The sequence below is a fragment of the Myotis myotis genome, unplaced genomic scaffold, assembly GCF_014108235.1.
Source record: "Myotis myotis isolate mMyoMyo1 unplaced genomic scaffold, mMyoMyo1.p scaffold_m19_p_44, whole genome shotgun sequence".
Lineage (NCBI taxonomy): Eukaryota > Metazoa > Chordata > Mammalia > Chiroptera > Vespertilionidae > Myotis > Myotis myotis.
In genome coordinates this window covers 121,108-254,944 of record NW_023416351.1, presented here as the reverse complement: position 1 = coordinate 254,944, position 133,837 = coordinate 121,108, and the positions used below count along the sequence as shown (strand labels likewise).

General features: G+C 67.2%; 6 protein-coding genes, 1 long non-coding RNA gene and 2 other non-coding genes across 16 annotated transcripts; 3 read left to right on the top strand and 6 right to left on the bottom strand.

The window, feature by feature from the left end:
• The first annotated feature begins 32,110 nt into the window (after positions 1–32,110).
• Positions 32,111–40,074, top strand: EGFL7 (EGF like domain multiple 7). The gene is made up of 10 exons (XM_036306976.1): positions 32,111–32,162; positions 33,494–33,581; positions 36,516–36,637; positions 36,737–36,853; positions 37,885–38,000; positions 38,194–38,289; positions 38,355–38,486; positions 38,908–38,972; positions 39,477–39,639; positions 39,808–40,074. Exons 3-10 carry the CDS (start codon positions 36,558–36,560, stop codon positions 39,828–39,830), a joined length of 792 nt encoding a protein of 263 aa, XP_036162869.1. The 5' UTR covers positions 32,111–32,162; positions 33,494–33,581; positions 36,516–36,557; the 3' UTR covers positions 39,831–40,074.
• A 443-nt stretch (positions 40,075–40,517) lies between these two features.
• Positions 40,518–51,015, bottom strand: AGPAT2 (1-acylglycerol-3-phosphate O-acyltransferase 2). Of its 3 annotated transcripts, none has more exons than XM_036306945.1 (6): positions 50,669–51,009; positions 44,657–44,790; positions 44,177–44,352; positions 43,589–43,684; positions 42,227–42,299; positions 40,518–41,251 (listed from the first exon to the last, which is right to left on the bottom strand). In XM_036306945.1, exons 1-6 carry the CDS (start codon positions 50,848–50,850, stop codon positions 41,076–41,078), a joined length of 837 nt encoding a protein of 278 aa, XP_036162838.1. In that variant the 5' UTR covers positions 50,851–51,009; the 3' UTR covers positions 40,518–41,075. The 3 variants fall into 3 exon arrangements, with proteins under 3 accessions (XP_036162838.1, XP_036162841.1, XP_036162840.1); XM_036306948.1 differs by lacking the exon at positions 50,669–51,009 and adding an exon at positions 49,474–49,564; XM_036306947.1 differs by lacking the exon at positions 43,589–43,684 and having other exon boundaries at positions 50,669–51,015.
• Positions 51,016–65,014: 13,999 nt separating this feature from the next.
• DIPK1B (divergent protein kinase domain 1B) lies at positions 65,015–71,525 on the top strand. Of its 3 annotated transcripts, none has more exons than XM_036307047.1 (5): positions 65,015–65,163; positions 67,894–68,028; positions 69,395–69,502; positions 69,628–69,786; positions 70,339–71,525. In XM_036307047.1, exons 1-5 carry the CDS (start codon positions 65,101–65,103, stop codon positions 71,143–71,145), a joined length of 1,272 nt encoding a protein of 423 aa, XP_036162940.1. In that variant the 5' UTR covers positions 65,015–65,100; the 3' UTR covers positions 71,146–71,525. The 3 variants fall into 3 exon arrangements, with proteins under 3 accessions (XP_036162940.1, XP_036162939.1, XP_036162941.1); XM_036307046.1 differs by having other exon boundaries at positions 67,891–68,028; XM_036307048.1 differs by lacking the exon at positions 69,628–69,786 and having other exon boundaries at positions 67,891–68,028.
• Positions 71,526–73,620: 2,095 nt separating this feature from the next.
• Positions 73,621–76,512, bottom strand: LOC118655315. Its single transcript, XR_004967246.1, has 4 exons — positions 76,362–76,512; positions 75,718–75,795; positions 74,550–74,623; positions 73,621–73,954 (listed from the first exon to the last, which is right to left on the bottom strand). It is a non-coding gene; the product is annotated as an uncharacterized LOC118655315 (long non-coding RNA).
• LOC118655343 lies at positions 75,069–75,203 on the bottom strand. The gene has a single exon (XR_004967252.1). It is a non-coding gene; the product is annotated as a small nucleolar RNA SNORA43 (small nucleolar RNA).
• Positions 75,866–75,995, bottom strand: LOC118655344. Its single transcript, XR_004967253.1, has one exon. It is a non-coding gene; the product is annotated as a small nucleolar RNA SNORA17 (small nucleolar RNA).
• A 6,088-nt stretch (positions 76,513–82,600) lies between the features above and the next one.
• MRPS2 (mitochondrial ribosomal protein S2) lies at positions 82,601–85,368 on the bottom strand. The gene is made up of 4 exons (XM_036306969.1): positions 85,245–85,368; positions 84,730–84,864; positions 84,300–84,429; positions 82,601–83,252 (listed from the first exon to the last, which is right to left on the bottom strand). Exons 1-4 carry the CDS (start codon positions 85,276–85,278, stop codon positions 82,643–82,645), a joined length of 909 nt encoding a protein of 302 aa, XP_036162862.1. The 5' UTR covers positions 85,279–85,368; the 3' UTR covers positions 82,601–82,642.
• A 31-nt stretch (positions 85,369–85,399) lies between these two features.
• On the top strand, positions 85,400–88,157 carry CUNH9orf116 (chromosome unknown C9orf116 homolog). Of its 2 annotated transcripts, none has more exons than XM_036306970.1 (3): positions 85,400–86,190; positions 87,044–87,146; positions 87,793–88,157. In XM_036306970.1, the coding sequence occupies exons 1-3, from the start codon at positions 86,012–86,014 to the stop codon at positions 87,982–87,984; spliced, it is 474 nt and encodes a 157-aa protein (XP_036162863.1). In that variant the 5' UTR covers positions 85,400–86,011; the 3' UTR covers positions 87,985–88,157. The 2 variants fall into 2 exon arrangements, with proteins under 2 accessions (XP_036162863.1, XP_036162864.1); XM_036306971.1 differs by having other exon boundaries at positions 85,408–86,190; positions 87,065–87,146.
• A 2,365-nt stretch (positions 88,158–90,522) lies between these two features.
• PPP1R26 (protein phosphatase 1 regulatory subunit 26) lies at positions 90,523–100,691 on the bottom strand. Of its 3 annotated transcripts, none has more exons than XM_036307011.1 (4): positions 100,557–100,691; positions 97,960–98,088; positions 96,433–96,573; positions 90,523–96,207 (listed from the first exon to the last, which is right to left on the bottom strand). In XM_036307011.1, exon 4 carries the CDS (start codon positions 96,147–96,149, stop codon positions 92,571–92,573), a length of 3,579 nt encoding a protein of 1,192 aa, XP_036162904.1. In that variant the 5' UTR covers positions 96,150–96,207; positions 96,433–96,573; positions 97,960–98,088; positions 100,557–100,691; the 3' UTR covers positions 90,523–92,570. The 3 variants fall into 3 exon arrangements, with proteins under 3 accessions (XP_036162904.1, XP_036162902.1, XP_036162903.1); XM_036307009.1 differs by lacking the exon at positions 100,557–100,691 and adding an exon at positions 100,076–100,274; XM_036307010.1 differs by lacking the exon at positions 100,557–100,691 and having other exon boundaries at positions 97,960–98,886.
• Between the last annotated feature and the right edge of the window lie 33,146 nt (positions 100,692–133,837).

The following is a 133,837-nucleotide window of genomic DNA, read 5'->3' as shown; positions in this document are numbered from 1 at the left end:
GGGCTCCGCGGCCAGGCAGGCTCCTCCTGACGGGCTGAGGCTGGACTTCGGGACCAGCCCCCTCCCTCTGCCAGCAGCTTCCCAGCCTGAGGTGCAGGGCTGCAGGGCCGGGGGAGGGGGCAGGGAGGGCTCACCTCGGCTCTGGCCTTATTCTGCCTCCGCTCTGGGATCCGGGACACAGTCTGGGAGGCGAGACTCAGAGTCGCCCCTGCGGGCTGTGGGACTTTGGAGACGTTACCTAACCTCTCTGAGCCTCTCGGGCGGGAGGAGGCCGAGGCCTTGGCCTCACAGTGCTCAGGAAGACCGAGGCTCAGGCAATGCCACCAACACCCGGCCTGGCGCACAGTAGGCGCTCAGAGCTGGAGGGACCCCAGAGGCTCCCGGAACAAAACCCTCGTTAGGCCGGTGGGCGCGAGGCCAGCAAGGTGTCCAGCCAGACACCTGCCAGCTCCCACCTCCCAGGACTGTGTGTCCGACAGTCCACCCCTCCATGTGCTCAGATCCCAGCTGCCCATCCTCCTCCTCCTCCTCCTCCTCCTCCTCCTCCTCCTCCTCCTCCTCCGAGGGCTCACCCTGCCCACCCCACAGGCCCCCCCCTTCTCCAGGGCTGGCTTCTCGGTTCAGCAACCGGGGACCACCCCTGCTCCTGGGAAGGGGGACCCCCACTACTTGTTCAGAGCATGGTGTGGGGTGGGGACGTGGGGGTACTGGCCTGGCGACTTCATGCCCGAGGAGAAGGCCGCTTGGAGCAGGCGCTGGGCAGTGGCTCGTCCAGGTCACCAGGAGGGCTGAGTCGGGGTGCTGGCGTCAGCCCCGCCCCCAGGAGGCCCACGGGCGGGTCTCACCTAGCAGCAGTCACACTGAGGCTCCTGGGGCTGGGCAGACCTCACCGCTCAGGGAAGAAGGTGACGTGCTTCCCGTTGGGCAAGGTGACCCCGAGCCCTCAGGACCGCCCAGGGCCTGGGACGGCCGCGTGCAGATGGCGCCATGAGGGGCCTCTCCTGCTCAGGGGATCCCGAGGCCACCGGGCCCCCCCCATGAGCACCAGCCGTGTCCTGGGTCCCGGCTGGGTGTGGGGGGCCTCACTGTCTTCCTGCTGCCCCTGAGCACCCCACCCCGCTGCCTCCCGGACCCCGGCCTGGGAGTCCCTCCTCTGCTCAGCCCCCAGCCCAGGGCAGGCTTCTCCATCACATCGTCCACACATGTCCGCCCCCGGCTCTCCCGCCACAGGGGGGGCTATGGGGGGGGCTTCACTTCCTCGGGTCACAGGAACTGCCTCCCCCAGCATCTTCCCGGAGCCCAGGGGAGCGAGGCCTCCGGGATCCCAGCAGCAGCACATTCCAGAGCCTCCTCCAGGCCCCCGCCCCCGCCCCATGGCCCTGCCCCCCCCCCGTCCCCCCTCCAGCTGAGCTCCTTCTTGACGGATGGAGGTTGCCCTGCTCAGGCCGCCTCCATGTTCGCCTCCAGAAAGAGTGTCACAGCGACCCGGCCCCGCCAGCCCCGCCCCCACCAGCTGTCCAAACACCAAGCCTGCCGCTGGCCTGGGGGACTGACTGGGACGGGGGGCTGCCCAGGGCTGGGGCCCCCTCCCTGAGCAGCCTGGACTCCATCCTGCCCGAGACCCCTGGCCAGCCCGTCACGTCAGGGCCTGTCACCATCAGTGGCCTTTAGGAGGTGGCCAGAGGGGGGGCCTGGGGAGACTCTCAAGGGAGAAGTTGGGGGAAGCGGGGCTCGGCCTTGGGGTCTGATGGGCTCTGGGGGGTCTGGGCCCAGGGATTCCATGGTGGAGCATGTGACTGAGCTCAAGAGGTAGCACAGTGCAGAGGGGACACGTGGGCTGTAGCTGGGGGCCTGGGGGGGTCTCCTGAAACGGGGTCCTCAGGCAGGGCGGCCGCGGGTGCAGAAGGAGCTGGAGAGGCGGAGGGGCACCCGGGGCAGAGAGGCGCCGTCTTGTCCTGGGCAGGGGGGACAGGAGTGGGCAGGGAGGGACGGGGTTGAAGGTGCCAGGAGGGGGCCCCGTGGGTCAAAGGCGGGGGACAGGCAGCTGGTGGGGGTGGTGGGAGCCTGGAGGGTACCACGGGGTTCTGGGGTGGGGTTGCTGGGAGAGGCAGTTGCTGGCAGCCTGGCCGACCCAGCTCCCTGCCCCCCAACCCTCCCCCCCCTCCATGTGCCTGCTGGGGAGCAGCGGAGCTCACCAAGGGGCCGGCTGCTGGGGCCTCTGGGCGGAGGCTGGGCCTGGGTGGACGGGGGAGGCTTCGGGGTGAGTCCCAGGCCTCGCAGAGGCGGTGGGGGGGAGAGGACACTGGGGGGGCAGCCCCCCTGGCGGCTGCAAGGGAAGGAGCCCGGATGGCGGAGGTGCCCCTGCGGGAGCAGCGGCAGGTTTGGGGGTCGGGGGCTGCTGGGCTCAGCCTGGCCCCCGCACGCAGCTGCTCCTGGGCCCCTTGTTGGAACACGTCGGGGACCTCTGTGCACTGCGGGGCCGCTGGGAGCCGGAGCCGGAGCCGGGACAGGTGCAGGGAGACGGGCCAGCGCTGGGGACGGCCCCTGCGTTTCAGGGCAATAAACTCCCCACCAGCCGAAACCGGGAGGAAGGAGGCGAGAGAGGAGGCGAGGCCGGGCCTGCTCAGCCCGAAGCGATGCTATTACCGGAGCCGCGCCCCGCTTGCCTGGCCCGCAGCCCATGCCCCGCAGCCGCTGCAGGGGTGGGGGGGATGGGGGGGAAGGGGGCGCTGGGCTCCCCTGGGGGGGCGGCGGGCGGAGGCCAGGGGGCTGGTGCTGTCGGCCAACGGCCAACGACCTTGGGGAGGCGTGTGGGAGGGGGTCTGCTCGGAGCGAGGTTCCTTCTTTTGAAGGAAAAGATGATGTGAACTCAGATTTATCATCGGGCAAGAGGGGTTGTAAAATTGAAAAAAAAAAGGCAGACGCTGTGAAACGCGCCCGGGCTGCCTGGTCCTGTGAGAACGTGGGGCGAAGGCTGCGGCAGCAAAGGGGGGTCTCCAGGTGAGGCCGCCCCGTCTTCCCTCCCTGCCTCCCCCGTTGCCTAGGGAAGCTAAGCCCTTGCCAGGTAAGCAGTCCAGGAGGACTCCCTGGAGGAGGCATCTCGGGGGCCTTGGAGGCTAGGCGCCTCTCTGGACCTTCAGTTCTCCTCTGTGAGGATTGCACGAGTCTCTGTGGCCCCGTGTTCCCTGGTGAGCCTGGCAGCCTGGAGGCCGGGTCCAGGCAGACCCCGGCTGTGGATCCCCCCAGCCCAGCTCACAGAGCCAGGGCACAGCTCTGGGACCCGCCGAGGGGATGGAGCAGCTACAGCTCTGCATCCTGTCCTGGGCCCAGGGGGAGCCAGGTCTCCGCTCACCCCCTGCCGAGGCGGCCACAGAGCAAAGAGGAAGCGGCCGGGAGCCCAGTGGTGCAATCGGCCCTTTGTGTCGATGACCTCATGGGCCTGCGCAATGGCCGTGGGTCCGGAAGGCTGGCCGCACGCAACAGGCCGGCCACGGGGTCACCGGAGGCAGCCCACTGGCTGGGGTAGCCCAGGCCGCCACAGTCACAAGCCGCCCCACCAGCTGGGCTCAGGCCGGCCCTGGGATCCAGCCCCCTGGGTCTGTGCGAGGCCCACACCTGCCCTCGCTCCCATCCCACTGCCCTTCCTCCCAGACCAGCCTGACCAAGCCCAGCCCCGGCCCGTTGCCTGTGTCCCAAACCCCCCAAACCTGCCCCCCAAGGCAGAGCAGGAGGCCTGGCCCAGGCGAGGGGCTCTGGTCCTAGAGCCGCCCTGGGGTGGGTCCCAGCCGCACCCCCCCCCCAGGCACGTGATCAAGACCCTCCCTCCTCTGTACACCCCGGGGCCCCTGCTGGAGAGGCTCCGGCCAACCACACTGGGCAGAAGCCTCGTGGTCACTGCAGGCCCCGGGGCTGGGGAGCGAGGGCCCGGCGGCAGGGGGCGGTTCCCTGAGTAGATGGGCCCCGGTGAGGCGTTAACCGTCGCTGCCCCGAGGAGGCGGGAGGCGCTGGGCATAGGGTGGCCCCCACAGCTCCGGCTGCACCGTGGGGGAGACAGGAGGAGTCGAGGTGTTCCCTTGGCCCCCCAGGAGTGACTGCCCCCCAGAGGACAGCCCCCTGGATGTGGGAGGGAGGGGTGGCAGCCTGCCCCCAGGGTACGGGGTCTGGGCGGGGGGGGGGGGGGGGAGGCGCTATGGGGCCTGCTTATCTGGGCTCCCTGACAGGCGCTGGATACAGAGCCCAGAGCCCCGCCAGGCCAGTTATCGGGCGCCGCTAGCTGAGCTCACCAGGCCGGGCTGGGCACGGGGGCGGGTGCCCAAGGCATTCCCGGCTCGCCCCGTGCCCGCTATCTGGGGTGGCCTCGCCTGTCCCTGATAATTGCCCAGAGATAGACGCTGGGAACCAGGCCGCAGGGCCCGCTCCCAGCCCAAGGGAGGCACGGCCAGGCCAGGCCGTGGAGCAGGGCTGGGTCCCCGGGAGGCAGGCAGAGGCCTGGCCGAGAGAGAGCACTGTGGGCAGAACTCGAGCATCCCTCAGAGACAGGAGAAAGCTGAGGCCGAGAGGCACAGGTCGGCCTCCTGCCTCCTGCCTCCTGCCTCCTGCCTCCTGCCTGCTGCCCCCTGCCCCCTGCCCCCTGCCTCCTGCCTCCTGCCTCCTGCCCCCTCCTGGGGCCTCTCACGGCCGTTGCCGCCCGTGCCGCAGGCCCGCTGGGCTCTCTCCACCTGGGAGGGAGGCGCAGGGTGGAGGGGTGCGCCCATGGGTGCTGAACCTCCACATGGGGCTCCCAGAGCTGCCCGACTCTGCCTGGGACCTGCTGGCTCCAGCCTCTGCCAGGGGCCGCCTCTGTGCCAGGCCCAACGTGTGACTTGTGGCCCAGGAGGGGAGGGGATAGGAGGGGAGGAGAGGGAGGGGAGGGGAGGGGAGGGGACGGGAGGGAGGGGACAGGAGGGGAGGGGACAGGAGGGGAGGGGAAGGGACAGGAGGGGAGGGAGGGGAGGGGAGGGAGGGAGGGAGGGAGGGGAGACACCTGTTCCACACCCACCAGGGCCCCGGGGCCTGGGCTTCGTGGGAGCAGAGGGGGTGGGCCTGCCTCTGGGGGGGGGGGGATGGGGGCTTTCTGGGTTCCCACACGCAGGGCCTCCGGGGCCCCCGCTCGGACCCTCCCAGCACCCGTGGCCGGCTTCCTGCCCGCTCTTGCGACACGGCTGAGTGCATGGCAGACACCTGAGTCTCGGGCTCAGGCCCCGACCTGCCCCTGCCAACCCGACTCATGTGGCTCTTCCCCCCGGGGTGGGGGGGGGGCAGCCGGGGACAAGGCCCCATGGCTCCAGCCCTCGGGTCCTCAGGAGGGGGCGACAGCAACACTAGGGGCCCCCATCCCCCAGCTGGGCAGGGGTGTGGCAGGAGCCTGGGCAAGCCCACTCCATCCTCACAGCTCAATCTCCCACCTGCCCCCCACCCTCCTCAGACGCCTGGGGCCGGCGCCCCGAGTCTGGGCACCTCTGAGGAGTCTATCCACTGCCCCTCCTGGTGACAAGACTGCTGCCACCGTCCGCTTCTCCCGGGATCTGGGGCCCCAGGCTGGGCCTGTGAGGGGTCCTGCCTTCTCCAGGGCTGGCCTCTCTCAGCGCAAGGCCAGTGTCTCCCGGGACTGGGGTTCGGATGGGGCCCGGGGAGGGGACCCGGGTGCGGGGGAGATGGCGGCTCTGCCCGGGCATGTCGGGCCTCCGAGCTTCTCAGGACCAGGCAGTCAGAGCGGAGAGAAGCCACAGGCCTGGGTGGGCCCTGGGCGCTGCTGACCCCGGGACCTGCCCCGTCCTAGCCTCGCCGACCCCTCTGCTCCTCCAGCCGGGAAGGCTGGGGCCGGGGGCGGGGGGCGGGGGCCGGGCGGGAGCAGGTAGCCTGGCGCCCTGCTTCCTGCTCCCGGCACAGGGGCCTGCCTTCCTCTCCCGCAGAGGGTGGGGGAGCGGGATGAGGGGGTGCACAGGCGATGGGCCTCCTCCCTGTGGGGAGCAGCTGGTGGGCTCAATGGAGGGGGGCTGGCCCCGCGGCAGAGGCTCCTGGGGGCAGGCCGTGTCCCCCACGTGGGCCGGGCCCCTCCAGCCCCCCAGCCGCTCCGCACACCCAGCCGGCAGGGCTGCCGTGTGGTGCGCAGCTTGGGCGCGGCCTGTCCCCCCCAGGCATCTTCCGTTTCTGTTTTTAAATATATTTTTACTGATTGCAGAGAGGAAGGGAGAGGGGGAGAGAGAACTAGAAACATCAGTGATGAGAGAGAACCATGGACCGGCTCCTCCTGCACGCCCCACACTGGCGACCAGCCCGCAACCCGGGCCTGTGCCCCGACCGGGCATCGCACTGTGACGTCCTGGCTCCTAGGTCGACGCCCAACCACTGAGCCACGCTGGCCGGTACACGAGGCCTCTTTCTGGAGCACGAATCGGGGTCTCCCTGGGCACCGGCGTGGACCCAGGAGGCAGGCTGGTCCTCCGCGGGCCGCCTGCTGTCCCTCACCCTGCGTGACCCCCATGACCCCCCCCCGGCCCTCGGTCTCAGCCGCACTTGCCCTGCGAGTGGGCCCTGCCTCCTCCGTGCCCCCGCTGCCCTGCTGTGCCCATCGGCGTCCTGGCCACACGGGCTGTGCTGCTGCCTGGCCCCGGGGCCTCTCTCCCCAACCCCCTGCCAGGGAGGGGCCTGAAACAACCACTTTAGGGCCCACAGGGACCTGGGGGGGCGGGGAGGGCGGGGGGGCACGGGCTGTGGGACCCAGGACCGGGATGGTGACTGAGCCGAGGGGTGGGGAGCAGCCCGGCCGGGGAGCCCCTGGTCAGGGCCTGACGCCATCCTAGGGGCTGGGGCAGCACACGAGGTCGCAGTGCCCCCGTCAGCCACGGAGGCCCCTGCAGCCCCAGCCCCCACGCCCCTCAGCCCTGCTCCTGCGCTGCCTCCCGCACAGACGTGGGGGGCAGACCTTCTGGATCTCCCCCTCCCCCTGCACAGGGGCCCGGCACCTCCCTGCCCCCTGCCTGGGCAGCACCTGCCCAGCCACGGTCACCCCTCCTGGCCCTGGGCCCCTCCTCCTTCTCCCTCCTTCTCTGCACAAACCAGGAGCCCATGAAGGACCCAGGTCACTCCCTGGACCCCGAGGCCAGACCATGTGCGCCTGGGCGCTGCCCTCCTGTCGGGGAGCAGGGGCCTCTCGGGGCGTCCCAGGGCCGGCACAGTGCCGGCTTCAGGGACCCTGATTCGGGGGGGGCAGTGCTCTGGGACCCGTCTCTCAGCAGACCTGGCGGCCACGTGGCCACACCGCCCAGCTCAGCCTCCTGATGGGACATGCACGGGGCTCCAGCTGTGGGCAGTGGAGGGTGGCGGTGGGCAGTGGTGGGCAGTGGTGGGCAGCGGTGGGCAGTGGTGGGCAGCGGTGGGCTGCAGTGGTCAGCCGTGGGCGGTGGAGGGCAGCGGTGGGCAGTGTTTGGCAGTGGTGGGCAGCGGTGGGCAGTGTTTGGCAGTGGTGGGCAGCGGTGGGCAGCGGTGGGCAGTGGTGGGCAGCCGTGGGCGGTGGAGGGCAGCGGCGTGGTGCTGAGGGGGCAGAGTTGGGGGGGAGGTGGCGCTGCAGCCAGAGGCTGCCCCCTGCCCCGAGGGGTGGGTGGCCCCCAGGCCGGCTCCGGGAAGGGCGAGGAGGGGGCACTTGGCTGCTGGTACCCGTGCCCGGCCACCTGCCACACCTTCCTCCGGCAGCATGGCATTTTCTCACGCTCGGAGCTGGCACGGGCGCCGGGCCACGCCGGGACTTGTCCTCCTGATCCGCAGGTGGGTGAGGCTCCTTGGGGCCGGGGGCAGGGGCCCTGCAAGTCGAGACACGGCCTGGAGTGGGAGCCGGGCTGCTGAGCAGCTGCGGAGAGCGGCCCTCGGGGGCACGTGTCCCGGCCTGCGCGGCACCCCCGAGGGCAGAGGGCAGGGGCGGGGTGGGGGCAGGCTCCGGCCTTCCTACAGCTGGGCCCAGGGACCTGGACCAAGGCCTGGCCCCTCTTTGGTCCTCAGTTTGCCTCCTGTGTGTGTTTTTTCGGTTTTTGTTTTTAAATCTGTTATTGATTTTGGAGAGAGAGGAAGGGAGAGGGACAGACAGACAGAGACGTGGATGAGAGAGAAGCATCGATGGGCTGCCCTGCACGCCCCCTGCAGGGAATCGAGAGGGGGCACAGCTCCGTGGAATGAGGCAGGCACAGCCTCAGCACCTTGTCAGGCCCTGGGATTGTGGTCAGCGTTGCTGGCCTCAGTGTTCCCCTCTGCAGAGTGGGACAAGGGGACCGGCTGCCCGGCCGGTGGGAGGCTCAACAGGAAAACCTCGCAGCTGGGTCTTCGTCCTCCAGGCCTCGTGGGGGCCTCTCTGAGGCAGAAAGTCGGGAATCCCTAGGGGCCCCCGAGTCCGAGGGGCAGGGGGACAGAGGCCGATGGCACCTGGTTCTCGGGCCTCGCCCAGGCCCGGGCTGCGACCCCGGCTCGGCCCAGCAGAACTGGGCAGGCCCCTCTCAGCTGAGCTGGGTGTCTCCCAGGGGCCCAGCGGCCGGCCAGTCCCTGCAGCGGTGTCTGGGCCCCTCTGGTGACAGACCCCGAGTCCGGAGGGAGTCTGTGTCATTGAGGTCGGGCCGGCCTGTGTGTCTCCCCAGCCCCGGGTCCTGACCAACAGGTTCCTTCCTCTCCGGACACCGGCCACAGGCCGATGCAGCCCAGGCACAGCCAAGGCCCCGAGGCCGGGCCTGCCACAGGTGCCCAGTGAGACATGGGCGTGGGGAGCAGTGGATGCCAGACAGCCTAGAGGGGGGCCTCGAGCATGAGCCAGGCCAGGCCCCGTGGAAGCAGCCCTCCAAAGTGCTCCACCGCCCCGCCCGCCTCGCTGGTGTCAGGGCCCAGACCCCGCGGGCACCAGGAGACCCCGCGGGCATAGGCCCCAGACCCCGCGGGCAGCAGGGCACAGGACCCGCAGGTTAGAGCTCCGTCTGCAGAGGCTAGGGATGCACGCCCCGGGAGCAGCCCTCGACACCCCACCGCTCCCTGGCAGGCCCCCAGGCAGGCGTGGGAATGTGACTGGCGGGAATGGAGCCTCTCCCCCGGGAATCGCTGCTGGGTGCCGGCCAAGAGGAAGCAAAGTTCAGCTAGAGCAACTCGACTTGGAACCACTGGGGGCAAACACACTGTCCAGACCAAGTCCTGGCCCCAGCTCAGGCTGAGCCCTGATCCCAGCCACAGACTGAGCCCTGATCCCAGCCACAGACTGAGCCCTGAGCCCAGCCACAGACTGAGCCCTGAGCCCAGCCACAGACTGAGCCCAATCCCAGCCACAGACTGAGCCCCGATACCAGCCACAGATGAACCCCAATCCCAGTCTCAGGCTGAGCCCTGAGCCCATTCACAGACTGATCCGCAATCCCAGCTGTAGGCTGAGCTCTGACACAGGCCAAGGCCACGCACCAGGATCGGGAAGGTGATGGGTGGCCCCTCTGCTGGGTGTCGTGGCCTCTCCTGGACTTGGACCAGGCAGAGGGGGCTGGGCTGGGGGAGAACAAACTGCGGGCCGGGGGGCGCCCAGGGGCCTGGCGGCTGGTGGGACCAGGGGTGTGCCCCTCCACCACAGCGGCGTTCCCAGGCGGCCGCCGTGGCGAAGAGGAGCCCAGCTAGACAGGGGCCGTGACTGTGGATGTGCCCACACGTGACGCAGGTCGGTCTGACCGGAAGCCCAGTCGGCCAGGTGCTGGAGACAGACCTCACCTGACCCCGCGGGCACCCCCTGGGGGCGGAAGCTGCCTTCAGTGGGTGGGCCCTTCACGGGGGGAGGGTGTGTGAGACCCGGGGCTGGCGAGTCAGAGCTGGGTCCCGGCCGGTGGGGGCGGGTGAGCCGGGCTCTGAGGCCCCTGCGCCTTCCAGGGTGGCTGGGAATCTGCTGCCGGGGGGGCGGGGGGGATTGGCAGCTCTAATCTCCACGCTTCGCTGGCGTGTTTGCCCATCGAGAGTTCAAACACGGCTGAGGCCGAGGGCCGTGGGGAGGGGCCCACAATGTTTGCAGGCGGCCCCGGTGCTATAAATAGCGCAGGCTCTCGGCGTGGAGGGGACCCTGCGGGCACCAGGGGCCAGCTGCCGGCCTGCGCTGTTGACATTCCCCAGCTCGAGGACGGCTTCCGACGGCCCCGAGGTGCGGCCAGCCTGGCCCTCTTATGGGGAAGCCCTGAGCCACGGCCACGCGCCCCCATGCGGAAGCCCACACCGGACTGTGGGAAAGTCCCCTGGGAGGTCCCGGCCCCGGGCCCCCTGCCGCCACCGGCACTGGCTGGGGCTGAGGACAGCAAGGCCCCAGGAGGAGGCGGGGCCTGCCCCAGGCACAGCCACAGGGGGTGCTGCTCGGCCCCAGGAGCTGGGGAGCCTGCTGGCGGAGGGGGGGGGAGGGGGGGACAGGAGGGTCACCAGCCTGGGCAGGGTAACTTGTGGAGCCTCCATTTGCCCAGCTATGAAATGGGTGCTCAGCCTCACGTCACCCAGTTATGGGGCAAAGGGGGGTCACTCAGGCTGAGGGGTCTTTACCCAGCATTCCCGGAGGGGTAGGGTGGGAGGGCAGGGTAGCTCCCACTGTCCCCCTACACTGCAGCTTCCCAGCCACAGAGCTCTGCCCGCGCCCCCCCCCCCCCCCGCCACCCTGCCCACCCCAGGGGCCCGCGGCCTGTGGTTTCCCGGCTGCGCGCCTCCCTCCCTCTCCAGCTCCCTTGGCCAAACCGCCATCCCAGGCCGGCGACACCTGTGGCTCGTTCCCACGATCCCTGCCCGCCACCCCCTGCAGGGCCTGCCCACCCTCTGCCCACCCTGCGCCCGACTCAGGGGAGCCCAGGTGCCCAGAGGCCCTGTGGACCCTGAGCCAGGACTCCGGGCCTGGCAGCTGCAGCCCTCCATCCCATGAGCCTGGGAGACCCCGACCAGGGTACGTGCCGGACAATTCAGACCCCTCACAGCCTGACTTGGGGTGACCATCCCGTCATAGGTGAGGAAATGGGCACCTGGCCTCCCCCAGCCTCCCCGGCCTCCCCCAGCCTCCTCCAGCCTCTCCCAGCCTCCCCCAGCCTCCCCGTGCCTCCCCAGCCTCCTCCAGCCTCCCCCAGCCTCCCCCAGCCTCCCCCCAGCCTCCCCCAGCCTCCCCCAGCCTCCCCAGCCTCCCCCCAGCCTCCCCCAGACTCCCCCAGCCTCTCCCAGCCTCCCCCAGCCTCTCCCAGCCTCCCCCAGCCTCCCACAGCCTCTCCCAGTCTCTCCCAGCCTCCTCCAGCCTCCCCCAGACTCCCCCAGCCTCTCCCAGCCTCCCCCAGCCTCCCCGTGCCTACCCAGCCTCCCCCAGCCTCCCCCAGCCTCCCCCCAGCCTCCCCCAGCCTCCCCCAGCCTCCCCCAGCCTCCCCCCAGCCTCCCCCAGACTCCCCCAGCCTCTCCCAGCCTCCCCCAGCCTCTCCCAGCCTCCCACAGCCTCCCACAGCCTCTCCCAGTCTCTCCCAGCCTCCTCCAGCCTCCCCCAGACTCCCCCAGCCTCTCCCAGCCTCCCCCAGCCTCTCCCAGCCTCCCCCAGCCTCCCACAGCCTCTCCCAGTCTCTCCCAGCCTCCTCCAGCCTCCCCCAGACTCCCCCAGCCTCTCCCAGACTCCCCCAGCCTCTCCCAGCCTCCTCCAGCCTCCCCCAGACTCCCCCAGCCTCTCCCAGACTCCCCCAGCCTCTCCCAGCCTCCTCCAGCCTCCCCCAGACTCCCCCAGCCTCTCCCAGCCTCCCCCAGCCTCCCCCCAGTCTCTCCCAGCCTCCTCCAGCCTCCCCCAGACTCCCCCAGCCTCTCCCAGACTCCCCCAGCCTCTCCCAGCCTCCTCCAGCCTCCCCCAGACTCCCCCAGCCTCTCCCAGCCTCCCACAGCCTCCCCCCAGCCTCTCCCAGCCTCCCCCAGCCTCCCACAGCCTCCCACAGCCTCCCACAGCCTCCCACAGCCTCCCACAGCCTCCCCCAGCCTCCTCCCAGCAGTGATTAGTATGTGACTGTGGGACATGGAACCTGAGCTCAGCAAGGCCCCCACACTCCAGACCCTGGCTCAGGGTTCAGCCCAGCCCCTTGCCCCCCAGGAGGGGAGGGAGGTGGACAAGTCTCCAGCTCTTCCCGCAGAGCCTGCCCCTCCCAGCCCCCCCAGCCCCCCAGCCCTCCAGCCCCTCCAGCCCCCCCAGCCCTCCAGCCCCCCCAGCCCCCCCAGCCCCTCCAGCCCCCCCAGCCTTGCAGCTAGTGGCCCGGCTGTTCCCTGCGCTCTGGCGCCACCTGCTGGGCCCAGTGGACCCGGCGGCGCTCCACCCGCTTAACCAGGGACCCCACATGGGGGCCAGGCGGGGAGGGGCGCGGGTGGGGCGGTCTGAGGAGTCCGGTGAGCCCCTGAGCGGCTAGAGGAGGGTCGGTGGCCGCGCACACACACATTCCTGGGGCCGCACTGCCCCCCAGTGGCCACAGGTGGCTCCACACGGAGCCAGTTCAGCAGCCCAGTCCCGGGGGGGCCAGGCAGGGAGGCCCAGCAGGTCGGGGCGCTGGACCATGCAGGGTGGCAGGACCCTGAGGCCTGCATGAGGGCAGAGCCTGGCACCACTGCCCCCTTGCTCTGCCCCCCAAGCCCCCGCGGTCAGTCTGGGCTGGGCCTGGGAGCCAGGGTTCCAGACCCGGCCGTGCCCCAGCCCGTGGCCAGAGCAGGAGGAAGGGGACCCCAGACCCCCTCCCAGAGAGAGGCTGTGGGACCCAGGCCTGCCCCTCTGGACGCAGGCCCGGCCCAGGACTCAGGGTAGCGACGGAGAGAGAAGACGATGGTCCCGCACGCCAGGGTCAGGAAGGTCAGTAACCCTGACACGTCCCCTTGGGACTGACCGAGACGGATAAAAGGAGTGACCGCTGCCAGGCGCGGACAGGGGCCGCCACGCTCTGCCCGGCGGCATGAGGAGCGGGGTGTCTCCACGTCAGTGACTCCGGGGCCCACGCTGGACCGTTCCAACAGGAAGGGAAATTCCTCGAGGGACACGAATAGTCAAAACAGGCACAAGGAAGCGCCGCCCTGTATCTGCCCGGCCGGCCTGGCTCAGGGGCTGAGCGTCGACCTAGGGACCAGGAGGCCAGGGTTCGATTCCCGGTCGGGGCACAGGCCCGGGCTGCAGGCTCCATCCCCAGTGGGGGCGTGCAGGAGGCAGCCGGTCCATGATTCTCTCTCATCATTGACATTTCCATCTCCCTCCCTCTCCCTTCCTCCTTGAAATCAATGAAAATATGTTTTTAAAAGAAGAATCGCCCGCATCTTTGAAAAAGGCTCCACTTGCCATTTATAACGTTGCCACAGAGGAAGTCGCCGCCCCGATGGGTCACGGTGAAGTGACCACACATCCCGGGGGGAGCAGCGATCCCTCCGCCTCCTCCAGAAAATAAACTCCGTGAGCCGCCATTATCCTGAGGCCAACCCAGTCAATAAATCACAAGAAAATGAAATCATAGCCCCAGATCCCCCAGAAACGTGGACACAGAAAGATTTGAACAAAATATGAGTAAATCGCCGTGGCCGGTGGCCCAGTGGCTGGAGCGTTGTCCCTGCGCCAAAGGGGCTCGGGTTCGGTTCTGGATCCAGTGGCAGGTTGGATCCCCCACCACCACCACGTCCCCCGTGGGGGTGCAGGCAGGAGGCAACTGATCAATGTTTCTCTCTCTCTCTTTCTCTCTCTCCCCCCTCCCTCCTTTCCACTCTCTCTAAAAATCAATGGAAAAATTATCCTCGGGTGAGGATTAACCAAGAGAGAGAGAGAGAAAAGACATGATTCTATTGGTAGAAAATTCTTTTGAAATTACAAAAGCAGCTAGTAGAACGAATAAGTAAATTCAGCAAGAGCGAAGAGGAAAGGGTCAATTTAGAAAAATCAGTTACATTTCTATATGCTAGTTATGAAACCATTGGGAAGTTACATTTTTTAAAAATCTACAATAGCGTCAAAAACATCAAATTTGTAGGAATCAAAATAACGGGGAAACATTGTCATAGGAAACGTTGGTGAGGAGAAAGGACGGAAGGGCCTAACTGGCGGGATGTGCTGCCTGTGCGGACGGGAAAACGCAAGGCCTCGAGGAGAACCACTGTCCCCACGTGACGCATACACGCACCGCGAGTCCGAGTCCGAGCGGAACCCCAGCGGGCGCCTGCCCGCCTTTCTCCCGGTGATTCTGATTGGGCGGCAATGTGAGGCATCTAGAACAGCCAACAGAACTTGGAAAAAGTAGACAAAGTCGAAGGCCTACACTTTAAAGACTCGCTCTGAAGCCGTCATAATTAAGGCAACGTGGTCCGGGCAGACGGCTAGACAAACGGGTTGATGGGAAGCAGGAAGGTGAGCCCAGGAATAGACTCCCAGACGTACGGCCCATGGATGTTCAGCTCAGAGGCCAAGCCAGCTCAATTGGCAAGAGGATCTGGTTGACAAATGGAGCTGGCACAGCTGGATATTCATATAGAAAAAACAAACGAACCTCAAATTGTATTTCACGCTTTGAACAAAAATGGATTCGGGCTGGATCATAGGCCAAAACATAAAACCCAGGACCTTCTGGAAGAGAACTTAAGAGAAAAATCCCCATGAACTGGGGCTGGGCCAAGATTTCTTTCAGGTCAAAAAGCACCAGGGGCACAAGAAAAGAAATCAGTGTATTGGTTTCCATCAACATCAACATTTTCTCTCGTCAAAAGACACCGGTAAGAAAACGAGCAGGCAATCCAGGAACTGGGGGGGGCCCGGGGGGGGGGGCACAGTACAATCTCTGACAAAGGGTTTGTGTTCCGAATATGTAAAGAGCGCCGGGAAGCAAACAATCAAAATACAGACAACACCACTTACTTAAATGGGGGAAATAAGAGACTGGACATTTCACACACAGAGACGTGCATGTGAGCACAGCACACGCGAAGGTGCCCCCACGTGTAGGCCTCAGGGAAACGCAAACGAAAGCCACAGGAGCCGGCAGGACACCCGCTGACCAATGACAGCCGACGGCCAGAGGCTGACAACAGAGAGCCCCGCTCCGTGCCGCCAACCTGGCTGAGCATCAATCCGTGCACCAAAAGGTCGAGGGTTCGATTCCCAGTCAGGGCACATACCCGAAGGTGCCTGCAGAGGCACCCGATCGATTCTCTCCCTCTCCCTCTCCCCCCTCTCTCTCTCTCTCAAACCAGTGGCTACGAGCACACCCAGGGCCCAGACCTTGCTCTCTCGCCGCTGCAGGAACAGGCATCGCTCCTTGGGGAAGCGCCGTCCCTGGGCTGGGGCAGGAGACATGCGCGATGAGCCTGGAGCTCCTTGTGGTGCCAGAACCCCAGCCCCACGCTGATGGGGGGCATGTCGAAGGGACCCAGATGCCCACCTGGCAGCCCCCGGAGGCCCCGCGCTGGAACAAGCTGAACAGCCAATCATCTGGTGTCGGATTCCAACCCGGAGTGTGAGCGCCCAGGAGGCCCGAGCGACCCGGTGGGGATGGGTCCGGCACAGCCTCCACGGGGGACGGTGGGGAGGGGCCGAAAAGCCGCACAACCAGCTAAGCAAGTGGCCACAGTCAGCATCGCCATCAGTGGACAGCAAGTCCCCCGCACCGCCACGGTCTTCTCCCCAAACCCGCCGCCTCCGTCATGAGAGTACATCCCACGGATCCCCACAGAGGAACATCCTTCAAAACCCGGCCAGTCCTCAAAGCCGTCAAGGCTGTCAAAACGAGGGGCGTCTGAGTCCGGCTGGCAGGGCTCCGTGTTGAGCGCTGGCTATGAACCGGGAGGTTAGGGTTCGATTCCCGGTCAGGGCACAGGCAGCTGATCCATGATTCTCATCATTGATGTTTCTCTCTCTCTCTCTCTCCCTCTCCCTTCCTCTCTGAAACCAATAAAAATAAATAAGTCCATTATTATAAAAGCCTAGGTGGCGTCCCGCCCTCGAGAGACGCCCTCGTGTGACATCATCACAAGATGGCCACCACAAGATGCCGCAGGGGAGGACAGTTAGGGGCGATCGGGCCAGCAGGGGAGCAGTTAGGGGGCAATCAGGCTGGCAGGGGAGCGGTTAGGGGGCGATGAGGCTGGCAGGGGAGCGGTTAGGGGGCAATCAGGCTGGCAGGGGAGCGGTTAGGGGGCGATGAGGCTGGCAGGTAGAAGCGGTTAGGGGGCGATGAGGCTGGCAGGAAGAAGCGGTTAGGGGGCGATGAGGCTGGCAGGTAGAAGCGGTTAGGGGGCGATGAGGCTGGCAGGTAGAAGCGGTAGGGCGATGAGGCTGGCAGGTAGAAGCGGTTAGGGGGCTATGAGGCTGGCAGGAGAGCGGTTATGGGGAGATGAGGCTGGCAGGTAGAAGCGGTTAGGGGGCGATGAGGCTGGCAGGCAGGGGAGCGGTTAGGGGGCGATGAGGCTGGCAGGCAGGGGAGCGGTTAGGAGCCAGTGGTCCTGGATTGTGAGAGGGATGTCTGACTGCCAGTTTAGGCCCAATCCCAGGCCTAAACCAGCAGTCGGACATCCCCTGAGGGGTCCCAGATTGGAGAGGGTGCAGGCCAGGCTGAGGGACACCCCCTCCCCTGCACGAATTTTGTGCACCGGGCCTCTAGTGAATCATAAAACAAGGAGCGTCTGAGAAAGGGTCCCAGCCGGAGAAGCCCTCGGAGACGCAGCGTCAGGAAAGGGGCCTGGGAAACGGAGGAAATCTGAATAAAGTGCGGACTCCGGTTACAGACCCCGTGTCCGGGTGGGGTCACTACACCCCCTGCGAGAGGGAGACGGGGACACCGCGTGGATTGAGCGCTGGACACCGAGTCCCATCTGTTCTGAACGGAAAGGTTCGCTCACACACCTTCAGGAGGCGCGGCCGAGGGGAGGCGGCAGAGCCGTGAGCTCCGAGCCCCGTTCCTGGAACTCATGCGACACACGTGCTTGTGGGCGGAAGACAGCAAGCTGAGAACACACGTGGACGCCGGGTTCCCCGTGCTCAGGCCAGGGCCGGGCTCTGCTCTCCCCCTCCCATGCGGCTCACCAAAAGCGTCCTCCTCCGTGGCTCTCGGCCGCCGTGTGCCCGTGGCCTCCCCGCCCCGCCCCCTGCAGGGGCCACCTCCTCCACTGAGCGGCCGGCGGCCGGCGCTGCGTCCCCATCCCGACCGCCTTCCCCTCCGTGAACGCCTCCAAACTATCAGCTTGTCCTCCATCCGTGCAGCCGCCTCGTGCTGGTACAAAATCCCGTCTTCAAAGCGGGAACGTGGCTTCCGTGGGACCCAGATGCTGTGGTCGTAAAACTCCAGATGGGAGTCTGGTTCCCAGAGCCGTGCTGAGCGAGGGATGCCGTCCGATCCCCCAGGGCTGGCTGGCGGCAGGGTAGATGGGGGGCGGGGACGGTCAGGGGTCTGCGGGAACTTTCCGGGTTCATGCCTTCCATGTCTCTGCTTAACTTTTTAAAAAATATTATTTGTATTGATTTCAGAGAGGAAGGGAGAGGGAGAGAGAGACGTCAATGATTAGAGAGAATCGTCCGTCGGCTGCGCGCCCCCCACTGGGGATCGAGCCCACAGCCCGGCATGTGCCCCGGCGGGGACCAAACCCCGGCTCTCAGTAGCTGCTCTGTCCTGAGCCACGCCAGCCGGGGCCCTGCTCCACTTTTTAAAAATGACCTTTTTAAATTGTGCTCAAAGCCCGGACAGAACACTGACCGTCCCCACACGTCTAAGGGCACGTCCGCACCGTCCAGGACAGGTCCTCGCCCGCTGGGAGACCCTAAGAGACTGCCAGGGCCCTCGCCCTCAGCCCCTCCCCCGCAGCCCCTCCCCCACAGCCCCTCCCCCGCAGCCCCGCCTCTGGCCCCGAGGGGACAGGCATGGGCAGCACAATGCTGACCGCTCAGGTCGCCGTGTCTGGGACGTGAGGCAGCGGTGACTGTGCTGACCCCCCCGTGAGTGACCCCCAGTGATGAGCCCCCCGTGAGTGAGCCCCCCGTGAGTGAGCCCCAGTGATGAGCCCCCCGTGAGTGAGCCCCCGTGAGTGAGCCCCAGTGATGAGCCCCCAGTGATGAGCCCCCAGTGATGAGCCCCCGTGAGTGAGCCCCCAGTGATGAGCCCCCGTGAGTGACCCCCAGTGATGAGCCCCCAGTGATGAGCCCCCCAGTGATGAGCCCCCCAGTGATGAGCCCCCCGTGAGTGAGCCCCCGTGAGTGAGCCCCCAGTGATGAGCCCCCAGTGATGAGCCCCCCGTGAGTGAGCCCCCAGTGATGAGCCCCCCGTGAGTGAGCCCCCAGTGATGAGACCCCAGTGATGAGCCCCCCGTGAGTGAGCCCCCCAGTGATGAGCCCCCCAGTGATGAGCCCCCCGTGAGTGAGCCCCCCGTGAGTGAGCCCCCAGTGATGAGCCCCCAGTGATGAGCCCCCATGAGTGAGCCCCCCGTGAGTGACCCCCAGTGATGAGCCCCCCTTGAGTGAGCCCCCCAGTGATGAGCCCCCAGTGAGTGACCCCCAGTGATGAGCCCCCAGTGATGAGCCCCCCATGAGTGAGCCCCCCGTGAGTGACCCCCAGTGATGAGCCCCCCTTGAGTGACCCCCAGTGATGAGCCCCCAGTGATGAGCCCCCCAGTGATGAGCCCCCCAGTGATGAGCCCCCCGTGAGTGAGCCCCCAGTGATGAGCCCCCCGTGAGTGACCCCCAGTGATGAGCCCCCAGTGATGAGCCCCCCAGTGATGAGCCCCCCAGTGATGAGCCCCCCGTGAGTGAGCCCCCAGTGAGTGACCCCCAGTGATGAGCCCCCCTTGAGTGAGCCCCCCAGTGATGAGCCCCCAGTGAGTGACCCCCAGTGATGAGCCCCCCATGACTGAGCCCCCCAGTGATGAGCCCCCCATGAGTGAGCCCCCCGTGAGTGACCCCCCAGTGATGAGCCCCCCGTGAGTGACCCCCCAGTGATGAGCCCCCCATGAGTGAGCCCCCCGTGAGTGACCCCCCAGTGATGAGCCCCCGTGAGTGAGCCCCCCAGTGATGAGCCCCCATGAGTGAGCCCCCCAGTGATGAGCCCCCCGTGAGTGAGCCCCCCGTGAGTGAGCCCCCAGTGATGAGCCCCCAGTGATGAGCCCCCCGTGAGTGAGCCCCCAGTGATGAGCCCCCCGTGAGTGAGCCCCCAGTGATGAGCCCCCCGTGAGTGAGCCCCCCGTGAGTGAGCCCCCAGTGATGAGCCCCCAGTGAGTGAGCCCCCAGTGATGAGCCCCCCGTGAGTGAGCCCCCCAGTGATGAGCCCCCAGTGATGAGCCCCCAGTGATGAGCCCCCCGTGAGTGAGCCCCCCATGAGTCAGCCCCCAGTGATGAGCCCCCAGCATGGAGGTGGGAGTGGGGGTCACAGGAGCCCCTAGCCCCCTGGGGGCGGTGTGGGCAGGCCTCGGGGAGCGAGGCGTTGGGGCCCCGGGCGCCCCTGCAGAGCCGACGGGCGGGGTCAGCGAGGAAGCGGAGCCGCCAGGGCTTCCCCCGGCCGCTCCCCGGCAGCGGGGCCGCGGGCCAGGCCGGGCCGGACGGCCGAGGGTGGACGTGCTCAGGACGCAGACGCCGGTCCCTCTGTGGCTCTGAGCACGTCGCAGCCACCAGCTCAGCCCGCTGCCCACGGGCCCGGGGCCAGCACCACGCCAGCTGCAAGCCGGGCCCCCGTGATGGGAAACAGAGGCACAGACAGGCCGGACGATGTGGAGGACGCGGCCGGCGGCTGCGGGTCCCCGGGGCCTGGCCGGAGCGTGTCCTCTCCGTCCGAGTGTGACAGGCCCCTGCCGGGGCCACAAGGACACCCAAGGCCCCACCCACAGAGGGCACTGTCCCCTGACCTCAGGCAAGGACAGAGGTCACACCCCGCACGCCATGGCCTGGGCCTCGAGCCTGGGCTCCTGTGTGTCCCTGACACGATAAAGATGTGTGGCCACCGACCAAGCCAAACGCCCACGGTCACGGGAGCGGCCTCGCGGGGCCTCTTTCTGCAGAAACGGGGGGTCGGGGGGGGGGCGCAGAGGGCTCTGGTGACCCCGGGGCCCACGGCCTCCAGGACCTGCCACCACCGCTCTGTCCCCCCGGGTCCCATTGCCTATTCCCACGCAGACGGGGGTCCTTGCCCTGGCCTCACGCTGCACCCCAGGGAGCTGTCAGTCGCCACTGCCTGGCCCTGACCCGGGTCCCCAGGTCCCCCGGCTGAGACAGGTCCCCTCTCCTGTCTCCCTTCGGGAAATGGGGTGACCAGGCCGATGGGGGGTTTACAGAGGGCGAGCCCATGAGCACCGCGGGCCCTTCCAGACCAGGCTCCCCAGGCCGTAGGGGGGCGCGGCGGGGGGGCAGGGGGGATCCCGCCCGCTCTCCAGAGCGAATGCCTGGCCTCCTTGAGCCGCAGCAGAAGCCGGCAGCCGGGGGCACAGCCTCGAACTCGAAGCTACTAGGGCCCGGGCTGTTGCCCCATCACCCAACCAAACGTGGTCCTTGTGGGACCCCCCGAGCCCCCCCACCCCGGCCCATTGCCTGTGGCCACCCCCTCATTCGCCCGTCAGGCGCACTGTTCACAGGTAACGGGAAGTGACAGCTCCTGGGTGCACAGTGCGGTGGCTGTGACAGGCCTGTCCCAGGGGCACGGCCCTACCTGTTCCCCCTCCCCCCCCCCCCGCATCCCCTGGGCCCCGAGTGGGGGCCTCGTCAACCCCCACATGGGGCTGCGGAGCTCTGGGCGCCCCCAGCCGGTCACTGCACTGCGGCCTCCGCATCCTCGGTTCCAGACGGGAGCCGGGGGTCTGGGCCGACGCCCCTGCACAGCAGGGGGAGCAGTGCCCCCTCCACCCGCACTACAGCCAGGGCCCTCAGCCCCGCGGGTCCCCGGGGAGCAGGTGTCACCCCGCCGGCCCCCTCGCCCTCCCGGGACCGGCCGCGGAGGTGGGGCGGGAGGTGGGGCGGCAGGAAGGCGGCGAGCACAGGCTTCCGCGGAGGCAGCGCCCACCGAGTGCAGGGCCTGATAAGGGCGCACATGGCCGGCGGCACGTCCGCCTTTTGTCCCGGCTCCGCCAGCCTTTCCTGCTGGGGGGGAGGCCGAGACGGTGGCGGCCTCCCTCCCCTCCCCCTCCGGACGCCCAGGCCCAGGGCCGGGAGGGATGGGGGGGGGGGGCCCAGTGGGGGGCTTCAGGTCCAGGCCTGGAATCTGGACCCAGGTGGCCAGCAGCGGCTTCAGGCTTCCCCTGGCGGGCCACCAGGCCAGTGAGGCTGGGGGAGAAGGGGCAGGGGAGCGGGGAGCGGGTCGCACCCCTCCCGGTGGCTCAGGAGGCTCAGACTCTGCCCGGGTCCCTGAGTCACGACCAGGCTCAGCCTGAGGTTGTGCCCCCGGGGCCTGGCCCCACACTGCTCTATCTGCTTCTGCCGCCAGCGTGAGTGGACCCCACACCGCCCACCTGCCCTGACCCACGGCTCACGGAGCCCACACTGCCCCCGGCCTCACAGCAGGCCTGGTGAGCTGGCCTGATGGGGGTTCCCCCGGCCCCAGACAGGACCCCTCCCACCCTCTGAACTCCAGGCGTGATCCTTGGCTGGGGTGAGGGGGACCTGGCCCAGGAGGGAAGGGCCCACCCTGCCCTCACGTCTGTTCCCGGAGCCCCCGCGAGTGTGGGGAAACGGACACGGCCCTGAAGACACCCCCCCAGCCAGGCTGGAGCCCTCGGTGCTGACCCCCCGCTGCGTCTAGGGTCCCCCTGAAGCATGCCACCACGTCTGTGGGATTGGCAAGATGCCCCTCTGTCCGTTGGCAGGGCCTGGAGGCCAGGCGGGCACTGGGGCTGGGCCCCGGGCAGCCCTGGGACCTCGGCCTGCCTTCTCCTCCGCGGCTGCCGTGGGGCGTCACACCCAGCACGCGCCCCGCCCGTGCGAAGTGCACGCTCCCATGAGCTCGGTGGACCACATGCTTAACGCTTTGAAGTTGTGTTCACATATGCATGTAACATGAAATTGGCCGTGTTGCTCTCTGTCGTGTACGGTTCAGTGGAATGAATCACAGACGCGCTGAGCTCGCCCGGCTGGCCCCGCCCGCCCGCGGAGCCTTGTCTGCCGGGTCTGCCGTCCAACATGCCAGCCACGTAACTGGGACCAGACGGCGTCTGTCCTTTGTGTCTGGCTCCCTCACACGGGGTCTCGTCTCCAAGGCTCCGGCGTCACGCGAGTGTCGGACGCGGCTCCCGCTGTGGCTGAGTGACGTCCATTCATGGGACGGTGCCCGCTGTCTGCCCACGGCCAGCTGGCAGGCCCCTGGGGGTCACCTCCTGGTTGGTGTGCACAGGGGCCGTGGGTGTCCCAGCATCTGCTTGAGTCCCCGCGGAGCCTCCTGTGTGCCCACCAGGCGGTGGCAGGGCTGGGCAGGGGGTGATGCTCCGTTACTTGGGGAGACACTGGCCCGCCCACGCGGGGGGTCCCACTCAGCCATGGGCGGGAACGGGCCACAGATCCGCACACGCGTGGACCCTCTCGAAGGCCCGAGCTGCTGTGTGGTCCCAGGAAGGGCCCGGCGGGGCGACAGCCAGCGGGCGTGGGGGTGTCAGAGGGGTCCCGGCGTTGCTTGCTGTGGGAGAACATGGGGAACATGGGACCGGGCAGCTGACCACGGGACTGTGGCATCTCAGAGGGGGGTGGGCAGTGGCCTGACTGGGACCGAGCCCTCGTGTGCACTGCACCCAGAGTGACCAGTGAGGACGCGCGTCGGTGCAGGTCCGGGATCAGAGCCGGCGGGTCGCCCTGGCCCGGGGTGTCCTCTCAGCGTTGCCAGAGCCTAAGGCGGCCCTAAAGCACAGCCCAGGGGAACGGTGCCGGTCTTACTGTCCGGACCGCACGGAACCGAGGCCGCAGTCAGGGTGGTCTCGGGTGGGCCCCCCCGGCGCTGTCGAGGCCTGCCTGGAGCGCACTGGTTCTCGCACCCTCAGCGGGCGGGTGTGGGGGGAGCGCCCACAGGCCCAGCAGCCGCACAGATGCCGGCAGCTCACACACCGCGTGGCGGGTCCTTTTATGCCTCAGAGGCACCTGACTGTCCACACGGGCACATGCACGTCGGAGCCCAGATGACGCACACGGATTTGAAAGTGGGGACTGTGAACGGCACCAGGAACCCGTGACGCTGGGCCCACAGGGACCCCCGTCCCGCCCGTCACAGGCGCCGGCTCCTCCACCGGGAAGGCTCTGCAGCCAAGTCCGACTGGGGCCCCGCAGCCCCCCTCCAGGCAGTCACCGGGCACAGTGGCTTTCTTCCTTCTGCGCGCTGTTCCTTTAAAATGGGGTGCTGAGTGGGGCGAGGGTTGGGGGAGCCCCTGTGCCTCGTGAGCCAGACGCAGTAAATCACGATCATCGTCATCACAGGTGACATTCCCGAGCCCACAGCTCTGCACTAACCCAGGCCTCCTGTAGGGGCGGGGTGGGGGGGCGCGGGGGGCCCGGCCTCCTGGAGGCGGGGGGGGGGGGCCGGGGGGCCCCGCCACCCGGCCTGGCTGGCACAGGGCAGCCTCCCACTTCTCCCAGGGCTGCACGTGGCCTGGCCTGACCCAGCGAGCGAGGCGTTTCCTGCCATTGTCCCGAGGCCGGCACAGGAAGCCGCCACCGGGAGGGGCCGCGGGGCCGGGCGGGCTGGGGGACATCCTGGCTGAGGGTCCAGCTGGCGTCAGGGGGGCCGGGATGGTGGCCGTGGCAGCGGCACAGACACCCCGACTGGGCGACCCCCGTGCCTGTGCTCCCAGCGGAGCCGCTGCCGGGCCTGGGAGGCCCCTGCCCGCGGCCACACTGGGCACTCATGGGGCGCACAGAGGAGGCCCCGGAACAGCGAGGGGGGTGCTGGTGGGCAGTGAGCAGAGCCAGGGAGGCCGAGGACCCTGTCCCGGGGCGCCCGCTCGCCTGGGGCCCCTCCAGCCCTAGAGCACGGCGGGGAGAGGGCCGTGAGCCAGAGCATGGGGGTCCCTCCGAGCCTCGGTGCCCCCGGGCAGGGGTGCCACGGTGGAACCCTAAGGTTTAGCGAGGGGCCAGGGTCTGGGGAGAGTGGCCCTGGAACCCGGGCCCTAGACCCACAGCCCAGACCAGACCGCTGCTCCCCAAACTGCTGGGGCCCTGCCTCCCTGGTCCTGGTCCCACCACCCGACGGGCTGGGGCAGGAAGCTGGGCTGTGCGGTCTCCCGGCAGCAGCCAGGACGGCGGCCGGGGAACCTTCCCAGGTTGTCCCAGCGACCCCTGCCCCCCGCCCCGGGGGCTCGGGGACGAGTCCAGGACAACAGGGGAGAGACAGGCTCCGTGGGCCCTGGTGGGACCCTGGCGCCCAGGCTGTGAGGGCCAGTCCGCAGGCTGGGTGACATCCGTCCCGAGAGCCCGCAGGGCCTTGGTTCCGCCCGAGCCCGGCCCGGAGAGGAGGCTCAGAGCGGCTCCCACGCGCGTTTCCTAGTCCCCCCGTTCCTGGCGGGGTGGGAGCGGCCCCCAGCCGCCCTGGGCCCTGGGGTTGGGGGGGGGCCCCGGCTGCCCTGGGCCCTGGGTTTGCGGGGGGGGGGGGGGGGAGGGCGGTCAGACACCACTTGCTCCAGAGGTGAGACGGGGCAGCTCCTCCAATGACCGAGTGCGGAGTTGACCCGCTCCCGGCGTGGACCCAAGAGAGGCGGACACGCATGTGCACGCGTGTTCACAGCAGCGTGACTCACAGCAGCTAAAGGCGCGAGCAAACGAGAAGTGGCCCATGCACAGCGTGGAGGCAGGGCTCAGCGGGGGGGGGGGGGACGCACCTCCACACGCATGCACACGCACGCACGCACACGCACATGCACACGCACGCACACGCACATGCACACGCACACGCACACGCTCCGAGGCAGAAACCCGTGCGATGGAGCCCAGACATGGACAAGGCGGAGGTGGCGGGGCCGCCTGGGGCTGGGGCGTGCGGTTCCTGGCGGTGGCCACGAGGGTGTGGGTTTCTTGCTTTTTTAGTTTTTGATCCTCACCTGAGGGTATTTCCCCTGGTTGTTAGAGAGCGGAAGGGAAGGAGGAAGGGAAGGAGGGAGGGAAGGAGGGAGGAGGAGGGAGGGAAGGAGGGAGGGAAGGAGGGAGGGAAGGAGGGAGGGGAGAGGGAGACAGAGAGATCAATTGGTTGCCTCCCGCACGCGCCCCAGCCAGGGCCAGGGATTGAGCCTGCCACCCAGGTACGTGCCCTGACTGGGATCGAACCCGAGACCCTGCAGTCCTCGGGCCGACGCTCTGACCGCGGAGCCACCGGCCGGGCGGGGCTGTTTTGCGGGGACGGAGTTGTCCTCGAACTGACGGGCGCTGGCTGCTCAGCCCGAGTCACAGGCTGAAGTCCACGAACTGCACGGGAGGAACGGGGGCCGGGGGGGGGGGGGGGGGCGGGGCTGTGTGGTATGTGAGCGACGTCTCAGTGAAGCTGCTAAATTAAAAAAAAATAAAAAGAGCCCTGGCTGGTGTGGCTCAGTGGGTAGCGTGTCAGACTGTGGGCTGCAGGGTCCTGGGTTCGATTCCCGTCAAGGGCACATGCCTGGGTTGCGGGCTCGACCCCGGCGTGGGGTGCACCCTGATTCTCTCATCGTTGATGTTTCTGTCTCTCTCTCCCACTTCCTTTCGCTCTGAAATCAATAAAAATATGTTAAAAGAGAAAAAGAGAAAGGGCCCTGGCAGTGGCTCAGTGGTTAGACGCTGGCCGCCCACTGAGGAGTCACGGGTTCGATTCCCGGCCAAGGGCGCGTGGCTGGGTTGCAGGTTCCATGCCTGCCCGGTCGGGCGCGTGTGGGAGGCAGCGGATCTCTCTCTCTCTCATCTCTGTTCTCTCTCCCCCTCCCCCCTTCCTTCCACTCTCTCTAAAATTCAAAGGAAAGCGTGTCCTCATTCCGTGAGTGAGGATTTAAAAACTGTTTGTTTTGTTTTTTTAAAGAAACCGGCTGAGCCCTGGTTCTCGCGGCGCCAGGCCCGCCTGCAGCCTCGGACCCGCGGCTCCAGGGGCAGAGCCGGGCTGTGGGGGGGCTGGCGTGGCCCCTGCTCCCGCCTCGCGGCCCTGCCCTGCACCGCGGCCTCTCCAGGGAGGCCCTGCAGCCCCACCCCCGGGGCCCAGGGAAAAGAGGCCACACACAGCACGAGGGTCCCCAAGACCCAGGAGCCCTGACAGCCGGCCGAGGTGCCCTTGCCCTCCCCCCCCCCCCCCCCGCCCCCCACGCGACATTGAGTTGGGATCAGGAAAAGAACCAAGAATAAATTCACGTGGGGCCAGAGCCGGCGGGAGGTCAGGCTCCCCCCTCCCCCCCGCCCTGACGCAGTTCCCCTTCCCCTCTGGGGGGGCTCCTATTGTTCTCGCGCCCCCCAACCTCCCCCCACACTCACTTCCTGTTTCCTGGCCGAGAGGAAACAGAGATTTCTGGCCAGGCAGCGAATTTTTTTCCTTTCTCTCTCTACGTTTTGAAGGATATTAAGAAATAATGGCGATGATAGGCAACTTCGGTGCGGAGACGGTGGGCGGGCAGAGCTGGAGGGACCCGGGGCCGCCCACCGGGGCTCGGGGCTCGCTCTGGACGTGAGGGGTCCCGGGCCCCTTGGAGAGTCTGGTGGGAGCTGCAGACCATGCCTCTTCCCCCCGCCCCCACGGAAGGCCCGGCACACACTGTCCACCATGACGGAGTTTAGAGACCCGCAGACCTCCCCAGGGCTCCCCAAACCTGCCACCCCCCGATCCGACACCTGGGGACACTGAGGCAGAGACCCAGGAGCCCTCTGGAGCCCAGGGAGGGCCTCCCCACACCTCCTAGGGATGCTGGGGACAGGGGCCTGCCCGGCACCCCACAGGCCACCGCACCCCTGCCCGCCCCTCCCTCCCTCCGGCTGGCGGCTGGGCGCTGCGGCTCTGGGCAGGTCACCCTCTGCCTGACAGGCTCCATGACCCTGAGAAGTCTCTCCTCCTCCCCGAATGGGTCAGCCTGTGGTGTCACCCTCACGGGCGGTGACAGCCGCCAGGGAGCCACCAGCCTGCAGCCTCAGCCGCCGTCTCCTTACCCCCAACCCCACAGGCTCCCGAGGGCCTGGCCCCGCTCTCGCCCGGGGGGCAGGGAGGAGAGGGGACAGGATGGCCCAGCGGGGGCGGGAGCAGAGGGCTGCTGAGCCCGGACCCCTCCGTGAGCCTCCCCTCACCCCCGTTCACGGGGACTTCCTTTTCCGTCCCCGGGAGATAAAGTGTTTTTTCCACCTTAACGGCTGCCCCATCCGCCCAGCTTAGCAACTGCAGCTGGACTTGAGGGGGGCTTCCGCGCAGGGTGCCAGGGGGAGGGCAGCCCCCCTTCCTCAGCCCTCACATGAGGGGAAGCTGGGGGGGGGCACGGCCTCCTTGGCCTGAGGGAGCCTGAGTGGGAGGGAGCCGGGCACCGGGATGAGCAGGGAGGGGGTGAGGGGGGGGGCTGGGGGACCCTCGCGGGTCTGGCCACAGCACCGGTGGGTCTCGGACTCAGTAGCGGGACTCTCCCCGCTCAGCAAGACCCCGGCGGGAGTGGGCGGCCACCCAGATGCCCACCACGTGGCCGCAGTCAGCACTGTGACCCCGGCCTGGCCAACAGCTGTGGCGACAGGCGTTTCAGGGGCCCCGGGAGCCAGGCGCACGCTGGGCACCCGCAGCAGAAATCACAGCCGGGCCCCGGGCTCAGGCCCAGCAGGCGGCCTCCTCTCTCTGCACCCCCAGACGCGCCCCGGCCCTGGACCAGCGGTGGGAAGGCCCGGCCTGAGGCCGTAGGGCCGCGAAGCCAGCTGGTCTGGCCCTGCCAAGGCACCCGGGGAGTTAATGACACGTCTAAGCGAACAGAGCAGCTAGTTTTTAAGCGGATCATTTTGTGTGGCCCGAGACTGACACGGCACACGTCCAAATGGCCCTGCCCGACCCTCCCAGTGCCTGCAGCTCACACTGCTCCCAAGCGAAGCCGGGACCCGGCCCCTGGCGGCTGCCCCGCTCCCCGGGGGCCCCAGCCCACCCTCACCCCCACCCTCACCCCCACCCGGTGCCTCCTAGGAATCTTTTCCCAGGAGGAAACCTGTGGGTTCAAAAAATAAAGAAATAATCACGCGACAGCCACCGCAAGATCCTCAGAGTGGCTAAAAGGATGAGACGGACCATAGCAAGTGTTGGCGAGGGAGTGGGCGGTGGGCCTTCCCACACGCTGGGCAGTGCCAGCTCCGCGCCTCTCCTGGGACTGCGGTCCTGCGGAGTCTTGTCTGCAATGCCCGTCTGCAGGCCGCCGGGGTGGGGGCACCTGCAGGGCTCCCACTGCCCTGTGTGCACTGGCAGGGGGTTGTCTGGGTCCCCCCGACAGGGCGGGCAGCAGCGAGCAAGACGAGCTCCTCCCCCCTCCGTGGACCTGGTGCTGGGGGTGCAGGGCAAGGGGTCAGACTTGGTCCCAGTGCTGTGGGGATGTCCCCCTTCACAGGCTCCCTGACCGCTGGGGCGGGGCCGGGGCCCACCAAGCTGAGGAGGACGCCATCCTGGAGGGGAGCGTGGTGGCCTGGACCAGGCTGGGGCAATGGCCAGAGGGATGTGTTCTGGAGGCCGACCCACGGGGACCTGCTGGGAACCAGGACGGGCAAATGGTGGGTCCTGGGCCTCCATGGGGGGTCCCGGGCAGGGAGGCCAGGGGAGCAGGGAGGTGCGGGACCCCCGGGTCTGCTGACCACCTGGCGTCTTCCCTGTGAGCCGCGGGTACACGGGCGATGCTCAACCCCAGGTGTCCGTGAGCGCTGAGGAGGGCGCCCGGCACAGGGCACTTCTAGCTGATGTGCCAGGCAGGCATGGGCGGGGAGTGGGAGAGGGGAGGGAAGGACAGACCCCATGCTCCCTACCCAACCTGTTCCCTTCAGGGCCTGGCCCCACTCAGGTGCAGACAGCTCAGGGGCCCCGGGGTGCGGGAGCCCAGCCGCCGCCCTTCCAGCCGCGGGGCAGGTTCGGCGCACCTGGCGGGAAGCTGGCCGGCCACCCTGCCCTGCGCCCAGCGGTGCTGGGAGATAAACAGGAAGCTCATCGCTCCGGCTCTGCGCTCGCTCTCTCCTCCCGCGGCAGCTCACATGCGCCCGCGCTGGTCCCTGGCCCTGCCGGGGGCTCGGTCCGTCCTCTCCGGGGCAGCAGAGGCCAAATGCTGGGCGGTGAGGGGGCCCAGGAGGGTCCCAGGAGGCCCCGGAGGCCCTGCTGACCCCGCCACGCCCACCACCTGAGCAGCGCGCTGGGGGAAGGTAAGGCAGCGTGACCCCTTCCGATCACGGGGCCTCGGCAGCCGGGGAGCTGAGGCCCCCCCTCGGGTGCCCCCTGAGGCTGGCGGGCTCCAGGCCAGGTCTCAGCCACCCAGTGTGGACAGCCTGGGTCCCCTGGAGGTCACTGACCGATCCCACGATCCCACCGGTGGCCACCTCTGTGCTGGGCCTGCGGGGTGGGCCATGCTGTGCCCTCGGGGACGGAGGCCTGGGACGGACGCCCTGCGGGCAGGGCAGGGGTGTTTTCCAGGCCGTGAGAGGCGGGCGGGGGCCCTGGCCTGCCCAGGATGAGCCCCTGCAGCCCAGAGCTCAGCGTGAGCCCAGCATTCCAGTGCCCGAGGCGCCATGGGTGCCAAGTGCCCTCCTCGGCTCCAGGCCCCTGGGGCTCTGCTGCATCTGAGGGGACAGACAGAGCCCCCGGCCCTCCCTGATCTCACCCCCGGGCGCCCCTGCCTGTTCCCTGGACAGAGGCGGGGCCCAGCCACCTCCGCACGTGCCACTGGGGCTCCAGGCCCTGAGAGTGGCCCCCAGGTGGGATTTTGGCGACGGGCAGGATGAGGCTGGTGGTGGGGAGGGGGGAGGGGGTGCTGAGCCAAGGCCCTTCCTTGGATTGGTTCTGGTCTTGGTCCTGGAGGGGCTGGGGTCAGGGGCAGCGGGGACCCCAGAACCAGTGGGCAGCAGGCAGGGCTGGCACCCAGGAGTCAGCGCTGAGACTGACCCCACAGGACCCAGGACCCTGCCTCCCCCCGCCAACCCCCCGCACCTGGCTTCACTCGGCAACCTGGCGTCTTTCCAGAAAGTTCCCTCACATGCCCCTGCTTTCGAGGGAGGGGCGACCCATTTCCCTGCCCACACAGCTGTCCGGGTCGCAGGCCGTCCCTGGTGGGGCCAGGTCTGAGGGGGACACAGGAGGCCCTGGCGCCGCTGGGAGAGGCAGAGGGAAGGGCTGCTCTCGCCCCGGCCCGCCGCCAGCTCCCCTTCCCGCTCGCCGGGCCGATCCCTCCCCTCTCTGGGCCTCAGTTTCCCCGTCTGTACACAGAAGGGGATGGGTCCAGCCAGGCCTGGTGTCTGCGGGGTCCACCCGGGGGGCTGGGGGCTGGGGGGTGTGGGCACCTCCTGGGAGGGGGCGGAGCCCTCTTGGCCCTACTCTCTGGCAAGTACCCTCGGCGGACCCCCCAGCCCCTGGTCGGCAAACTGCGGCTCGAGAGCCACATGCGGCTCATTGGCCCCTTGAGTGTGGCTCTTCCTAAGCCTTAGGAGGACCCTAATTAGGTGAATAACAATGTACCTACCAATATAGTTTAAGTTTAAAAAATGTGGCTCTCAAAGGAAATTCCAATCGCTGTCCTGTTGATATTTGGCTCTGTGGACTGATGAGTTTGACGACCACGGCCCCAGCCCCCTGGGCAAACGGGCCCTCCGGGGGGAGAGCACAGGGGCCTGAGCAAGGCGGAAGGGTGGCTGGAGTGTGGCCACCGCGGGCTGGAGGGCAGAGAGGGGGGCCCCTCAGCACGGAAGCCCCGGGCCCCTCACCCCTCAGACCAGCCACACCTGAGCCCCAGGAACCTGAGCCACACAGCCCGGCGGCGGCCCCCCCCCCCCCCCCGGGGAACGGGCGGGGAAACTGAGACCCAGGGAAAGCCCTGGCCCTGCCGGCCCTGCCGCCACGGACACGCTTCCGGCCTGGGGGGGGGGGGGGGAGCAGGTCCCTGCAGGCCGTGGGGACCCCTCCTGCCCTCAGCGATCCGGTGGGGAATTTCCCTAACTGTTCCCGCCTCCCCCTCGGCCAGGACATCAGGGGTGGGGGGCCGGAGGGAGGGGCGGGCCAGGGAGGGGTCAAGGCCGGGCTCAGCGCAGGGCTCCATGCTTCGCGTGGCCGCAGCTCCCAAGGCCCTCGGCCCACTGTGTGGCCGGGCAGGTCCCCACAGCTGCCCACTCCCTGGTCACCTGGGACCCAGCACTGCGGTCCCCGATGCTCAGCCTGCAGGCCTGGGGTCCCCTAACGAGGAGCCTGTCCCCTCCCTGAGGAAGCACCCTAAAGGCACCCCTCAGCCTGCTGGAGGCCGGGGCAGGGGAGCCAGGGGCTGGTGGGCACCCCCACAGGGGCAGGGGGCTGTCCACTCCAGGGGCACCCTCCCTGGGGGAGACAGCCCGATTCCGAGGGGAGGCCCCGCCTCCACGGCCACTCTGGGCTCCAGGGGCCCCCAAACCGCCGTTCTCAGACCACCAGCCTCCGGGCCCATCCCGGGCCTCTCGTGCTGGGCTCTCACCCCCCTGGCTCCCACACACATCGGGGGGCTGCTGCGTGCCCTGGGCGAGTCAGAGTCACAGAACCAAGGCCCCTCCTGTGGGGTCCACTAACGTGGCTTGTGGTCCCACAGCCTGGTGGGCCCACGGCTCTGAGCAGGGCCTGGCGCCAGCCACGTCCTCCCTCACACGTGGGGCCAGCTGGGCCCAGGGTCACCGGCCCGGCTGCTTCAGGGCTAGACTCGAAGCCCCGGGGACCGGCCCGCCTCCCCTCCCCAAGCCCCAAGCCCGGCCAGGCCCCTCCCCCCACGGCCCCCCATGGCCCGGCCTCCTGTTTGTGTGCCGGCAGACCCCTTATCAGCGGAGAACACACACAGGAAGTCCGGCCGGGAAGGGCCCATCCCAATCCCGACTGGCTCGGGAGGGAGCATAAAAAGCCGCCCTTCCCCGCCCGGGAGGCGCCTCCGCGGGAGCCGCTGTGCAGCATGCAGGGCCGGGCGGGCGGGCGGCCTCGGCAGGTGCCACGGGGCCGGGGCGGCCGGCAAGGGCTAGGGTCCGCCCCGGGCCCACGGAGGCAGCGGTGGTGGCCATGGCCCAGCGGGGGCCTGGGCAGCGTCAGGTATGGAGGGAGCGGCCGTGGAGGGGCAGGAGGCAGGCACCGTGGGGTGAGCACCCCGAGGCCCCCCCGGGCCCCGCACCTGTTGGCTGAGCTCGCTGCACCCCGACTCCACTCCGGCACCATCTCCTGGTCCTCCCGATTGTGCGTCCCACTGCAGAGGACCCTCGGGCGCAGGCGAGGGCGCCCACGGTGGGTGGCCTGGAAGGAGCAGGTGGGGGCAGCCGGCTGCCCTCCCGGCCGCACCCTGCCTTCAGAGAGGCCCCGCTCACCTCAGACCCCAAGGCTGGGCGAGCACTCCCGGTGGAGGGGGGACGGGAACCCCAAAGCCAAACCTGCAGCCGGGATGAGGTGTGCACGCTGGGGACACGGAGCCCGCTGGCCTGGCCTCGGGGTCCACAGGCAGAGGGACGGCCTGGTGCCTGGGGTGTGGGCACTCTGCCTGCCCACCTGGGACCATAGGGCAGGTCCTGGTTTCCCCCTCCCGGCCCCACCCAGAGGGCTCAAGTCCCACCCAAAGCCCCGAGCTGGGCCCTGGCCGCCGGCAGCCTGGCGTCCCCACCAGCGGTCTGACCGGCTGAGGGCCGCCCATGTCTCAGATGGGGAAGCGGGAGGTGAGGCCGAGAGAGGACAAGCTGACCCAGCTCCCCAGGCGGCCCTTCTGCTCAGGCAGGAGTCAAAGGGTCAAGTGACCGCAGCTTCAGGGACAGGATGGGGGCAGGGGACAGGGCCGCCTAGGTCTAGCTCTTAACTCTTTCCTGCCTGCGGCTGGACGAGGGCTCCCCTGATTGGATTTGGGGCCAGGAGACCTAGGGCCCAGAGGAGGACTCGCAGCGGCCGCTGTCCCTCCGACCGGCTGCCAGGGGTCCCAGGCCCCCCTGGTCCAAGGCGGTAGCCCCTGAGGGGCAGGACGAAGCGGCCGCTTTCTGGGGACTCCTGTCCAGCAATCTGGGTCCCCGCACTCCCGTCAGCTCCCAGGCCCCAAAGGAGGCCCGAGCCAGGCGTCCGGCAGCTGCTGGCCCTGCAGGACGACCCTCCCTCCCTGGGGGGTGCTGGACCCTCTCCACACCCGGGCTTTGCCGGGAAACGCTGGGCTGCCTGCGCACCCCGCTTCCATCGGGGACCCAGGGCAGGAGCCAACAGGCCATGCCCCAGACGGGAAACTCTGCTGGCCTCCAGGGTCACTGCTTATGGGACTGACCCGAAGACCTGGGAGTCCCACTCAGCGTGGGCCACCATGGGCGGGGGCGGAGGTCCCAGTGGCTTCTGAGCTGACCCCTGTCCCCCTTCAGGGTGACCAAGGCTGTCGCTCACCCACACTGTCTGCCCCGCAGAGCCCAGCGCGGGGGAGGCCAGGGGGGCCCCCATCACCCAGGAGAGCACCCGCCAGCGTCTGGGGCATGACGGAGCCCCCTTCTCCAGGTGAGTCCCACAGCAGCCAGGGGCTCTGGGCGCGAGGGGGCGGGCTGGGGGGTTGGGGGGGCAATCAAGTCTGAGGACAGAAATCGCAGCCGAGGGGCAGCGCCAGGGCCCCGGCACAGACAGGACCAAAGCCACCCAGTTCCCCGGAGGGCGCCCCGCCTGGTGCCCGCTGTGCGGCCACTGTCCCTCGCTGGGCTCCCTGCTCCTGGCCGCTCTGGCAAATGTGGACATGGAGCCAAGGAGAGGGGACCCGCCCCGGAGGCCCCAGTGGTGGCTGGGGTTGGGGGTGCTCCCCGGGGCCTGAGGGGCACTCCGAGGTGGCCGAGTGTCCTGAACAAAGGGGTGCTGACTCGGCCCCCTGCAGGGGCTGAAGCTCCAGGTCACACGGGGCCCAGCGTGACCTGGAGGGAATAAAGGGTCCCCGGGCCTCGGGGGTCATGTGAGCGCCCTCGGCTTAGCTAGGGGCCTGGCCTCCGGTCAGGGGGGCGCTCAGCCTGGTGGGGGGTGTCGCCGTGAGCCAGTGGCCAGTGTGGCCCCACGCGGCCTCCAGGTGCCCGACCAGCGTCTCAGCCCCGCGCCCCGCGCCCCGCGCCCCGCGCCCCGCGCCCCGCGGCCGGACTAGAGCGGCGGGAGGGGCGGCGGCGCTCGGAGGCCGCTGTGCGCCAGGAGCCGCGGCTGCAGCTGACTCACTGCCCGGCGGGGGCACCGGCGCTGCGGGGCCTCAGTTTCCCCATCTGCGCAATGGGGCTGGCGGGGCGCGGAGCCCCCCGCGGGGCGGCGCGGGGCGGGGCGGGCCAGGCGGGGCGGGGCCGGGGCGGGGCCGGGGGCCCTCCGCGCGGTGGTGGCAGCGGCGGCGCGTGCGCGCCTGGATCGGGCGGTGAGTGCGGAGGGAGCGGGGCGCCGGGCCGGGGTGCGCGGGGGGGGGGGGGGGGGGGGCGCCGGGGCCGCGGGCGCGCGCCGCTTGGGCGGGGGCGGGGGAGGTCGGGGACCTGGCCGCGTGCGACGCTGCGGGGCGAGGCTAGCGACGGCGGGGAGCCGAGGGGGCGCGGGCGGGGGGCGCCGGGAGCCACCGCGGGGACCCGCCTCCCACCGGCCGGCCGGCGGCTCGGTCTGCAGAATGGGCCCAGCGGCCGCGGGAACGGGCGCCCCCTGCTGGTGGCGGGCGCCGCAGCCCGCACCCCGAAGCCCGGGGGGGTCACTCCGCTCGCACCCCCACCGTCGCGAAGCCGGCACAGGGAGCAGGAGGCGGGGGCGGCGGTGGAGGGGCGCATCCCAGGGGGTTCGTCTGGGCTCGCTCCGTCTCCCTTGGGTCCGGAAGTGCCGAGCGCCCCTCCGGTGCCAGGGGCGACCCAGGACCATCCCTGCGGGAGCCAGCCGCGCCCTCTGAACCCCGCTTCCCTCCCGGCTGGCGGCTCCGGGGTGCGGGCCAGGCGCGGGGAGGCCGGCGGCGGGCAGGGCTCAGGCTGACACTGGGGGGACGGGACCCTGTTGCTTAGGGACCTGGAGGCTTGGCCCCCTGCCCTGCCGCCGCCCCGCAGGGCTGCAGCCCCAAAGGGGAATGAGCTTCTGCCAGCCCCGCACACACTGGGCGGCATGACTTTCAGAAACTCTGTTTCCTAAAACACGGCCTCGCTAACCAGCTGGAATAGGGGGGCGTCTGCTCGCAGGGCAGGGACGTCCGGGGAGATGGGCCCAGGGTCTCTCGAACCCTGGCATGGCCCTGCCCTGCCCTGCCCAGCCACCGCTGCCTTCCCCGCCTGCGCCCCAGGCCACCTGTGCCCGAGGCCTGCCCCTCACGGCGCTGCCCCCACACCAAGTCCTGACACCTCCGCCGCCCCGGGCCTGGCGACAGAGAAGAGGGGGTGCAGGGGGGACCCTCCCCCAGCTGCCTTTCCGCCCGGGTGGGCAAGAGCGAGGAGCGAGCTCCCAGCCGAGTGACCGCGCGGAGGAACACGGCACCGCCCCCCTCAGCCCGCTGGTGCGCGGGAGGGCTCGAAGCTGCTCACGTGGTCACCGCTTATGGGACTGACCGCAGAGCCACGGAGGGCCCAGACCCAGGGTGTCCTTGCGGAAACAGCCCCGAGAAGGGCCCGGCCTTTCCTTCTGGGGGCTGGCAGGGGGGACTCCGGGCCTTGGGGGGCCTCGGGTAGCCCCCGGAACGCAGGAGCCCCGAGCTCCCCGGCTCCCCGGCTCCCCGGCTCCCCAGGCCCTGGCTGCACAGATGCAGAGCCCCTCCCTGCCCCCACTGTGCAGACGCCCTCCAGCCCCTGGGTTGCAGACCATTAATTCCGGGCGGCTTCTCACATTCCCAGGAGTCCTGCGGGGCCTCCTGGCTCCCGTCCCCAACAGGAGAGCCGTGGCCTTAATCCACTGGCATAGGGGGGTGCGTCAGTCCCGGCCGGGGTGCCCCGGGGCGCTGTCTGGGAGCCTGGGGGCTGTTTGCACGGTACTCCAGTCTGTGAGCCCCCTAAATGCAGCCCCTACCCCCTCTGAGGCCAGAGCCTCTGTGTGCCCAGTGCCCACACCCTGGGTGGACTCCCACTGCCCGTGGCCGGTTCCCCGGGGGGACGCTGAGGCCAGGAGGCCCAGGCCAGCTGGGCTGGGGTCCAGCTCTGCCCACTAACCCCCATCTGCGGGCTGGGACTGGGGTGCAGGCGCTCCCCTGCCCTGCCATGGCCACGAGGCTGCACCCTGCGGGGAGGGGCCCTAGGTGCCCACCTGCCCCAGCGCCTGCCCCGGAGCCTCGATCCGTCCAGCACGAGGCCTGCGGGGTCAGGTGCCTCCGGCCCCGAACGAGGGCGCTGGCTCCGTCCGGCTCCAGCCATCCCTTGTGGGTCCGGGGCGGGGGGCTGTGGGTGGCGGTGAGGGGCTTTGGGGAGGAGCTGGGGTGCCGGGGAGTCTGCACAGGACTCAGGGCCGCGCCTTGTGCCACAGGCCACCCTGAGGAGAAGGCCGTCCCGCCTGCAGGCGCGGGCCATGGGGGGCTGCCGGGAGCTGCTGCTGCTGTGGGCCCTGGTGCTGGCGGCGGGCGGCACGGAGCTTGTGTACAGGCCTGGGTGAGCCCCCCCGCAGCCCCCTCCCCAGGTTCTTGGGGTCCCAGAGCTGGGAGGGTCCCGGCTCCGAGAGCCCCCGCTGACTCACCGCCCCCCTTCCAGCCGCCGGGTGTGTGCCGTTGGGGTTCCCCAGGGCCCCGTGACCGAGTCCTTCGTGCAGCGCGTGTACCAGCCCTTCCTCACCACCTGCGGCGGGCACCGAGTCTGCAGCACTTACCGGTGAGTGCCCACTGCCGCGTGTTCGCCTGGCGGGGGGGGGGGGGGCTGTTCACCCCGAGCCGGAAGCCGGGCCAGGGCAGCAGAAGGGCTCCCCGAGGCCACGCAGAGCGGGTGGCGGACTGACCTGCCGAGCGTGGGGTGAGGGTGCCGTGGTGCCCTCAAACATCAGGCCTCGCTCACCTCTCCCCCCCTCGTTTTTAGAGGGGTCCCCATCCTGTGTGCCTCCCTCCATGTTGGGGTGAAAATCCCACCCCCACCCTGGCACCACTGGCTTCAGGTTCTGTCCCTGGGGTGATGCCACCTCCGTTGCCCAGGTCCTGCCCTCAGGGCTCCCGTGGGCACCCCTCTCCCTGGCAGCCCCGCGGTCACCGCTGGAGGGCACATCTGCCCCCACCAGGCCGTCCCTCCGCCTGTGGCCCTGCGAGGGGCGCGCATCCCCAGTTCTCGGGGTTGGAGAGGCGCCTTAAAAACATCTCGTATTCTGTCGGGCTCTCTGAGCCCCGGGGCCCTGAGCCCAGTGAGGGCAGAGTCCTCGTCCCCGGGCGCGGCTCGGTCCTCCCCAGCTGCTGGCCGGGCCTGGGTGCCAGGGCTCTGTACTTACAGCCCCGCTCCAGGCCGCGCTCAGGTCCCAGCTCAGAGGTTCCCTCGAGGCAGGTGGGCCGCAAGGGGGCAGGGAGCACCCTCAGCAAGCCGGAGAGACCAGCGGGTTCTGCACTGACCTCGGGGACCCCGGGGCTGCCCCCACCCTGTGCCAGCTTCCTGCCGCCCGAGTCCCGCTCAGCCCCGCAGCACAGGGCGGGCCATGGCTGTGAGGAGCCCCTAACCGCTGTCCCTGGGGAGGAGCAGCTCTGGGGACCCAGCAGGTGGCCTTGTCCACTCGGGGAGACTGTGGTGTGGCTTCAGAGGCTTAGACCAGGAAGGCAGGGGCCTGGGGTGGGGGCGCCTACAGGCGTCTGGGGGAAGCCTGACCTGACCCCAGGACCCCGTGAGGGTGGGGCCCCTCTGAGCTGCTCCTCCCCCCCTGCCCCCAGAACCATCTACAAGACCGCCTACCGCCGCAGCCCCGGGCCAGCCCCCGCCAGGCCACGCTACGCCTGCTGCCCCGGCTGGCAGAGGACCCGCGGGCTCCCCGGGGCCTGTGGAGCAGGTGAGCCCCGCCCGTGCCTTGGCGAGAACCGTGGCCGGTGAGGCAGCCACTGTCCCCGCCCCGGCACAGCCCCTGCTCTCCTCTCAAACCCCGAGCCCCCCGCCTCTTTGCTGCACGACACCCCTTCCAGCTGCCACTCACTCCCCGGGGCCCGGGGACTCTCTGAATGAGTGACAGCCCCCCCACCCCACAGCAATATGCCAGCCGCCGTGCCAAAACGGAGGGAGCTGTGTCCGGCCCGGACGCTGCCACTGCCCGGCTGGGTGGCAGGGAGGCAGCTGTCAGACAGGTGAGGCTGGTCCCCCACGGGGAGGGCCCTTGGGGTGGCCCCTGCCTGACACCCCTTTCCCACAGACGTGGATGAGTGCAGTGCCGGAGGGGGCGGCTGTGCCCAGCGGTGTGTCAACACGGCGGGGAGCTACTGGTGCCAGTGTTGGGAGGGGCACGGCCCCTCTGCGGACAGGGTGGCCCCGAACCCCACCAGAGGTAAACTGCCCACCTGCCCCCCCTTGCTGCTCACTGGGGGGCCGGGCAGGAGGGGCTGGTGGTGGTTGCTCTGGGCTCTGGGGGAGGGTTGCTGGGGAGCGTCTTGGCCGAGAGGAGGAAGGCCCGCCCGCCGGGGCCGCCAGGAGACCGCACTCGCTGGCGACGGGCCATTATTACTTTTGGTACGCGCTGTGACACTTCAAACTCGTACCGTGAGTAATAATGCGCCGTCGGCAGCCCGGCACCAGGAGCGCGTCACGGACTCGGCGGGGACCTGCACCAAGGGGCTGGCGGGTGGGGTTGTCTGCCCAGGGCCACCCCAGACCTCCAGGCCGGCCCTGGGGGACGGTGGGAACCCAGCCGAGGGGAGGGGCTCACCACACCTGGGCAGGGGCCCCGACTCAGCCCTGCGTCTCCCCAGGAGTGGACAGGGAGGTGCAGGAGGAGGTCCAGAGGCTGCGGTCGCGGGTGGACGTGCTGGAGCAGGTGAGGCTGGCGGGGCTGGGGCTGGGGCTGTGGTCTGTCAGCTCTGTTCACTGGGGAGGCACCCCGATACTGACAGCCCAGGGGGCCCCTGGACCTGGGTTCCTTGCCGGACGGGGCAACGGGAGAGGACTGGGACCCCACATGAGGGGCCGAGAGCTCAGCCCCATCCCTTCAGGCCACAGAGAACCTGAACCCAGGTCCTGCTCACGCGCCTTTGCCCCTGGGGGGGACAGTGTCCTGTGGGCCTTCCCTCCGGCCATCGGCCTGACACCCGAGACGCTCCCGTCCTCAGGGACCTGGGCCCCGCTGGCCTGGCTGTGCCCACGGGCTTCTGGCTCCCCTGGCGCAGTCGCTCCCCCTGGTGGCCGCCAGGGGCCCTGCAGCTAGAGCTGCGGCTGGGGCCGGGGCCAGCAGAGCCCTTGGTGGGCTCAGCAGTTTTCCTAAGGCCTGTGGGCCCCCCGCCCTGACCCCGCCTCCACCCTGACCCCCGCCCTGACCCCGCAGAAGCTGCAGCTGGTGCTGGGCCCCCTGCACAGCCTGGCCTCGCGGGCGCTGGACCACGGGCTCCGCGACCCCGGCAGCTTCCTGGCCCACTCCTTCCAGCAGCTGGACCGCATCGACTCCCTGAGCGAGCAGGTCTCCTTCCTGGAGGAGCAGCTGGGGTCCTGTGAGTGCCTGAGCCCCCCCTCCCTACTCCCCACCCACAGCGCCCCGGGAGCCTGAGCTGCCCTGCGCGGGCCCAGTCTGTGCCCACAGGCCGAGGGAGGGGCACATGGGGCTGGCCTGGCCGCGGTGGGAGCAGTGACCTCTGACCTCGGCCCTCACCCTCCCGCAGGTTCCTGCAAGAAGGAGCTGTGACAGCCCCCCCTCCCCACTCTGCACTGCACCCCTCTCCTGGGAGGACGCCCCACCTCTCAGAGAGGGAACAGGGCGGGGCGGGCCGAGGCGTCCTCCTGTGAATTCAGCCCCTGCACCCGGCAGGCCGTGCCCAGGGGAGGTACGACAGCTCCCTGCCCAGAGCCTGGGGCCACTGACCAGGCAGCCTGTCCGCTGGGAGCCCCACCCCTGACCTTTGTCAGAATAAAATGAGACTTGAAGAGCTGCTGTGTCTGTGGCTGGATTGTGGGGGGGCGGTTGTGTGCTGGCCGGTGGGAGGGAAGGGGGTGGCCACAGGGCGGGGGGGGCTCCAGCCCACTGGGCCCACCCAGGTAGGGTCTCAGTCCCCCTCCAAAAGGGGCTGGAGCAGTGGCTTCTGGGAAAGTGACACAGGCCAGAGACGCTGCCTCCTGGTGACAAGGTGGCCCACCCCTCTCCAGTGGCCAGAGAGCAACCTTCAGCCTCCTTCCCCAGTGCCTGCCAGGCCTCGGGGCGCCGCTGCCCCCTTCAACTGTGGCCCAGCCCTGGAAGGTTGGGGGGTTGAAGGGCTCCCACCCCAGGCCCCGGGAGGAGGCCCGCAGCCTGGAAGACCCCGTGCGCCGCCCGGCTGGGCCCTCCTGTGGCCCTGAGGCAGCCCTGCCCATCCTCCGAGTGACCACAGCTCACCAGGCACTTGCAAGAGTCCATTTATAAAAACAACCCTGTGCACCCCTGCTGGTGGTTCAATGGTTAGCGTGCCTGCCCTCGGATGGACGAGTCCCAGGTTCGGTTCCCGGTCAAGGGCAGGCACCTCGGTTACAGGCTCACCTCGCAGCCCGGGTCGGGGGGCGTGTGGGGGTCGGGGGCGTGTGGGAGGCAACCAGCCGCCGTTTCTGTCACTGCCCCCCCTCCCACTCTCTGAAAATCAATGGAAAGAATATCCTGGGGAGGATTAACCACACAGAAAAGCCGCCTGCAGTTCTGACTCAGTATTCGCTCCCCACGGCCTCTCCCCAGCCTGATGCAGGCGGGGGCGGCCGCGCGGGCCCTGTGTGGGGGCCCTGCCCTCAGATTTGGGGGAGGCCCGGCCGACCCTGCGGGGACATCGGCAGCCGGGACCTGAGGCCGGGGCCGAAGGACAGCGCCGGCCGCAGGGCTGGACGCGGGAGCGGGTGTTGGGCGGCCCCGACGGGGCAGGCCCGGGCCCTCTGTCCATCCTCTGCCCCCGGTCCCGCGGCTGCGGCGCGGTTACTGGGCGGGCTGGGCGGCCGGCTCCGGGGCGGCCCCGTTCTCCTGGTGGGGCTTGGACAGGCGCAGGAAGGCGGAGCGCATGGCGCGGTGGCAGGTGTCCATGAGCTCGGGGATGTCGCCCGCCGTGAGGCCGCTGGTGGGGATGGCGTCCAGGACCTCCACCTTGATGGTGCCTGCGGGCGGGGCGGGCGTCAGCGGCCTGGGGGGCGGCCCACCGTCCCTGCGGCCCGGCTCCCGCGGCGGCCTCTCCTCGGCCCGGGGCCAGCCGAACCCTCCCCCTGCCGCTCGGCCCTGCGGCCCCCCCGTCGGTGGCTGGTTTGCAGCTACAGTAACTGACCCGGGCGTGCTGGCTCCTGAGTGCACACCAGGGTCGGGGCAAGTGTGCCTTCCTCTCAGCACCACCCAGCTCAGAACTCCTCCCCCCAGAAGGTGCCCGTGCCCCTCCCCGGCAGCCCACCCGTTCCATGCCATCCTCGGGGTCCTCCCCCGCTGCCCTTCACACCTTCCCACCTGGGGACCAGGTGCAGGGTCTGGAGCAGCGGCTCTCAACCTTCTGGCCCTTTAAATACAGTTCCTCATGTTGTGACCCAACCATACAATTATTTTCGTTGCTACTTCATAACTGTCATGTTGCTACTGTTATGAATCGTCATGTAAATATCTGATATGCAGGACGGTCTTAGGCGACCCCTGTGAAAGGGTCGTTCGAACGCCAAAGTGGTCGCGACCCACAGGTTGAGAACCGCTGGGTCTGGAGGGAAGGGCAGAGGCCCCCAGCTCTGAGGCCCGTGGTGTGGGGGTGCCTGGAGGCTGCTGCCCTGGGGGTGGGGCCTGGCCCGGAAGCCCCCTCCGCCAGGAGCTGTCCCCGCTGAGCCCGAGCTGTGTGCACAGCCTGGGCCCGTGTATGTGAACTTGGACCCAACCCACCTGCTGGGGCCTTGGTTCCCTCACTAGGACATGGCCCAGGACCACGCACCCCAGGCCCTGCCAAGATTCTAGCTTCCGCCCTCCCCCGTCCCTCCCCGCCCCTCCCCGCCCCCAGTGGTCTCTGTGCCGCAGGGTCTGGCCCACAGCAGCCCCGGCAGTGGGAACTGTCCTCTGCGAGGGGCCCGGGCGCAGCGGGCACAGGCCGCGTGCACAGGCGCTACCTGAGGTGAAGAGCTTCGTCCTGGGGTTGTAGAAGGAAGAGAAGCTGGAGTACACCACGGGGACGATGGGCACCTGTGCGCAGGGAGACAAGCATCCTGAGAGGGGCCGATCCCCTTTCCCAAGGGCGAGCTCCCGGGGGGCCTGCCTTACCACCTCGCCCGGGGTTGCCCACAGCACCCATGGCTGCCAGGCACGCACTGTCCCGTCTCAGCCCTGCCACACGCTGAACCCCAGGCCATAAACTCATTCTGTACTCCTTCGCCCACGTGTTGCCGCCTCCGGGAAGCCTTCCTAGGTTGGCACATGTCCACCTGATTCAGATCTGTGTCCCCCACTGGGTCCTAAGATTTCCTAGGGGGACAGGGCCCTGACCACCCTCCCCAACTTCCCCCCCCATCCCAGGAAGGTGGGGGAGGGGGGGCAGCACCAGCAGGGGAGGGGGCAGGGCCGGCTGGTGCTCCTAGAAACCACCAGGATCAAGTCCACCGGTGCCTGCAGTGTCGGAAATGGCGCCTGGGCTAATCATTAACCCTGCGGTTGGGGAGCCCTCACCTCTCCCCGCGCACTGGGCACCGGCGGAGCTCTGGGGGGCAGGCTGGGAACCCAGGGAGCCACCGTCTAGCAGGCCGAGGGGAGGTGGAGGGCGATGACAGGAAATGATGCCCGTCCCCCTGGCCGAGGCTGTGGCTGCCCCCGTCCCAGCACCACCACCTCCTTTCCCACAACCCCTCCCCCATGCCACCAGCTAAGGGAAGTGACATCAGCCCCAGGCACCTGGCAGGGTGCCCTCCACCTCCTGGCTCGGGGGCCACAGGCCCAGCGGGTGGGAGAGCCTCGCTTACACGGAGCTGGGATCACAGTCTAGGCTCGGCCCCCAGCCTGGGGCTCCGCCACCCACCTGCCAGCGTCTGCACCCCCATGGCATTAGCCGGCGGGAGGGGGTTGGCAGGAAAGGGGGTGGCTTTGCTCAGGGCCAGCACTAGGGGGCGCGAGGGGCCACCCATCACGGGTGGAAGATAGACAAGCCGCCACCCACACCCTGACCCCAGTGGGCAGGGGATAGCCGCCCTGACCCTGATAACGTTTCCCCACGTGAACCCCAGCACAGGGCAGGGGTGGGGCCTCACCCCCCCGGAGACCCAGCCCCGATCCAGGGCACCTCTGGGACAAACTGCCCCTCCCAGAAAAGCACCCTCCGCATCAGGGCAGGGCCCAGGAGGGTGGCGAGGCCCTGCCACCGGCCCAGGAGGCGGGTCCCCGAGCGCCAGAGGCTCCCGCCTAACCTGGCAGTCACCACCAAGCCCAGCTCTGCGCCCCCCCACCCCCGCTGCCCCGGGGGGCGGGGGGGCGTCCCTGCGCACCTGGGCCTGGACCGCCAGGTAGAAGGCGCCTTTCTTAAAGGGCAGCAGGTCCCCGTTGTCGTTTCGCGTGCCCTCGGGGTAAATCCACACTTTGAGCTGCAGGGACAAAGGAGGCAGCTGTGGGAAGCGGGGCGGGGGGGGGGGGGGGGGCCCCCTCCTGTGGAGCCCACGGCGCGGTGGGGACCCCCAACAGCACAGCCCTGCTCCCTGCCTTCCTGCGTGCATTGCAGACAGGCACCGACGATGGGCGTTTTGTTTGTTTATTTGTTGTTAATATATTTTTATTGATTTCAGAGAGGAAGGGAGAGGGAGAGAGAGACACACACATCAATGATGAGAATCATAGACCGGCTGCCTCCTGCACACCCCCTACTGGGGATGGAGCCCGCCGCCCAGGCCTGTGCCCCGACCGGGAATTGAACCCTGACCTCTTGGTTCACAGGTCGACACTCACCCCCTGAGCCGCACAGGCCGGGGCTGCCGACGTGGCTTTTACGCCAGGGGGGCTGCCCCGTGGGGCTGCTCTCACACCTGCCCCGCCCCGCCCGCAGCCTGACGCTGCCCCACGCAGGCCCAGGCCCCACTCACGTTCTCGCGGGTCATGAGCTCGCCCACATCGGCCATCACGCTCATGGCGGTGCTGGAGCGCTGCCGGTTGATGAAGAAGACGCCCCCCAGGTACATGATCAGGCCCACGGAGCCCGTGAACAGCAGCTCCCGCTTGGCGATCTGCACGCAGCGTGGGGGTAGGATCTCCATGAGGCCTGTCGCGTGGTCACAGGGAGGGGGGGGGGGTTCAGACTTGGGGCCGCCACCCCAAGGAGCAGGGAGCGGCCCTGCGCCCGGACCACCCACCGGCTCGCCTCGGGTCTCGCCTGCCCACCGGCTCATTTAGCCGCGAGCCGGCCTCCTGCCTGGAAGGGAGAGGTGGACAGAGCGCCCGGCTGTGGGCGAGAGGGGGTCCTGGGTCCCCCAGTTCGAGGCCTGCGTCAGCCCCTCCCCGCCAGCTCCGCTGGGCCCGCCTCCGCCCCACCCCCCGGGGGACCAGGCCCGCAGCCCCGCGCCCACCCATCATGTCCAGGATGCTCTGGTGGTTGGACACGATGACGCAGGGCCGGTCCGCCCACAGCCGCTGGCGGCCCTTCACGTCGAAGCGGAGGCCGTACAGGTACTTGAAGGACCGGACGAACCAGCTGATGATGCTGAGGGGAGAGGGAGACGGTGATGGTGAGCAGAAGTCCGCTGGGAGGGGTACAGGAGACACCGGGGACCCCTCGCTCTCGCGGGCTGGCTCCAGGCCCTGCGGCCTTTCCCTCCAGGGGACCGTGGAGGCTGCCCTGCCTCCCACCATCGCGACCAGACAGGAGGGAGCCAGGCCGCTGGGGGAAGATGCCCAGCGAAGGGGGGCCCTGCTTCCCCGTCTGCATCCCAGCGGCCGCCCAGCCCTCGGCCCGCACCCCTGCCCGCTCAGCAAGCGGGGACCCCACTGGAAGGGGGCTGCAGGGCCCGAGCCCACACCTTCCAGGGGCCGCCACCCCTCGAGGAGGTGACAGGCCCCTCAAAGCCGTGCCGCACCAGGAAGTGAGCGCTGGCACCGAGTGGGGAGCACGTGAGCAGCTAACGCTACTTCTGAACCCACGGAGGCCCCGGCGGCGCCGTGTGGGCAGCGCCCGGCTCCACCCCTCGGGCCGTGCCAGCCCCGGGGCAGGGCCAGGTCCTCCCCAGAGAAGACCCGGCGGGAAGGTGGCCTCCCCGCGTCACGGCCACGGCCACGGGGAGAGAGAGCTGTGGAGTCGCTGCCGCGCCCCACGGAGCCCCACAGAACAACTGCGGGGACAGCGGGCACGTCTCCTTGTGCAGAAGGGGAAACCGAGGCTCAGGAAGGCGCAGCCGTTAGCCCAGCCGGGCCTTTCTCCTCAGAGCTGTCAGCCTCGGCGGCTCAGCGGCACCTGCCACACGCCCTGGGGAGCTGCGGGCCTGGGCACCTCGGGGTCCCTCCGTTCTCTCACCCCCAAAGGCAGCGTCTCGGGTCTCCGTGGGGCCCAGAGGGGGCGAGGGGAGGACCACCAGGCAATTCACAGAGCAAAGGTACACGCCCGGCCCGCGTGCTCGTGGCTGGGCATCGACCTGTGAACCAGGAGGTCACGGCTCCATGCCTGGTTAGGGCACAGGCCTGGTTGAGGGCTCCATCCCTGGCGGGCGGGGGGGGGGAGGGGGGCGCGGGGAGCATGCAGGAGGCAGCCGATCAGTGATTCTCTCTCATCATTGATCTCTCTCTCTCTCCCTCTCCCTTCCTCTCTAAAATCAATAAAAACATTTTAACAAAACAAACACGTGAATGTCCAACACACGTGGAGAGAGCCCCATCTCGCCGGGAAGAAGAGCCAGTCAAAACAAGAACGCCGCTCCCCCGGGGCACAAAGGAAAGGTGGCAGGCGCATGGTGTTGGGAAATGGCCTCTACGCCCGCCCCCAGCCTCCCTGCCCAGCCGGGTGGCGCCCTCAGGACCGGAGGCTCAGGGGGGACGGCATTTGGGGTGATCGGGAGCTGCAGGGGGCGCTTCAGGCAGGAGCCTGACACTGCCACGGGAACTGCACTCCCGCAGCTGAAAGCCCACGGCCGGACTCCGTGAGCCGAGGGGAAGGCCTGGCGTCCTCCACGTGGGGCCGCTCCCCCGATCCCGTGTCCCCGTTCCCACGGTTCCCTGCGGACACGGTGGGGAGGGATGTGTGGTCACTTCCACAGCAGGCATTTCCGAGTGCCCACCCTGTGCCCCAGGCCCCGGGCGGAGAAGCCAGGTGGTGGGGACGGCCCCTCGCTGACCTCTGCTGTGCCCGACAGTCACCCCACAGGCCACGCACTCACTATACCCACCCGGCAGATGACAAAGGTGAGGCTCAGCAGTTAAATGACCTGCCCACGGCCACACAGCCGGGGAGCCAGGATGGGCCAGAGCCCACCTCTCAAGCAGGGGCTGGGGCAGCGGCTCGGGGACGGCAAGGGGTCCACTCCCAACGGCAAGACTCCACGGCTCCTCCGAGCCCCCCACCCACCAGCAGCAGGCGGGGTGCTCTGCCTCTCTCCTAGCGGAACCGCAGCAATGTCACCTCGACGGCCCCTGCCCAGGCCTCCTCCTGCGCGCCAGCCTCCACTAGGCCTCCCCCTGCGCCAGCCTCCACCACCCGCAGCAGCGCTGGCCTGGGACATGGTCACACAGCCACGGTCCCTGTCCCACATCCTCCAGCCCCCAATTCATGACCCTGTGTCCCCAAAGGAGGCCACAGGGTGAAGCCATGGTCGCCTGAAGACCAAGCGCCCAGGAGATGGGTAGGGTGCCCAACGATGTTCTAGATCTAGAAGCATTGCCCCGGGGGTGACTGGGGTGGGCTTCCCGGGCAGGGCAGGCGGCCCCAGAGCAGGCTCCTTCCTGGGTTTTTTTCAGGAGCCGCTGCTGCACTGCAGACCCCGCCATGAACATCACAAGCTCCTCTGGGGCCCGTGGGAGCCCAGAGCGGCCTCCTGGGACACGTGCGCTCGGCCGAGGACACCTGGGCCCGCTCAAGCTCTCGGTCAGACAGACCCTTCTCACCCTCTGTGAGCCTGGGCAGTACACTTGACCTCCCTCAGTGTGCAGAGGGACTGAGCTCGGTGAGGCTGGGATCCCGGGGACAAGGGGGGCCCTGGGCGGACAATACACGGTGGCTGTGAGGACAAGGTCCCGGGCAGAAAAGAACCCAAAGTGAATGGGAGCAGATTCCGCCCCCGCGGCCGCCCCCCACCCCTGCCCTCCACTCTGGGTGGCTGGGAGGCAGTTCAAGGCCAAGCCAGGCTACCTGTGACCTTTGCCCTCAGCCTTAGCTGTTTTGGCCAAGGTGTGCCCGCCCTCGGCCAGCCCCCAGAGCCAGGGCGGTGGTGGCACTCACGTGGGGGCAGCCCCGCCAGGAGGGCAGCAGAGCCCCGATCTGCTCCGGGGATGGGAGGCCCCAGCAACGCCACCTGCCAGAGTTGGGGTGTTTTCCAACAAGTGTCATGTGAGCTGGGGCACCAGGAGGAGACAAGAACCGGGGTGTGTGGGGTGCAGAGGCCCAGGTGCTGAGAGGGGGTGTGCAGAGGGGACTCCGGGGAAGCCCTCAGCCCGCGTCGAGGAGCGCCTTGGGGGCTGCTGGGAGCTCCAGGCCCCGGGCCCAGGGGAGAGCTGGTCCCAGCAGAGCAAGGGTGGCCGTCCCTTCGAGGCCAGCCCCCCTCCCTCCCCCAGGGCCACACAGGCTCCGGCAGCACTGGCTCAGAGGCTGGTCATTCTGAGGTCAAACCTGGAGCAGCATCGACAAGCCCCTGGGCCAGTGTAGCCTACCCCCTCCTCGATGTTTTGCGTGGGCACAGCCCACACAGGCGCAGCCCCAAACCACCCGCCGCTCCTGCAGCTCAGCGCCGGGCCCCGGGTCGTGGCCACAGGGTGGACGCAGAAGCATGTGGTCCAGGCCTCAGGACCCTGTGGTGGCCGCGGGCCCTGAGAACAGCGGGCAGAGGAGCTGGGCGCCGCCTGGCCTCGGGCCACCCGCTGGGGCTGCTGTGATGCAGGAGAGAGTTAACTCTGGTTAAGCCGCTCTTGGGGTTTCCTGATCCTCAGCTGAACCCGACCCCACCGCACGGCCTCCCTGGCCTCCACCTTCCTCCCTGTCAAATGGGCGCGATAGGACACCCGTCTCCCAGGACAAGGGAAGCGGCTGCGCAGGCACTCCCAGCCCGAGGGCCCTGGGTCTCAGCCCCAGCCCCCAGCCCCGTCACGGCTCCCAGCACCCTCAGAGCTCCAGGCTAAACAGCAGGGGCCTCCTGGGTGCCCACGCAGAGCACACAGTGGGGCGCAGGACATGGGCGCTGGGGGGCAGGCAGCACAGCGAGGGCTGGGATTGGAGAGAACGGCACCCGGGGACTCAGAAACGAGAGGGGCAGCAGCTCAGCGCCCCACACCTCCACCTCCTCCTCCTGGGCCTGGACCAGCCCCTGGGGCGACCAGCACCTCCTCATTCTCCACATCCTCAGCCCGCACAGGCACATCCCTCTGCAAACTCAGGTGCACAGTCCCCCGCCTGCTGTGGGGGAGTCATCACTGTGACCCGCCCCTGTGGGGTCTGGGGTACAGGCTGTGGGTTCCGGGCCCCAGGCCCCCTCCTCCCTATGGAGGACAGCACCTGCCCTTCTGTCCTGGAGGGGCCCCTTGGCCGAGCCTGAGTCTGGGGGCTCCCCCGGGGAGGGAGGGGCGGAGGGCTCCCGCCAGGCACCATCAGGGCCCCCAGGGTCCCGAGGAGGACACCCCGCTGCACAGAACCTCGGGGGAGGCTGGGGCCCACGTGGGGCCTGGGGCTGAGGAGCGCCCACCCAGGCGGCCACGGCCAAGGCCGGCCAGGGCCCCAACCACCGCTCAGAAACTTCGGACTTGACCCCTTGGCCCGGGAAGCAGCTCTGAAGTGCAGGTTCCTCTTGACAGAGCCAGTGGGGCCTTTTAACAGACAAGGGAGCCGCTGAGCAAGAGGCCACCTGATGACACGGGGGCCGGGGAGGGGAGTGGGGAGGGGGAGGGTCGCCTCCGGGACCTGTCACTCTTGCTGGAAACCAGCTCTGAGCACAGCTCCCCTGCACCCCAGGGCCCTTCCTGCCTCTGAACCAGACAGGCCAGCGCCCGGGCCTGGCTCCGGGCAGCACCCTGACCTAGCACCCTCTCTGCACCTCCAGGCCCAGCCGGGCCCGTCCAGGGTTCAGGCAGCTGGGAGCCTCTCCCTGCAGAGCTGCAGGCAGACTGGGGCAGCACCCTGGGGCAGCGGCCCAGCCCCGGGACCTACTGTTTCCTGAAAACAGCCCCCCACCCTGCCCGCCCAGAGGACACTCGCCTGGGAAGAGGGTGGCTGGACGGGCCACCCCGGGCCTGGCTCCTTAAGACACTGCCTGGGCCATGGGGGCGGCGGCGGGGGGCATAGTCTCCCTGAGCACCCCCACTTGGAGCCCCCTATGGGTCACTAATCCCTGAAGACGGGCCTGGACCCACGCGGCGAGGGCTGGTCCCGGCGCACTGGCCTGCCCAGGACAAGGACAGACGGCGGAGGCCAGGACCCCTCACCCACTGCCCTGTGGCCACTGGGTGGTGGGGGGCGCGGCCAGTGTCCCCACACAAGGTCACAGCCAAGAGGCTATTGCAAAACCCCCAGCAGCGTGAGCCACACACAGCAGCGCCCGCTTCAGGAATGGGGTGAGCTCTGCGCAGGGGCAGCACCGCAGCCAATGAGGTTCATCCCAGGCGCGTTTATTGCTAATCGGAAAAAAAAGAAACGGGGTGAAAGGGCACGAGGGAGCCCCTCTCTGCAGCCCCGCCCCAGCCTTTGACCCCGAGCGGCCATGGGCTCCTCTGTCCGCTGACAGCCGCCCCTCCACGCCCTGCCCTCGCCCCAACGCGCCGCTCCCAGAGGAAAATTCCAGCCACCACCCCTTCCTTTCCCGGACCGAGGCGGGACCCCAAGGGCCAACCCTGGCCCCCCCATCGCAGAGCCCCCCCTTCCAGGGCAGCGGAAGGACACGGAGGAGGGACCAGCTGGAGCCGGGGACCAGGTGCCAGGTAGGCGGGAGGCGGGGTGCAGAGGCGGGGCGTCAGGTGCCCCCGCGCTCACGGCCCAGCAGGGGGCGGTGTGGCGCCGTCCCGGCCTCGGTTTCCCCGCGTGGCCCGGGCCCCTTCCTCCGGCAAAGCAGCTGCGCCACCTCCGCCCGGCACCCCGCTCCCCGCACGCCCTCGGCCGGGCGCAGGGACGCGGCGGCGCCGGAGGCCGAGCCCCGTTTGAAGCCGTCAGGGCCTCCCGGGCAAGGGCGCGGGGACATTGTGACGCCAGGTCCCGGGGCCCCTGCGCTCCCCGCGGGCCGCCGCCCGAGCCGCCTCCCCTCCGCGCGCGCCCGGAGCCCGGAGCCCGGAGCCCGGGGAGGCGCGGGCGGGGCAGGAAGGAGGGAAAGGAGAGAAGAAAGTTGGGGAAGCGGAAGCCGGCGCCCGGGCGCCCCCCCGCCCCGCCCGCCGGCCCGGCCCCTCCCGCCCGGCCCCCTTGCCTCATGTTCTCCACCGTCCGGCCGCCGTGGCGCAGCAGACACACGACGGCGGCCACGGCGGAGACGCAGAGGCAGAGCGCGCAGTACAGGCTGATCTTGGCGTAGAAGCGGGCCGCGCGGCTCAGCTGCACCAGCAGCAGCAGCAGCAGCAGCGCCGCCGTCAGCCACGGCCAGAGCTCCATGGCGGGCGCTCCCGGCGCCCTCGGGGCCCCGACGGCCTGGCTCCGGCTCCCCGCCCCGGGCTCCGCCTCGGGCTCCCGCCTGAGCTGCGGCCGCGGGCGCGAAGCCGACTCCCGGCTGCCGGCGGCTGGCCCCGGTCCCCGCCCCGCCCGCGCCCCTTATTGCGAGGACCGAGGGGCGGGGCGGCCGGGGAGAGGAGAGCGCCTAGGTGCGGCGCGCCCTCCGCTCCCGCCCCGCCCCGCCCCGCCGCCCGCCCGCCCGCCCCGCCCCCTTCCGCCCCGTTCCGCCCCGCGCCGCGCCCCCTGTCCGCCGCCGGGTCACCTAGCCTCGGCGGGCGCGCGTCCCTCTCCCGGCCCCGCGTCCTGGCCGCCCGGCCGCTGGGACTGTGGCACCGCCCCCACAGGCTGGGCCTCTCCGCCGCCCGGGTCCCGGCCCCCAGCGCCCGCCGCCCTCTGCCGCCGTCGCCCCGGAGCCCAGACCACAGCTCCAAAGGCGGCCCCAGGAGGTGGCCGCCCTGGCCAGCCGGTGGCCACACAAACAGGCCCTTGGACCGCACTCGAGTGACCAAAGGCCACTGCCCGTCGGGAACCCTCGGGCAATTCAGGGAGACCCAGCCGGCCATTGGGCGACCTCCCCTGAGGGTCCTGGGGGGCGCACCCCAGTTAGGAGGGGGAGCAGCCGGAATGGGGCGTGTTTCTGGGCGGGCGAGGGTGCCAGCTCGGTGCCAGGAACTGTCACCCGGCTGCTCCTGGGGCCGGGCCAGTGGCAGCTACCAGGCAACTGTGTCCACATCAGCTCGGCGATCGGCCAGCGAGGCCTGAGGGCGGAGCAGTTAGCCTGGCCGGCGGTGGGACTTCACCGCCTCTCCCTCCTTCCAAAGGCTGAGGTGACCTGTGGCTGGAATGAGTCACTGACGACACCCCCCCCCCCTTCCTCCTGGGGCTGAGCGGGGACTCTGGCCCTGGCAGGTGGGGCCGTCCCGTCCCGGGCTGAGCAGGCTCACAGGTGGCAGCTGTGCCCGGCACCAGGGCGGGGCCTGTTGGCTGCACCTGCAGGCGCTTTGCAGTGAAGGCTCCCAGCAGCCTCTGGGTCGGTCTGCGGTCCATCTGGCCATGGTTTTGTATCAGTTTAAAGCGACCACTTGTTGAAATCAGAGAAAGACAAGTGTCACATGATCACACTCACATGTGGAATCCAAGTCATAAAACACGGATGAACCAGTGGCTGGAGACCTGGGAGCTGGGACAGTGCGGAGGGAAGGCGGGTGCGAGGTGGCCAACCAGCCAAGGACCCTGTAGCGTCTCGCGTGGCTGTGGCCACAGACCAGGGTGGGGAGGGGTGGGGGGCGGGCTGGAGGGCTAAGGGGGGAGAGGGAAGAGGACATATGTAATATTTTCAACCACAAAGAATTCTTTTTTTAAAAAAAAAGCAAAAAAATAAAGAGACCGCTTGTCCATCTTTCCACGGTGGAGCCGATACTGCCGCCCCTGGAGGAGCCCGGAGGACTTGCCGCCCCTGGGCAGGCGGCAGTGCTGGAGCGATGCGGTGGGTGCGGTCGGTGCGGGTGGGTGCCCTGCAGCCAGTGGTCTGCGGGGAGCGGGCAGGGCCAGAGGGTGGGCTGGCCAGGCCGGCTTCTCGCAGGACGGGGAGCAGCACCTTAGGGTCAGTACGGGGTGGGTGGGACCAGGCCTCACCAAGCTCAAAAAGGGCTGCGCTACCTGCCCCCCCCCCCCATCACTCCCTCCCGGCCTTGCCCGCCTCACACTTCCCACCACTTCTGGATCCTAGTTGTACTTGTGTGTGGGTGGGTGGGGGGGGGGCTTGCTGTCCCCCTCCACTGGGAGGGCCACCCCATTGGGACCTGTCTGTCCTGTTCACTGGTGTATGACCAGCATGAGAACCATCGATGCCTGGCACAGAGTGGGTGCTCCATAAATGCTCCTCCACAGCCCAGGCGCCCCCACTTCACGGATGGGAAACCGGGGCTCCCAGAGCTGACCCTCACCGGGCAGGAAGGGACGGGAGGACGCTGGCCCCATCACCGGGTCCCATGCCCACTGCCCTGGAAGACTCCGGCCCTGGGCAAGCTGCCCCATCCCCACGCCCCGGGCTGCGGTTCCAGACGAGGCTGTTGCATCCTCAGACGGATGAGAGGCGTTGCCCAACGCCACCTCCTTCCCCAGTTCCACCCTCCCCTGGGGACATGTGGAAAGAAAACGTCCCCTTTTCCTCCGACAAGAAGGGGAGGCCGGGCCTGGGCCTGCAGAGGCCAGCGGAGGGGGTCCCAGGCCGAGGCAAATATCCAGTATTTGACTGTGACGCTCCACTTGGGAGCGAGCGGACAGTGTCCCTGTTTCTAGAAGCGGAAGCCTGGAGAACCTTCTGGGGCGGCGGAGACGCTGAGAAAGGCGTCGCTAACGTCCGTGATTCTCAGCTAAGCAGGGCCTGGCATGGGCTCTGCCCACTTTCCTCCCACCACCCAGTGGGACGAAGGGCCGCGCTGCCGCCTGGGCAGGGGGCGCACCGTCCGTCTGACCGGCTCAGGAAGCCGCGGGTGGGTTCGGGGCTGAGTCAGCGCCACCCCCGGCAGGACATCAGCTGAGAGCCTCCTGGGCATTTGCTGGGACCTCGCCAGACAGCACAGGGAGTCAGGTGACACGGTCGAGGCTGGGCTAGCACCACCTCCCAGGCCCTTGGGAGCCCGAGACCCAGGGGAGGGCACATGGGCACAGGGCACTCCGGCTCTGCGCGGGGATTGGCCGAGGCTGAGCAGGCCACCGCCTGTCCACCACGCCGCCCCCGCGGGGCCAGGCTCGGGCATGGGGCTGGTTGGGGTCTGGAGGGAGGGGCGAGGCTCTGCATTCCTAGAAGCGATTGTGTGCAACCTCCCGCCTGGCACGTGGCACCAGGGGCCGGGCCGGGTGCCCAGCCTTTGAAGTCCCCGACCTCCTTCCGTCTCCAGGTTACCCAACCGACCGCACCTGAGCCCGTTTCCTCCTCGCTGGGATGAGAGGAGTCCCCGTCCCCCATCCCCCGTCCCCAAGGCCACACCTGACTGCCCTGCCCAAGAAAGCGAGGCCAGGACGGAGGCCAGGACGGAGGCCAGGCGAGGAGCAGGCCTCAGGTCCCAGAGACCAGGGGGGTGTGGGCCGGAAGCAGCTGATCAAATGGCTGGTGGGGGGCAGGGGTGGAGCCCCTACTGCCTCTGGGCCTCTAGGAGGCTCACTCCTGGGTGAAGGCTGGGGGAGCCAGGCCTGGAGGCTGAATGGGGGCAGGGAGGCGGCTGGGGGAGCCGGGCCTGGGGGAGAGGCCTGGCTGCCAGCTCCTGAGGGGGCGCCGCGGGAGCAGCCGCTCTCCCTCCACCTGTAAATAAAGCGCCTGTGAATCTTTCATGGGCTGGCGTTTAAAAATAGATGAGGTGAGGCCTCCGGGCCGATTCCCCGGGCGTTCGGGCTGGGGCCACATGCTACCCCTGGGCGGCAGGGAGGGGTGTTGGCGGGCAGGCAGCTGGGAGCACGCGGCTCAGCGCAGGGGCCGGGGGAGACCCCCTGGGAGTGCGGTCGCACGGCTGGCTCCCAGGCTGGGCACTGGCCGGTGAGGCCCCAGAGCCTGGCCATCATGGCCCCCAGCTCCTGCTCTGACACTGGCTGGCACCCGGCCTCAGGTGGGTCCTCAGAGATGGCCCCGCCCACCCCCACTGCCAGGAAGGAACAGGAAGGAACAGAGGGGCCCAGGAGGTTGAGAGGCACCCCGAGGCCCCTGGCCAGCAGGGTGGGGGGGAGGGGGGAGACCGAGGTGAGGGCCTGAGAGCCCAGGGCCAGGCCCAGGGCCCTGCCCAGTCCCCTCCCCGCAGGGGATCTCAGCCCAGCCCTGCCTCTCTGGGCCTCAGTTTCCCTATCTGTGCCCAGGGACAGCGGCAGGCTCTCAGGGGCCTGGCGAGGTGAAAGGGACAGGCTGTGTGCGTGATGCCAGCCGTCAGCAGCTCTGCCCCAGGCTGGCTGCCCTCGGCCACCTCACCCCTGGTCCAGTTGGCGTCCGGACCAGTCAGCTGCCCCAGGGCTCCCCGGCCAGCCCCAGGCGCTGCCGGGCCTCCGCCTGCCCCGCTGCCCCTGGTGTGGGCTGCTGGCCGAGGGGCAGCCTCTCTGGGCCAAGGGGCCTCAGAGGTGCCCGCGCCCTACTGTCCTGCCCCGCACCACTGGCAGGCGGGGCAGCAAGCCCCAGGGAAGGGGCCGGGCTGGGGTGTCCTCTCCACTCTGAAGGCCGCAGCCTGCCTCTGACCCTGGGGTGGGGAGGCGGGCTCCGGCTGACCAGCCTCCTTCCCCCCCGCCCCCCCCCCCCCAAATTCACTCGCTGCCCTGGAGAGCTCCGAGCCGCCTGCTGTCCCCACCAGGACTGTGGCCGGGCAGGACGTCCTTTCTCTGGTCACTGCCCATGGTGTCACACCCGGCAAACCCAGTCTGGGGACCCAGACTCGCCAATCTAGGGAGCAATGTCCCCTCTTGGTGAGATGAGGCAGAAGGTGGGAGGCCCACACAGGCCCTCCCGGGGTCTCCCCTCCTGCTGCCAGCCAGGTGGCGACGTAAGACACATCCAAACCTGAAGAGAATTCTAATAAGAGCTTACTTTGGCCCGGCCAGTGTGGCTCAGTGGTTGAGCATCAACCTATGAACCAGGAGGCCATGGTTCGATTCCCCGGCTGCAGGCTCGATCCCCAGTGTGGGGCGTGCAGGAGGGAGCCGGTCCATGATTCCCTTGCATCACTGATGTTTCTTTTTCTTTTTCTTTAGAGCAAAGGTGGAGATTTATTGAAGAACAAGTACAGGCCTCATCATTAATTTTCTCTCTCTCCCTTCCTCTGAAATCAAAACAGAAAACAAAATAAACAGTTTAAAAAGGAAGGGCCAGAAGGAAGACGGCATGGAGGTGGTGGGATTGCAGGGCACGAACAAGGTGCTGTGCTCGGTCGGTCCAGGGTGACACCCTCTCGGGTGTCTTTCCGGCATCCTCACCGAGGTGCACCGGATGGAACAAGGCCGGGTGGCTCAGTACAGAGGCGGCAGGTCCGGGCGTGGCGCCCTGTGAGCTGGCCCCCAGGAATGTGTGAGCATCACCCTGCCAGGCCGCTTCCCACACAACCTGCCTTCCGTCCACAACGTGACGAAGACGGGGAGCCTCGTCCGGAGTGGAGCGGGGGGCCGAGGGGGAGCCGCTGGGAGCGGAGGGAGCCCGGGACCACCGGGCACTGCACCTGCCCCCGGCCGCCCGGAGAGCGCAGGCCCGGCCCTCTGGCCTTTGACCTTCCCCACACCCTGCACCACGGGGGTCTGGACAGCTGAGTCCCACGTCACGGGGCGTGGGCGAGGGGCCGGCAGGTACCACCGTCAGCGCTCACCTGACTCAGCAGGGCAGGTGCGGCCTCCTGGGGACACATCCGGGCGAATTAGTCACTGAGCTAATGAGCGTGGAACGCGCGGCAGCTTCCGCCGCACCCAGAGGGGCCCCGCTGGCTCACGCTGGCCCCAAGGAGGGGCCCCCCACCCAGAAAACACAGCACAGGCCGCGGGGGGGTCCCCGGCCCAGGGAGCACGTTCAGCACAATTACGCCCGAGCAGCTGGGTCGCACTTGTCCTGAGAAATGTCCGTCGTCGTGTGACCTCTATGGAGGGTGAACCCCTTGGTTTTGGTCTGCCCCCCTCCCCCCTCCCCCCACCTCCCCCCCACCCTACCCCCCTAACTAGGGCCGGGGCCCTGTGCTCACCCAGGTTCTCCCCACTGTCACCCCACCGGGCTGGGCGGCACTGCCCTCTAGTGGACAGTCTGGGAGGGAGGAAGCAGCCGGCAGTGGAGGAGGATGGGGGGAGGGGCTCCAGGTTCCGGACCTCCCCCTCCCCCGTGGGGTTGGGAGGGGGTCTGGGGTGTGGGGGGGGGGGGAGAAGCAACCACCTGATAATTCACCGGCCCCCACCGCCCGGGCGGCTGCCCTCAGTGAGCACACTGCCCCCCGGACTGCAGGCAGGGCCCGGCTCGGTGCCCCCGGCCGTCTGCCAGGAGGCTCTGCCAGGCCACTGCGGGTCGAAGTGGCGCTTTCTCCTTCTCTCCGTCCCATCTGAGCTCAGTTTCGTCCTCCGACTCCCCGCGCCACGGTCCGAGCAGATGCCCCTCCCTGTCCCCTCGGGCGGGAGCAGGGAGCCCAGCCAACAGGTCTCCGGTCCCCCAGGCTCCATGCCGTGGCCCCTGGAGGCTGTGGCTCTTTTTTAATATATATATTTTTTAGTATATTTTATTGATTTTTTACAGAGAGGAAGGGAGAGGGATAGAGAGTTAGAAACATCGATGAGAGAGAAACATGGATCAGCCGCCTCCTGCACGCCTCCTACTGGGGATGTGCCCACAACCCAGGTACATGCCCCTGACCAGAACCGAACCCGGGACCCTTGAGTCCGAAGGCCGACGCTCTGTCCACTGAGCCAAACCGGTTAGGGCTTTTTAAAATATATTTTTATTGATGTCAGAGCGGAAGGGAGGAGGATAGAGAGAGAAACATCAGTGACAAGAGGCAATAATGGATCGCTGCCTCCTGCGCGCCCCCCACTGGGGATCCAGGCCACAACCCGGGCCTGTGCCCTGACTGGGAATCGAACCGTGACCTCCTGGTTCATAGGTCAACGCTCACCCACTGAGCCACACGGGCCCTGGAGGCTGTGCCCACAGCACCGCGAGGGGGAAGCCCACATGGGTGCTGCCCACAGGACCAAGCACAGAACCCCGGCAGGCCCTGCCTCCAGCCCAGCGAGACCGCGGGGTCCCCAGTGCGCCCGGCCCTCGCGCTGCACCCTGGGGGACCTGCCTTCTGAGAGCAGCAGTCCCGACGCTGCAGGCAGCTGCCAGCTTCCCTTCACAGGGACGGGGGGGGGGGGGGGGGGGGGGGGGGGGGGGGTCCCAGCGCGGCCGACACCCTCCTGCACTCTGCGGCTTGGACGGGGCGTGCAGGCGTGACAGCAGGGCTGGGTGACGTCCCTGAGACACCCCACACACCCACAATCCACTCGCACGCACCCCAAGCTCAGTCCCTGTCATAGACTAACCCCATTCTTCCTCACCGGCTCGGAGTCCTCCAGAGTGAGGTCACGCCAGCGCTGGGGCGTAGCCAGCCCTCCCTCCCCAGCTCCCCAGCTGCTCCCTGGGGGGGGGGCGGGGGGGGGGGGAGGTGTTCTGACCAGGAGGAGCTCTGCTGCCGGAGGCCCCGGCCCCCAGGACCACGCCCTTCTCGTGCTGCATCGCCGGGAGCCCCGGAGGGTCTGTCTGCTGCGCGGTGGCCTCGGGGTTCAGGGCTCAGGTTTTGTTACTCTCCTTCCCACCCCAGCTCCAGAGTCCCCGTGACGTTCTCGGGAAATGCTGAATGAACAAATGAATGAACGAATGAATGAATGAACGAACGAACGAACGAACGAACGAGTGACTATCCAGGTCCCACCCTCCTCAGGGCTGGCCTGTCCAGGGCCCGGAGCCCCGGTGGAGCTCCCCGAACATTCCAGCCGCCTCTGGGCCAGGAGGGGGGCGTCCGGGGGCCTGGCCCCTCACAGCCCGCGGGACGGTCAGGCCTCAGAGGGGGACATGGGGTGGGTCAGCGCGGGGCGTCCTAGGGTAACACCAACCATTGGAGCCCTGAGTGCGGGGCTGCCCCGCGCCCCACAGACCACCTGGGTCTCAGAGGGCCAGCAGCGCCTCAGCCGCTCGCCCAGTGACGGGCCAGGACCGGACTGTCCGTCTGGCTCAGGCCTCTGCCTCGGGCCACAGGGAATGCCACCCCTCGCCCGTCAGTGCCCGGCAGTGCCAGCCCCACACCAGCCGCCAGCCTGGTGCACAGGCAGCATTCAGGGGAAGGGCAGCCCCTCCCTGTCCTGTGTCCTCTCTCCCGCCTCCTCCCCCAACCCCCTCCCCCTGGCCCCTTGCCCTCCCCTCCCCTCTAACCCCCCTGCGCATCCCTCCCTTCTTCCAGCCCCATCCTGACCCCCGCTGGCCCGGCAGGAACTTCTTCTGTGACAGACCCTAACCCAACCCTGTGCCTGGGCCCTGCATGGTGAGCATTTGTGTGAGTCTGTGTGTGTGTGTGTGTGTGTGTGTGTGTGTGAATCCATGTGTGTGAGTCTGTGTGTATGAATCCATGTGTGTCTGTGTATGTGAATCCATGTGTGTGAGTCTGTGTGTGTGCATGTGTGTGGATGTGGGTATGTGTGTGGGTGTGCACGCATGTGTGCATGTGTGCGGGGGGGGTGGGGTGTGCATGTGGGTGTGCGTGGGTGTGTGCGCATGTGTGCATGTGGGGGTGTGTGCATGTTGCGCGCGCATGTGGGTGCGTGTGCGCATGTGTGTGCGTGTGCGTGCGTGTGTGTCTGAGTGAGCCCCGTGCTGGGTGGGGGACTCCAGCAGCAGTTGGGCCCAGGCAGAGGCAGACTCCCTGGGCTGTGGCCGCAGGGGCTTGGGGTCCAGCGGAGACCCCGACACTGATGGGGAGGTGGGGGGGGGGGTCCTGGTCCAAGGCGGAGGCCCAGCATGGAGGGGGTTCGAGTGAGCCTTCAGGTCAGAGGCCGCTGAGAGGGCCGCCTGAGCTGGGAGGTGGCGGGTGGGAGTCCCGACAGAGGGCAGCCTTGGCTACGGCTCCCAGGCAGAGAGCGCAGGCGCATTCTGGGACTGAAAGAAGGATGGGGCTGGGGGTTCCTGAGAAGGAGGCCCCACAGAGGCCGTGCCGGGAGGCGGGCGGGGGGCTCCCTCCCCGGGCACTGCCCCAGGCTCCTCTGGGTCGGTGCTATTGCAGGGGTGAGGGGGACCTGCCTGCACCCGTGTCCCCCAAGCCCCCAGCCCCTGGGAGGCCGCGTCTCCCTCAGCTACCCCCAGGCTGGGCTCTGTGCGGGGGCCACCGGAGAGCAGCCCCCGAAGTCGAGCCTGGGCAGGGTCTCCTGCAGGACGCTGTCCGGGTTCGTGATTAGGGAATGGCACCCGCCAGCCTGTGGGGACAGACGTGCGCCAGCTCTCGGGGCCGCCGGCGGCGACCGGTTCCATGACCAGGCCCTTTGGGCAGCAGAAGCTGTGCGGCCCTCACCCGGGCCCCGGGCCCACCCAGCACCCCAGCGATGCCGCCGCCTGCCGAGACGCCCCCCCAAGAAGCCCAAGGTGTCAGAGGGGGGAGACAGGGACACGTCTTCCTGAGCCGAAGGGCAGCTCGTTGCCGTGGTGACGGTTAGACCGTTAGGCAATTTCTCTCCGTCAGCAAGGCCAGAACCCAGCGTTTAACACCTTTCGGACCACATAGAAATCTCTAAGACATATGCCAGGGACCACACGTTTTTGGGCAAACTGCACGTTATTTAAATCATCATAACTACAGATCATAATGCACTTTAGGTGCTGTTTTTCAATAATTATAACATTTTTATTTACAAAAACAATTAAACAAACAATTAAAGTTCCTGGTACTTTTTTAACGTATGGTACTGCGTAAAACATTTTCCAAAAGCGCCAGGAACTTGAAGGCGAAGACTATTCGAATGACCAAAATGCAATGTAACTGCAATGCGTTATGGGTTCGTGCAATTACATAGTTTTTCGTAGATTGACCTGCATGGTGTCCACCAATGAGATCGCTTCATTCGATGTGGACAGACAGGGTGTTGGCATCTACGGTCCAAACAGATGGCGCGAGAAACACGCGAAAGCTCGTGAGCGGCAGGAAAGGTGTTAGAACTCCGCTCAGAGCGGTGGCCCCCAGGACCGGGCTGAGGACTCCAGTTCTACTGAGAAACACGATCAAAGAAAAGTGACCCATGTACATACATGACACGCAGGCCCTCACGTGTGTGCCGCGGGCTGTGTGTGACCGTGTGTTCACGGATCATAGCAATGCTCAACACTGGAAGGCCCGGACCCCAGTGAGGGCATCAGCGGGGTGGCGAGGGTACAGGAGACGTTTCTTTATTCTCGCCCATCTGATCGCTGTTTGTCTCATAGAACATACAATCAACCCATGTCGTTCAGAACACGTGCATCGCCCCAAAGGAACCCCCAAACCCTGCAAACGCTCCCCACCCTCCCCAGCCCCCGGCAACCTCTCACCTGACTTGTGTGTGTAGAGTTTTCTCTTCTGAAAGTTTTAAATCCGGGGAAGCATACAACACGGGGAAGCATACAACACGGGAAGCATACAACACGGGAAGCATACAACACGCGCCTCTGTGTCTGCCTCCTTCACTGAACGTGTTTGGGAGCTTAAGGGGCGCGTGTTGCAGCGTGTGTCAGAATCCAGTCCCTCACGCTGAGTGCCGTCCCGCTGTGTGCGTGGCTCCGTTCACACAGACGAGCGTCCTGGGTGGCAGCTGCCTGTGCCTCCGCCCGGAGGATGGAGGACGTGGACGCCGGCAGGGCTGGCTGAGGAAGCTGCCCAGCCCTCTCCCTGCGCTCAGCCTCCTCTCCCCCCACCCCCCACGGGCTTCCACCCTCCAGAGCCTGCAGGAGGGGGCGGCTGGCCCTGGGTTAGGCCTGTGGACACAAATCGGAACAATGGCTCACGTCCTATTTCGGGCTCGTCCAGACTCCGGGGTGAGGACCTGCACATACCGACATTCACTGTACAAAACACAGGGTCCCCGTGGGCCGGGCTGTGGCCTCTGCGCACTCGGCCCCTCTGCCTGGAGCTGCGTGCCTCCCCGCCCCACCCCCCCCCCATCCTTTGGGTCGAAATGCAAATATCACCCTCCCAGGCCTGGCCTGGGGCTGAAGGCGTCCCCGCCACAGGTGGGTTCCCCATTCTTTTCTTTCCCCCTTTTTAAAACAAAACAAATTTTTATTGATTTCAGAGAGAGGAAGGGAGAGGGAGATAGAAACATCAATGATGAGAATCATTGATTTGCTGCCTCCCGCTCGCCCCCTACTGGGGATCGAGTCTGCAACCCAGGCCTGTGCCCTGACTTCCCAATCGAATCCTGACCTCCTGGTTCATAGGTCAAGGCTCAACCACTGAGCCACGCCTCCCTGAACACCTGCCTGCAGGGAACTGGGTGACCTCTGACCTCAGTCTAGAGGTCATCAGGGTGGGGCAGTGGGCTGGGCTGCGTCTGGAAGGGCAGTGTGCCCGGGGCCTGCGTCGCCGTTTCTCCTGCACATACTTGTGCCCGAGGCTGAGGGTGCCGGACCCTGGAGTTTACCTGGACGTGTGGCTGCTCAGAAAAGACTAGTTTCCCCGCCTTCTTCGCAGCAAGTCAGGTCATGTGGCTAAGCGCAGGCCAGTGGGGTGTGAGCAGCAGAGGCTGGCGTTTCCAGGTCCTTCTTTGCTTCCCCGCTGCTGGGAGCAGTGTGGGGTGATGCTGGGGCGCAGTGTGGGGTGATGCTGGGAGCAGTGTGGGGTGATGCTGGGCGCAGCGTGGGGTGATGCTGGGCGCAGTGTGGGGTGATGCTGGGGCGCAGGGCTGTGTGCAGGGCCCGGGCGGCCAGGTGGAAGGACTTCGCGTTCCCATAGCTTCGGAGGCTCACACTCAGCTGCACGAAGGAGAAACCCCGCTTCTCCTGGCATCAGCCCCTAGTTTGGGGTTCGGACTCCTGGGCTGCAGTGAGGGGGACAGTCTGCCCACAGGCTGTCCTCCCAGAACCCTGGGATGTGGGTAGAGAGGGCCCGGCCCGGCATTGACCTGGCTCCTGGCGAGCTGCCTGCCTGGGACTGTGAGCGCCTCTCGGGCCGTGGGCTGCACCCCACGCCTCCTGCCGCCCTGGGCGCCGTCTCCTGGCCCCTGAGGCTAAGGGGTGGTCTGGTGCCTCTTTGGTTGCAAAAGCCTCCCCATCATGGGCCGGGGGCCAAGCCGTAGGGCCCGCCCTCACCTCCCACTGCCCACAGGCCCCGGGCTGATTTCTGACTCTCCCTCCTGAGCTGGGCCAGGCCTCCAGCAGTCGTCCCCCCCCCCCACTTTCCTTCCCCACCTCCCAGCCCCAGGCCTCCCCCCCAGGCCTCCCCCCCAGGCCTTCCCCCCATCTCGGCCCCAGGCCTTCCCCTGTGTCGAGCCAGCACGGCCAGGGCATGCTCAGCCCCAGGGCGCCTGATGTGCCGCCCGTGCCAGCTCAGCCCGGTTCAGTGACCCTGAGAGGGGGCGGTGAAGGATGGAGAAAAGACAGGCAAGAGAAGAAAGCTGGGTCTGGGTGGGACGCTGCTCCCAGATGGAGAGACAGCACCAGGGACCACAAGCCGTGTCTTTATTTTATAGCAGATGCCACGAGGCAAAGTCAGGGCGTGGTCAAGATGTTTACAACGTTCTCGGGGTTTCGATCCTACTCAGTTACATGCACCTGAACTCTATCGAGCCCACATCACTCAGGCACGTGGGGCCACGTGTTCAGACCACAGGTTCAAGCTCACAACTACAGCTGTTGGCTATCACTGTGCTGGGAAGGCTCTGCCCTCCATGCTGGGACTTGCACGTGGCCATGAGAGGACTGTGCCCTCTCATCAGTCCGAGGCTTGAACCTGTCCAAACCCTGTAGCCGCTCTCCACATTCCCCCGTCCCGGCTCCAGACCTCCCCCCTACCCCATCCCTCCCCCCTGCCCCAGGCACATTACCATCAGCTGCCTCACCCCCAAGCTCCCAGGCCTTCCATAACTTGTTTCCGAAGCCCGTTTCTTCTAGGAATTACTTTTCCTACCTCTGTGATCTACACCCCTCTCCCCCAATAAGAAAGAAAAAAAAAGATTTCTGACTCCCCATCCCCTCCTCCTGGTCCCCTCAGGCAGCTTGCCCCCGAATGTGGCTGCCCAGAGAGGGGGCCTCTGTCGGGTGGGCTGTCTGGAGGGACGCTGTCCAGATTTTTTGGATGTTCCAGATCCCCCCACCCCGCCCTCCTGAGAAAGGCCCTTCTTCCCCCTGGAGGCCCTGTGGCTTCTCCTGTGGGACCAGTGTGGCCTTGGACCTGAGGACAGTGCCCTCGGTTGAGGACGGGGTGTCCAAGTGTGGGCCACGTGATTCAAGGTGTGGGGGTCGCGGGCCTCAGTCAGAAAACCTTTGTGACCGGGTTAGGCCAAGCCTTCTTCGATCTGTCACACACACGACGCTGACGCCGGGACAGCTCAGAAAGGAACACCCTGTGCTCCAGGAGGCCCGGGAAGGAGCCCGCGGGCGGCTCAGTGGGCGGGTGTCTCCCTGCCCCGAGAGGTGGGAAAGGCGGCCGCTGATTCCCGGCTTGGTTCCCGCGGGCGCAGGCCGGGGTGGGGCTCCATCCCCAGTGAGGGGCGAGCGGAGGCAGCGATCCATGGTTCTCTCATCATGGACGTTTCTCTCTCCCTCTCCCTTCGTCTCTGAGATCAATAAAGAGAAAACGGAAGCGACAGCCCAGAGGCCTGGAGAAAACCTTCCCGATCCCCTGTGGGGTGTGGACTCGCATCAGGGGACAGAAAGCACCTCGCAGCTCAGCTCGAGAGCCAGGAGCCAGCGCCGAGGAGAGGAGGGAAGGCACCCTTTGCCCCAAGGCGCACGGGCAGCTGCCCCGCAGCCCGGGGAAGGCCAGGGCGGGGCGGCGGGGACGGGCCTGGGGGACACGCTGGACTCAGGGCCGATCGCACCCAGGACCCGGGCTCCCGCCGCGGAGGGACAGGGCTCGGCTGCGCCTCTGGAACCAGTGGCACCCCCCAGGGTGAGGGGCTGGGCGCCCAGCGTCGGTGCCCAGGTGCCCAGGCCGCGGGGCAGGGGCGGGCTGCTCAGGGCTCTGCCCAGGCGCCTCCGGTGCGAGCGCCCACGGCTGCGCGGGGAACGGTGCGGGGACTTGTCCTCTAAGACACGGAGGAAGCCCCACTCGGGACCTGTCCCCACAGCGCCGGGCTCCCCGCCCCGGACCCGCCGCAGGGCCTGAAGGAGGCCGCCCCGCCCCCGGGTGTGCGGGAGGCTCCGGGCTGGGGGCGCGCGGCGGGGGGTGCGGGCACCTCCACCCGGACCGGCTCCCCGCTGCGGCGCCCGCCCTCCTCTCGGGTCCCCGTTCCTCCCCCCGCCCCTGAGCATCCCCTCCCCGCCCTCCTGTCCCCGCCCCTCCCCCTCCCTCCCCCCGCTCTGCCACCGCCTCCTGCCCCCTCCCCCCGCGTCCCCGAGCAGCGCCCCCCGCCCCCGTCTCCGCGGAGGAGCGCGCCCTCGCGAGAAGGCGGCGGGAGAGCGCGCGCGGCGGCAGGAGCGCGGCCGTTGCGGACCGGCCCGCGGGGCAGCGGGGGAGCCGAGCCCGGGCGCCCACCATGCGGCGGCTGCGGCGCCTGGCGCACCTGGTGCTCCTCCGCCCCTTCGCCCGGGGCCCGCAGGTAGGCGCCCCCCGCCCCCCGCCCCCCGCCTCGGTGCTGGGCGGAGGCCGCGCGTGGGGTCCAGCGGGAGCGGGTGGGAGCGGGGTCGGGTTCAGGACGCCGGGTGCGTGGCCGCCGGGCGCCGGGGCCGGGATGCGCCGGGCGGGGGAGGGGCCGGGCGGCGGGGGGCCGAGCCGCGTGGTGGGGCCGCAGGACCCGCTCCCCGAGGCCCAGAACCGCTCCTCTGTCCGCCAGCGAAAGACAAGGCTCGCTCTGCAGCGGGAACTCGGGGCGCAGAAACGCCCCAAGAGGGACCTCCCCCACCTCCCCCAGGCACCCCGCGGGCGTTTAGGGGGCGCCTGACCCCGGGTTGACCTTGCCAAGGCCTGTCCTCGCCAGGCCCTCCGTCTGCAGGGAGCCCGGTGCCTTGGGCGCTGGCTGCGGGGGGGGGGGGGGGGGGGTCCCCCCCGCGGGGCGGGGGGGTGGGGGGGCGGTCCGAGCCAGGCCCGAGGCGGAGCCGAGCGCTCCAGGCACGTCTGTGACCCAGGCCTGCAGGTCGGCCCGGTCCGAGCCTTTGGGTCCCAGCAGGAGGCTGCCCCGGGGTGGCCTCCTTGGCCCAGGGCCCCCCTGAGCTGCTCCGCTCCGGGGAGACTGGGAGCCCCGGGCCATGTGGGTGACGTGTCTGCCAGACGCCCTGTGCCCGCCAGGGCCCGTGGGGAGCCCCCACCCACCTCCCCATGCTCTGGCCCCAGCCCTGATGGAAGGGGCGGCCCAGCCCTGCAGAGTGGGGGGGCACAGCGGCTGCAGCGGGAGGGACCCAGGGGCCCCCTGGTCTGAGCCCGCTCCGCCGCCCTCAGTGTCAGGCCCGCCCGGGTGGGCAGTGCGTGTGGGGAGCCACCTGTGGGCGCAGTCATGGTGCTGGCCTGTCCCCCAGCACCCAGCACCCTCCCCCCTCCAGGCTCCTGCACAGGAGGGAGGCCTGCCCCGCCCAGGGCTCCCTCGGGGCAGGAGGAGGGGGTCGGGCTGCTCCTGGCGGAAGGGCCCACGGGAGATGAGGACCTGGGGTTCAGCCCTAGTCGGCCAGAGGGGTCAGCGCCCTGGAGGGACCTGGCGCCTGGAGGGCTGGGGTGGGGAGAGGGCTGTGCGGGCCCCTGCAGGCTCCTGCAATGGCTCTGTGACGCCTGGTCGCCCCCCACCCCACCCCCACCCGCGGGTCCAGCCTGCCCTCCTGCCCCCAGGACCCCGGTGCTGAAAGCCCACCCAGGCCCCGCCCAGTGGGAAGTACCCCCACAGCCACAACACCCCCAGCTGCTTGCCCCCCCCCCCCTCGCTTTCCTGTTTTTCCTTGTGAACAAATCTGACGGAAACAGGCGCGGGGCAGGGACAAGTGGCCTCAGGCCCAACCTCCTCACCGGCTCCAGGGGCCCCAGGCCCCGCCCGCTGCTCCTCAGTGTCCCCCGAGGCGCCCAGGCTGCAGGGTTGGGGGGCGTGGCCAGTGCCGGCCATGGTGCCTCCTCTGAGGACAGGCTGGCTATCGATGATGCTTCTCTCTCATCATTTTTCGTCTCTCTCTCCTTCTCCCTTCCTCTCTCTCAAAATCAATGGAAACATATTTTTAAAAAGAGAAAAGAAAAGAAAAGCATCAGTAGGCGGCCTCCTGCACGCCCCCTACTGGGGATGAGCCCGCAACCCAGGCTGAGCCCCATCGGGAATCGGACCAGTGACCTGGTTCACCGGTCGGTGGTCAGCCACGGCCACTCCGGCCGGCTGTGCCTGGTGTCCTCCGCGGAGCGTCAGGCCTGCAGGGTCCATCGCGGCGGGCGGGCGGGCGGGCGGGCGTCAGGACCCCTCCTTCCCGAGGCGGGGAGACTCCCGCCTGGAGCGCCCGCCGAGTCCGGTCGCCTGGCAGTGGCCCTGGGCTGTGCCCCCTTTGGCTGCCGGGAGTGTGGGTGTGGGAGGCCCGGGCTCCAAGGCTCGGCCGACTGTGCGGCCGGGGCCCTGCCCTCTGCCCTCTGCCCTCTGCCCCAGCGGCCTCCGGGGCCCAGCGGGAACTCTCCCCCCGCTGGAGGCCGGCGCCTGCCCGGCGTTCTCCGCCCACTCTCATCAGAGGTCGCTACGAAATGAGGGCAAGACAGGAGGGAGATGTGTAAAACCACTTTATTCGGCAAAGTACAGAGCTGACTCCCCTCTGCCCCCGTTTTGAAACTGATTTTCTACCTGCCCGTGTGTTTATTTAAAATGTATTTTTATTGCCTGGCCGGGTGGCTCAGTGGTTGAACGTCGACCTGTGAACCTGGAGGTCACGGTTCGATTTCGGGTCAGGGCACAGGCCCGGGGTGCGGGTTTGATCCCCAGTGGGGGCCGTGCAGGAGGCAGTGGATCAGTGATTCTCATCATTGGTGTTTCCATCTCTCCCTCTCCCTTCCTGCCTCCTGCACGCCCCCTACTGGGGATCGAGCCCGCACCCGGGCATGTCCGACCCGAAATCGAACCGTGACCTCCAGGTTCACAGGTGGACGTTCACCCACTGAGCCGTGCTGGCCGGGCTGCCCATGTATTTACAGCCACAGCCTGGGCACCTGCCCCCACCTCCGAGTGTGTGAGCCGAGGGGTGGGAAGGTGGGGAGGCCCCCGGGCGTCCCTGGGCCGTGCAGTGCTGGTGCTGGGGCAGGGGGCCCACGGAAGGCTGGGGTCTGAGAGGGGGTGACACCCCCAAACGTGGCGCTTCCCCCGTGTTCCCTCCCACAGCAGGGCCGGCTCCCGGGCCTCAGGGTCAAGTACGTCTTTCTGGTCTGGCTGGGCGTCTTTGCGGGCAGCTGGCTGGCGTACGTGAACTACTCGTCCTACACGGAACTCTGCCGCGGGCACGTGTGCCAGGCGGTCATCGTAAGTGTCCCCGTGGGCCGGGCGTGGGCTCCGTCCCTCCCCGTGCGGCCTGGGCGGGCCAGGCAGGGACCCGCCGTCCTCTGAGGCCCTGAAGTGGGTTTAGGAGGGACCCTCCGGCTGGCGGAGGAGGAGATGGGGTGGTGGGAGGAGGGCTGGGCTGGGGGCGCCCTGCAGGCACCCAGGGGGGCACGGCTGGTGCCAGGGATGGACAGAAGGGCGGACTCCAGAGGTTTGGGAGGGAGACGGGAACGGGCAGATGCTGGTGACCTTGAGGGCCCCCAGCTGCCTCAGAGCCTCCGCAGCTCGTCCAGGCCACACCCGGAGGGCAGGCCCCGGGCTCAAGGATGGGGTGCTGCTCTCCGCCTCCCCAGCGCGGCCCAGACTGCAGACGGGAAACGGGCCTCGAGGACACACCGCCCACCGCAGCCTCCGTGCCCGCCCGCCCGCCCGCCCTGGCGGCGCCTCTCAGAGCAGCCTGCCGCCCACGGTCCCTGGCGGCCACCCTGGGGTTTGCTGCAGAGCAGACCCCTTGGGGTGGGGGCCTCCCTCCTGGGGGTGGGGGGTGCGGTTTTGGATTTTCTGTTTTCCCTTCCCCGTCGGGGCTGCCACAGCCGACGCCGCCCTCACATGGAGCCCAGGCCTCAGCCTGGTTTTGTCCCGTCCTCCCTCCTCCCCGAATGGATGGCGCTGTGCTCCCTTGCCTCTGCCTCCTCCGGGCCCGGCTGGCCAGGCCTGGGCTCCATGGCAACCGAGGGCACCTCAGAATCCACTCCGGTCCCTGCAGAGGGAAGGGCCGGCTCGGCTCCCTCACCCCCCCGCCCTGTTCCTGCCCAGCAGCTACTCTGGAGCCGACAGGATGGCTGCTGAGAGCTCCCCGCTGTGCCTCTGGCTGATGGGTGGTGGGGGTGGGAGGGGCTGCAGGGGACAGACAGTCCAGAGAGGCGCTGGGGGAGCCTGCCTGCCTCAGGAGGGGGAGGCAGCCGGACTGCATCACTTACCCAGCTGGCACGTGCCCGCTGGCTGTGGGCTCTAACCGGGCACCTGGGCAGCGGTGAGGGTGCGTGTCTGTCCCGGCCTGGCTGCTTGCTCAGCAACTGAGCCAGGAGAAGCCGGTGTCTCCGGGACCGAGGGATGGTGCAGGGACAGACGGAGAGCTCAGTGCGGAGAGCGCAGTGAGCTGGGCAGGCGCCAGCATTGGGGCCCTCTGAGGAGCATGTGGCCCAGGAGCCAGGGGCCCTGGCAGACGTGATGAGGGCTTCGGCCACCGCCCAGGGGTACAGCATGTAAAGGGGGGGCTCGGGGCGGCCAGCGTTGGAGCCCCTGAGCCCCGTCTCCCAGGCCACTTCCCAGCCTGTCCTCCTCCTAGTGTGACCAGTACCACAAGGGCATCATCTCGGGCTCCCTGTGCCAGGACCTGTGCCAGCTGCACAAGGTGGAGTGGCGGACCTGCCTGTCCTCTGTGCCCAGCCAGCAGGTGAGCCCGGGGCGGCCAGGCCAGGGCCGGGCCGGGAGGCCTCCCCCGCGGTCGGGGGGCCTGGCTCAGAGGCCTGGGTGCAGCGGGAGGGGGACTTCTACATGGGGACCCCTGCGCCCACCCAGGTGTACAGCGGGCTCTGGCAGGGCAAGGAGGTGACCATCAAGTGTGGCGCCGAGGAGGCGTCGGAGGCGGCGCCCCGGCGGGAGCTGGTGCTGTTTGACAAGCCCGCACGGGGCACCTCCATCCAAGAGTTCCGGGAGATGACCCTCAGCTTCCTCAAGGTCAGCGGCTCTCGGGGGGCTGCGTCCAGTCCATGCCCAGGGGCGTGTGCACAGAGCAGGAGGCAGGCCTGGTGGGGCCTTCCGGGGGTCAGGCTTCTGGCTGGGCCCCAGCTCCAAGCATCAGGCTCGCCCACGAGGCAGGGAGCACCCTGCTCCCAGGGTGTCAGTAGGGAGAGCAGGGCTAGCTGGGTGTGCACGGGAGGTGGGGTGAGAGCAGGAGAGAAGCGACTGGCCCTGCCCAGCAGGCTCTCACCTCCGTGCTGAGGCGCCCACCCCCCAGCCCCTGAGCCCTGATGGAGACACGGGGACACAGTCCTCAGAGCAGCTCCAAGAGATGCTGGTGGGTGGGCAGTCAGGGTGGGCTTCCAGGAGGCGGCAGTTGGAGGCTGGGCTCCTCTAAGCTGTTGGATGTGCTGGGTCCTGGGTGCAGCCCACCGGCCAGCACCGGGGCACCTGAGGGCCTGGCACCCACACCAAGGCCGGCGTCCTGCCACCTTAGCCACACCCTGGCTCTGAACCACTGTCCCCCTTTCGTTTGGCCCCAAACTTCAGGCAAACCTGGGAGACCTGCCCTCGCTGCCCGCGCTGGTGGGGAAGGTCCTGCTCCTGGCCGACTTCAACCAGGACAGCCGGGTGTCGCTGGCCGAGGCCAAGTCGGTGTGGGCCCTGCTGCAGCGCAACGAGTTCCTGCTGCTGCTGTCGCTGCAGGACAAGGAGCACACCGCCCGGCTGCTGGGCTTCTGCGGGGACCTGTACGTCACCGAGGGCGTCCCGCCCGGCTCCTGGCACGGGGCGGCGCCCCTGCTGCGCCCGCTGCTGCCCCCCGCCCTGCACCAGGCCCTGCAGCAGTGGCTGGGGCCCCCGTGGCCCTGGCGCGCCAAGGTGGCCATCGGCCTGCTGGAGTTCGTGGAGGAGCTGTTCCACGGCGCCTACGGGACCTTCTACATGTGCGAGACCACGCTGGCCAACGTGGGCTACACGGCCACGTACGACTTCCGGATGGCCGACCTGCAGCAGGTGGCGCCCGAGGCCGCCGTGCGCCGCTTCCTGCGCGGCCGCCGCTGCGAGCACAGCACCGACTGCACCTACGGGCGCGACTGCAGGGCCCCCTGCGACCAGCTCCTGCGGCAGTGCAAGGGCGACCTCCTGCAGCCCAACCTGGCCAAGGTGTGCGAGCTGCTGCGGGACTACCTGCTGCCCGGTGCCCCCCGCGAGCTGCGCGCGGAGCTGGGCCGGCAGCTGCGCACCTGCACCACGCTCAGCGGGCTGGCCAGCCAGGTGGAGGCGCACCACTCGCTGGTGCTCAGCCACCTCAAGACGCTGCTTTGGAAGACCATCTCCAACACCAAGTACTCCTGACGGCCGCCCACGCGCCCGCGGGGCTCCCGCCGGGACTGCCGGACAGGACTGCCCGTCCCCCGCCCGGGCCTTCAGCCGCCCTGGCCCCGAGCCTCCTCCCTCCTCGCCCGTCATGGGCAAAGGCGAGGCTGCAGGGGCTGGGCCGGGCTGTTGTGTCCAGCCCAGGGGTCCTGTGACCAGGGGCCCCCTCCCCGTCCCGCCCTTCCCCAGGGTCCAGCAGCCCAGATGGAAGGACTGTTGAGCAGGAAGGAGGGGCTGGAAGGGGAGGCAGGAAGGAGGACCTGGAACCTACCAAGGGCTGGCCAAGGCGACCCGCCCAGGCTGAGTTGGGTTTTGTTACTTTCAAGATCATCGGATGTAAATAAATAGCTTTTCTGTGAGTGCTGTTCCCCTCACTGTGCCCTGGACCAGGCCCCCTGCCGCCCAGACCACCCCTGGCCGCCTGGGCCTGCCCTCGCCTCCTGCACAGAGCACTCCAGTTCAGGGTCACGGCTACCAGAGGCCTCAGGGGCGGAGTCTGCCTGGCCCCACTCCTAGAGCCAGCCCTGGGTAGTTATCTGGGATGAGGGGGTGACAGGATGCTGGAGGCGGACCTTCCTGATTGGTCCAGCCCCCACCTGAATGGGGCCCGGGCCCAGCTAACACCCGTGTTCCTAGCGCTCACCCTCCCGCCTCCTCCTCAGACACCGGTGTAACGATTGCCCGCGGATCCCCGTTGGGGTGCAGTCCACGTGTAGGACTGCGTTCTGGGCAGTTAGAAGCTCCGCTCGCCTTAAAGCAGCGGTTCTCAACCTGTGGGTCGCGACCCCTTTGGCGGTCGAAAGACCCTTTCACAGGGGTCGCCTAAGACCCTCCTGCATATCAGATATTTACATGACGATTCATAACAGCAGCAACATTAGTTATGAAGTAGCAACGAAAATAATGTTATGGTTGGGTCACAACATGAGGAACTGTATTTAAAGGGCCAGAAGGTTGGGAACCGCTGCCTTAATGTGGGGCCACTTAGATGTGGAATTTTAAGTGTTAATATGTTTATTGATTTCAGAGCGGGAGATCGAAACCAGTGAGAATCATTGATCTCCCCAGCTGGGGATCAAGCCTGCGGCCCGGGCATGTGTCCCGACTGGGACTCTGCCCCTGGCCTCCTGGGTCGTAGGTGGACGCGCAGCCACTGAGCCACTGGCGGGGCTAGCTGTGGATTCCCCTCAATAGGCTGTATTGGAAATTGTGATTTTGCAAGTTTAAGAAAACAGCCAAACCACAGCCTGGAGCCGTGGTCGGCAAACTGGCTCGCGAGCCACATGTGGCTCTGTGGCCCCCTGAGTGTGGCTCTTCCACAAAATACCACGTGCGGGTGTGGGTGCACGTACGGCCCAGGCGCAGAAGTTGGTTTTCGGCCTGGGAGAGTCTGTTTTGAAGAAGTACTGTGGATATTTGGCGCTGTTGACTAATGAGTTTGCTGACCACTGGCCTAGAGGTATGAAAAAACCCAGAAAAAGGTGTCCTGAGTGCCTGAAAAGTTACCCTATTTGGCAGTGACCTCTCGTGTGTCCGTTATGTTTAGGGTGAGAACGTAACCCCAGTGACACGGGGACCCCTGGTGACACCAGGGTGCTGGAGGTGCCCCCTCAGAGCAGAGCAGCCAGGCCGGCACAAGGACAAGTGGGCCTGCTGGACACGTGCCCAGGGAAGTGTGTGCAGCCACGGGCGCTCCCGGTGAAAGACCCTCTACCCCAAGCAGCTCGGGCAGGGTCACTACAGAGACCCTCCCAGACACCACTGGGGTCAGAGGAAGGCTGCTCGCCCGGCCAGGTTCCCAACACAGTGCCGTCTCCACCCCGTGTCAGGCCAGGAAGCGGCACAGGACTGGGCAGGAGGGGACAGGCTTTGAGCAGGACCCCCAGCTGCCGGTCCCGGGCTGTACAGGAGGCGAGAACCTTCCCCGGGCAGCCCTGTCGATGCTTTGATGCCTGAAGTCTGGAGGACCCGGCCTGAGGGTCAAGTCCCTCAGGCGCAGACACTGCAGTGCCCTGGCCACCAGGAACCATGAGCGGCCTGGCGGCCGACTTGCCCCTCTGGACCCACAGGCTCCCTGGAGGGGACACAGGGCTGAAGGGGCAGCGGCCACAGGCTCCCGTGAAGCCCAGGGAGCCGCCTCTCCCATGACCCACTTCCTGAGTGAGTCCACCAACAAGCTTGTCTGGTGTCACCTATGGCGAGCACCACACGACACTGTCCCCGCCCCCTCCCAACTGGTACGGGCACGGGCAGCCCGTCCTCCGTGTCCTCCCACAGGCACGAGGTGACACTTCATTTAAAACGGGCAACGAGTCCCCTCGCCACAGTGGGCCTCATTCATGCTGGAGACCATCACACAGGGCAGCTTAAAACCAAGTGACGCCCCCAACACTGCACCGTGGAACGACCACCACGCCCGGGGAGTCTCCTCCGTTCCCTGGATCAACGCGCACAGTCAGTGAACAAACATGGTTTCCTTTATTCAAGAACCTGGACACACGCATGTAATTGCAGGGTCACCTGGCACCTTGCCCCTCGGAACATGTGAATGGCTGTCCCCAGCAACAGCGGCCAGCGGTGCATCTGCTGCCTCCCCAGCATCCGGCACAAACGACTCCACCCGCCTGCGCTTCTGCCAAGGCGCCCAGCCCCGCCCGCAGGAGGTGCTGCCACCAGCAGCACAAGGTGCATCTGTCTGTCCGTCTGCTGTGATGTGAGCCAGGCAGCCTGTTCCACGCGCTCTGCTCTCCACCAGAGGTGGCGCCGGGCTGGTCCACAGGAGCCCCATCTGTAGAAAGAAAACCGGCGGATCCTGAGGACGCTGCAGCGCGCCCAGGCTGGGCCATCACCCTCAGCTCACCAACCCCCCCCCCCCCCCCCCCCCCCGGGGCAGCAAGAACAGATGCTCCCTCCCTCCCAAACCTGGACCCGGGGCCACAGAGATCGAGGGCAACAACACACGTGCTGCCATCTCCCAGAAGCCCCCGCACCCCACTAGGGCCACAAGGCTTTCGGGGAGCCAGGTGTTGTGAGGACTCGGCCACCTGCCAGCAGCCAGAGCTTGCACCTCAGAAATCACCGCCGGCCGCTCCTGACCCCCAGGCCGGTGAGGGGACGAGTCCTCGCTGTCCTACAGGACCGAGCTCCTGGGCGAGCTGTCCTCGGCCACCGGCACCACCGCGCAGGCAGGGAGCTCGGCCTCCAGAGGTCAAGGGGCCTCACCACCAGCCCCCCCACCCAGCACTGCCAGCCAGTCCTTCCTCCCCCAGGGCCACCGCGGCCCCCCAACACGTGTGCTGCTGGGGGCCACGTGTCCTGGGAGGGCCACACGGGTCAACTCTCACACGGAAATATTTTAGGAAACAAGGTACAAAGCGTCTCACCAGACTGGAACCAGGTGGTTCTGCCTTGAGCACGTGGCCCCATCCTGTCTGGCTGCCAAGCACCGAGCTCTCAACTGCAAAGGACAAGGACAGCGGGTCACACCTCCACCCCCCCCCCCCCCCAGTGCCCTGGCTGGGACGGTCAGTTACCATCGGCCCACTGAGGGCATCCACGTGGGGCCCGACTCCCAACTCAGACAGGCAAATGCTGGGCGCCGACCTCTGGCACCCCCACCCCTAACTGACCAAGCCCCTCCCGCTCCCTGAGTTCTCTGCTTGTCTCAGGGTCGCTAGTGTGGGTGCTCATGTGCCAGGTGGCTCCCGACCGCCCACCCAGGGACAGGGAGCGCACACGCCCAGCCCTCTGAACCCTCCAGGCAGGAGCCCTGTGCCGCCAGCCCCACTGCGTCTGCCACCTGCACCCACCCACCCGCTGAGGTCCCGCCCGCGGTTCCCAAGTGGAAGCCTGAGCACAGGTCCCACACACGAACTCCAAACGCCAGCCGGCGGGCGCGCCAGGAATGTCAGGCCACAAACCATTCTCAGTGCCCACGGTTCTGAGCAATGAGTGTAGAAATAGCCACTTCCTCTGTGCCCGGGCGTCACAGGTGCAGCAGGCAGCCGCGTCTGTGGTGCCGGCAGGTCCAGCACCCGCAGGGCAGCCGCCCCACCCCCCCACTGGCGCCTTTCTGACCCCAGGCAGGCACCCAGAGCAGAAAGCAAGCACCGGGCCGCCCACTGTGGCCCCCAGTTCAGGGTCTGAAGAGCCTGGGGAACACGTGCAGCCAGGAGGGCCCGCCCTACAGACTGCTGCACCCCTCGGGGCCTCCCAGTGAGGTCCCCACACCGAGGGGAGGGTGTCGGGCGGGGAAGCGAGTCCTCGGGGACGTCAGGCCTCACTCGCCCGAGGTGCCCCTGGCCTGTGGCACCGTCTGGAACCTCTAGCAGGATTTCGGGTGCGTTGGGTGCACAGCCATAGACTTGCATTAAGCGGCAGGGCAGCTACCCACCCACACCCCGCAACACTCACACCCACTGAAGGCTTTGAATTATCGGGTCGCTAGGTGACATTTTTTGCCCCCAAAGGAAAATTTCTCTGCCACGATTCTTATCCACGTGGCAGTAAGCAATGCTCAGACCGTCACCGAGCGGCCCCAACCCCACTCACCTTCCCCACTCGGCCCTGCGCCGGCTCCTACCTCCGGCCGTCAGACGCATGCGGGCCGCGATCGGGGGGAGCCGCGACCTAGGAGAATCGAGGACCTTTTACCCCACGGGCTCGGGCCGCCCCCCCGCCAGCAGCCCAGAGCGCGCCCCGTGTCAGGCCGTCAACCATCCAGGCGCCCACGGCCAGGACGCTGGGCGTAGGCGAGCCTCTCTGCTCTCTGCCGCCTCATGACGCAGGCGCGGCACGGCAGCCACACCTGCAACGCCTCTAGGGGCAGTGCGCGCGCGGACAGCCCACGCCCCCCCCCCCCCCGGCCCGCGGCCAGCGAGGCCTCCCACGGCAGGGCCTCATCTGCAAGCTGCACCGGGGACCCCGCTGCTCCAGCGCCGACTGTGGGCTCACCGGGCCCAGGGCGCCCTCCCGGAGCTCGGCTGCCAGCAGGCAGCTCCCCGGAGCGGTCACCGAGGCCACACGCAGTGGGGGCGGATGCAAGACCAGGAGGCACGCGGCCGGGGAGCCGCCGGACCGCAGGCGACCGGGCACCAGACCCCGCGCCAGCCGGGGCGCCGACCCCCCTTCTTCAGCAAGAACACGTGGCCCAAAGCTCCGAGGCGTCCGCAGGCCCCCGCCCGCCGCTCCCTCACCATCCCCGCCGCCTCTCCACGGCGCGCGCCACCCGGAGGCTCCAAACCGGCAGGCGGGTGCGCCGGGGCCGCGGACCCCGGGCCGCGCGGAACAGCCACGGACGCAGCCATCCCCGCCGCCCCGCCGCCCGGAAAGAGCGCGAGAGAGCGAGCGGCGCCCTTTATAGCGCGGACGGCGCCCCGAGGCCCAAGCCGCGCCCACCGCTCCCCGCCGCCGCAGCGCCCCCTCGCGGCCCGCCCGCGCCCGCCCCTCGGTTCGGATAGTTGCGGCTGCAGGGCTCCTGGGGGGTGCGACCCTGCAAAGCGGGGCTCGGGGAACCTGCGCCCCGGGTGGCGTTGCGGGATCGGCCGGCCCGTGCGGACCACCTGCAGCGGCGCTCGCGCTCCGCGGTGTCTAGCGTGGCCGCGCCCCGGCCCGCGCGCGGTGGCCCTGAGCCGGGGCGCTCTCGCTGGCTGCGGGACAGAGGCACCGAGGAGAACCCGCAGGACTCTGGGACAGCGCGTCTGTGGGGGCCGAGTGGAGGGAGGACCCGGGGCACCAGACCCGCCTCCTGGGCCGGCCACTGGGCCGAAGTCTGGGCATCCCCTGCGGTGCCCAGTCCCTGGCCAGGGGGCCCCTCCCCTGGGGACTGCAGTGCAGAGACGGAAGGGTCCTGACTTCGGGGGACAGATGGGCTGACTGGGCGGGTGGGAAAAGGACGCCCGCTTCCTTTCCACCCACCAGCCTGGCGGAAGCTGCGTCTGGAGGGACCTAATTCTCCAAAATAGCGAAGTTTCTAGAACTCTGCAGAGGGACCCGGGGCCTCCCATGACTCCCCCTGGCCGCTGGGATCCGTGCGGCACCCTCTTGTCCTGTCCACCCCCCGCACCCCCCCTCCCCACGCTCTGGGGTCCAAGCAGCAGCCACACTGCTGACCTGGGTGCCAGCCGGTAGGTGGGAGCCTGGTGCTCCTTGTCTTGTCCTGCTGGGACCAGAGGGGCTCAGACAGTGGCGGGCACCCCCTTTTAGAACATTTCCTGGGGCGCACGGCAGCGTCACCGGCCCGTCACACCCAGCTCAGCGAGGTGGCTCGAGCCTGTGGGAGTCCCTGGCTTGGTGCTTGCCCGCTGAGGGCCCCCAGCGCGGCCCAGGCACCCCAGCTGGAGGGGCACATCGGAGCTGGGCTTTGGGTCATTCTAGGGCAGTGGTTCTCAAGCTTGGCCGCACATTAGAATCACCTGGGCATCTTTCTAAAATCCTGATTTCTGGGCCTCATCCTCCAGAAATTCTGTTTCTTGGTTACTCATGTTGTGGCCCCGCCCCGTCACAAAGAAACAGAATTTCCGGAGGATGAGGCCCAGAAATCAGGATTTTAAAAAGATGCCCATGTGATTCTCATGTGCAGCCACGGTTGAGAACCACTGCCCTATGGGCTCCACTGCACCTTTGACTTTTTCTAGTTTCGCGCAGTGAACGTGCTGCTGCACAGACCAGGTGCCCTGCGTGACCTCATCCTAAGCAACACGCGTGTACACGGCTAACACCAGGGAGGAGCCTCGTATGAGAACCAGCTGCCCCAGAACATGGCCGGGGAAGGAAGGGAGCGGCGGGCGGGACACACGGCTTCTGAGGTTCGGGGACCTCGGTGGGGGCGGCGCTGACACCGGGACACCATTCCGGACCGTGGGCCGCTCCTCCGGGCCACAGTCTCCCCTGAGGACGTCAGAACTGGGGGGTTCCTGCCCCAAGCCAATGCTCATGTGCAGTGCCCCCAAAGCAACAGGACATCGTGTCCTTGTCCGTGGCCTCAGGCGGGGGGAGAGGACTCACTGACACGGGGTCCGGCCCTGCCTCTAGGAGGGTCTGTCGGTTGGGCTCTGGGTCGTTGTGTCCCACCAGATTTGGGGGAGAGAGGACTCGGGAGGCTGGGGAAGCAGGGGTCCCCCAGGGTCTTAGGGTCTCTCATTCCCCAAGCAACCCCCACGGGAGGTGGAGACCTGGCCGAGGCGGGCCTGCCATCCTGCCACCCCGCTGCCCTGCCTCTGTTTCCCACCTGTCCCCCGAGGGTTGCATATGCAACAGCCTCAGCCCAGCTCAGCGTGGACACGGGCAGGGCTTCCACGCGGCGGGGGAGGGGCGCACGAGCCTCCGTGGACACGAGTGGACCCAGGCGGATCCCACGGAGACAATTAGGCGTGTCCCGCAGTTGAGTGCACACGTGACCCTGCCTCGCTGCGCGCATGCACCATCCCAATGGCATCTCTCGCCCCCCCCACCCCCTTGCATGGTAACGCAGCTCTGGCTGGTCCCCAGTGTCCGGGTCCAGGCCACCTGCTCTGTACCCCTTCACCCGCGGGGGCGTTTGGAGGGTCCTGGGTCCTGGGGACCTCGTCCTGTGCGCCGTGGGGTGGAGGACGGAGTGTGGGGTGACAGCTGTCTGAGAACTCGGCCCTGGCACCGCAGGCCGCCCCTGTGTGAAGGCGTCTCCCCGTCTCTAGTCGCCAGGGCCTGAGCGACTGACCTCTGAGCCCAAGGGACCCACCGCTTCCCGCGGTGAGCTGGTTCCGTGGGGAGCGCTGCTCGGGGCCTGGCCCTTGGTCCTGGAGCCCTGTCTGCTGCCTCGGGGGACCAGGGCGCCTGCTCCAAGACCAGCTGCACCCCGTCCCCTCCGCCCTGGGACAGGGGCCCTGAGCCAGCGGCCCTGCAGGGAGAGCTGACCCAGGTCACCAAAGGAGCGCCACTGTCCCCGCCCCCACTGGGCGCCCGGTGGCAGATGCCCACCTGCGTCCCTTCTCCTGTGAGGATGACCTGGTGGGGGCGCACACCTGCGTCCCTTCTCCTGTGAGGATGACCTGGTGGCGGGCGCACACCTGCGTCCCTTCTCCTGTGAGGATGACCTGGTGGGGGGCGCACACCTGCGTCCCTTCTCCTGTGAGGATGACCTGGTGGCGGGCGCACACCTGCGTCCCTTCTCCTGTGAGGATGACCTGGTGGCGGGCGCACACCTGCGTTCCTTCTCCTGTGGGGATGACCTGGTGGGGGCGCACACCTGTACTTCGTTGCAAGCTCCTCCCCGCCCCGGCCCTGGTCAGGGCTCGTGCAGGAGGCACCCAATTGATGTCCCTCTCTCTTTCCCTCTCCCTAAAAGTCAATAGAAAAATATACTCAAGTGAGGATTCACTAAACAAACAAACAAACACAAAGAAACCGTCTGGGAAACCCCACGGAAAGTCAGTACCTTCACTTGGCCTGAGGGCCACTCCGTGGGCCACGGGCACTTTTCGGTGAACCTGTCGTATGTGATGAGCACCCCGTTTGGGGCAGAGGGAGGGGGCTTCTCGGCTTCCCAATGAGAAAGGGCCCGGGATCAGATGCCAGAGAAGCTCCCAGCATGCCCTGGGGCCAGCCGGCTCCCTCCTGGGCCTCAGCCTCCTCCTGGGGAAGTGGGGCTGGGACGGTCGGTGGGCGTGAGCGCCGACAGCTGCTGGCCTCCAGTCCGATGCTCCTGCAGCCGTGGCAGGTGGTGAATGTGGGAGCTGGTCATGGAGCAGAGCCCCCGCCGGCCCTCACTGCCACGTGCGGCTCCTCCCCGTCGCCGTGGTGCCCCGGCAACCGTGGACACTCGGTCTCCGGAGGATGTGTGCACCTGAGGGGGCCTGCCTGGTGCCCGTGAGCCACGCTCAGTAACGCCATTCATTGCCAGGCCTGTTTGTTTATTGTTAATCCTCACCAGAGGGTATCTTTCCCATTGATATTTAGAGAGAGTGCAAGGGAGGAGGGAGAGACACACAGAGAGAAACATCGATTGGCTGCCTCCCGAACAGGCCGATCACGGCTGGGGATGGAGTCTGCAACCCAGGTATGTGTCCTTGACTGGGAATCGAACCTGGGACTTTCAGTCTGTGGCCATGCTCTATCCACTGAGCCAAACTGACTAGGGCTCAAATCCTATTTTTTTAAAAAATATTTTTTTAAATTTATTTTTATTGATTTTAGAGAGGAAGAGGGAGAGATAGAAACATCAATGATGAGAGAGAATCATTGGTTGGCTGCCTCCTGCAGGCCCTCCACTGGGGACCGAGCCTGCAACCCAGGCATGTGCCCTTGACCAGAATTGAACCTGGGACCCTTCAGTCCGCAGGCCGATGCTCTATCCACCGAGCCAAACCGGCTAGGGCTTTTAAATATGTTTTGATTGATTTTTATAGAGAGGGAGGGAGAGGGACAGAGAGAGAAACATCAATGGGAGAGAAACATCATTGATTGGCTGCCTCCTGCACACCCCATACTGGGGATTAAGCCCAAAACTTGGGCATGTGCCTGACTGGGAATCGAACCATGATGTTCTGGCTCATAGGTCGACTAAGCCACGCCGGCTGGGCCAGAGGGGCATCCTGGGAGGCCCCCCTGCTACGGAGCCGAGTTCTGTAAACACTGGGGGGTGCGGCGGTGTATTTGCTGAGGCCTCATGCACCCACTTTTGTTTCAGGAGGCGGGTGCTGACCGTGTGGCCAGCCGGCCTCTTGAGGGAGCTTTCTGTTCTGTGGTTTGGCAGGTACAGGTCAGAGGGCTTTGAGGGTCACTCGTGTGTCCACTTGGGCAGTGTCAACCCAGGCTTCGCCCAGAGCCTTTGGGCAGTGCCCACAGGGCCCAGTGTGCCGGGCTGCTCTGGGTGGACGGGCCCGGGCGGCGGGCACCCTCTGGCACCGCGCTTCTGAGACCGTAGACCCTGGTGATTCTACAGGGACAGGGGTGTGAGAGCGGCTGCAGCGTTCGGACAGGTTCAAGCCTCAGACTGATGAGAGGGCAGGTCCTCTTGTGGCAAAGCCACGGGCAAGTCCCAGCACAGTGATGGCCAAAGGCTGTGGCTGTGAGCTTGCCCTTATGGTCCGAACCTGTGGTCCCGCGGGGCTGAGTGGTATGGGCTGCGGAGGTGCAGCAAGGAAACAAAGCTTGACCAGGTGCATGTAACTGAGTGGATTCGAAACCCACGAATTGTAACCACGCCCTTACTTTGCCTCGTGGAATCCGATAAAATAAAGACTCGGCTTGCAGGCCGAGGCGCTGTCTCTCCATCCGAGAGGAGCCTCCCACCCAGCCCCAGCCTTCTTCTCTTGTCCGTCTTTCCTCCATCCTTCACGCCCCCTTAGACTCACTGAACCTGGCTGTGCATGCTGCTCACACCTGCACTCGCTCCTTCAGACTCATTCCCGCCACACGCAGGTGGCACAGCCAGCCCCGCGAAACCATCACCCGTGTCACCACACGTGTCCTCGAGCCACATTTAATATTCAAGACCCGGTGCAGCCGTCCTGTGTACGACCCAGGACACACTGTCCGGAGGAGGCTGCAGCGTCTGGCGGCGCTCACGCCCTTGGGCAGCCTGTCGCTTAGGCACTTGTGTGACGTTAACTGTCGTTGACGCCTCTTAGGGTTTGTGCTCGGAGGTAAGAAGGTCAGGGAGGGAAGAAGGAAATTCAGCCTCACACACGTGCACGCGCGCACACACACACACACACGCACACACGTGCACAGCTACAGTTTGGGAAGGCGCCGAGTGGGCAGGGTTGGCAGAGGTGGGCACGGAGCAGCCACTGTGGGTTACCCTGTCCCAGACCCTGCTGCTCACTCCCTGGCAGACGGGCCGCACCTGGGTAGGTGCTGTCCCTGAGGAGGCAGGCAGGACAGAGGGCGCGCCCAGCCCAGGGACACAAGTGCGGCCAGGGGGGCCCGTCCGGACCCCCGGGGAGGGGCAGCATGAGGGCCTGAGCCCAGCACTGATGGTGGCCCGAGGGCAGGCGCCCCTGTTGCCCTGCCCAAGCGACACGTCCATGTGCCTGCCTGTCTCAAGACCCAAGGACCCCAAGGGCAGGGACCTTGGTGACCTGGGGCCTGGGGGGCATCTGGGAAGTGCCACACAGACGGCTGTCCATGGACCACACTGCTGAACAGGGCTCCCAGCCACATGCTGCCGGACCTGAGCTTGTTACGTCGGGATTGTGCTGTCTGCCCACCCAGTGGGGGACTCGCCAGCAACCTCGTGTGACAAACAGCCCAGCCAAGGGCCACTCGGGTGCAGGAAACACGCTGCCCGGTGTGAGAGCCTCACACACAGAGGGCGGAAGCAGATTCCCGGACAAGCGTGCTTCCCGCGGGTCCCTGCTCGTCCTCTGCACCTGCGGGGCCCGTGGGCCACGGGAGGCGCTGCCAGAACGGCGACCATAGCGGGCGCCAGGCCGGGATGACTCGAACTCCAGACCAGGCTCGGCTGCTGATTTTATTTAGGAGGAGGGTGGACCTGTCACAGTGAAGGACCCGCGTCCAGCGAGGCCTGTGTTCCCGGGAGGGCAGGGTCGGCAGGACCCCGGCCCTCGGCCCCCTCCTGGCCCTGCAGCCGGTACAGGGCCTCGACCTGCCTTCGCTTCTCCTTGGCCCGGCTGATGACGGTCCGGAAGAGCCTGCAGAAGAGCTGCACGGCCGGCGGCGAGTCGTCGTTGCCGGGCACGGGGTAGGTGACGAGGCAGGGGTTGCAGTTGGTGTCCACGATGCCCACGGTGGGGATGTTCATCTTGGCCGCGTCCCGCACGGCCACGTGGGGCTCGAACACGTTGTTGAGCGTGTGCAGGAAGATGACGAGGTCGGGCAGGCGGACGCCGGGGCCCAGCAGGAGCGGCGCGTTGGTCAGCAGGCCGCCCTTGAAGTAGCGGGTGTGGGCGTACTCGCCGCAGTCCCGGGCCGTGTTCTCGATGAGGTGGGAGAACTGCCGGTGGCGGCTCACAAACAGGACGATGCCCTTGCGGTAGGCCACATGGGCCGTGAAGTTCAAGGCCAGCTGCAGGTGCACGGCCGTCTGCTCCAGGTCGATGATGTCCTGGTCCAGGCGGCTCCCGAAGATGTAGGGCTCCATGAACCTGCGGGAGACCCCCCGCCCCCTGCGAGTGAGTGGGGCCCCCCTCCCAGCGACGACACAGTGAGGACCCTTCCCGTGCGTGCTGGCTGGGCAGGTGGCGTGGCTGTGGAACCTGCACCCCGTCCCCCGGGGGCCCTAACAGCTCATCCTCCTTGGCCGTCTGGACGTTTGAACACAAGAGCGTTGCCTGCTCTCTGCTGTTCACGTCGCAGCCACTTCTGTCATTCTTGTCCTTTTTAAAAATTTTACTCATTTCAGAGAGGAAGGGAGAGGGAGAGAGATGGAAACATCAATGAGGAGTCATTGACAGGCTGCCTCCTGCACGCCCCACACTGGGGATCAAGCCTGCGACCTGGGCCTGTGCCCTGACCGGGAATCCAACCTCCTGGTTCACAGGTCAACGCTCAACCACTGAGCCCCGCCGGCCGGGCTGTCATTGTTCTTGAGGCTTTATGGCCGAGGTCCTTCCGGGATGGGCCGAGGGGCCAGCAGAACAAGGAGGGGCCCAGGCTGCAGTGTGAGGGGTCGGGACGGGAGCAGCCAGGCCTGGGAGGGAGCCCCGAGGGCAGAGGGCCAGTGGGCGGGACAGATGTCACCCCTCAGCTCCACTTGCGCTCACGCCCACCTGGCTCTGTCCCTTCCTCTCAACAGACTCTGCCCAAGGCCCCGTCTCACCCTCGCCCCTGGCCCCCCCTCCTGCCCTCCCTGCCCATGGGGCCCTCCTCTCAGGGGCCCAGGATGCTCCCTCCCAGCACCCACGTGACAGTGCCCCGGGGTGGCCAAGGTGTCACCCTTCGCGGTACCCAAGCTCCTGATGTCCCCAGGCCTCCCTGGTTCTGGTCATCTCGGCATAGAGCCCCCACCTCACATCCACCGCTGCTGGGGAGCCAGGCCGCGGCACCCCCTTTGGATACAAGCTGAGTCCGAGGACACCCCCGGCCTCTCCTGGGGCGCAGGGACCCCATCTGAAGAGGAAGGAGTTGTCCTCAAGCTGACAGGTGACCCTGCACCCAGGACCAGGGCAGAGGGTCCCCCAGCTCGCGCCCACCTGTGCCGACAGCCGGCTTTGTGTCCCAGGTGCACGCGGGCGTCAAAGAGGCTCCTCACGGAGAACAGCTCCTTGACGTTGAAGAAGTCCGCGTGCTTGAGGGGCTCGCTGAGGACCCGGTCCTGGAGGTCTGGGGGGACAGGGTGCTGGGTCTCGCGGGGCGCAGGGCCACAGGGCCCCCCCAGGAGGCTGGTGCCGACCGCCCCTCCCCGAGGGAGCCCAGCCGGCCTCGCCCCGTCCTCGGGGGTGCGTGGGGGACACCGAGGTCCGCGTCCGGGGCCCACCGCGCCCGCGGGGCTGGGCCGCCCCTCCTCCTCCCGGGCTCGGACCCTCCAGGCTGCACAACTGAAACAGCGGAGCCCAAACTCCTGGCGACGGGCGATTTAACCCCAACGGGGAGGCCCGCGCCCCCTCCCGCTCAGCCCCGGACCTGCGCTGCCGCTGCCGGCCTGGGGGTCGCTCACGGCGGCGGCCGCGGCACTTCCCAGCGTCCTGCCGCTCGGCCGGGCTGGCCCCGGGGTCGCCGCCTGGAGGACGTGCAGCCGGAGCGGCCGGGGCCACGCACCTGCGGGGAGAGCGGGGCGCGGATTCGCGGCGCGGCCTCCCGGGCCCTCCCGCCCCAAGTCTCCGTGCGGCGGCCGTGCGGGCGGGGCGGGGGCCCCCGGGAAGCGAGCAGGGGGCGGGGGACCCCGGGAGGCGAGCAGGGGGCGGGGGTCCCCGGGAGGCGAGCAGGGGGCGGGGGCGGGGGTCCCCGGGAGGCGAGCAGGGGGCGGGGGCGGGGGTCCCCGGGAGGCGAGCAGGGGGCGGGGGCGGGGGTCCCCGGGAGGCGAGCAGGGGGCGGGGGCGGGGGCGGGGGTCCCCGGGAGGCGAGCAGGGGGCGGGGGCGGGGGCGGGGGTCCCCGGGAGGCGAGCAGGGGGCGGGGCGGGGGTCCCGGGCGCGCTCACCCGCGCTCAGCAGCCGGGGCAGGGCGGGCGCCATGGTGCGGAGGAGGCGCGCGCGGTGCCAGAGCGGCCTCCTCTTCCGCCGCGGCCCGCGCGCCCGCCCCGCCGCCTGCCGGCCCGGAGGGGCCACTGCACGTCCGCCCGCCCCCCGGCCTCCCGCCTCCCGCCTCCGGCCGAGCGCGGGTCGTGCGCGGCCCCTCGCGCCATCCGCTTCCCGGGACCCGCCGGCGCCCCCTGCGCTGCCCGCCGGGCTCGCCAGCCGCTCTGTCCACATCGTTTTAGGGTTTCAATGCCGCTCGGCTTAGGAAGGCTCCGTCACGTTAGGCAATCGGGAGCCGAAATGCAGGCTCTGGGCTCCGCGGGGCACGACCTCGCGGGGTCCGGGCGCGCCCCGAGCGCGGGGAGCGTGGCCCCTGCGGGCGGCGGGCCTGGCGGAGCGGGAACCCCCGCGGTGGCCGCTTTCCCGGCATTTGGGACGAGGCCCGCCCGGCCCGCATCCCCGGAACCCGGCACTGCAACCCCAGGAAGCGAGGGTTTGTTATCCCGGCCCGCGGGGGCCCTGCGTGCTCGCCCCGAAGGTTCTAGATCCCGCATTTCAGCCCCGCCGGCCCGCAGAGGCGCGGCGCCTTTAAGGACCCGTCCCACCCAGTCAGGCGACCAAGCCGTCGCTTAGCAACGGGACGCCGCGCGACCCTGGTGGCGCGGGCCGCGGGGAGGCCGTGCCTTGCCTTTCCTTCTTCCCCGAGCAGCTCCCGCGGACGGACGGCGGGATGTCCCAGGAGAACCCCGGAGAGTGCGGGGCGCCCGTGGAGTGCGCGGCGCCCGTGGAGGGCGCGGAGCCCGCGGAGCCCGAGGCCCAGGCCCCGCTGGAGAAAACCAGCGACTACTACCGCGTGGACAAGGACCTGCCGGCTCGGTTCAACCACCCCGCGTGCTTCCGGGGCTACAGGTGAGGGCCACAGGTGGGCCCACCGGGCACACGCCGGAGGGAGAGAGGGAGGCCACCTTCCCCAGCGGGCGGTCCCGTCCCGCGTGCGGGAGCCCAGGTCCCCAGCCGGCCTGGCACCTCAGCCAAGAGCGTGGTCAGCTCTTCACCAGATGAGCTGCCCAGTGCTGCCCAGAGCTTTGGACACACGTCCGTGGGTCCAGCCGCAGTGGGGGGTGGATGCCAGCAGGAGTCTGGAAGCCCAGCTCGGAGGCTGGGGAGGCCCCCTCCCCTCCAGACAGAGGAGCCCTGGAAAGTGGGAACCGCCCCGGTCCAGCGGAGTGGGTGGCCTGCGAGCCCTTGCAGTCACTGCAAACTCCACAGCCTTCATCCCGCCCTCCGGCCTCCAGGCCCCCCACAATCCCAGAGCCGGATGTGCTCCTGGAGAGAGGACTGGGAGGGTGGAAGATGGCGGGTGCCGGGACCTCACAGTGTGGGGCCCACGGCCAGCCTGTTCTGTTAGTAGAGTTGGCACCAGGGACTACAGGCATCTTCTCGGGAGGCTGGGAGTGGAGGCCCCCTGGGTGGCGGGGTCTGGAGGCTGAGCCACACACAGCCCCGGGCCTACCCGCCTACCGGGAAACGACCACCTGTGCCCGGCCGATGGGTTCCGAGGCCCAGCGCGTGACCCTGGGAAATTCTCTACGGCTTTTCTCTGGGAAGGGCAGGGGCAGAGGGACCAGGAGGCCGCACTGCGCTCCCGGGAGCCCCATCCGGGGCTGCACCTCCAACCTGGGGCACTTCCAACAAGGCTCCACCCGTCAGACCCGTGCAGGCTGGGGCTCAGGCAGGGTGATAACGAATGCACGGAAAACAGAGGGTGTGTGTCACGGGCCAGGAGGACCAAGGAGCCCGCCTCGGTGTACAGGACCAGTAACCAGACCTACGGGAGCAGAGCGCCCACCGTGCACGAGATGCCGGTAAGCGGGCACGAGCCCGGGGGAGGGTGGGCGTCTCTAGAAGAGACCTGAACCCTGGATTTCTCAAAGGGCCTCACCTCGGGGGAGGGCTGGGAGGGCCCAGGGCTCCAGGCGGCAAAGTGGGAGGGACCGCGGAGCCCGCTGGAGCAGGGCGGGTAGGAATGAAGGACTCGCCCTGAGATCTGGCGGTGAAATTGTTCAAGGGTGCAGAGTGCACGTGCACTTGCCCGCGGTACTCGAGGGACCGGCCCCATTCACTCTCTCACACACACACACACACACACACACACATGCACGTACGCACGCACACATACATGCACACACATACACGCACACATGCACACGCGCGCACGCACACACGCGCACACTTATGCACACACACACACGTCAGTTCTGAGGCAAAGAAACGTCCGATAACCGGCCGGTGGCACAGTTTGTAAACCAGGAACTGGGGTGGCTTGAGGCGGGACCCCAGTCAGGGCTCGTGGCCACACCTGGGGGGCAGCTAGGCCTTCCGGTGGCACTGGCCTCGCTGCTTTGCAAGAATAGAGACGTTTCCTTACGAATTCTTTTTCTCCCCAAAATACCGAATGACGGACGGGTAAGAGTCTCCCCGTGCGCCTCTGTGTTCCCTTTGCCCTTCCAGAAAGTGTTCTACGCATATTCAGATAGCTTCTCCAGACGGCTGGCGGCCGCGGGAATGTTCCGGAACACTTCTTTCAACGTCCACGTGGAGAAGAGCTCCGTGTCGGGCGCCGACAACTGCATCACCTCCTACAACCGGCTGAACTTCCACCCCAGCTACAACATCCGCAGGCCCTCCATCTGCAACGACTGAGGCCGGGCACCCCCCCCTCCTCTCCCTCCCCCCGTAGCTGTGGGATGGGACGGTCCCGAGCTCACTGCTGTCCCTCAAAACGTCTTTCCTCCGTGAGGCCCTTTCCCGTCCGACATTGGAGGTAGAGAGGGGCCGCTGCCTTGCCTTTGCATTAAAATGTTGCCACATCCTGAGTCCCCGACTCACCTGGGATCGAGGAGCAGGTCGGCCCACGCGTCGCCCTGAGCGCGTCCCTGTGTCTGTTGCGCAGCCTTGTTCCTGCTCCTGCTGCTCGGCTGTGCGGGGAGGGTCGCCCTGCCCGGGCGCTGGGCCAGGAGGCGCTGCGGAGCCCCCGGAAGGTGCCAGGCAGCCAGGCAGGAGGGCGTGTCGGTCCCTGAGCCTCAGAGGACAGACTCGGGGTCCCAGCCAACAGCCTCCGGCCGCGAGGAAGCCGGGCGGGCGGCACAGTAGACGAGACCCGCAGGAGTGCGCTCCTGGCTGGTGGAGGGCAGGTGCCCACGGGCAGTTCTTGCCTTTGTGTTCATTTAAACTTTCCAATGAAAAGTGGGAAAAAAACCCAAAAATGAAGCAGGCAGGGAGTAAGCTTCCTCAGGAGGGGCCGCGGCCGTGGCCGCGGTGGGGGCTTTTTACCTGCGTGGCCCGTCCTCAGCCCGGGGCCGGAGCTAGAGGGTCCTCAGGGAGAACCCAGCCTCTCCGGCAGCCACAGGGACCCCTGCCTCCAGGAGGACCCCCCCCCCTTCAGGAGAGGCGCTCGTTACCTTGGAAACCAGACAGTAGCAGCCACGGCCACAGACCACCACAGCGCCTTCTTCATGGGACTTTCACCCGAAGAGATTTTACAACTGAATTTGGGAAGGAATTAGACCCCCGTTTATTTCTTCATTAAAACCGTTGGTTAGTAGCACCCGAAGTAAACATCTTGGCAACACCCTTGTGTCCAATCTGGAATGACAGTGGTTTCCAGAGAAAACCAGTACATTTAATAAAAAGATACAAGCCTGAGCCCGCCCGCCCGGCCCAGTGGTCGGAGCGTCGGCCACGCAGCGAGGATCACGGGCTCGATTCCGATCAAGTTCGAGGGCACGTACCTGGGCTGCAGGTTCGAGCCGGGGGTCCCAGGTGGGAGGCGGCCCATCGATGTGTCTCTCACCTTGATCTCCCCCGTCCCCCCCCTCCCACTCTCTCAAAATCAATGGGAAAAATAGAAATATCTTCGGGCGAGGATTAACAAAGAAAAGTAAAAGACACGAAGCGACCTGAGCCAGGACCCGCACCCAGAGCAGGAAGCCAGCGCGGCCGCGGCGCCCGCGAGCTCAGTTCTGACCTCCCCTCATGCAAACACCAAAGTACGGACGCCTCCGGGTTTGGTCCTCTGATGAAATAAATGAAGGAAAAGGGTGCCTGATGCCACCCCAGGTTCTGAACAGCAGAAGGGGAGTCCTCCCCTGGCCACTGACTGGAGGGGGGCAGCCTGGGGGGGCGGTTAAAACCAGCACAAACAGCTTCTCCTGCCTGAGACGCGGCGAGGCCGGGACCCCCGTGACGAGGCGGCTGCCCGAGCCAGGCGCCAGGGGAGACCCCTGGCCCCGGACAGGATCCCCATTCTCCGCGGCTCCAGGCTCCGCTGGGCTCGCCCGCTGACGGAGATGCAGGCGGCCCCCACACAACAGGCTTCGAGGGGTGAGCGTGGGCAGTGCCTGCGCACCTCGGGCAGGCAGAAGTCTCTCTTTCCTTTAAAAACAGGTTTTTAATTTTTTTAGAGCGAGAGGAAGGGAGAGAGAGGGAGAGAGAAACATGGATCCTGCACGCCTCCTGCTGGGGGTGGAGCCCACCACCTGGGCATGTGCCCTGACGGGGAATCGAACCGGTGACCTCTTGGCGCCCGGATTGGCGCTCAACCAACTGAGTCACAACCCGCCTGGGTGCAAAGGTCTCTTAAAGGAAAAGACCGGTGAGTTAAAGGTCATGAAAGGTGAGCTGTATTTAGCCCCGGCTGGTGCTCTCAGTGGTGAGAGCGGCAGCCCCCAGCCCCACGGTCTCAGGTTTGATTCCTGGTCAAGGGCACACACCTGGGTTGCTTGTTCGCTCCCTGCGCCTGGTCAGGGCGAGTGCGGGAGGCAGCCAATCAATGTGTCTCTCATACCAAGGTGTTTTTCTGGCTCCCTCCCTCCCTCCCACTCTGAAAAGCAATGGGAAAAATATCCTCAGCTGAGGATGAACAACAAAGTAAGTGAGCCATATTTATTTTCCTAAAAAAAAAATGAAAATGGGTGCTAAGCGCTCCGACGGCATCACCGAGTGCTGGCGCGGTGGGCACCGAAGGGCCGTCGTTGATCGTGGCCAACGACTGCCATTTCTAACAGCCGCCACCGATGAGGCGGCGCTAGGCCAGTGACGGCGAACCTTCTGAGCTCGGCGTGTCAGCATTTTGAAAACCCTAACTTCACTCTGGTGCCGTGTCACATATAGAAACTTTTTTATATTTGCAACCATAGTGAAACAAAGACTTCTATTTTTGATGTTTATTTTATATATTTAAATGCCATTTAACAAAGAAAGATCAACCAAAAAAATGAGTTCGCGTGCCACCTCTGACGCGCGTGTCACAGGTTCGCCATCACTGCGCTGGACTGTGTCTATTCTAAGCGGAAGGGGTGTCTGAAGGAGGGAAACAAACACCTTTGTGCACACGCGTCTCCCCACCCGGTTGCTGTCTGCAGCTCTGGCTCCGCGTCCGCGTTCTGGCGCCACCGGCCTGTTCCTCCCCGTCCACCTGCCGCCTGCGGTTTGCAAAGGGCTTTGCCGCTGTCCCTCCTCTGAGTCCCTCACCTGGGGCAAGTCTTACTCCTGCCCCCGTTTCCCGTTTCCGATGGGAAGGTTAGGGTCCGCCTTGCGGGTGTGCTGGGAGGGGCGAGGCCCCAGCATCTGCTCCACCTCCTGGCCCTAACTTCCTGCAAATTCACACAAGTCAGAGGGGCTCCAGCCACGAAAGGTCCCGGAACCTTCTTTTATCTCTTTAGCCTCTTTCACACGGGAATCTGTGTCCTGAGGGGAAAGAGTGAACCCACAGGGCGAGCTGGATGCTCCCAGATCTCGCCCGTGTGGGTGATCGCACAGCGCGGCCGGCCGAGGAGAAACGAAACTTCCCTTCGGACCGTGTACTGAGTTCATTCCCAACCAGAACTACTACAGACAAGGCGATCGGAACATGGGGGGTGACCGGAACATGGGGTGACAGCAGCCGCCCCACAGGGCGCTGGATGGGGTCCCCACGGCTCCTGGAAACCGCGCTCCGCCCACCAGCTCCTTCATCTCCCCTCCGAGAGCAAACCCCGTGGCACTTTGCCAGTCACTTCATTTAGCTGCTGAGTTTGCTTAAAACCAGTAACTTCTTCCTCTGAAAGCTTATTTCCATCTCTGCTTCTGCATTTGTCTTCAGTGGCCTTTTGTCTGTTATAGTCGATCAGGATAAGAGGTTTTGAATATATTGTGACACATGTCAACGTGAAAACAGCACCAGAGTGGCCAGCACCTCGAGGGTCTGCAGACCTCGCCCGCCAGCCCCTCCCGGCAGCCTGCCTGTGGGGTGCAGGCCGGGAGGGTGGGATTTGTCCTGCTTCACCCTCTAACGGCCCCTTCAATGAACTCTGGGAGGCGGGAGGTCAAGGTGACAATACCTTTGTTGTTTTTAAAAAATGTGTCTTTAAGAAATTTGACTTCAGAGAGAAGTGAGAGGGAGAGAGAGAGAGAGAAACATCAATGATGAGAATCATGGATTGGCTGCCTCCTTCTGCACGTTCCCCACTGGGGATGGAGCCCAAAGCCTGGGCCCGTGCCCTGACGGGAATAGAACCCTGACCTCCTGGTTCATGATTCGATGCCCATGGGCCGTGCCAGCCGGGCACTTGAGACCTCATCATGCTCTGGACATGGACACAGAAACGCATGGGCCCAGACTGAGAATGAGGGCAGAGGCTCCGTGCACAGAGCGGTTTATTGAGCTGCTGCCTGTGGCCACGGAACAGCACTGGACGGGAGACAACACAGGCCCCGGGCGGCGGGGTCCTCGCTGGCGTCTGTGCTTTGCGGGTGTTGGTCGGAGGCTGTGGCCGCGGTGCTCAGGGGACGTGTCAGCCTCCCGGCCCAGGGTTCCCGCTAACGGGCGATGTCCAGGAACCTCCGGACGGAGACCTCAGGGCTCAGAGGGTGCTCCGGGGGGTGCGATCGCTGCCCCCCAGGCACAGCGGACATTTCCACAGCAGTCACCTGAGTGCCAGCTCGGAGTCATGGGCACTGGCCGTGGCGGGCGGACCGAGGGCGAGCCGGGGAAGCCACGGGACCGCCGCCGGGAACGCCCTACAAAACCCAACAGCTCTCGTTTCCAAAAATAGTTTTTACAGCACTTAAATAATTTACAAAAGAAGCTACAAAAATCATATTTACCAGGACACACGTGTTAAATAAGGGCATCGCTGCCCGTTAGTGTACATATGTACAGGGCGGCCGCAGCGGCCCGTCCCCCTACCCAGGGTCCCTCTAACGCACGTCCACGCGCGGCCCAGACACGCTGGCGCCAGGACGCCCGCTCACAGCTGGAGGACCGTGCCCTTGGCCGCGGGGCTGCCGTCCTCCACGGAGGTGTCGCTCAGCTCGCTGGCGTCGCTGCCCCAGGCCGCCTGGTCCTCGTCTCTGTCCGCCCGCCGCCCATACCGCAGGTCTAACACGTCCTCGTCGGAGCCCGAGTTCCTGCCGCCGCCGCCGCTGCCGCCGCGCGAGCCGAGCGCCCTCCTCCGGGGCCAGGGCCGGGCCTCCTTGCCCAGCAGGCGTGAGCGTCCGAACCGGCCCGCGTGGCCGGCGGGGGCCTCCCTGAAGGCCGAGAAGGCGGGGCCCTGCAGCGGCAGGCTCAGCCCGGGGCTGAAGAGCCCGGCGGCCGGGGCCCCCCAGGACGCGCTGCTCCCGAAGTGGAACAGCTGCGCGGGGAGCAGCGGGGAGAAGCCCGCGAAGGGCAGGCCCTTCCTGGGGTCCGTGGCGGGGCCGGCGGGGCCCCGGGCCTGGCCCTCCGGCCCCCTCTCCTTCTCACTCCCCCGGCCCCCCTTCCACGCCACGCCCCTGCCTTCTGAGCTCAGCGCCCACGTGCTCTGCAGTGCAGTCTGGTGGGCAAAGTCGCCCCATGGGAGGGTGAGGCTGGCCTGGGGCGCCCCCTCCCTGTCGGCTCCCGGGCTCCGGGTCGGTGCGCTCCGGCTCTGAGAGGCCACGGGCAAGGCCCCGCCGGGACTTCGCGCCCGGGTATCTGCCTCTGCTGTCGCGGACGCCCCTCGCGGGCCCTGGTCTCTGGGAGGGTGAAGGCTTCTCTTGCCCGCGGGGGACCCCCTGGCCGAGAGGGCCCCACTGCTGCTCCGGGGAGGCGCCGGCTGGCTTCTGGGCGGAGCAGCAGGGAGGCAGGCGGGGTCCGTGCGGGGCCCGCCCCGGGGCCCCGATGTGGGCTGAGGGGCTCCCCTGCCCCTATGGCTCCGGGTGCACACGCCCGGCTGAAGGGCCAGGGCCGGGGCCGCCCCCTTCCGGCACAGCGGCTCTGGCCTGGGCCCGCTCCCCGGACCCGCTCCTGGAGTTTCCGAGCCGCTCTCCGTCTCCTTGGCCTTTTCGGCCAGAAACTTCCGGATCTCCAGCTCGATGCTGTCGTCACTGTCCACGGAGCTGCTGTCATCAGACCGGAGGCCGGGGCTGGCGGCCGGGCCGTGGTGGGGGCGGGCTTTGGCCTCGCCGGGGAAAGGACTCTGCGCCGACGGGAGGGCCTGGGGTGGGTCTGCGGGCCTGGCGCCCTCCGTGGGGCTGCAGAAGCCGCGCGACGGTCTCCCCGGCGGGCCCGCCCCGCTGTCCCTTTTGGACCTGGAGAGGCAGCTCTTCAGCACGGGCGGGCTTCTGTCCTGGCCGCCTCTCTGGGGGCCGCCCCGCGGACCCAGGGCCCGCGCCTCAGTGCTGCCGAACCGGACCTTCTTCCGGCCCCCGGCTCGGGGGTCCCTGCCGCGCCTCCGGAGCCGCTGCTTGGACCGCAGCAGGTCTTTGATGGCCGAGTCCAGGTCCTCGTCGCTGTCCAGCGAGCTGCTCTTGTCCTCGGAGCTCTCCTTCCCGTCCACACTGCGGGCCTCGGCCACCTTCCCGGGGCCCGGCGACACCCCGCCCCTCGCGTCCGTGGCTCCGTGCTCGCCCCCCAGCCCGGCCGTCCTGCAGGGGGGGCGCTGCCCCCTGGCCTCGCCGTCCCTGCCAGGGGCCTCGCCGGGGCCAGGGCCCGGGGCGCCCTCCCTCACCGCCTCTCTCGCTTTCCTGGGCGTGGACGGCCGCATGGCGCCGCCCCTGCGTTTCCTCCTGCAGCTCAGCGGAGGCTCCGGTGTTCGAGAGACGGGGGCCTTGGGGGCGCCAGCCTGCCCGCGGGGGCCCGGTGGCGGCGGGGGGCTCCGTGCGGACGGCGGGCAGGTGTCCGCTCTGGCCGGCAAAGTCCCCGCCTGGGCCTTCAGCGCCAAAAAGTTCCGGATCTCCTGCTCTATGCTGTCGTCACTGTCCACAGAGCTGCTGTCGCCGTCCGAGCAGGAAGGCACGCGGGAGGGACAAGGGAGCGGGCTGGCGGCCGGGGGTCCGTCCCCGCCCTCCCCGGGGGCCGGCAGGATGGCTTTGGAGATGTCCAGGATCGCCTCGGCGCACATCAGCTCGGCGGAGGTGTCCGCGCGGCACGAGGCCCCGTCCGCACACCGGCTCCTGGCCGCTGTGCTCCCCGGGGCGGCGGGGGCTTGGGGTTCCTTTGGTGGCTCGGACGGACGGTCGGGGTCAAGCCCGCCCGGGCCCAGGTCCACAGCCTTCGAGGCCGCTGGCTTCCTCTTGCCTGGCGTTTTCCTGGGGGTGAAGGGCAAGGCACTTTTGGTGGCGTGGCTGGCGCCGTGGGCGGGCGGGCCGGGCTGCTGCTCCCCGGCCGGGGCTTTCGGGGGCAGGTCCCCGCTCGCCTCCTTCCTCTTCTCCCGCTGGTACCGCCGGATGGCCTCCTCGATGCCGTCGTCGTCGCTGCTGGAGTCGGCCGCCGCGCGCACGGGGGCCGGGCCCGCGCTCCTGACGCCCTGTCCCCTCCGCCCGGGGCCCAGGCTCCTCCTGAGCCGGCCCTTACCCTGGGCGTCCGCCGTGTGGCAGGGGGCGGCCGGCCTGGGGGGTGCGGGCTTCGGGCCGCCCACGCTCTCCGGCTCGGCGGCGACCTTGGACCTGAGGCTCCTGGGTTGCGCGGCGGCCGGGGCCAACCGGGAAGGATTCTGGAAAACAAACTCCTTACACGCTCCCGCCGCGTCCTGCCGCGGCGCCTTGCCCACCGGCTCTCTGCTGGACCCGAGGGCGGGTGCGGCCAGGCTGTCGCCAGCGTCGGGCTTTTTGTCCGCAGGCCTGTCACCCGGCGGCGTCTCGTGCTGTCTCTTCTCGCTCAGGAACTGCTCGATTTCCGCCCGGATGCTCTGCTCGAAGGAGTCCTCGCTGCTGACGCTGCCCGGGGAGGCGGAGCCCGGGGCCTGGCCAGCCCCCACGCGGCCACCGGCTCCCACGCGGCCACCGGCTCCCACGCGGCCACCGGCTCCCACACAGCCACCGGCTCCCACATGGCCACTGGCTCCCATGCGGCCACCAGGGATGCCTCCTGAGCCAGGGGCCCGCTTTGGGGGACACAGGGTAGTCGGGGTGCTGTTCGGAGGAGGCTCCGGTGTGCACTGAGGGTCCTGGTTGGCGGCCGCGGGCTGGGCGGCCCCGCTCTTGGCCTTCAGGTACTCCTGGATGGCCTCCTCGATGCCCCGGTCCACGGAGTCGTCACTGTCTGAGTCCCGCCCCGAGGGGCCGGGGTCCGAGGCCTCCTCCTTCCTCTTGGGGTCAAAATGAGCAGCGAGACCGCAGGCGGGGGCGGCGGCCGGCTGGGCGTGGCGGCCCCGGTGGCCCCGGTGCAGGGCGCGCTCCTGGCTCCGGCCCCGCGCTGTCCGGTCACCCCGAAGCGAGCTGATGAGCATCTGCACCCGGGCGCTCACCGCTGCGCCGGCCGCGCCCTCCGGCTCCGAGAGGCGGCCTGGGAATCTGCAGCTCCCCGGCGGCCTGCAGGCCTCCCACGTGGACTGGAGAGGGAGCACAGGGGGCGCGTTCATGAGGAACATCCTAGCGACCGACCGGGAGGCACGCAGGGGCCAGGCTGCCTGCCGCTCGCTTCACATCCTGCGGGGAGAGCGCACACGGTGAGACGCGCTGCGGGAGGGGTGGCGCCGGTGGCCGCGTGGCCTCAGCGTCCTGGGCTGCGCAGGTAGGGCCCAGGAGGAAGACGCGTCTTCGCCAGCTGCCCACCCGAAAGCACCCACGGGAGCGCCCACGTGTCTGCCCTTTCCCCGTTCCTGCACCCACTCGGCACCTCCACCTTCTCTGAGAGGAACAGGCTGCTTGTACCTTAGGAGGCTGCCCAGGGGTCCAGGCGATGAAGGCCGCACACCCTTCTCTGCAGGTTCAAGGGCAGGAGGACTCGGACCCTAGGGGGTGAGCGGGAGGGACCCCGGGGGTCGGTTCATTCTTGACGGGAGCAGCGAGCCCCTGAGAGAGAACATTACGAGAGGTGAACCGTTCAGCAATCGCCTCCCCAAACGTCTTTAAAGAGTCACTTTTTATTTAAAAACTGGTGGCCCGGTGCACGAATTCGAGCACATTGAAAGGAAATTAATTAGAAGAAATATCTTAATATCGCTGTTTGCCCTTTCTCTATAATAGAAGTGTCAACCAAATTCATGGTGGACGACAACAGACCGAAACACACGGGTGTGATTGGCGCCAGCGAGAGCTTTATATGTTTTTGCACATGTGCGAGTCAACTTAGCCTTTTATAGACATAGAATAAACCTGCTTAATCAGACCTGCTTTCTGATGTAGCGAAACTTTTTCCAGCCCAGGGAAGCACCCCAACTTCTCTTTCAGGTAATTGTCAGCAACACAGCAGTAAATATCAACACGAAGCAGATTATTATTGTAGATCACGCAGGGAGAACAAAGGGTGAAATACTGAACTGCAGCCGTGTCTGACTATATTCTGCGCAGTGAGAAAACCTGAAGTCATTTTCAAGGTCCACCATTTCTTTTTTTCAGTCGGGTCAAGTTTCCAAGCTTCCTAAATCTCTGTTTTCTGGCTAATGAAGAGAAAATAGGATTCCACCAAGTCTCTTATCTACCTACTCCAGGACTTTTGTGAGGATTACGTGAGATGAGGCATGGGAAAAGCCTTCACAGACATTTGGTTACAGTGTAAAATGCTTGCACGTGGCTATAAAGCAAGTCCTGTTCCTGGGCTGAAGAAACTGCAAGGAGGCTAGTCGCTAGGGAGAGGAAGCCGGGCGTTGCTATGTGACGTCATTACCCAGTGCCCAAAATGACCGTTTAAGGCTGGGCTGTGGGCCGCATTTTGCGCCGTGGGGTCTCGGCAGCGTCAGCTGCGATTGGTGGGCTGTCGCTCTGGGGTGATGGCGGAGCCTGTGTCCCACTTGGGGGAAGCTGAGTGTTGCTTTGTGGGTGCCAGGTCCGCGGTGCCGTTTCTCTGTAAGTGGCCAGTGCGCGTCACAGCAGCTCCTGCGGTCAGTGTCTGCCCACTGGTGGTCAGTGCGCGTCATAGTGACCGGTCGGACGGTCGGACTCTTAGCATTTTAGCCTTTTATATATGTAGCCCAGCTGCCATGGCTCAGTGGTTAAGCCTCGACATATGAACCAGGAGGTCAGAGTTCGATTCCTGGTCAGGGCACAGGCCTGGGTTGCGGGCTCGATCCCCAGTGTGGGGCGTGCAGGGGGCAGCCGATCCATGATTCTCTCTCATCATTGTTGTTTCTCTCTCTCTCTCCCTCTCCCTTCCTCTCTGAAATAAAAAATATATATTACACACACACACACACACACACAGACCAGGAACTACAGTGTCAAGGAATTTCTTGCACTTACTTGAAACTCTCTTCCAGTGCAGGTCGCGTTTGGACAAAGTGGCCAACGTTGGTGAGTCGTGGGCCTGAGGTCTCCATCGCCCCACCTGCCTGCGTGGGGTCCTTTCCCGAGTGTGAGAGAGACTTTGTGCTGCCAGGATAGAGAGAGGCAGAGACACTGAATTCACAGGCGACCATATATGTATATCTTTATGGAAAGAAACAGCATCAATTTAAGGGCCCAAAATTAAATGTTGGAAGATTTGCCCTGAGGCCAAATAGAGTTCATCACAACTAGTTTACCACCCCCCGGCCACAGCCGGACACTGGGACGCTGGTGGAGGCAGGTGGCCCAGCCCCCGTCCCTGCCGCCCATGTCCCTGCCCTCACGTCCCAGCCGCAGAGCAGTGGGCCCAGCGACGGAGGGGCCTGGGTGTGGAGAGCCTGGGGGAGAAGGCTAACCCTTAAACACTCCCGTAAAAACGGCCCCGTCCCAGGGGTGGGTTGGGGGGGACAGGCCGCAGTGGTTTCCACACCAGCAGGCAAAGCCGGAGAGAACCGGCGGCCGGTGTTTACCGAGCGGACGGCGCGCGGCTGGCTGTAGAGCCTGGCCTCCTCGCAAATAAACACTCAGGGGCGCCTGTCCTCAGCAACAGCCTGTGCTTTAAAGCAACTGCCCGAGGGGAACCCCTCAGGAGAACTCCCTCGATCACACTGCCCCTGCCCCCGAGAGGCAAGGCCAGGTCAGAGCCTGCTGGGAGGACACCAGCCGGACCCCAAAGCCGCGCTGCCAGACTGAAAAGTGGTGGCGGGCCCTGGGCATCCTCTTGGGGTGGAACCTGGACACCCTCTTCCGGGCGGAGAACACCGGCCGCGGATCTTGCACAGCCCGGCTCTCTGTACCTAATGCCCCCATACATCACCTAATGCCCCCCACACATCACCTAATGCCCCCATACATCACCTAATGCCCCCACACATCACCTAATGCCCCCATACATCACCTAATGCCCCCCACACATCACCTAATGCCCCCACACCCTAATGCCCCCCACACATCACCTAATGCCCCCACACACATCACCTAATTCCTCCACACACATCACCTAATGCCCCCACACACATCACCTAATGCCCCCCACACATCACCTATGCCCCCACACATCACCTAATGCCCCACCCATCACCTAATGCCCCCACATATCACCTAATGCCCCCATACACCACCTAATGCCCCATACATCACCTAATGCCCCCCACACATCACCTAATGCCCCCACACATCACCTAATGCCCCCCCACACATCACCTAATGCCCCCCATACATCACCTAATGCCCCATACATCACCTAATGCCCCCCCACTACACCTAATGCCCCCCACACATCACCTAATGCCCCCACACATCACCTAATGCCCCCCATACATCACCTAATGCCCCCATACATCACCTAATGCCCCCCACTCACCACCTAATGCCCCCCACACATCACCTAATGCCCCCCCACATCACCTAATGCCCCCTCACATCACCTAATGCCCCCACACATCACCTAATGCCCCCCCCACATCACCTAATGCCCCCACACATCACCTAATGCCCCCCACACATCACCCACAGTGGTCCAGCCCCTGGTGCCTGCCAGGGGGGCGTCCCCCGGGCTTACGGAGGGGAGGGCCCGGAAGGCCCATGGTAGGTGGGAGGTGGGCCCGTGGGCCAGACAGGAGGTCAGACCTCACAATCCTGCAGCTCAGTCTCCCCAAGCACAGCTGCAGGGCCACGCTGGTGCCTGGGGCCCGAGGCAGGTGAGGCCCTCCCAGCTGACCCAGCCCTGCCCTCTGACCCTGAGCACGGGGTTCCCTTCCTGGGGGCGCTTTCGCCCGCACCCCCTCTGCTGAGGTCGCAACCAGGCCCTCAGCCACGTCAGGGTGAGACCCCCGCAGGGAGGGCAGCCCCACGCAGTCTGCACCGGGTTGCTTCTGGGGTCCAGGGGCCGGCGGGGCGCCAGTGACCTCCCGGAAGCTGCGCCAGACGCCACTGTCCATCCGCGGGGTCAGGGTGGGGGGTTGGGGGGGGTCCTCGGCCGCGCTCCGAGGGGGGGCGCCGGGCCGGCCGGCAGCGGCCCGCGGGCCCTCACCTGCGCCTCTCCAGGTGCGCCCCGCGCCCCGCCAGCTCCCAGGACCGCGGGACGCGCAGGGCCCGCGACGCGGAGGCGGGGCCAGGGGCTGCCTCGGGCGCCGCGACACCCGCCCGGGCGGTACCAGCCCCGGCGCCCGGCGATCGCGCCTCCGCCCCGCGCGCCCTCCCCGGCCCGGCGCCGCCGACTGCGGCCTGTCCGCCGCCCTCCTTCCCCCCGCGCGCCCCCCGCCGCCCGCCGCCCGGCCCCTCGCCGCCCCCCACCCAGCGCCGGCCGGTCCGGCCCGCGTCCCGGGGGAGGAGCGGCGCGCGGGGGGCGCGCGGGGCCGCGGGGTCCCGGCGCCCCGCCCCTCGGCCGCGCGGAGGGGGTGGGCCGCCCGCTGCCGGCGCCGCTCCCCGCCCCCCCGCCCGGCGTCCGGGGCCGCGCGGAGGGCGGGGCGCGCGGGGCGGGGCGACCCCCGGTGCCCCCTCCCCGGACCTACCGGCGGCGGCGGCGCGGCGGCGCGCTCCGGAAGCCGTGCCCGCTGGCTGGGCATCATGGGAATGGCACGGCCAGTTCCGGGGGAGGCGCGCGGCCCGGCCGGACCCCCGCCCGGCGAGCGCGCGCCCACCTGCCGGCCGCTCGGAGCCGGGGCGCCCCCCTCCCGCCCCGGACGGGGCCCCGGCGGGTCCTGGCGCCGCGGGTGACCTGGTGGCGGGTGTGACGTCGGACCCCCGCACCCCTGCGGAGGCGGGCCCGGGGGGTGGGGGGGGAGCGCCCTGCCCTCGACCCCTCGGTGCCGGGAGTCGGGGAAGGCCCGCCCTCTGCGCCCCGAGGTGGGCGTGCGCGCTGGAGGTGGGGCGCGGGCGGCCCCGGCGCTGCTGGGCTCGGGGGTCGTGGCTGGGATTGAGCTGCCGCGTCCCGAGGAGCTCGGGCAAGTCCGGGGTCCCCGTGTGCGCGCCCGAGCCTGCACCCCCTCCCTCCTGCGGGAGCTCCCGGCTAGGAGCAGGCTGAGCCTGGCTCCCCCCTGGAAGCGCCATCCCTCTGCCGGCCCCCGGTGCCCCCGGCTGCGCGCCGCAGGGCCGGCTCTCCCTCCATCCGGCCGCCCCGGCCTTCCTCCGGGTCATGGCCCAGGAAGCGAGGCCGGCAGGTTCCAGCCAGTGTTTCACAGAAGCTGCCCGCGGTCACTCAAGAACTGGCCCTGGGCCCAGCCGGTGTGGCTCAGTGGTTGAGCTGCGACCTATGGATCAGGTCACAGGCCCGGGTTGCGGGCTCCATCCCCCTTGGGGTGTGCAGGAGGCGGCCCATCAAAGATTCTCTCTCATCATTGGAGTTTCTCTCTCCCTTCCTCTCTGAAATCAATAAAGAGGAAGGAAGGAAGGGAGGGAGGGAGGGAGGGAGGGAGGGACTGGCCACAGGGCCCCTGAGCGTTTGTGGGTGCTGGAGGAGGGAGTGGGGGGCCTGGTGCCACACCCCACGCCTCCTGTCCCCACACCTGGCCTGTTGGGGACGGGGAGGGACCCTCGGGTTCTGTCACTGAACGGAGGCTTGGACGCTTTCCCAGTTTTATTTCTCAAACAATCAGAGATCTTCGCCCACGGCCTGCGGCGTCCAGGGTGCTGCGCAGGGTGCCAGGGCCGTGGGGATGAGCCCCACTGTGCACGGGGCAGGACAAGAGCACAATAACCGCGTCACCTGTCCGTCCGTCTGTCCGTCCTGCGGCTGCCTCTGCGGCCGCCTCTGCGGCCGACACGGGGGATTTGGGGGTAAACGGGCATCCGTTCCCCATGTTGAAAACGACAGCATTTGGGAAAATAAAAACCAGCGGCTTTTCCCGGCCGGGGAAGGGGTATTTCTAGTCTCCAGCCGTCCGGGAACTGTGGCGGCCAAGTGTCAAGAAACCCAGGAAACACGGTTTGAATGCGCCAGTGAGCTGTGTTCATAAACAATGCTTTCTCATTATCAGAGCCATGTTCTTGCCTGGCTGGCGTGGCTCAGTGGTCTGGGCTTCGTCCTGTGCACCAGAAGGTCGCCGGTTCGATTCCCGGTCGGGCCTATGCTTAGGTTTCGGGCTTGATCCCCAGGAGGGGGCGTGTGGAGGCAGCCGACGGATGTTCTGCTCATTGGAGCTTCTCTTTTCCCCTCTCCCTTCCGCTCTGTAAACATCAACTAAAAAAATAAGGAGGGAAAAAAGTAAACAACAAAACCCCCAAAGATAAAGACAAAAAGATACCCCTCCCCCCAAAAAGGAGTCACAGTCATCGCCCAGGGTTTGGGGAAGGTGCCTAATGGATTGCTAACAGTCCGGAAGTACAGGCTATAATATTTCCGGTGGGCTTCCCTGGAGGCTAAGTGGTGCAGGGGGCCTTCGATAACAGGTCGCCTGAGTATGCCCTCAGGGTAGGTGCTTAGGAAAGACACCCGGGGCCAAAGGCTACGATGCATTTTGCCAAAGTGCCGCCCAGGCCCGCCGGCCACGGAGGGTGAGTGTCCTGAACTGGCCGGCCCTTCCCTCTCCGGCAGCCTCCCGGGCAAGACAGCCTTTTCCTCACACGCTTTTTAATTTATTTTTTGTTCATTCTCGCCCGAGGAGATCTTTTCCCAGCGATTTTTAGAGAGAATGGAGGGGAGGGAGGGAGGGGGAGAGAGAGGAACATCTACCTGAGAGACACATCGGTTGGTTGCCTCCCGCACGTGCGGGGATTGAACCTGCAACCCAGGTGCGTGCCCTTGACCTGCGACCCTCGGGTGCCTGGGCCGACGCCCTCACCACGGAGCCAGGCCGGTCAGGGCTCCTCACTCGGCTTTTAATTTCTCTGGCTGCTGTGAGCCGTACCCTTTTCCTCTCGTCGTCGGCCGTTTGGAAACTTGCCCGTCCGTGTTCGTAGTGTTTTTCCTTTTCTTCCTTTTTCTTCCGTGTGACTTTTCCTTCTCCCGGAGCTTCCTCTGTCGGGGTCTTAGTCCGCCTCCACCATGTGCTGGCGCGCTAACCGTTTATTTCTTCTTTCCACTGGGGTTTAGCTTTTTGTTTATTTTTTAGAACATTAGCCTTGTCTTCTTTGCTTTTTACTTTTTTAGTGGGTGTCAGAGAGGAAGGGAGCGGGAGAGAGATTGAAACATTCATGATGAGAGAGCATCGTGGATCAGCCGCCTCCTGCACGCCCCCTGCTGGGGATGGAGCCCGCCACCCAGGCACGTGCCCTTGCCTGGAATCAAACCCGGGACTCTATCCACTGGGCCACACCGGCTAGGGTAGGGTTTAGCTTTTTGCTTGTTTTCTTTGCGACGTGCAAGTTTTACATTGGTTATGGAGCCACATCTGTCAGCTTTTCTTCCACGGTTTCTGGCTTTGGGGTGAGGCCTATGGTCGCTCTCGCCACGCTGAGATTTCACACGTGTCCACCGATTTAATGGTTACATTTCAAAATGGGGAAAGGGCTTGTCTGTGTTGCAGCGGCTCTCAACCTTCCTGACGCCGCGGCCCTTTAATGCAGCTCCTCATGTTGTGGTGACCCCCAGCCATAACATTATTTTCGTGGCTGCTTCATCACTGTCATGTTGCTACTGTTATGAATCGTCATGTAAATATCTGATATGCAGGATGTATTTTCATTGCTCGCGACCCACAGGTTGAGGACCTAAAGTTTAGGGAGTTGGTGACGCCCACAGTCGAAGACACCAGTGGCAGCTGGCGCCTGTTGTGACATCCCAGGTGGGGGCGGTGGGGGGGTGGGGGCGGTGGGGGGGGTGGGGGCGGTGGGGGCGTGGCCCTGGCCCTGAGTCCTGCGCACACCCCGTGCAGGTGGGTCTCCACAAAGACTGCTCTGCGCTCTTCAAAGCAGAAAATCCCAAGCGACCGGCACGAGGGGCCGGGGACGTGGCGGTGCGTCCGGGCGCGGCTGAGCCTCCGATGGAAGGAGGAGGCCAGTGGTGCCCACGGGAGCAGGTCCCCCGAGGCCGCAGCCAGGTGTGCGGGGCGGGGCCGGGGCGGGCGGGCAGGTGGCCGCTGCCTGGCGGAGGGAGCACGGCTCCGGTCCTGCCTGGGGCTGAGCCGCCGGCTGGGATTGTCTCTGGGTGAGGCCTGGAGAGGGGCCGGCCCAGGGATGTGTCACTGTTCCCTTTACACCGTTTCAGTTAAGAACCGTGAGCGTGGTTCTCATGTGTACAAATACTGGCCAGGGGATGCGTGAATATTCATGTATGCAAATGATGTCCTATGCATATTCCACCCAGAGCCAGGCCCAGGGAGCCGCCGGCTGGATTCCATCTTTGGAGTTTCTGTTTCTGCCCAAGTTTTAAAACCTCTCGCCTCAGAAGGGACTTTTACTCGCGTATTATCCGGCTCTGTTTCTGAGTGTCAGGTCCTCAGGGTTCTCCTGGCACGAATTTCACCCAGTTTGTTACTCACCGTTTCTGGGCCCTTCGTGACGTTAATGCTGACGTCACAGGAGTTCGCACTAAAGGAGGAAATGATTCGGGAGCATCATCCGCACCAACCCGGGCACGTGGCCTCGGACTATTCTAGCGGCAGGGCCCGGCCGGCCTGGCTCAGTGGGTGAGCGTCCACCTGTGAGCCAGGAGGTCCGGGTTCGATTCCCGCTCAGGCGACTTCAAGGTTCAGCCGTGGACAATAGCCTGGCTTCTTCCGGGAGATGCCCAGCGGGCGTCGGGTCCCTGGCCGCCCCCCCTCCAACCAGGACACGCCCAGGCGAGCAGGGGGGGCGGAGCAGCCGGTGGGAGTAAGAGGAGAGCAGGTGAGCGTCCAGGAGAAGGGGGGGACGGGCACCAGCGCCCCCGGGCCTTGCGGGACTCACAAAGGGCCCCCCACTTCAGAAGCCAGAGGAGTCAAACCCTGCGTCTTTGGGTGGGGCCCTCCTGCCCCCCAGCCCCCCTCTCTGAGGCTGTGTGTACGGAGAGGCCGCGTGGGAATCCCCCCGGGACCCGCCTCCCAGCCCTGCCCCGGCGAGGCTGGGGAAAGGCCAGGAAGGAAGAGCTGGCCAAGTGGGGCGGCCGGGGACGCTAACGGTCAGGAGGGACGAGGGGCTGGAGCTCAGGGGCAGACGCTGCCCACGCACAGGAAGTGCCCAGGGAGCAGCGTCCTGGGCGAGGCGGCTTCCCCTCCAGAAAGCGTCTCGGTCAGATGATTCGCGGAGCCTCCGGTGCGGGAGCCTGGGGACAGGGGTTTCCCCCCCCGCCGGCTCCAAGAGGGCCAGGCCGCCCGGCTCTGCTGGTCCGAGCGTTGTCCTGACACCCCCGTCTCTCTCTCTCTCTCTCTCTCTCTCTCTCTCTCTCTCATTCTCATTCTCCCCCCACCTCTTTCAAATCAATAAGTAGCCCTGGCTGGTGTGCAAAGTGGTTAGAACCGCTGCAAATATCTGATATGCAGGGTGTATTTTCATTGTTACAGATTGAACATAATGAAAGCATAGTGATTAATCACAAAAACAATATGTAATTATATATGTGTTTTCCGATGGTCTTAGGCCACCCCTGTGAAAGGGTCGTTCGACCCCCAAAGGGGTCGCGACCCACAGGTTGAGAACCGCTGGGTTAGGGCGCCAGCCTGAGCACCAACGGGTTTCAGGTTTGATTTCCGGTCAAGGCAGGTACCTGGGCTGCAGGTTCAACCCCAGGCCCCTGTTGGGGAGTGTGTGCGAGGCAACCAGGCCATGTGTCTCTCTCACATCAGTGTTTCTCTCTCTCTCTCTCTCCCCAATAATAATAATAATAATAATAATAATAATAATAATAATAATAATAATAAAATCTAGGAAAGGGTGCTCTCTAAGCCGGTGGTTCCTGGCCGCTGGTTGCAGCGTCCTGGGATGTGGCCGTGTCTGCACGGCCCCAGGACACACGACCCGGTGCCCGTGACACTGCACGGCGCCCACCCTGCTGGCGGGCCCTCCAGGGACAGGGGGCGGGTCGGCCGGGGCAGCAGCCACACGGGAGTCTCGTGCACAGACGTTATCAGGGGGAGCTCCCCCCCCCCCCCCCCCGTCAGGGCTGGTGCAGGGCCCTCGGAGAGCTAATTGGCTTAAGTGTTCGAACCTGAAGGCCAGCTGCCGCGATGGATGCGCGTCTGGAGTAACTAGGAGGCTGGGGGGTGGGCGGGCGGGGTCCAGCCTCCATCTCTCCCTTCCCAAGGGGAGGAGGCCGTGCTGGAGGCCGAGGTGGGAGCCGGGAGGGCTTAGTGGGTGCAGCGGCGCCTCCAGGAGGCCTGCCTTGGCCCCCGTGCCCCCCTCTCCTGCTCTCCAGCTTCGGAGCAGGAGCTACAGACGCTCTTGGGAGACGCAGCGCTTCCGTTTCAGTGCAAGTAGTCCCGCCTGTGTCAAAGGTCAGGGAGCCGCCTCGAAAGTGTCGCTGGGGGTGACGGGCGGCCGCCTGGGGTTGCAACACCGCACAGGCCAGCAGGGTATGTGCGTGTGCATGTGTGTATGAGTGTGCATGCCTGTCTGAGTGTGCATGCGTGTATGAGTGTGTGTGCCTGTCTGAGTGTGCATGCCTGTCTGAGTGTGCGTGTGTGTATGCGTGTGCGTGCCTGTATGTGTGTGCATGCCTGTATGCGTGTGCGTGCGTGTATGAGTGTGCATGCCTGTCTGAGTGTGCGTGCCTGTCTGAGTGTGCGTGCGTGTATGCGTGTGCATGCCTGTCTGAGTGTGCATGCCTGTATGAGTGTGCGTGCCTGTCTGAGTGTGCGTGCGTGTATGCGTGTGCATGCCTGTCTGAGTGTGCATGCCTGTCTGAGTGTGCGTGCCTGTCTGAGTGTGCGTGCGTGTATGCGTGTGCATGCCTGTCTGAGTGTGCATGCCTGTCTGAGTGTGCATGCCTGTCTGAGTGTGCATGCCTGTATGAGTGTGCGTGCCTGTATGAGTGTGCGTGCATGCACAGGTGTGGGTGCTCATCTGCACGGGTGACATGCCCTGAAGAGGGAGACTTCCATTCGGGTCGCTGACGTGGGACGATGTCAGCCCGGACCCCTGCGGCCATGCCGTCCGCTCCCCTGGCCACGGGAGAGGCTGCAAGGGGGGGCAGAGCACCGCCGGCCCCCCTGAGTCTGGCCCAGGCTGAGCCGCCCCGCGGGGCTGGGACCCCCTCGGGGTGAGCGGGGGAGCGGGTTCGGGTCAGGTTTCTGCCTGGTGACGGGGGTCTGACCAGTAGACTTCCCTGCGGGCCCCCGCCCCTCGAACATGGCTGTTTCCCAGGTCATCACGGGGCAGCTCAGGTGTTTGCAAAACCGAAGCCATGCCCATTGCGGGCGCTTCCACCTGGGGGGCGGGCAGCCTCAGCGGACGGCGCCCTCGATGGCGGGCACCGGTGCCTGTGCACCGCCCCCTCCCCCGCAGGGCCGAGATCAACAGTCCACGCGCCTCACGCTCCCTGGGGAGGGGGGTCAGGACTCCGGCCGCGCCCTGGGCAGCTTGGCCTCTTCCGTGGGCGCTGCGGTGGCGGGGACCCGAGGGGGACCAGCGGCCACGTGAGGACAGCTGGCTCAGCCGCAGCTGCTGACCAGAGGCCTGCTCATGGCGCCCGCACACGGCTCCTGCACATGGCTCCTGCACATGGCGCCCGCACGTGGCCCCCGCACGCGGCTCCTGCACGTGGCCCCCGCACATGGCCCCCGCACGTGGCTCCTGCACGTGGCCCCTGCACGTGGCTCCCGCACGCGGCTCCTGCACGTGGCCCCCACACGCGGCTCCTGCAGGTGGCCGGGGCCTCTCCCAGGCAAAGGCCCGCCTCCAAGCGGGAGCGTCCGGAGGGAGCGTCCAGGGGGCAGGGGCTCCGGAGGCGCCGGGTGAGCTGCCTGGCGGGAGCTGACCGCCTCCGGGCACACGTGGGCCCGCCCGTTACTGACTCTGGGGCCACGTTTCACACCGCGTGCCCGCACCTCCTCAGGGCCCACACGTGGGGCCTCGCGCAAACCCTGTGAGGAAGGCCCTTCTGCTCTCGCGTCCGGGACGGAGAGGACCTGCTCGCGGCCCGAGGAGTGGACGGTGAGGCCCAGAGGCCCCGGGAAACCCAGGGCCCTCAGGTTCGCGACCCCCCAACTTCAGAGCGGGGTCCCTGCTGGAGCTCCGCGCCCGGCAAGGATGCGGACACTCGTGGATGAAATGAGGGCCCTGGCTGGTGCGGCTCAGTGGACAGAGCGCCGGCCTGCGGACTGAAGGGCCCGGGTTGGATTCCGGTCAGGGCACAGGCCCGGGGTGCGGACTCGGTCCCGGGGTGGGGGGGGGGGGGGCGTGTGCGCAGGAGGCAGCCGATCAGTGGTTCTCTCCCATCACGGAGTTTCTCTCCCCCCCTCCCTCCCCCTCTCCCCCCACTCACGTCATTAAAACACACCGTCGGGTGAGGATTAAGAGAAAAGGAGAACTCCGTCCCTTTCCCGGCCAATGACAGACAGAGGTGCGGACGGAGCCTCCGTGGTCAGGTCGGCCGCGTGGGTCGTTGCCCCGTTGGCTGCGCGGCGTGACGGCGGTCCTGCCGGGACTGTTCCTGAGCCCCTGCTTCCAGCCTCGGGAGAGCCCTGACACAGGAGAGCCGGTGGCCGGGAGGGAGGGAGGGAGGCCGCCCCTGCCGCTGCCGCTGCCTCCGGGACACGGGGCTCAGATGCCCCCCCTCCCCCCGGGGACGGGCCTCGCACAGTCGCCCAGGAGGGCGGGCAGCGTGCGGGGCCGCAGGTGCCCGGACACCACGGTCTGCCTGGCGGCCGCGTCCTGGGGCAGCGCCCGAGGGGCGTGGAGCAAGGGGGCCAGTCGCACAGTCTGGTCATCCCTGTGGGGGCCCCCGAACCCCAGCATCTGTCAGCACGGGTCCCCGTGGGGCAGAAAGGGCCCTGGTGGAGGGTCCTCCCGCCCCTCCCGCCGTCAGCCCAGCATCCGGAGACCCCGTGCTGGGAGGTGGCCACAGGGGCCCCAAGCCCGGCTGCTGCAGGGTGGGGGCACCCAGCATGGGGCGTGCGCCTTGCTGAGCCCACCCTTGACCCCCGTCTTTGCCACGGGGCTGGAGGGTGCTGGGCCGCCCCGAGGTCCGGCCGCGGGTCTGCAGTCTCCCTCCAGGGCCAGGGAGGGTGGGGGGCGGAGGGGGCAGGCGGCTTTGTCTGCGTCTTGTATTTGTATCTGGAGCTTATGGGCCGCACTGCAGCCCCAGCGTTCACACCTCGAAGCCCTCACCGCCAAGGTGACGGCGTGGAGGCAGGGCCTGCGGGGGGCGGGGGGGGGGGGTGGCCACGGGGCGGCTGTCCCCTGGCGCAGGAGGGGCCACGTGAGGGCACAGCGAGAAGGCCGCCGCCTCCGGCCTCCCGGAGCCTCACCGACAGCCCCTGGGTCTGGGCGTCTGGCCTCCAGGACGGTGGGGCTCCCCGCAGCCCAGGACCCCACCCCACCTCCAGGGCCAGGCGAGGTCAGAGCCTGTGTTCCATTTTTTAAAATGTTTTTTTTTTATTGATTTCAGGGAGAAGGAGGGGGAGAGAGACAGAAACATCTATGATGAGAGAATCATTGATCGCCGCCTCCTGCACGCCCCTCACTGGGGACTGAACCCGCAACCCGGGCCTGTGCCCTTGACCGGAATCGAACCCGGGACCCTCCAGCCCGCAGGCCGACGCTCTATCCACTGAGCCACACCGGCCAGGCCAGGGCAGATCCTGTGTTCACTTAACCTTTGATATTCTGCACATCACGGATATTTTCGCATTGATTTTGATTTTTAAAAAATGACACTAAACACTGTGTGAAAAACCTTGATTGTTGAGTTCATTGGCGTCCCCTTCACTCACTCTGTGCTCAGGGCACGGGGCTCCCTCGCCTCCCCGGCCCGGCCCCGCTTCCCGGGGTTTGGTCCCGGGTGCAGAGATGCCCGCTCCGGCCTCTGGGTGCCAGGATTCCCCCACTGGAGAGGCCGGGCGCAGGCAGGACAGCGTCCAGCAGGGGGCAGCCGCGCTCTGCCTCAGATTAAGGCCCAAAGCGGAGAATTGCTGTCCCTCAAGCTCAAATGCTTGCAAAACCAGTCCCCCCACCCCGCCCTCGCCCCTGCCCCCCCTGCCCTGGGGAGGCGAGGCTGAGCGCAGAAATCCCCTCTTCCCGGCCACTCCGCGCTGACCACTGAGCGCAGCTCCTCTTTCAAGAAGTGCTTCAGCCCTTGGTGCTGTCCACCTGGGGGGAGGGCGGGCTTGCCCTCTGCTCTGGGCAGCTGACCGCCAGGGCTGCGGGGGGGGGGGGGGGGGGGGATTTGAAAGTCCTTGGTGTTTGGAGCTGTGAGTTTTCCGTGGTGGAAGGAGGGGCGGGGGGCGGGCCTTAGGGGCATTTGAATCACCTGGGCAGGGGCCGCCGCTCTGGGCCAGGACAGACCTCTCTCTGCAGGCAGCGTGGCCCAGGCTGTGAGCGACCACGGGGGGCACTTCATCAGCGATGCCGGGGCCGGGGCAGCTCAAACCTCGACTTCTGTCTCTGACCCGACCCCATCAGCTCCTTCATGGAGACGGGCTGCGGGCTCCGGGGTGAGCACGTGCTGTGTTACCTGCGGCCCAGCCCTGCCTGCCATGGCCATCGTCCTGCTTCCCTGGGCGCTGCCCTCGGGGCTCCTGCCTCGCCCCCGGCCCAGGCCCTGCCTCTGTCCACCTCTGCTTTTTGGCGCCAACCACCACCCTCCACTCACGTGCTGAGCATGTGTGTGTCTGTGTGTCCATCTGTCCTCCCACTCATCTCTCTGTCCATTTGTCTGTTCTTCCATCCACTATACATCCATCCACCCACCCATCCATCCATCCATCCATCATCCATCCACCATCCATCCATCCACCATCCATCCACCATCCACCATACATCCACCATCCATCAACCATCCATCATCCATCCACCATCCATCCACCATCCATCCACCATCCATCCACCATCCATCCATCATCCATCCACCATCCATCCACCATCCATCCACCATCCATCCATCATCCATCCACCATCCATCCACCATCCATCCACCATCCATCCATCATCCATCCACCATCCATCCACCATCCATCCACCATCCATCCACCATCCATCCATCCATCCATCCATCCATCCATCATCCATCCACCATCCATCCACCATCCATCCACCATCCATCCACCATCCATCCATCATCCATCCACCATCCATCCACCATCCATCCATCCATCCATCCATCCATCCATCCATCCATCATCCATCCACCATCCATCCATCATCATTCACCATCCATCCACCATCCAACCACCATCCATCCATCATCATTCACCATCCATCCACCATCCAACCACCATCCATCCATCATCATTCACCATCCATCCACCATCCAACCACCATCCATCCATCATCATTCACCATCCATCCACCATCCAACCACCATCCATCATCCATCCACCATCCATCCATCCAACCACCATCCATCCATCATCCATCCATCATCATTCACCATCCATCCACCATCCAACCACCATCCATCATCCATCCACCATCCATCCATCCATCATCCATCCATCATCATTCACCATCCATCCACCATCCAACCACCATCCATCCATCCATCATCATTCACCATCCATCCACCATCCAACCACCATCCATCCATCATCCATCCATCATCATTCACCATCCATCCACCATCCAACCACCATCCATCCATCATCATCATCATCATCCACCATCCACCATCCATCCATCCATCCACCATCCATCCACCATCCATCCACCATCCATCCATCATCCATCCATCCATCATCCACCATCCATCCATCCATCCATTCATCCATCCATCCATCCATCCATCATCATCCACCATCCATCCATCCACCATCCATCCATCATCCATCATCATCTACCATCCATCCACCATCCATCCATCATCATTCACCATCCATCCACCATCCATCCACCATCCATCCATCATCATTCACCATCCATCCACCCTCCATCCATCCTCCATCCATCCACCATCCATCCACCCTCCATCCACCCTCCATCCACCCTCCATCCATCCATCCATGTGTCTATCCATCTACATCCATCCATCTATCCATCCATGTCTCCATCCCTCCATGTGGACGCATCCATCCATCCACCATCCATCCCTCCCTCCCCTCATTCTGGAAATGCTTTCCTTGAGTGAGTGGATGCGCTGTTAGGAAGCTGGGAGGAGGTCAGGGGAGATCCAACGGGAGAAAGCAGATTCTGTCTCTGGCCTCACAGAGCCACAGTCTGTGGGCGACGGGTGTGGGATGGGGGGGAGGGCAGCTTGGGGCTTAGCGAGCCAGAGAAGCCCTGCCTCGTGGAGGTGGCAGGTGGGGAGAGGTCCAGGGGGGCTCCCTGGAGGGGAGACGGCGGGCTGAGCCGGGAGGCCTGTCTCGGGCCGGCCAGCTCTCCGTGGGGCCCCTGATGTGGGAGAGTGGAGACAGTGCGCAGCAGTCTGTGCCCACATGCCATCTGCTTCGTTCCTTCCTCCCCAGCGAGCGCAGAGCCCCGCTGCCTGGCTGCCGCCGCCACCAGCGGCACCGTGGGCTCCAGTCCGCCCAGCACGCCCGGCGCCTGGGGCCCTCGGGGAGGCGGGTCCGGGCCCGGAGAGCCCACGGGACCAGAGGGACACATTCCCGGGCCCCGTTTAACAGCCCCCAGCTGGGCCCATCCCGTGGAGGCAGGGGCTGCCCGTGGTGCTGGGTCGGAACGGCCGTGACCTGTGACCTCTGTGGGCGCGGCCTCCCAGCAGAACTTCGCTGCCCTCACGCCCGGGTCTCCGAGGAAGCTCCGCTCCTCCCGGCTCGAGAGTCACGTTGATTTCACCCCGTGGCTTCGCGTGGCTTCGCGTGGCTTCGCTGTGAGATGCCATCTGCGCCCGCAGGACCCGCTCCGAAGGCGCCGCTCTGCCTCGCCCGTGACGGTGAGACGCGCTGTTGACCTGGGGTCAGGGAAGCCGTAGGGGCTGGGACAGGGTTGGGGGGAGGATGTCGGGGACCCTGGTCCAGAGGAGCGCGTGGGGCCGGCGGAGGCGGAGCGGGCGGGCGGAGAGCAGGTCCGCGGTGTGATGGCGACGGCGAGAGCGGTATGTGTGGGAGCCCGTGCCCTTTCCTTCTAAATCCTCACCCGAGGGTGTTTTCCATTGATTGTTAGAGTAGAAGAGAGAGGGAAAGACGGAGAAACAGCCATGTGAGAGAGACACATGGATTGGCTGCCTCCTTCGGTCCGCAGGCCAACGCTCTACCCACTGAGCCGAGGGCTGGGGCTGCCCCGTGTTCTTGAGGCCTCTTACCTTCACGGCCGCCCACCCAGAGCCTCCCTCTGAGGGTCACTGGGCACGGACGGACGTCCAGCTGGCCCTGGGCCCCGTCCTCCCGGTGGGCCACACGCTCCCACGCCCGGGGCCTGCGGCCGCCCACCCTCCTCCAGCCGATCGCGGAGACGCAGCTGCCGCCAGTTCATACACAGCCTCAGACCCGGCGCCACCCGCAGGAGCACCGAGGGCTGAGGCGCCCCCTCCGTCTGATGGGGAGACGGAGGCTGGAGGACAGCCCGGAGGCGTGAGACCCCCCTTTTCCTGGTCTCCATCTATTTATTTATTTAATATTTTTATTGATTTCAGAGATGAAGGGAGAGAGAGACAGAACCATCAATGATGAGAGAGAATCACTGACCGGCTGCCTCCTGTGCTCCACACTGGGGGTGGAGCCCACAACCCGGGCCTGTGCCCTGACCGGGAATTGAACCGTGACCTGGTTCATGGGTCGATGCTCACCCACTGAGCCACACGGGCGGGCAGTGGTCTTGAGCGTGCACACGCATGAGGTGAGCCCTGCGGTTGCACCAGCTCACTGCCTTGGGGGGCTCCAGGCCGGGCAGGGGGGTCCCCAGAAGGAGGAGCCGGACCCGGGCAGAGGCTGTGCAGACTGGAGCAGGCAGAGGCTGTGAGCATGTGAGAGAAGTGCCCAGAGAGGCACCACACCCGAAGGACCTGAGGAAACGGCTGGGGCGGGCTCCAGGCGGGAGTCGGTCTGCCCGCGTCGGGCAGACGGGCAGACGGGAAGCCTCCATTCCAGGGTCACGGGGGAGGGCACAGAGGGGCTGCCCCCGCCGGGCAGACGGGCAGACGGGCAGACGGGCAGACGGGAAGCCTCCATTCCAGGGTCACGGGGGAGGGCACAGAGGGGCTGCCCCCGCCGGGCAGACAGGCAGACGGGAAGCCTCGAAGCCTCCATTCCAGGGTCACGGGGGAGGGCACAGAGGGGCTGCCCCCGCCGGGCAGACAGGCAGACGGGAAGCCTCGAAGCCTCCATTCCAGGGTCACGGGGGAGGGCACAGAGGGGCCGCCCTGCCGGGAGGAATGGTGAACCCAGGTCCCCCCATCCGGCTGCACACGGAAGCTGGGAAGCAGCACCCGGCAGGTCCGACGGATCCAAATGAATGTGCCCAACAGAGCCCCACGCTATTCGTATGAATGGAAAGCACTCGGCGCCCGACCAGGTGCGCTTCAGAACGCGGCTCCGCGAGAATCACCAGGCAGGACGGTGCGCCCCCGCGAGGAGAGACCGTCCGTGACAGCGCCCCGAGCGCCCCGGCGTCAGAGGGGCAGACGGGATGTGGACACAGTCGCTATGGCTGCACTCCAGCCGCTCAGACAGCCAGGGGAAGGCGGACACTACAAGAGACCCAAATCGCCCTGGCAGTGTGGCCCAGTGGATAGAGCGTCGGCCTGTGGACTGAAGGGTCCCAGGTTCGATTCCCAGTCAGGGCACATGCCCCGAGTTGTGGGCTTGATCCCCAGTGTGGGGCTTGCAGGAGGCAGCCGATCCATGATTCTCATCATTGATGTTTCTATCTCTCTCTCCCTTCCTCTCTGAAATAAAAAAAAATATGTAAAAGAGACCCAAATCAAACTTCTAGAGTCTGAGATGGAAAATCCGTCGGATGGGATTAAACTTGGCAGGAAAAAAGGTCAGTGAGCTTGAAGACACAGCGGTAGGAGGTGTCCGAAGTGAGGCCGAGAGAGAAAAGGCCTCCACAATATGAGCCGCCGCCAGGGAGCTGGGAGGGACCCGGGCGCCCACTGCTCGTGCGCTCGGGGTCCCTGGAGGAGAGAGAGGACGGGGGGAGGGGATTTGAAGACAGAGTGGCTCCCTCAGGTCCGTGCGGGGCGCTCGGTGGACCCCAAGCGCAAGAAGCGGGAAGGAAAGTACAGCCAGAGGCTCCGCGATCAAATGGCTCAACCCCGCGACGGAGAGAAACGCTTGGAAGCAGCCACTGGAGGAAGACGCACCGATCCAGAGGCAGGAAGGCAGGGAGAGCAGGCGCCTCCGTGGGAACGAGGGGGCCCGGGGGGCCAGGCCTCTAAAGCCGGACGAAGGCGTCGTCACCCTAGAATGCCACACCCGGGCGGGTCCTTCGGAAACGAAGGTGGCCTCTGGGGCGCACAGAGCTGGAGGGCCGAGCAGCGAGGGACGCCGAGGGGTGGCTTTCCGGAGACGGAACGGAGGCTGATGGACGGGGGGTTTGCACACAGAATCCGACCACCAACGGACGGATGCGGCCAGATGTAAACATACAGAGGCTCATCACGGGGCCCCCGACCGACAGCAGTAACGGACAGCATCGGCCGAGGCCTCTCGCACGCACCCCACGCTTCACTTCCGTTTCCACAAGCCCGATGGGGCAGGCACCCTCCTGCCTCCCGTTCACCGGAGAGGACGCGGAGCCTGAGAGGGGTCACATGACCTGGACGTGGGGGCGGAGAGCACGAGTCAGCTCAGGGTTGGATTCTGCTCCCTTTCGCTCCCCAAGCCGTGCTGTCCCCCCCTCTCCCGGCCTCACACCTATCCCTTCTGTCCCCTGGGAACCCGTCCATCCAGGTGGGTCTGCCCCACGCTCCGGGCCCCGGGGTCTGGCCAAGGCAAAGGCGGGGGGCGGGGGGAGGGGGGCTGGAGCCCCTCCCCCGCCCAGCCCAGCTTCGCAGCGCTGCGGAGCATTCCCCAGTCTCTGGGAGATGAAATATGGGCCGGGGCTGTTGCCGTGGCAACCACTCATCATTTATTGATGACCCTGGAACCCACTTGCTCAGCGGCCAGGAGTGATTTGCTGGTGCGGTTCCCGCTGGTTGGCTCTGCGCAGCAGCGGGCTCTGCCCACAGGCCATTCTGGCTTTGGCTCAGGGCGGGGGACAGGGCGGGGGACAGGGCGGGGGACTGGGCAGGTCAGTGCCGGGGGAGTTCTGTGACCCGCTCTGGGCCCCTTCCCGTCCTCCCGGCACCAGAAAGGACCATTTCGTTTCTGCTGCTGCTTCCAGTGCTTGGCTATACCCGGGCCCCGCAGGAAAGACCACCCCCTGCCTCTGCGCCCGGGCGGCCGGCCCCCCAGCTCCCATCTCGGAGGCCCCAGCGGCCTGGCTGGCTGTCCCCCGCCCGCTCCACTGAGCGACTGGCCGCCGCCTGGGTCTCCATCTCCGGTGGGTGGTGCATGTTCACGTAGGAAACGTAGGAACAGCCCTGAGACGAGGAGCCACCGTGGCCAGCCGTCTGCCCTGACCGGCGTGAGCGAGCCCTCCCTCGGGCCCTGCCTCCGGGGAAGGGCGGGTAAATGCCTGTGGCCCTGGCTGGGGTGCCCGGTGGTGCGCGTCGGCCCGCGCTGAAGGGTCTGGGGTTTGATTCCCGTCAAGGGCAGGTCCCGGTGTAGGGTTTGCTCCCTGCCACCCCGTTCGGGCTGCGTGCGCGCGTGTGCGTGCGTGCATGTGTGCGTGCATGTGTGCGTGTGCCCCTCCCTCCCACTCTCTCTGAAAAGCAATGGAAAAAGTACCCTCCGGTCAGGCTTAACAACAACAAACACAGTATGTGTAACACGCTTATTTAACATTTAAAAAATGTGGTAAAATACACAACACAAAGGGGACGACTTTAACCATTTTTGAGCGCACGGCTCAGGGCACGAGGGACAGTCACATGGTTGTGCGGCTGCCACCCCATCCTCTCAGGACTCTGTCTTCCCAGACTCTGTCCCCCTTAAACACCCGCTCCCCGCCCTCCCCAGCCCCGGCCCCCACTGGCCACGGCCTGTCGGTGGAGCCCACCCTCCCAGCAGCGGAGCAGGATTTGTCCTTGGCGACTGGCTTACGTCACTCGGCACCATGACCTCAGGGCTCCTCCGCGCTGTACCAGAACCCCTTCCTCCGTCGTGGGGTCAGCCACCTTCTGATGGCCATTCATCCGCCCGCGGCCCCTCCGGGTCTCCCGGCCCCTCCACCAGGTCCTCCCGCGAGGGGTCTCTGTCACGGAGACCTGAGCCCAGCGCCCTCCTGGAGGAGCCCCGAGTCCTTGTCCTCAGACGTGGCGGCGGGGCCCTGACCGTCGGCCACACGTGCTGCTCCGGCCACAGCCCTCACCTCGGACGGGGCAGGTGGGGCGCCCAGCCCCGGGCCCCTCGCTGGCCTGGCAGGAGCAGGAGCGGCTCATGGCAGCGTTGCTCCAGGGCGTGCCATCCTGCTTTCCCAACCTCCAGTGGCCGCTCCCGTCCCCTGGCAGGGTTGGGAGGCGGGGGTTGGGGCAGGTGCGGGGAGCAGGTGCGGGGGCAGGGTTGGGAGGCGGGGGTTGGGGCAGGTGTGGGGGCAGGTGCGGGGGCAGGGTTGGGAGGCGGGGGTTGGGGCAGGTGTGGGGGCAGGTGCAGGGGCAGGTGCGGGTTGGGGCAGGGTTGGCGGGCCATCTCCCACCTCCTGGCCGCCCTGCGCAGGTGGTCTGGCCCGGCTCAGGGTGTGCCGTCACATGGAGTGCGTTGCATGGACTCGGGTGGACGCTGGGGTTGTGGTTCTCACTTTGGCTCCCGACGCAGCCACAGCCTCAAAGAGGTCACATCGGCCGGAAGGGGGCACAAGGGGGCACTTGTCTGCCTCAGAGGAGCCTCACCGGAGACTGGGCAGGGCTGGGGGGAGGGGCAGGGGGCGGCTGTGCTGAGTTTAGGAAGAGGGCGGGGGAGGGGCGTGGGGGCAGGGGGTAGGTGGGCAAGCCCAGGAGCCCAGGAGCCGCACCAGAAGGGGAGAGGAGATGGGGGCATGCTTCAGGGGCAGCAAAGGGCCAGCCAACCGGCTGAAGATGCTTCCGGGTCAACAGATCGACTGGGGACCCACCGGCCGCGGGGACACTGCCTGGGTTTGTGGTTTTGTGGTCAGGAAGCTGGAGGCTGGAGCCGGGTCTGTGTGCCCCCCGGGCTGGGCTCCTTGGGCTCCTTGGCAGCCCTGCTGGGGCAGGGGGAGGAGATGGGGGGCCGCCCTGGCTTCGCGCAGGAGCAGGTGATGGATGGACCTGCAGAAGGGAAGTTAGGGGTCCACAGGGAACTGGCTGAGTTTCGCCAGGAAAGAGCCATCCATCAGGCTGGTCGTTCGGCGCCATCAGCGCCTAACGCGAGGCTCCAGCCCAGCGGGCGGCGAAGGGGCGGGCGGCCCAGCGCCAGGCGAGCTGGAAACCCCGGGTGCTCTCTGGCGTGGGGAGCAGCCCCCTCGCCTCCGTGTGGAGCTGGAGGTGCCGGTCGGGGGCCACTGTCCCTGGGGACTGGGAGGTCTCAGCCCGGGTGGGTGCACAGGGACCCCATGCAGACTCTGCCCTAGGAGGGGGCGTGTGTGCTCTGCAGGGAACCGGGCTGCGTGGGCGCCGGGCGTGGGGGGCCTGGCTCAGCCGTGACCCGGCCGGTGGGCTGACCCTGCCTGGCCGCTCATGCTCCCACTGAGAGGGCCCCCCGAATCCGGGTCCTCCTCACGACTTCCTGTGGGCAGGGGGCCGGCGGGGAGGCTGTGACCTGGGTGCCTGGGTCGCAGGAAGCCGGGCGGCTCCCCGGGTCCCGGGGGGCCTTGCTCTGGGGGCCTGGCTGCCCTGCGTGGGGAGAGGGGGAGGGAGGTGCCCCGGAGGCCCCCCCAAGTCCTGCCTGTGGTTGCACTCAGCTCACTCGGGGCGACAGCGAGACACCCCTCTATCTCTCGCTGGCTGAGCTCACTCTGCCCCCGGGTCACAATAAACTGTGAGGTGCCTGGACCCCCACAGAGTGCCCCCCCCGATTCCTGAATGGACGACGTGCTGATGGGGCAGATGAGGTGGGCGCCTTGGGGGGCAGACGTGTGCCCAGGGGCAGGCACCCCCAGAGGCAGGAACCCAGCGGCTGCAGTGCTGTGGGTCCCGTGGTCACAGGTGCTGGGACATGCCTTTCAAATAAGGAAGCAGGTGTCTGGGTTCCGGGCGCTGAACCCCCTCCCTGACCCCCTGGCGCCCCACTTTCGGGAGGGGCATGGCCTGGAGTGCCCGCGGTCCCCGGCCCGGAACCCGCACCGGGGCTGCAGTGAGGGTGTGGGGGCTCCCGGGGAGCCTCCCCTGCCGAGGGGGGAGGGGGCGAGGCTGCCCAGGTGAGTGAGGTCGGTGCAGGGGTCCGAGGGCTCACCTGCGTCATTGCGCCGAGGCTGCCCGGGGCTGGGGGCGGCCTCTCGCTGGCACCTGGCATCGCCAGCCTCGCTCCCCGGGCCCCGAGGGGAGAGGCATCCGACGCGGGGCTCCCCTCGCACACATTTCAGTACCCACCACGCGCGTGCCGTCAGGAACGTACGAGGTCGCGTAATTAGGAAGAAATCTCCGAGGACGTCTGCCGTGCCTCACACGGCTCAACACTCCACATCTGACCATAATTAAACGGCAGGACGGGCCGGGGCTGGCGGCCACAGAGCTGCCCGCGGGGCTCATGGCAGCGGGGGCTTGGCCGGCGCCCGTGTAAGTGCGGTGGGGGCTGCGGGGTGGTTAGCGCCACTGGCCCCCAAATCAGGGCGGAGCAATGGCCCTGCCCCCAGCTCTGCCGGCCCCACACCGGCACCCCAGGCCCTCTGTGCGGACCAGCAAACGCCGTCTCGTGTGGGTGGGTGGGTGGTGGGTGGTGGGCAGCTGGGGGCAGGGCCAGGCGGGGGCGGGTGAGGGGCCTCAAGGAGGGCGGGAGAGTTGGGGGGGCCGTGTGGTGGGGGCTGGGCCACGCCGCCCGGGGCTCCTGTCTGAGCTGCTCCGGGCCTGCCCCCTGCTGTGTGTGGAGGGAGGGGGGACAGCAGCTCTGGTGGACCCTCCAGACGCCCAGGGCGGAGGAGAGCAGGCTGCCCCCCCATGGCTTCCGGGGGCAGCGAGGTGGGGGCTGGCGGATGTGGGGTGTGGACCGTCTGGGCGGCTCAAGGCACCTGCAGGTGGGCTGGGTCACAGCTCAGCGTCTCCCCAGCCAGATCCTGCTTCCTCCACCCCGAGCTGTCATCCCGGGAACCACCCCCCACCCCGCCCCCTGCACCTCCCGTACACCCTTCTCCGTCCCAGGGGTGGGCAGTGTCCAGAGAACCGACCTGCCCCAGGGGACCAAGCCAGTGGGGTCTCGGCGGGGCCAGCGTCTGGGCGGTGCCTCGGGGACAGTGGGGAGGGGGGCCGGGGGGGGAGAAGGGGTGGGGAGACCGGAGGATCACGTCGTGTGGTGCCTCCCTCGCCCCCCTCGGCCACTGTACCCTGACCTCGCCCCACGACAACACAAAGCTTCCCTGACGCGCACCTGTCTCTCCCAACAAGCTCCCCAGGCTGCCGCCTTCAGCGCCCCCTCCTGCCCGCTGAGCTCTGAATGGACGGCCCTGATGTGACGGATGTGAGCCGGCTCCTCAGCACCACCAGACGGGGCCTGGGCGGACAGGGGGCCAGACAGGGGGCCTGGGCGGACAGGGGGCTTGGGCGGACCGGGGGCCTGGGCGGACCGGGGGCCTGGGGGGACCGGGGGCCTGGGCGGCGGGAGGAAGGCGGGCCCGGCCCCAAGGCAGCTGCGTGGATTCTGAAGCCAGAGCCCCGGCTCCCTTCCCGGCTCAGCCGCTCGCTGGCCTGTGCCCCGCCCGTCATGTCACTGCCGGCCTGTTTCCCGTCCGTGTGGTGTCTCTGCTGCGAGTCGTGGTGGGGACTGGAGGGTCCCACAGACAGAGGGCGGCTCGTCACACGTGCGCGGTCAGGCGTGGGCCCATCAGTGCCGGCTCAGCTCCAGCTGCTGCTGCCCGGCCCCCGCCCCCCGCCCCGGCTCAGGCACCCTCCCCGCCGGTGCTCCCCAACTCTCACGCGGCGCGGGGGGTGGGGGGGTGAGGGATCTCCGATCTGACTCGGGAGGCGTGGCCATCGGGGGGGGGAGGGGCTGTGACAAGGAGCTGCCCACGGGCCTGGAAACAGCAGCGTTGATTCCCGCAGCTCTGGGGCCAGAAGCCCGGAGTCGAGGTCAGCGGCAGGTGCCTGCGGCCCCGCATGTCCCTGGGCATCGCCTGCCTCTGCCTCCGCCCTCCCGTGGCTCCTCCGTGGTGTCAGTCGCCCTGGGCCTCCCTCTCGGAACACGTGAGGGCGTTTCGGGCAAGTGACCTCCCACCTCCAAACCAACCTGCAAAGACAGTTTCCCACACCAGGTCCCACGTGTGTGTCCCCGGCACGAGGACTGGGTGTCCCAGGGGCCGTCACGCGCCGACCCCAGGTGGTTGGGGGCGGGGCGGGGGGACCTGCCACGCCCCCTCTTCTATGAGTCTTACCCAGTGTGATTAAGCATTTTCACTACCGTTGACATTCAACATTATGTTAACTTTATGTTTGAAAATATATTTTTACTGATTTCAGAGAGGAAGGGAGGGTGAGAGAGAAACATCAACGAGAGAGGATCATGGATGGCTGCCTCCTGCACGCCCCACACTGGGGGTCAGCCCGCCACCCGGGCCTGTGCCCTGGCCGCGTGCTCACAGCTAGACTGGGCGACAGGCCTGTCCTGCAGGTGGCAGGTGCTCAGTGCCCCCGGCAGGGGGACTGTCCTCTGAGGGCCCAGGAAACCAGAGCGTGGGGGGTCCTGGGCCTTCGGTCACGGCTGGGAGGGCTCTCGGAGGCCACAGCTGTGCCTGACACCTCCAGGCCGTGGTCCCCTGGGGCCTGTCATGAGGGGGACAGATCACTCCCTGTGTCCAGGGCACTGGGCGAGCAGGTGGCTGGCGATGGAGCTGGTCTAACGGGCCGGCGGCCGGCACTGCCTCCGTGTTCCTGGAGGCCCTGGTGGCCACGGTGTTGAACCTGAGGGCAGGGTGGGGGGCAGGCGCTCCCCCTGGGTCCCCTGAGCTCTGCACCCACCTCGCCCGCCCGGCACTGCGGGGCCTGCCTGTCGGAGCCGGAGCCGGGGGCCCGCGGGGGGAGGGTGCACACGCCCATGGACTGCACCCCGGAAACTGCGAGGATGACTTGTTGCTGCCGCGGCGGGTGGCAGGCGGCGGGTCGTGCGGAGGGCCTGTCCGCGGCCGATGATCAGGAGCAGATTTAACGGGAGCCGGGGAGGCCTTCGCGGTGACGCGCAGCTAATCTCGGCGCAGATGGCGGGGATTAGTGTCGGTGGAGCCGGCTAACGGTCTCGTTTCGGGAAGAATAACTGTTCCCACGACAGGGGCTGCGAGAGCGACTGGAACGAGAAGAGTGGGGACGGCTGCTCCCAGCGCAGGGGCTCCCTCCGCCCCCACACGGGCAGAATGCGGGCGGCACTCAGGCTGGATGGGCTGGCGGGGCCGGGTCAGGCCGCTCTGTGGGGACGCTGCCCGCCGTCCGCCCTCCGCCCTCCTCTCCCCGGAGCTGCCTGCCCACCCCCAGCGGGACCTTGGGAGGGTGAGTGAGTGCAGACCCCGAGGCCGGGGGGCCAGGTGGGAGGGGCGCTGCTCTCAGGCCCGGACCCTGTGAAGCAGAGACGAATCCCTCGGCCGCAGGCAGGGAGGTGAGGCGGGGGCTGTGGGAGCAGGTCTCCATGTGAAGGCTGGTTTGTAGAGAGTGTCTGTGTGTGTGTGTGACCTCGTGCGACTTCAGTGGTTCCACGCACGTTGGGTCCTGGTTAGTCATCAGCCACACGGGGGTGGGGGACGCAGGTCATGCTAGTGCCGCGAATTCAGGACTTTTCTTTACGTAGAACGACAGCCATTTACCGTCAAATCAGAGAGACTGGGGGGACGGTACCGGGCTCGGGGCTCACACGGCTGGGCCCCCCGCCCCCGCCGCCTGCCTCCTGCACGGCTGCATGCTCAGTGTCCGGCCGCACCCACAGCCTCCCTGACCCACCGCATCCCCGTCCGCCCTCTTGGCCCTTGGCCCTCGGCCCTGGCATAGAGCCCAGGCCCCTCACTGTGCCCACACCACCCCACCCCTTCCGTGTGCAATCCTGGCGAACCCCAACCTGGTAAATCGAGCTCTCACCTGGCCCCCTGCACCTGCCCCGCCGGCTGCGCAGAGCAAAGCTCACGGCTGGGCTGGCAGGTGATGGTCACGCCCACGGCCACGGGGGTCTGACTCCAGGCCTGCACCCCTCCCCCTCCCCTCGCCCACTGCCCTGGGAGTGGGCCTCCTGGGGGGCAGCCATGCCCCTGGCCACCCTGTGGGGCCTCCCCTGCTGACAAGGAGGAAAGACGGTAATGAGCGCCAGGCGCTGACGCGGGTCAGAGCGGCTGGGCTTGGCCAGGCCCGTCCTCTGGTTGTTAACTCGCTCTCTGTGGAGGCAAATGTCACCTGTGCCGCCCGCGGCTGATCACAGGCCCTCGTTAGCGGCGCCGGGAATAATGAGCCTCCCTGTCCTCATTACACGGAGACCACTTCCCGGAAGCCGCTCAGGGGGCGCCGGGCGGCCTCCGAGGGCGTCAGTCCTGGGGACCAGGCCAGGCCCGGCCCGGATGGGGGTGCCTTTGCCCTGGGAGGGCTCAGAGGGGAATGAAACTGGAGGCGGGGCCAAGCCGGGGCTGCCGGGGAAGTCAGAGTGTGGAGACCCCTGTGGGCCGCCCGCCTTGGAGGGCAGTGGCCTGGGTTGGGGCCTGGCAGCCTTGTGGGGGGCTGGCCCAGGTGCAGGGTGTTGCCGGCTGGGGAAGCTGCTCGGGGGAGGGTGCAGGGGCCCGTGGGCTGTGAGGCTCCACGCAGGGGCCTCGTTGCTCCTCTGGGGGGCGGGGGGCGGTGCGTTGACACTTCACGTTCCCCGTGGGTGAGGGGCTGTCGGCCACAACCTCGCGCTGTGCCCTGCGCTGCCAGGTGCGTCTTGTTGGCAGCGCCGCCTGGATGTCACGGTGATGAGCGCTCAGCCTGCAGCCGGCACGGCAGGTTGGCCGGCCCTGCCGCTACCGCTGGGCCGCCGTCAGAGGGAATTCACCTCCCGGAGAAGCCGGGCGCACAGACCGGGAGGCGCCGGGGGCGGCGTCCCTGCTCCCGGCTGGATGTGGGGCCGGCTTCGCCCGCGGTGACGGCTCTGCCACCACGACCCTGGCTCTGGCTGCCCGGCCACGGGGTGCACGTCCCACCTTGATGGTTTTAGCCGCTCCCAGAGGTGCCCCTGTGTGGCCTCCCGCCCCACGCTGCTCCCTGTCCCCTCTGCAGTCGGGACCCAGTGCACACCCGGCTCAGGTGGGGGACAGTGTGCGGGGTCCATGGCGGGAGGGACAAGGTCAGGGCCAACCTCTGGCCTCCGCTGGCCGTGTGTGCAGGCCCCGCAGGCTGCTGGGCCCTGGGCCTGGGCCCTGTGCTCGCAGGGACCCCCCGCCGGGGCCATGGCACCGTCATCAGCTCCCCTGTCTTCTCTCTCCGCTGGCGCCGCCGCCCGCTGAGCAAACAGGACACAGGGCCTCCCGGGCCCGGACATTCCAATAGCGTTTCTTCCAAGTGTCACAGCTGATGGGCGGCAGGTGCCTCTACGGTTTCAGGGGGAAAGAAAGTAATTTGGAGCCGAGAAACAGCTGTCGACGGAGGAACAGGTCACCGCGGGGCCGCCTCCGCGCCTCGGCTGGCCTCCCTCCCGCCACCCCGTGTCCCGAGAGCTTTCCCTCCGGATGAGGTCGCAGCTACAGCCCCAGCCCCAGGGCCGCCCGCCTCCCGCGAGGACACGGGCCTGGGGCTCCCGCCGGCGCCCACCTGTCCGGTGAGAGGCCCCGGGCCCGCTGGCAGGGGCTTGGACAGCCACGTAGAAGCGCTGACTGTGCGCCGTCCCCACGCACCAGGCTGTGGAGGGGAGCGGGTTGGGACGCCTGTGGCCCACGGCGACGTCCCGGACTCAGGCACCCAGGGCCTCGCACACCTGTGAGCACAGGTTCCCGCTGGAGTCTGGGCCCCTCTGCCCTTGACCAGCTGGTCGACCGCCGTCTGTGCTCAGTCTCCCCACCTGTGAGGGGTGCCCGTGGCGCGAGGGTCGAGGGAACAGCCGCAGAGCACTCATGGAGCGAGCCTCATTCACAGCCACGGCCACGGCCACGGCCATGGCTCTGTCCTCTCGGTGGTCACTGTCCCCGGCGCCAGCCGTGCCCATCGAGGCGTGGCCTCCCCTGCGCCGGCTGGTGTGGGTGGGTCCTGTCACCTGCCCAGCAGGGCCCGGCGGGAGGCGGCCTGGGCCGGGCTGAAGGGCGGCCCCTCAGCTGGGCCTGGCGGGGTGCAGGCTCTGTGCCCGGAGGCAGCAGATGGCTGTCAGCCCTGCTTACGCTCAGTCTTCTCGGCTCAGTCTCCTCGGAGCGGCCAAGCGTGCCCGGAGCCGGAGCCGGAGCCGGAGCCGGAGCCGGAGCGCCGCGAGCAGAGCAGCCGTGGGCTCTGGGGGCACCTCCTGGGGCCGTGACGCCCGTTAGCAGGAGTCACGTGAAGGCCAAGGGAGCGGGCCCAGTGCGGACCTGCGGGCCCGGCCGAGCGCGTCACCAGGCGGGGTGCCCCGGCGGGCGAGGATCCCCCGGAGCTGCTGTACCCACAGCTGGCCCCTCCGCCCCGGGAGCCGGATTCCGGGGGGATCTGTCGATCACAGCGGCCAGCTCTGCTCCCCTCCCCGCAGCTCTGCTCAAAGCAACAGCACCCCCTGATTCCTGCTCCCACCCCCCCGCCTCCATCTCCAGACAATAACTCGGATGGTTACACCGACGCCGGGCACAGAAACAGACCACCCTGAGCACAGAGAAGGGGGAGACCCTGAGCCCCTCCCTGGAAGTGGCCCCAGGATAATGGGGGCCTCCCTCCAGGGTGGGGCCCACGATGCTCCCGCGGCCACGCTGGCAGGTGCGGTGCCCCCCGCTCAGCAGTTTACCACGAGGGTCTGTGCGCGCTGCGGCCACGCTGTCGGGTCCCTGCCGGGAGCTGTGCCCGTGAGCCAGGCCCCGGTGCCGTCAGAGCCCTCTCGCTGGACACGGATGGACACGCGTGTGCCCGCCTTGGTGACCTCCTCAGGGGAGCTCCGAGCGGTGACACTCTGGGTCCCAGGGGGTGTGCATGTACATGACCTTTTCAGGATCAACATCTCATTTATTTTTTAAATCCTCATGCATTTCGCCTCCAGGTTGGTGCACAGTCCCTGGGCCGGTGGCGGGGGGGGCGGGCATCACGGCTCTCAAGCCCTCCTCCCAGGACACAGTCCCCTCGCCTGCCGAGACCCCCAAGAGTGGGGGCCGAACCCCTACACTCACAAGGATTTCTCTCCCGTCTTGAAACGGAGCAAGAAACGGCTGCATCTGCGGCCAAGCCCCAGGCCTCTGCCCCCGAGAGGGTGACCCCGGCCACCCCCGGGCTCGGCCACGCGGGAGAGCCGCGAGTAAGCCCGCCTCCGTGGGCTTGGCTGCCATGAAGATTTCATCCCCCAGACGGCCGGCAGCCCGCTGGGCGGCTCAATTAGGTCCAGAGCCGCCTGCCCGCGCGAATCATCAGCCGGCTGCTCCTAATGGCGGTTAATCTACTTCCCGTGCGGAGTCACTGGGCCTCACAGAGCCTCCCGCTGCTGCCTTGATTGGATCGGAGGACTCGGGCCCTGCTGGCTCGTTAGGGCTCAGTTCTTGCAGGACGGGGTGGGGAGCGGGCTGGGAGCGGGAGGCAGGGGGGAGCTTCGCCTCCCCGAGGCTGGGAGGGCTCCTCTGGACGGAGCGCGGGGACAGGAGGCGACGGGCGGTGGTTTGGTTTTCTCTTTCCTGCCTCTCTTGACCGAGTTTCCTGAAAGGGGGGAGCGCAGGGTATCATTGGGAAATTCTTTAAAGACATTTCTAAACGGAATATTTGAGATGGGTTAGAGAGAAGGGGAGGTGGAAGATGGTAGGATCATCTGGGTGGGAAAATTTTTTTGAAAGGATATTTGTATGTGTAGGCTGCCCTATTCTGTACCATGTGGTCAGCCATCCTGGCCGAGGAGGGGCACCTGACCCCAGAGCAGCCACTTCGGATGGCCAGCGGCTAGGTGTTGGCCTCGTGCTGCAGCACTGCCCGCCAGGGCTGGCCTGTCGTTATAGGGACACCACACGCAGAGCCAGGAGCGGGTCCCGCTGGGGCGGCGGGAGTGGGCGTTCTCCGAGGCTGCCTGGCCGGTGGCAGGCTCCTGTGCAGCTGGTGGCAGAGCTCCCCTCGGCGAAGGAACTGTCTGCACCTGGGACCACACCATTGATTGATAGATCGAGCTGCTTGTGGGGGTGGGGAAGGGAGGCGGGAGGCGGAGCATTCGGCTGGAGGGCGGCCACCAATGTGGCCACGGAGAGGCTTCATTCACTGAGAATAATTTTTTAAGAAGTCGCCCAACAGGAGAGATTTTCTGTGTCTCCCCCGCGACCCCCCCCCCCCCCCCGACTGCTAACGCTGAGTCCCTGCCCCAGACAGCCAGACAGCGAACAGCAGGAGGAGGGCATCCACACGGTGCGAGCCATTCACCACCACGGACCGGACCGGCGCTGTCTCCGCTGACGCCCTTCCGCCTCCGGGGTCTGACCGAGGCGGCGCCGCGGGCCAGGCTGTGGCTACGAAGTGAGCTGCCATAGCCCAGAGCGGGCAGAGGCCAAGCCAGGCAGCACCGTCACGGACGCCGCCTGGTGCTGAGGGACGCCACGACTGAGTGGCTCCGTGTGGGTGAGTCCGGGGCCGGTCCCGGGGGCCGGGCAGGACCGAGCAGGCAGCCTCTCCCTGCCCCCACTCCCCTCTGCCCTCTCTCCGCTCCCCTCTCCCCTCTCCCCTTTCTCCGCTCCCCTGCTCCCCGCATGCAGGTCTCGGGCTTCTCTGGCCCCGTGTGGTCCCCGCCAGCAGCGCACTCAGCTCCCCCCACACCTGCCGAGTCAGAAACCCTGGGGGGGGGGGCAGCTAGCGGGGCTCAGGGCTGAGCATCAATCTATGAACCAGGAGGTCAGGGTTCGACCCCCATTCAGGGCACAGGCCCGGGTTGTGGGTTCCCCCAGTGGGGTGCGTGCAGGAGTCAGACAATCCATGATTCTCTCATCATTGATGTTTCTATCGCCCTCTCCCTCTCCTCTGAACTGAGTAAAAATATTACAACAAAGAAAAGAACCAGAAAGGCTGGGTGGGCCCTGCGCCCTCGGGGCTGCCACAGCCTGGGGTTTGGGAACTCTGCCCCGGGACCAGTCCCTGCACAGTCCCAGGGGCTCCCCCGTGGCAGGTGGGGCCTTCCTGGCGCTCGCTGTGGGCGGGACATGGCATCCCTGCCCGTCTCCCAGCGCACAGCCCAGCCCTTACCCAGTCCCCGTTCCCGGGTGGACCCGAGGCCCCGGTGCAGCCTTCCCCCGCGCCCCAGCCTGCTCCTCCGACCCCCTGGGAGCGGGACCAGCAGTGGCTGGGGGGGGGGGGAGGATGCAGTCCCAGGAGCCCTTCCATCTGCCCACAGGTGGGGGGTGGGGGGTCATCTCCCGCTGTCCCAGCCCCGACCTCACCGCGTGGCCAGGGCGTGTTTGGCTGCATCCATCTCCCCACGCAGCCCGGAGACAGCCACACGGCCGCCTCCGTGTCGCAGGCGTTTAAATGGCCATTTTGTTTAAATTTATGTCTGAGGATCCAGGCGGAGAAAGGGCCATTTCAGTCAGTTCCTGCTTTACGGCTGACGGGACTGCGCCGGCAGCGGTGGAGCGGCCTTGCTGCTCCCAGCACCACAGCGGCCACCACAGTGGGGGCCGGGCGCCGGCTGTGCGGGCAGGAGAGTCCTCTGCCAGCGGGCAGCTCTTGGTTCAAATCCCAGCTCCACGCTGAGCCCCCATCCCACCTCCACGCTGAGCCCCGATCCCCCCTCCACGCTGAGCCCCTATCCCACCTCCACGCTGAGCCCCGATCCCAATCCATGCTGAGCCCCGATCCCACCTCCACGCTGAGCCCCGATCCCACCTCCATGCTGAACCCCTATCCCACCTCCAAGCTGAGCTCCGATCCCACCTCCAAGCTGAGCCCTGATTCCAGCTCTAAGCTGAGATCTGATCCCGCCCCAGGGCCGATCCCTGATCCCAGCTCCAGACTCAGACTTGACTGGCCCATGTTAATTCTTTAAAAAAATTTTATTTTATTGATTTCGGAGAGGAAGGGAGAGGGATAGAGATAGAAACATCAATAATGAGAGAGAATCATGGACCGGCCGCCCCCTGCACGCCCCCCACTGGGGATGGAGCCCACAACCCGGGCATTTGCTCTGACCGGGAATTGAACCGTGACCTCCTGGTTCATAGGTGGATGCTCAACCACGGAGCCACTCGGGTGGGCAGGTTCCTTGAGGAAGTTGTGCTGTTGCTCTGAGGGCTGTGTGTAACTGGGACCCTCAGGCACAGACACCTCTGGGTGACCTATGAGGCAAAGGCACGGCTCCGAGGGCATCCTGGTTCCAGCAGCTGCTCTCACAGCTGGAGGAACATCTGTCCACACACATGAGCTGACGAGGGTGGAAGTGGTTGGCTGCTCCTGGCACCCTTCTCATACAGAGACCTGCAGCCGTGCTTGGAGCAGGCTGGGCAGGGCCCCTGGGAGCCAGGCTGGGGCATTGGCAGCTGGGGATGTAGAGGGGGCGGGGGAACAGTGAGAGGCAGGAGAAAGCTGGGGGAGGCAGGAACAGAAGGGGGAGGCTGGGGGCTCTGGGGATGACAGTGAAAGGCAGGGGTGCTAGGAGAGGTTGGGGAGGCTGGGGAGACTGGGCTGGGGCCCAGCAGGGACATGAGGAGTCCTGAGAAGAGGCCATGTCACGAGGGTCCCAGCAGGGCAGTGGCACAGGAGGTTTGTGCAGTGACCAGATCTCTGCATGTGGGATATGTGGAGGGGGGCGGGCGGGGAAGGAGGCAGAGGAGGGGGAGCAGGATTGGGAGGAGGAGGCAGCTGGGACAGACGGACGGGGGATGAGGGAGGGATGCGTGGCCTTGGTGATGGATGGCCGTGAGGGGAGGCTTGCATCTGGACCTGCTGGGACTTTGAAAGGAGGAGGAAGGGCCGGGGGGTGCAAGGACCCCACCTGGGGCCCTCAGCCAAGCCCAGGGAGGGCGTGCTCCCGGGGGGAGGGCCCAGGGTCACCCTGAGGCTGCAGAGGTGAGCGGTGAGCTGTGTCCCCTGCTGCGAGGTCCCGGGAGCCGGCGCTGCTCTGGGAGGAGGCTCGCTGGGTCTGGGCACCAGATTGGAGTGGGCCGCGGAGGGCGTGGGAGGTGGGAAGACAGCGGGTGCCGCCAATTCTTTGGATTTTTCTGTCCTGCGCCCGTTCTCTTTCCACAGTGGTGGGCGCGCCCTAGATCCCCAGCTCGTCCTGTGGGCGCCCAGCGCTTCCCGAGGAGCCGGCCGCCCCTCCTGGGTGCAGGTGGCGGAGTCCGAGCCCGGAGCTGCCCGAGTGACCGGGCGTGAAACCTCGAGAAGCCTTTGTTCTTGGGGGTCTCGGGTCGCACAACTGGGGCCTCCTCATGCAGCCGCTCAGCCAGGAGCAGGCAGCCGGCGGGCAGGCCACCAGGGGCCTGGCGTGTTTGAGGGGTGCCGGCCGGTGGGCGGGTGGATGGCCGAGCCGGCGCCCCGAGCCCGGTGTGGCCCAGAGCTCGGTTCCTTGGGTCCGGGTCCCGGTGGGTGCTGGCGGTCGCCACCCGGCAGGCTCTGCAGGGACTTGGGGGATCCCCTGTGCCAGGATCCTGCTGGGACGCCCTCCCCTCGCCCCCACCCGGGGTTACACGGGGCTTCTCGAAAACGCATGCTAAGTGCCCGCCGTCCGGGAAGTCAGACGGGCCTTCTCGCCAGTAAAGCCAGGACACAGGGCCCGGGAGTTCGCGTTTATGGATTTTTAAAGTGACAACGTGTCCGCACGCACCTGCATGGATGTTATGTTTACGTTGTCTCCCTGCCTTCGGGTTCCGGGCGACGCGGGCTGGGCTGGGGGGGCCGCGGGTCCTGCTGGTGGCCTGTGGCCGGTCTCGGGCTTGTTGAGCTTCGGTTCCTTCACTTGGAAGGAGGGCTGGTTCCTCCTCCTCCCGACTCGGTGAGATGATGAAATGAGGGGTGCACAGGGCCCCGCCTGGGGTAGGCATGCCCTAAGGGGCTGACTCCCCCCCAGTTCACGGGTCGCAGCCATAACCCCAGAACCCCCGGCTGTACTGGGAGAGAGGCCTGAAGAGCTGTAGCTCGGTTAAAAGGAGTCACATGGGTGACCCTAACCCACTGACAGATGTCCCTAGAAATGGAGTGAGGCTAGAGTCGGGGTTCCTGCTGGGACCCCCAGTGTCCACGTGAGGACCTGGGACCCTGGGAGGGCGCGCGGGAGCTCAGGGCTGCTGGACCAGTGACTTTGGGGGGGTCTTCAGTGGACGCCCCCCCGGCCGGTCTCTGTCTCCTCCCCCAGCACCAGGTCTAGAGAACCCCCAGAACCTAATGCCGAACCCCGAGCAGCCACGCACGTCTCCCCGGGAGGCCCAGACCCGGCTGTACACTGTGTTCTTGCAAATAAATCTTGTTTTTGTATTAAAACATGAGCAACCTGTTCAAAACAATAACAGATGACGCCTGCCCGCCGCCCACTGAGCTCCCATGTGGGGGTCACGGGGGGTTCACCGCGCTGCCTGCCGGCCGAGCCGCCTTCCTGATGGGTAACTCACTGCCCGTTGGATCCGGGCAGCCCAGCCGGCTTCAGGCGCGCACGCGTGCTCTGTGCCTGTGGGTGGGTGTTCTTACGCCCCCCCTCTCGCTCGCGAGCGGATGATGAATTACCCTCCAGCGGCACACAGACCCGCTGCAGCCTGGGCAGCTGGAGGGGGCGGGGAAGGGGGGCCTCGGAACCGGCTGGGGGGGCACTGGGTCCTTCTGCGTTGGTGGTGTCGCTGTGGCGGTGGCCGGGAAGGTCCCCGCTGGGCTGGTCACTGGGTGCTCGGGTGCTGAGAACACAGGGCCGGTGACCTGAGCCTTTTCCGCAGTTTGGGGGGAAGCGAGGCCACGAGGCTTGGGGGGATCCCGCCTCAGACCAGCTCGGAGCGCAGGAGGGCGGCTCCACTCCGGGGGGCGGTGCAGAGCCCGCCAGTCCTGGCATGTTCACACGCCCCCTGGGTGCAGCCCTGGCCCAGCCCTTGAGCCTGTGGCCTGGGAAGGTCCTGCCCTCGCTGTGCCTCTGTCGTTTCCTCTGCACGGTGGGGGTGATAGCGGTGCTGGTCTGTGCCCCGAGGGCTGGGGGAAGATTAAAAGCCATAACATGTGTACGGTGCTCACCCCCAGTCACCCTCGGGACCCCCTACCCCGCACCCCCTGTGGCTCCTCCCCGACTGGAGCCCCGCCCATTCCCAGCCGTCCTCTCAGGGCTCCCCGCCTCCCCCCAGAACCAGCCCTTCCGGTCCAGGCACTGCTCCGCCCGTGGCTCTGCAGAACGGGGTCAGCTGCATCCAGGGCCCCACTGAGCGGCCACCTGGTGTGCCTGTGCGTGTGCACATGTGTGTACACATGCGGATATCTGCATGCACATGTGTATGTGCATGTGTGTGAGTGCATGCACACGTGTATGTATATTGTGCCCATGTCTGTGCGTGCATGTGTGTCTGCATGCACGTGTGTAAGTATTGGTGTACACATGTTGATGCGTGTCCCATGCACACATGTACGTGCATGCATGTGTGCATATGTGTGCACCATCCCTCCCCTGGCCTCCCGTGTGTGGCCAGGCCTGGGAGGGACTGAGTGTGGGCTGCGTGGCCACTGTTAGTTCTCCCAGCAGCTGGCCCTGCCCGCTCCGCCCCCTCCAGCCCACACCCCATCTCCTCTGAGGCCTCGCGGGGCGGGGGTAGGGGGGGGCTGCAGGAGCTGTGACAGCGGGAAAGCCTGGCTCCTCGCTGCCCTTGGCCTGAACCTCGATCCTGCGCCTTAGGCTCCCTGGAGGGAGGGGGCTGGGCGCCGGGAGGGAGGGGCTGTGCTGTCAGCCTCGTGGGCTGTGGATGTTTATGCAGTAATTATCGCGCCAGCATTGCACACTCCACAGCCGGGCATTAAACCAGTCAAAATGCAATCTTTTTACGGTTAACAGATTGAAAAATCCATCGCGCGGACCCATCTATCACGGCGCTGACAGCAGCCACCGCGCAGGGAAGAGCAAACGTAAATAAGATTTGTCCGGCTGGGGCGCGTGGGGAGCCACTGCGAGCCCCCGGGTTCGCGATGGGGCGCTGAGCCTGGGGGTGTCCCCGGGCAGGCAGCCGGTGGGGGGTCCCAGCCCAGACAGCAGGCGGCAAGCAGCCCCTCAGGGCTGGTGCAGGTCCCGGGGAGGCAGAGCTGTGGCCGGGGCCTGAGCCCCCCCGTTGGAAGGAGGCCCCTCCCCCGACGGCTGCGTCCACTCCGTGTGTTCCCGGTCCCAGGGCAGTGGGCAGCGCTCGGGACACTCGGGCCTTCCTGGGGAGACGCCGTGCCCCCTGGTGCTCTGGCTCCCAGCTGCCAGGATGGGGACCCGAGCCCGTGAGGCCACCCCCCTGCCCCCCACCCCGTCCCACTGGGGCGCCTGGAAATGCTCCCTTTAGCCTCGAACACGCCTCCCCACATCCTCCCATCATTTTTAAAAAATACATTTTTATTGATTTCAGA

Excerpts from the sequence above, each read along its gene's own strand:
- EGFL7 (XM_036306976.1), top strand. The coding sequence starts at position 36,558 with ATGGGGGGCTGCCGGGAGCTGCTGCTGCTGTGGGCCCTGGTGCTGGCG. Across the intron at positions 36,638-36,736 it reads GAGCTTGTGTACAGGCCTGG|CCGCCGGGTGTGTGCCGTTG; the intron begins GTGAGCCCCCCC and ends CCCCCCTTCCAG. Across the intron at positions 38,487-38,907 it reads GGCCCCGAACCCCACCAGAG|GAGTGGACAGGGAGGTGCAG; the intron begins GTAAACTGCCCA and ends GCGTCTCCCCAG.
- AGPAT2 (XM_036306945.1), bottom strand. The coding sequence starts at position 50,850 with ATGGAGCTCTGGCCGTGGCTGACGGCGGCGCTGCTGCTGCTGCTGCTG. Across the intron at positions 44,791-50,668 it reads CGGACGGTGGAGAACATGAG|CATCATCAGCTGGTTCGTCC; the intron begins GCAAGGGGGCCG and ends CTCTCCCCTCAG. Across the intron at positions 43,685-44,176 it reads AGCTCATGACCCGCGAGAAC|CTCAAAGTGTGGATTTACCC; the intron begins GTGAGTGGGGCC and ends TTGTCCCTGCAG.
- DIPK1B (XM_036307046.1), top strand. The coding sequence starts at position 65,101 with ATGCGGCGGCTGCGGCGCCTGGCGCACCTGGTGCTCCTCCGCCCCTTC. Across the intron at positions 65,164-67,890 it reads CCTTCGCCCGGGGCCCGCAG|CAGGGCCGGCTCCCGGGCCT; the intron begins GTAGGCGCCCCC and ends TCCCTCCCACAG. Across the intron at positions 69,787-70,338 it reads TGACCCTCAGCTTCCTCAAG|GCAAACCTGGGAGACCTGCC; the intron begins GTCAGCGGCTCT and ends CCCAAACTTCAG.
- MRPS2 (XM_036306969.1), bottom strand. The coding sequence starts at position 85,278 with ATGGCGCCCGCCCTGCCCCGGCTGCTGAGCGCGG. Across the intron at positions 84,865-85,244 it reads GCCCCGGCTGCTGAGCGCGG|GTGCGTGGCCCCGGCCGCTC; the intron begins GTGAGCGCGCCC and ends CTCTCCCCGCAG. Across the intron at positions 84,430-84,729 it reads GGCCGGCAGCGGCAGCGCAG|ACCTCCAGGACCGGGTCCTC; the intron begins GTCCGGGGCTGA and ends CTGTCCCCCCAG.
- CUNH9orf116 (XM_036306970.1), top strand. The coding sequence starts at position 86,012 with ATGTCCCAGGAGAACCCCGGAGAGTGCGGGGCGCCCGTGGAGTGCGCG. Across the intron at positions 86,191-87,043 it reads GCGTGCTTCCGGGGCTACAG|AGGGTGTGTGTCACGGGCCA; the intron begins GTGAGGGCCACA and ends CACGGAAAACAG. Across the intron at positions 87,147-87,792 it reads CCACCGTGCACGAGATGCCG|AAAGTGTTCTACGCATATTC; the intron begins GTAAGCGGGCAC and ends TTGCCCTTCCAG.
- PPP1R26 (XM_036307011.1), bottom strand. The coding sequence starts at position 96,149 with ATGTTCCTCATGAACGCGCCCCCTGTGCTCCCTCTCCAGTCCACGTGG.